The sequence below is a fragment of the Corvus cornix genome, chromosome 13 (genome assembly GCF_000738735.6).
Source record: "Corvus cornix cornix isolate S_Up_H32 chromosome 13, ASM73873v5, whole genome shotgun sequence".
Classification (NCBI taxonomy): domain Eukaryota; kingdom Metazoa; phylum Chordata; class Aves; order Passeriformes; family Corvidae; genus Corvus; species Corvus cornix.
Genome location: NC_046343.1, coordinates 1,695,795 through 1,835,047, shown reverse-complemented (window position 1 = coordinate 1,835,047; position 139,253 = coordinate 1,695,795). Strand labels below are relative to the sequence as shown.

At 49.6% G+C, this 139,253-nt stretch overlaps 5 protein-coding genes across 12 annotated transcripts; 2 read left to right on the top strand and 3 right to left on the bottom strand.

Moving 5' to 3' along the window:
• The first annotated feature begins 4,831 nt into the window (after window positions 1–4,831).
• On the top strand, window positions 4,832–7,533 carry LOC104689637 (sulfate transporter-like). The gene is made up of 2 exons (XM_010399866.4): window positions 4,832–5,467; window positions 5,910–7,533. Exons 1-2 carry the CDS (start codon window positions 4,832–4,834, stop codon window positions 7,479–7,481), a joined length of 2,208 nt encoding a protein of 735 aa, XP_010398168.4. The 3' UTR covers window positions 7,482–7,533.
• A 10,620-nt stretch (window positions 7,534–18,153) lies between these two features.
• HTR4 (5-hydroxytryptamine receptor 4) lies at window positions 18,154–88,723 on the top strand. Of its 4 annotated transcripts, none has more exons than XR_751833.3 (8): window positions 18,154–18,341; window positions 39,957–40,038; window positions 52,977–53,102; window positions 53,995–54,195; window positions 62,201–62,354; window positions 63,034–63,665; window positions 85,213–85,390; window positions 86,067–86,151. XR_751833.3 is itself a non-coding variant. In XM_010399621.4 (8 exons), exons 3-8 carry the CDS (start codon window positions 40,013–40,015, stop codon window positions 86,152–86,154), a joined length of 1,227 nt encoding a protein of 408 aa, XP_010397923.1. In that variant the 5' UTR covers window positions 18,154–18,341; window positions 30,732–30,872; window positions 39,957–40,012; the 3' UTR covers window positions 86,155–88,723. The 4 variants fall into 4 exon arrangements, 3 of the variants coding, with proteins under 3 accessions (XP_010397923.1, XP_010397922.1, XP_010397925.1); XM_010399621.4 differs by lacking the exon at window positions 85,213–85,390 and adding an exon at window positions 30,732–30,872 and having other exon boundaries at window positions 86,067–88,723; XM_010399620.4 differs by lacking the exon at window positions 85,213–85,390 and having other exon boundaries at window positions 86,067–88,723.
• A 4,128-nt stretch (window positions 88,724–92,851) lies between these two features.
• Window positions 92,852–113,153, bottom strand: FBXO38 (F-box protein 38). 5 transcript variants are annotated; one of them, XM_039559604.1, is made up of 22 exons: window positions 113,059–113,153; window positions 110,816–110,960; window positions 109,633–109,766; window positions 108,395–108,558; window positions 107,895–108,060; window positions 107,425–107,562; window positions 107,012–107,149; window positions 106,558–106,651; window positions 106,156–106,286; window positions 105,723–105,893; window positions 105,336–105,478; window positions 104,278–104,500; window positions 103,550–103,669; window positions 102,709–102,888; window positions 100,761–101,450; window positions 98,993–99,093; window positions 98,714–98,816; window positions 97,593–97,759; window positions 96,391–96,536; window positions 94,770–94,873; window positions 94,449–94,562; window positions 92,852–93,483 (listed from the first exon to the last, which is right to left on the bottom strand). In XM_039559604.1, exons 2-22 carry the CDS (start codon window positions 110,941–110,943, stop codon window positions 93,305–93,307), a joined length of 3,534 nt encoding a protein of 1,177 aa, XP_039415538.1. In that variant the 5' UTR covers window positions 110,944–110,960; window positions 113,059–113,153; the 3' UTR covers window positions 92,852–93,304. The 5 variants fall into 5 exon arrangements, with proteins under 5 accessions (XP_039415538.1, XP_039415537.1, XP_010397921.3 ...); XM_039559603.1 differs by having other exon boundaries at window positions 110,816–110,957; XM_010399619.4 differs by lacking the exon at window positions 113,059–113,153 and having other exon boundaries at window positions 108,395–108,482.
• A 2,874-nt stretch (window positions 113,154–116,027) lies between these two features.
• SPINK9 (serine peptidase inhibitor Kazal type 9) lies at window positions 116,028–122,451 on the bottom strand. The gene is made up of 5 exons (XM_010399615.4): window positions 122,392–122,451; window positions 120,150–120,456; window positions 118,036–118,055; window positions 117,025–117,152; window positions 116,028–116,548 (listed from the first exon to the last, which is right to left on the bottom strand). The coding sequence occupies exons 1-5, from the start codon at window positions 122,449–122,451 to the stop codon at window positions 116,503–116,505; spliced, it is 561 nt and encodes a 186-aa protein (XP_010397917.2). The 3' UTR covers window positions 116,028–116,502.
• Window positions 122,452–127,054: 4,603 nt separating this feature from the next.
• IL12B (interleukin 12B) lies at window positions 127,055–137,120 on the bottom strand. The gene is made up of 8 exons (XM_039559748.1): window positions 137,024–137,120; window positions 135,755–136,168; window positions 132,681–132,765; window positions 131,542–131,817; window positions 130,652–130,769; window positions 129,615–129,808; window positions 128,734–128,879; window positions 127,055–127,523 (listed from the first exon to the last, which is right to left on the bottom strand). The coding sequence occupies exons 3-8, from the start codon at window positions 132,763–132,765 to the stop codon at window positions 127,401–127,403; spliced, it is 942 nt and encodes a 313-aa protein (XP_039415682.1). The 5' UTR covers window positions 135,755–136,168; window positions 137,024–137,120; the 3' UTR covers window positions 127,055–127,400.
• Between the last annotated feature and the right edge of the window lie 2,133 nt (window positions 137,121–139,253).

Below are 139,253 nucleotides of genomic sequence, written 5' to 3'. Positions count from 1 at the left end.
CTGTGACAGCGTCCCCATGTTTGAGTGGTGGGAAATACTTCTCCTTCTATTTAAAATCTGATGGAAGATCCAATCTTGCCACATGGCAGGAGATTAGATCAGGTATTAGGAGAAAATTCTTCACTGGGTTGGAAGCTCATCTCATTCCAAACACATTCCACTATCCCAGGCTGCTCCAAGCGCCTTTCAGCCTGGCTTTGGACACTTCCAGGGATGGGGCAGCTTCTCTGGGAAACCTGGTCCTCACCCCCTAATGATGCCAAATAGCCCGGGCTGGGTGCCAATTCAGTATGAAATAGAAATGTGTCTCCACGTTTCTACTCCACTGTACTCATCTGGAATCAATTTAATCTGTTTGCAGAGTCATTACAGCCTTTTCAGTGATTAGCTGGATCATTTGGAAAAGGGTCATAAGCGCTGGGAATGTGTCATGCAGGGAAAAACAGGGGGACAGCAGCAAAAGCTGGTAAGGAATTTTTTCATCCTTGTGTTATAAATACAGAGTGCTCCCCAAAACCTCTGCAGCTGATGTGCTTGGCTCTTTGTTCCCATCTTCCAGGAGTGAAAATGCTCTTCATTGTTGTTTATTTGTAGGTCCCTTGGTCCCTCTCAGCCCCCCACAGGCAGTCCCGGGGGCAGTGACACTTCTGGCCTCTCAGTATTTGTGTTTTCTTTGCCCTGCTGTGGCCCCTGCACGTTAAACAGCCCTGCCAGAGAACAGGGGGATGCAAGAGCTGCTCTGTTCCCTGGGATGTGTTATCTCTTGCAGAAATGTAAATAATCCCTTTCCAAGAAGCCACTGGAGAGGTTCTGTTCAGCTTTTTTGTCCTCGGGTGCTTCTGTTGCATTTTGCCATCTCAGTTGTGGCACCAGTTCTGGGCTTGTCTCCTTTTCCTTGTTTTTCCCTTAAAAAAGATGACCTTTTTTGCAGTAAATACATTTCAAGTGGAGCTGAACCAGCAGCCATCCAAAAATATTGTCAAATCCCCCATCTGAAGGTAAGGAAAAGCATCTCCCTTAACCTGGCACCTTCACCTGGCTCACTTCCTTTCTTTCTTTTTTAAATAAAACTGTGATCAAAGTGATGGGGAGCAGTGGGTGCAGCCATGTCCTAAGCCAGCCTGGCCCGTGACTTGAGAGGCTTCCAGAAGCCAAATAGACACAAGTGTATTTACAAACCTTGAAGCAATTCAAAACCCCTTGTGCAGTGGAAACCCCCAGAGCAGTTAAATCTGTTCTGAGGAAAACTGGAGGTGCCAGCTTGTCCTGTAAAACAAAAGTGATGCATTGACACAGCAGCACAGGCTTCAGTTTGCTGCATTTACCTCTTGCAAAATGCCTGGATAACAATCCCAGCCCCAGAAAATCTCATTATTTTTGCTAGCTTCAAGCTGGAAAACTGCAAATGCCACTCCTGTGTTTCCTTGCACCTGGAACTTGTTCTCACTGCTCTGTTCCCACCTGGCTGCAGTGGCTGGGGGGGTAGGTGGATGTTAAACTGCTCCCACAGCATGCCAGGAATAAGAACTTTGGATTTCATGCTCTGGAAAGCAGAGGGGGCCGTGCCAGTGCAGGCAGGGGCCTGTCTCCACCTGCACTGTCCAAGCTGAAACCACCCGTGCAGCCCAGCCTTGCCCAGGATGGAGCTGAACGTGGAGAGAGTTTATAGTGGCAATAAAGAGCAAGCCTTGGAGATGCTTTTGGAAACAAACTGTTCCAGCTGTGCTGACCTTGCAGGGGGAAGGCAGCCCAGCCCTGGGTGGCTCAAGGGCACCTGAAATTCCCCGCTGGGTTTCTTTTCTTGCGCTGTTTGTGATGCATTTCCCATGGCAAACGTGAAACTTCTGTGTTTTCTGCCCTTGCCTCACCTCCTCCAGGAAAAGGAATTCCAGAGGTGTCCTCACTGTCACCAAGGGCGTTCTCACAGCCCCTCTGCTGGGATGGAGGATGTGAAGTGGCCTCCCCTCAGTGCCCACAGCCGGAATTTCCAGCACAGAGAACCAAACTCACAGGGAAGCCAGCGGGGAAAAGGAGCTTGAGAACTGGAAAAAGTATGGAATATTTTACAGTGTATAAAAAGTATTTTAAAGTGTATATATATATATATTTAAATAGATATTTATTATTTGAGTATGGAAAAGGAACCAGGAATTTGCACACAAGAAAGGGGAGGAAAAAATTGTAGGGGAGGGTGGCAGGGAAGGCTTGGAGACAGAAGCCTCGGAGAGAGGGAAGAGCAGGGCTCTGTCAGGGCTTACCAAGCTCTGGCAGGGGGTAAAGGAAATCTTAACAAATAAAAGAGCTCCAGAATATACCAATGAAGATGGAGTTTGGAAGGAAAAGCAGCAGCAGCAGGCAGTGGCAGCAGGGTGGAGGCTGAAGGTAACCTAAGTCCTGCCACACATGGAAAAGGTGCTTTGCCCCATTTTTGTGGTGGACAGGGCAGAGATCCAGAGCTGGATCTTCCTAAATAAGATCAAACCCCAAAGATGGATTGTGCTCCGCTGTGTTTCATCCCAGGGAACAATCAGATTGAAAGGTCCAGCCCGGCCAGCTCTTCAATGGCTGACTCATCACTTCTTCAGTGAATTTCAAGATGAATTCATAGAGAAGATGGAAATTTGGGTCATTTGCTCAGGAAGAAGATGGAAAAAGAAAATGAGTGAGTAGAGACCACATCACCCAGGGCAAGGCACAAAATGAGCTGTGACTAGGACCAAAGTGCCTGAAAGGATCACCTTTTCAGGACAGGAGCAATGACAAGGCCAAGGAAAGAGAGAGTCTCTTCCTGAGAGCAGGGGAAGGAAAGCTCTCAACAATGCACCTGAAAATACATGAGCTGTGGAGGAATGGCAGAGAAAAAAGAATTGATATAAATAGATAAAAACATTGAGCAGCTGCCTCCCTACCATGTGCTCCCATTTTCTCCTGCTGCCAGAGAACACGGATGTTTCTTATTTATTTACTCCTAATTACTGAGCACCAGACTTCCCCTGATGAGATAAATGTAGCTCAGGATGCTGGTCTTCCCCTTCTCTTCCCCCAGGGTGTCTCCCCAGCACCTGCATCCAAACCTTGTGGAAATTCCAGCTCTCCATCCCCACTCCAGCTCTCCGAACGCTGTGGGCTCTCAGCCCCCTCCCCAGGCAAAGGCCAAGGTGCCAGGCATTTATCCAGCTGCACAGGGCACGGCACACCCAGCAAAACCTGGGCAGGGTCAATGGAAAAGAGATGGAAAAGAAGGAGGGAGATCAAGGGGAGTGGGAGTGTGTGCTGAGAGGTCTGGTGCAGGTTCTTGGCACAGCTCACAAGGGCAGAGCAGTTCCAGCTGGTATTTATGAGGCTGCTGTTCCCACTCAGGGTGATGAACAGTCCTTTCTTCCTGGCTGCTGGTGCAGTTGCTCACCTTTACCTACCAAATAAAACGGCCCTGCACTTTCCCCAGCTGTGTTTCTGCCCAGCAAAACCCCTTGTTATGTGTGCTGGTCCCTGAAAAGGCTCTGCAAAATGGGAATTGTGCAGATTTGAGTCTTCCCGAGTTCTCCTGGCTCCCTGAAATAACCTGTGTCACCACAGGTGTCAAAAAGGTGTCTCCACACCTTTGCTCTCTGCTTTACCGAGCCTCTGTGAAAAACCACCAGGAAAGGAAGGTCATTCTGGAATGAGCTTTGCTTCTTGGTTTTTGGCACAAAAGCTTGTCCAGAATAGATGAAAACCTGGGAGGAGAAGCCCAGCAGGACCTGAGCTCGCTCAGTTCAGACAGGGGCAGAGCAGGGAGGTTTCTTTCCATTGTTGCCCTTGTTTAGCAAACACTTCTCCAGATCCCAGAAATCCTCTTATCTGGCAGGAGCAATTCTCTAAGCTCTTTCAATCATTCTTCATGTCCAGAACAAGTTGTCAGCCCAAATACTCTCTCAGAACGGTGTTTGTTTTCCAAACACAGCTCTGCTTGGCAGCTGCACCGTCTGCAGCAGCTGGAGAGAGATAAAAGAGAGATGCCTTGGCTCAGGAGCTCAGATCCCAAGGGAAGGGCCACATGGGCCAGGTTTTCCTCTGCTCAGGGGGTGCTTCGAGGTGGAGACAGGTCTGTCCCCAGGGGAGAAGCTCCAGGTGGTGAGGAAACACCCAGTTTGCAGCCAGAGGTAAGATGTGGTGATGTGTGCGGGGCAGGGGAATGGGATTTCTCCTCATCCCAGTTCAGCTCCAAACCGCAGCCCCTCTGGGTCTCCCCTCAGGGGCGTTTTTCTCTGTGTCTCTTGTTCAGTTGTCACGAAAAGGTGTTTTGTTGCAGCTGCACTTTGACTGAAAAACTTGGGGTAGCTCTGGAAGGTGTCTCTGTCACCTAAGCAGCCTGAGAAAGCAGGATGGTTTCATTCTGCAGATGGGAGCCCCGTTTGATGCAAGCCACTAATGCAATTTAAAATCGTGTCATGTTGAAGGAAAAATGAATTTGCAAATCATCTCCCTTACCCACATGTTGATTCCTAAAGTATCCCTTGGAATATCTCAACATTTCCGAAGAAAGTTTTTGCCTAAGTAGCAGTGTCTTGAAGGCAGTCAGAGTTCTCGAAGGAGTTTTAGTTTCAGTGAAATTCAGTGAAATTTCACTTAAATTCAGTGGTGCTCCTGTTTCAAAACAAGAAGGATGGGAAAGAAGGACAGGGGTCTCTGTAGCTCTGCCCCTGATAGGGGGCTGTGGTTAATCAGGTCCATAAGTGACAACAAATGAATCCACCTTGGGAAAATGCCTTTGTTTGATTTGTCTGAGGTTATTTCCCTTGACTGATTTATGAGCTAAGCAGAGCCCCTTGTGCTCAGCCTGCAGCCCTTCATGCCTGCCTGCCATAGCTGCCCTGGGGCCATGGAGGATGCGTCCAGCCAGGAGCCAGCACTGAGCAAAGACACCCCGGGCTCCTTCCAGCCGCAGGAGCCTCCTGCCACTTTTGTCACCTTGGAGGAATACGAGCCCAGGGGCTTCAGCGCCAAAGAGTTCATCGTGGAGAAAGCCAGAGCCGCCTGCACGTGCAGCCCCCAAAGCCTCAGCACTGCCCTGCGCCGGCTCTTCCCGGTGCTGGACTGGCTGCCCCGCTACAACCTCAGGGCCCAGCTGCTCGGGGACATCATCTCGGGGCTCCTGGTGGGGATTGTGGCCATCCCTCAGTCCATCTCCTACTCCCTCCTGGCCAACCAGGACCCCATCTACGGCATCTACACCAACTTCTTCTGCAACATCATCTACGCGGCCACGGCCACGTCGCGCCACGCCTGCGTGGGCTCCTTCGGGGTGCTGTGCCTCATGGTGGGGCAGTCGGTGACGCGGCACCTGCAGCTGGCGGGGTACGGGGACAGCAGCGCTGCCCTGGGAGGCAACTCCAGCTCCCCCAGGAACGGGACAGAGGCCTGTGACAGGAGCTGCTACGCCATCACCGTGGCCCTTTCCTTGAGCTTTCTGGTCGGTCTTTACCAGGTACAGATGTTCACTCTTGGGCTGTTTCCTGCCAGGAATTTCTCTCAAGGACCCTGCCATGCTCCCTGGCAGCGTCCCCACTGCCTGGGCCGAGCTGTCGCTGAGCAGTTCCAGGCTTTTCCACTGGGACAGCTAAAATTCAGAGCATCACAATGGTTTTATGCCCAGGGCTGCTCTGATGGGGCTGCTTGCGAGGAGGCGGCAGCAGGGACCTCGTAGGCTTTTGTGTGGCATCCCCAGCCACAGACCAGTGTTAAAGGTAGGTGTCTCTAGTTTTCCACACCCTAGATTAACTCCTGAGGACAGCTTCCTCACATGGAATGTGCAGCACATTCACAGAGTAGCCAGAGCTGCTAAAGTGGCAGCAAAGCGACATAAATTGCCAGCCACCCCTTCCAGCCCTCCTCACCCATGCTAAAGCTGTGGCTGCTTTGCTTTTCAGATCCTGCTGGGGGTTTTACAGCTGGGCTTTGTGGCTGTCTACCTGTCAGAGCCTCTCCTGGGTGGCTTCGTGACCGGCTCCAGCCTCACCATCATCACCTCCCAGATGAAATATCTGCTGGGCCTGAAAATCCCTCGTCACGAGGGGGTGGGATCCTTCATCCTCACCTGGGTGGACCTTTTCACGTACATCCACAACACCAACATCTGCGACCTGCTCACCAGCCTGGTGGCTTTGGCCATCATCGTGCCCGTCAAGGAGCTCAACGAGCGCTACAAGGAGAGGATGAAGGCCCCGTTCCCCATCGAGCTGCTCGTGGTCATTGTAGCCACGCTCATCTCCCACTACTTTGACTTCGAGCAGCGCTACAAGGCCGCTGTGTGTGGGGACATCCCCACCGGCTTCAGGAAACCCACTGTCCCAGACATCAGCCTGTTTCCCAGCCTGGCAATGGATGCTCTGCCCATTGCTGTCATTGGCTTTGCCATGACTGTGTCCCTGGCAGAAATCTTTGGCAAAAAGCACGGCTACGCCGTCAGTGCCAACCAGGAGATGATCGCCATTGGCATGTGCAACCTCATCCCTTCCTTCTTCTACTGCTTTGCCAGCTCTGCTGCCCTGACCAAGACGCTGCTGAAGGAGTCCACGGGGAGCCAGACGCAGGTCTCTGGGCTGGTCACCTCCCTGGTGCTGCTGCTGGTGCTGCTGTGGATCTCCCCGCTCTTCTACTCACTCCAGACCTCCATCCTGGGGGTGGTGACCATTGTCAACCTGCGGGGTGGCCTCAGGAAGTTCCGTGACACGCCCAGGATGTGGCAGCTCAGCAAGCTGGACACGGTGGTGTGGTGGACAACCATGCTGTGCTCCACGCTGGTCACCACGGAGATCGGGCTCCTCGTGGGCGTTTGCTTCGCCCTGCTCTGCATCATCTTCCGCACACAGAGACCCCGGGCCACGCTCCTGGGCAAGGTCAGCAACAGGGAGATCTACGAGGACCAGGGCACCTACAAACAGCTCAGCAGCATCGCCAATGTCAAAATCTTCCGCTTCGAGTCCTCCCTCTACTACGCCAACAAGGACTATTTCAAGGCTGTTCTGTACCAGAAAACCAGGGTCAATCCTGTCCTGCTGAGGGCCCAGGCACACACGGACACAGGCAGCAGCAAGGACTTTTGGGGCACTGGGTTTGGCTGCCTGAAACAGGCCGGGAGAAGGGCTGAGCAGCCTCCAGCAGACTCCTGTCCCCCGTCCACAGACATGCACACCCTAATCCTGGACTGTGGGGCCATGCAGTTCATAGACACCGTGGGTCTCTCCGTGCTGAAGGAGACACACCACGACTATAAGCAGGTCGGTGTCCAGGTGCTCCTGGCCAACTGCAACCCCTCCATCCGCCAGCGGCTCCGGGAGGGAGGCTGGGCTGGCGAGGCAGGCAGCGCTGGGGGCCAGCTGCCCTTCCACAGCATCCACGATGCCGTGCAGTTTGCTGAGCGCTGGCACCAGGGGGAAAGCGAGGACAAACAGGATGGTCCCCCAGACCCCGTAGACCTGAACTTCCAGGTGTCTTTGTAGCCCTGTGTGCGAGGGAAGGATTCTAACGGGGCTGGGCTGGGGAGCAGGTTCGGTGTTTGGGCCGTCAGAGCGCGCAGAAGGGGCTGGGATGCTCTGCCGGCGGCTGGGATGGGGCAGGAGGGTGGGGAAGGGGTTTGAGGAGGGGCTGAGCACGGGAGGATGCTCGGGATGCGTCCCAAGGTGGGGAGCGGGGAGCGCTCTGCGCCTGCCCCGCGCGGGCGCTGGGGGGCGCGGGTGAGCCGGGAATTGCCGGCAATTCGGGACGGGACCCCAAAACTCATCCCAGTCCCACCCCCTGCCATGGCACTGTGAGCATCATCCCATTCCAACCCCCCTGCCACTGTCCCAGGCTGCTCCAAGCCCTGTCCAACCTGGCCGTGGACACTGCCAGGGATCCAGGGGCAGCCACAGCTGCTCTGGGCACCCTGTGCCAGGGCCTCAGCACCCTCCCAGGGAAGGATTTCTTCCCAAAATCCCATCTAACCCTACTCCCTTTAATTTTGGAGCCATTTCCCCTTGTCGTGTCACTACAGACTCGTGTGAATCGTCTCTCTCCATCTCTCCCGTGTCCCAGGTGCTCCCACCCTCCTGGCCTGTGGCCACAAAACAGCAGCAACAGCAAAGCACTGCCCTAAGACCAAACAAGTGTCAGAAACTGGGAGTTTGCTCAGCCCACGGCTCTTACTCAAGCCTGCTGCTGCTCAGCTGCAGGGCAGGAGAGGCACTTTCCCTGCTGTTATTTCCAGTCTGGGAGTTGCATGATTTCCACAGCTGAAATGACACATTTCCTCCCCAAAACAGGTACCTGAGCTCACAAATCCTTTATAAACTGGAAATCAGGACACCAGTGCCACAGCCTGCGAGGGCCATTGTTCTCCCAGTGCCGGGAAGGGCCTGGGCTTCCCTCCCAGGGCCAGGTCCTGGCTGCAGCTGGGGACACGGTGCTGTCACTTGGTGCTGTCACAGGGCTGCCCCACGCCTGCAGCACCTCCAGGTGTGCAGCCAGAGGAGCCCCAACTCTGAATGGGACACAGGGATTGTTCTTTCTCCTAGGCTGGGATAGGCAGCATCCTGCTGGCTCCAATTCTGCATCCCATGGGGTGAGTCTGGGCTCTGAAGGCTCCACAGCACTGCCAGATCCCAGAATAGCTTTTCTTCCACTAATTCCATCTGTAAAAACACCTTCTATGTTGCACATTTGGTATGTGACCATCCCCTGGCCCTGTCCAAGCAATGCAGCACCAAACAAATCCTGCTGCAGGGAACTGTGGCTTGGGAGCCCAGGGATGGGAGACTGCTGTAAATAAAGCGTGTGGGAAAGGAATCCTGTGGCTGTGCTCAAGAAAATGCCTTTTTGTGCTCAAAAGATGATTCCAAATGGTTTAAAGAGCTTGGTGTGCCCGGCTGCCTGCAGTCCTTGGGGCAGGGCTGTGCCAGGGGGGCTGAACTGCCCAAAGATCTCCTTGCAGGGAGGGATGGATATTTGTGCTCCAGGTGGGATGCAGCTCTTTCCAAGGATCCTCTCAGGCCATCCCAGCATGAGGGAATTCCCCAGGGAGGTTACATCAGCCACAGAGCAAAGGGGCACTTCAGGGGCTCGACAGTGAGGTAGTAAAAAACTCTTGTTACCTGAGCATCCTCCCCCTTTTTTTGCACAGCACTGCCATCGCTTTCTTTACAAGACTGTTTATGGAGAAAGTTAAACTGGTTTAGTTAGGCTTCAGAGGTATTTATGGTCTCAGTGGGGTCATAAAGGCCCAGCAGGAAATAAACCCAGTGCTGATAATTCCTTGGCACGGGCTGGTGCAATCCAGAGCAGAGATCCTGCACTCCTACCATGGACATGGATCTTCATGTGAGTAACCAGGAGAGCTGTGAAAACACCACAGCGATGCCCAGCAGCTTTTAGGGGTGATAACCTCCTTCCCTGTCCTCTCCAGCTCCTGGGATCTTGCTGGCAGCCCTTGCCCTGCCTGTTTGCCCAGCTCTCCCATCCCACCAGTTCCAGCATTCCCTTCCAGCCCCTCAGTCAAACAACCCCGGCCCCCAGCGTTCCTCCTGTCCCCACACACTGCCCAGGCACTCAAGGACCATTGCTATTTTTATATCACTTTCTGTGAAGAGGCCCAGGGCGGTAAATGACACAGAGGAGGGACAAACGACCCGGCCCAAGGTCAGTTTAAAATCGGAGTTGTGGAAGGTCACTCTGGCCTCCATCCCTTGGATCTCCTGGAGGAGGCAGCTGAGGGCAGGAAGGGCCAGTTCCTGCTGGTGGAAGGGCTCCTGGTGAGGACAGCAGCCCGAGTGCCCCTGTTTGCCAATGTCCCAGCTGGGGACTCACCAGGACCTGCCGCTGTGTCCCAGAGCCAAAGGCCGCACCCCAGGATCCCTCCTGGAGCTTCCCCAGCGGCTGAGGAAAGGCCAGGCAGCTGAAAGCAAATGTTATCCCCCCTGGTAAGCAGCTCACCTGTCGTCCTCCTCCTCCCCCTGCCCACTGCCCGGCCGTGGCTCTATAAATACTCCAGCAGGGTGATAAGGAGAGGATTTGCTGCTGAGGCTTTGTCAGCCGCAGTCGGAGCTGACTGTGCAACTGTTAATTATGGCTCAGCAGCAGCTGGACAGCTTTAAATCCTTTTGATGCTTTGAAATGTTCCCTCTGGGGAAGTTGAAGGAGTAAAGGTTGTGGCTGGTGCTGATTGCTTCCCCTCTGGAAAGTGTTGGAGACAGTGATTGCTGCATGGAGGGTTGTTCTCCTCACTCCCAGCGCCTGCTCCTGGAAAAACACCCCCTGGAATGGCAAGGAGTTGCTTCTGCAGCTCTCTAACTGCTGTAAAGCAATTGATGTGCTGCCAGTGTGTGCTTATCTACCTGTGTGCACTTCCCCCAGCAGACAGAACTGAGCTGGAGAGAGAGAGCAGGGAGCTGCAGGTGATGGCACAGGAGTTTCTGGGATAAAAGTCAAGGTTAGGGACAGTTAACGCATCACTGGAGGTGCCCTGGCGACAGAGGAGCCAGCAGAAAGTGGCTTGGGAGAAGCTGTCAGCTCTTGCAGAGGGCCAGAAAAAGAGGAAGGACAGGATGAAACGAGCTGAGGAGGAAAATTGCTCTGGGGAAAATTCATGCAGTGCCCAGGCTCCTCACAGGCAGCAGCGGCCGTGGTCTCTGTGATCTCCTACGAAACAGAGGAGGCAGCCCAGGGGCCGGGAAATCTTCTTGCAGTTGCTGCTTTGCCACTGAACTGCCTCTGCCCTTTTTTCATCCTGGATGGAGAGGAACTGGATGGAGCCAATTTGTCCCACTTTGTGTCTGATGCCTTTCTGCCTTTTAGTCGGGAAGTCCATCAGGGAGAGGAGGCAGATCAAGGCCCCCCTGCTCCTTGTGGGCCCCGTGCTGCCCAGCCCAGGCTCTTTAGTGACAAATCCTGCTGTCCCCTATCACTGCCCAGGGAATGACGCCACCTCCCTGCCTGCTGACGCTCCCTCCTCATTCCAAGCCTGAGCTCTGCTCCCTGATGTGCCTTTAGTCACTCCGACACTCATAACTGAGGCTGGAAAAGCCCTCCAGGATTGAGTCCAAGCTGTGCCCAGAGCACTGAGTGCCACCTCCAGCCCTTCCTTGGACACCTCCAGGGATGGGCACTCCAAACCTGCCTGGGCAGTTCCAGTGCCTGACCACCCTTTCCATGAGGGAATTCCTCCTGGCTGAGGAAAACAGGGAAAGGACCTGGGCGTGGCACAGCCCAGGGCTCTGCTCTGCCCCCGTGGCAGCCTCCGGGTTAATCAGTGCTCGCTGTGCTGTCCTGTGAGAAGCTGAAGCACTTGTTGGCAATAATAACAACAAATACAGTAATTGCCAAGATTAAAAATAATTAAGGAGGCAAAGCCTAGAGGAGACTGGATGCTCAGCTGCAGGGAGCTTCCCTGGAACAACGCCAGAATTGCAAGGAGGTGGTCATGGTCCAGCTCGGGCAGGAGGTGGCTCAGTGAGGGCAAAAGAGGGGCAGAGAGAGATTTGTGCCCCCCCCTGTTTGGCAGCACAGAAAACCTCTGGCATTCTTGGCCTCCAGGAGAGTCAGAAAAGGCTCAAAGAAGGGCAGGAATGTGGTAGAGATAAATGGCAAGGCAGGAAAGGAACTAAAAAACCCCTGAATCAGGAGGAGGTGAGCTTAGAGCATGGACATTAAACTGGACTCCAGTTCTACCTGCACTGGAGCAGCTCTGGTCCTTTTATTTATAAAAAATACATAATTCTTTAATTATTATAATTATTTTATAAATATTTTATATTTATTTGTAAAAAAATCCTTCAGTTTGGTTTCATGCTTCACAGTTTTAGGGCCTTCTGGTAGGTACCTGAACTCTTGGGAACCACAACAGCTCATGGAGATGGCTGTTGCATCTTCAAAATAAAGAAGTGTATAACCCAGATAGTTATAGAGAAAAAGAGGTCCAGAAAAGGAGCTTTTTTTAAAGTCTAAAGGCTGAAAAAGGAGCGCAACAAGAAGAAAACGTCTCTTTTGTTTTCTTTCTTTAGTGCCTGGGGAGTGTTTCAGCAGGTACAATTGTAGTTTCTATATAAAGATTAAGTGTACTGTAAAACACCTGCCGAGCCAGGCAGCAGCTGAGGCTGAAACCACCCTGAAGTTCACCAAAGCAAAGCAGAAATAAAAGTGCTGAATGCTGACATCTCAAACCTGTTTCTATTTCAGACCATCCTTACCACGGAACCTGTGTTCCCTCCGTTACATTAATTTATTCTTTTTAAAGAAAAGGGCATTAATTGGATCTTGGAGCTGCCAGCAGGTGCTGGGCCTCTCTTCCAAATATTTCCTGTGAATGTGGCAGCTGCCAGCGGGGTGTCCCCTGCCAGCCCTGCTCTGCTGTGGGGACAGCACAGCTCTGCTGTATCCCAAAAGGATGAAACCCCAAAGGCGGGGCAGGTGAGGCTGGTTGGGGACCCGGGATGGCCCCGTTGTGTCACACGGCCCCCCTGGCCCTGCCCCGCCCTGGAGCCGCTGCCGGGAGCTGGCCATCAATTTTGGGAGACTCTTGCGGTCCGGGAGCATCTCTGGATGAGGGATTTGTTTAACCACAATCTCTGGAGGCTGGGAGGGTGTCCAGGGATGACCCCAAATGCCCAATTCCCTCTCAACGTTCCCTCAGGTATCCACCAGGAGCCATTACAGAGATAAGGGATGGGATCAGACCACTTTTATCCCTCAAGCACCACAGCAGCTGGGCTGAGTTCTGCTGGAATGCCTTGGGCTCTGTGGCTGGACCATAAGCAACCAATTCTTTCTTTTTTTTTTTTTTTTTTTTTTCTCCATTTTTTTCCTCTTCTTTTTCACCCTAGAAGCTGCATTCGTGCAAATAATTGTGTGTGGCCTCAAGAGAGGAAACCCAGCAGCTGCTGCTGGTGGAAGGTGATTTCCTCTTGCTGAGCCCTCCCCGCCCTGTGCCCAGCCCATCCTTCTGTGCCCCTTATTCAGCCTAAAATATCTGCTGTGGCTGGGAAGCTGCAGAATGACTTTCCTTTCAAGGCTTTGTGAATGTTGCCATGAATTTTGCCCAAACCTGGGTGGAAAGTGCAGAAAGGAGATGTGGAAATGGCTGAAGGTTGAACGTGGCACAAGAGGTGAGTTGAATTTGGGTGGGGAATTCCTGGTGGTTGTTTCCCGGAAGGGAAAGCACCGAATTGTCTTCTGCCTTTATTGGGCCCAGGGCTGGCTGTGCAGATCCCAGCTGTGCCTTTGAATCCCAGCCAGGGAGGGGGATGAGCCCTGTGTCCGTCTTATCAAAGCCCAGCCTAAACCCTTGGGTAGCACAGCTCTGAGATGGGCAGCTCTGGTTTAACCCCTGTGCTGCAGATCGCTGGATGGCATCCTGGAGACATAAAAGGAAAGGCAGGAAACACCATTCTGGGAAGTGGAGCCCTGGCAGGAGCTGAGCACAGGACTCACCCCTTGGCACAGGTTGGTTTTACCTCTGGAGGTTGGCAGGAAGGGTTTGCAAACCACCTGCAGGCCCCAGTCTCTTCTCATCTCTTTGAACAGCTCCTAATAAAGAATCCTCCTTCTTTTCCCTTTTTGTATCTGGAGGTTTTTGATAGGGAATTAATAAGCAGAAATAATGTTGCTTCACCAAACAGGTAAAGGACTTAGGAAATCGGTTTTGCATCTCTAAGGAGCCCCAAACACCACAGCCACTGCTCCCACAGCTCCAGCAGCCCCAGGCGACTCAGAGGGAAAAGCCACAGCAGCAGCCTGAGGTTTCCAGCCAGGAGCAGAGGGTGAAGGGTCCCTGAAGGCCGAGGGGTGGGAAGGGAGAAGCCTCTCTGCAGGGTTAGAATGGTTTGTGTTGGAGCTCAGGGCTGCTCACGAGAGGAATCCGCTACGTGCTGCCATGGAAACAGCAGCCTCGGCCCCAGCATGGTGTGCAGCCATCTCCAAGGGACAATCCTTGGCCTGTCTGGGTAAAATCATCCCAAAATCATCCCAAACCTTGCGGGTGGTGCTGGGTGGCCCAGGGGAAGCCACGCTCAGACAGGACAGGGCTTCTGTCACACGTACGAATGCCAGCACACAGGGCTGGGGATGTCCTGTCTGGACAAGAGCTGGTGTGCAGAGCCAGTGTGAATCCCAGGGGTGTGATGCCAGCAGAGAAGACGCTTCCAGGGAGAGTTTGCAAGGGTTAACCTGGCAGCAAACATCTCATTCAGCCCAGCGAAGAGCAGAAAAATTACTCGGCTTTCATCTACTTTGTTCCAGAAATATTCCATAGAAGAGGGGGAAAATAAATTCAGGGGGGCTTGTGGGCATGCTGAGAGCAGAAAAAGAGGTAAAATTAATCCTATCAATAATCCATGATGAATGATTCACTCAGCTCTCTTATTCACAGCCGCATCAGTTATCCACATGGAATTACACTCACATGGAATTACACACAGCCTCATCTGCATGGAAATGAGGCAGCCCAGGAGGGCTCCACATCCCGGGAATTCATCCCTGTGCTCTGCCAGGGGTAGGGAAGGGGCTTGTGTCACCTCCCTCCCGGCAGGGGACACTGAGGAGCCTGGGGAGAGGTGACACCGCTGTCCCCAGCTCCCCTGCACCGAGGGTCCCCTCTCTTCCCAGTTTATACTGGAGTCTTGTCTCTGGTGTCACCTGTGTGGTCCAGCAGTGTGTCCTGCAGGGCAGAAGGACAAACGCCCAACCACCCCCTCAGCACTGGGGGGATGACTGGAGATGGATCTCTGCTTCCCAGACAGGTCTTTTTCTTCCAAAACTTCCTTGCTGGAGCAGAGAACCAAGAGGAAATTTTTCATTAGAAATAGGATTTTAGAAAAAAAAAAAAAACAACCAGTTAAAAGGAAATGATGGAAAGTTCCATCACACTTCTGTGGCCTTCAGAGAGAGATTGAGAGGGCCCAGGACTTGGAGAACCTCTCCCAGGAGGAGCCTTATCCTTGAATTTCTGATGGAGCATTTAGCAGTTTCCAGCTCACGGAATGTAAATGTGGAATTTGCCTCCAGCTGGTGCTGACATGGTTCCCCTTGCTTTGGTTCCACCTTTGGTCCTGCCATAATAAATATCTCCAAGGGTCGCTCCGAGAGGGTCTTTCAACGCCTGTAAAATAATTCTGTGCCCCCCAAATGACAGCTGAGCTAACCATGAACAGAGATAGTTACCCTGGTAGAAATGAACACAAATGTCCTGCTTTAAAGCTAAAAGTCAGACCTGCCTTAAGCGGGGTTTTAGATTCGTGGCTGCAGGTAGTGCTATAAATAACGTGTGGGGAATAGATCAGAGTGCTCTGCAGACAGGGAGAGTTCCTACCACAGATGGCAGAGTTGGATTATTTAAAGGCCTGTCTGTGTAGGAATCACCAGTGTGACCCCCTTCTTCCTGATCATTCCAGTTTTGAACTATTCCCCACCTCGGCTTGGCTGAGCGCTTTTACCAGGAGTCTGGGAATGTGGATTCCTGGCAATCCAGAGTGCTCTGGGTGTGAATAATGTGATGAGAGGAGGTGGTGACAACAGAGAGACACAATTTGTGTAAGGACAAGCATCAGATGCTGTAAATCAGCTGCAGACCAGAATTTTCCTCCTGCCTCTCCTCTGATTTCCCTCAGAAAATGGACTGGGATCCAACCTGGGGAATCCCAGGAGTTCAGCTGCTGCATCCTGACTTTCCAGCTTGGCTCTGGGTACCAACTGGTGCTGTATCCCAGCATTAGTGCCTGCTCCAGGGGGAATCTCTGAGAGAGAGGGGGAAAGCTTGCATTTAAAATGGAATAGAAGGAAAGTTCTCTCCCAGGGGAGTGGGAGGCTGCGTGATCCAGCAGTGGCTACAACCCTCAGAAACTCAATGTATTCAAGCTCCCTTTTGGATAAAACCCCTCCCACGTGGGCTAAGGAGACCACGCCGTGCTCAGAGGGAACACACCCGAAGCTGCTCCCTGGGGCTGGGTTTCTCTCCCTCTCTGCTCCTGGAGGTGCAGCAGGGCTCCAGAGCAGCGATGGGCTTACACCTGCAGCAGCAGAGGCAGCGGATGCCTCTGCAGAGTGACTGTGATTCAGTCCCGATGAATCACTCAGCCTCTCTCTTCCTCAACCAGATCTTGGGATTCATCATTGTTAGAGCAGGAAGAAAAGGAGGAGCGGAGGAAAAAAAAAGAAGAAAAAACCCCCAGTTCTTTATCTCCCTCTCTAAGCCTCTCCAAATTTCCTGTTTAAAAATTTAATTGCATTTTTGTAGGCATCCCATTCAGGTGGAATAAACCTTTGCTAATCCTGGAGAGGAATCTGCATTAGGAGGGGGTGGGATGGAACATGACCACAACTGGTGGCAGCACTGGGGTTCAGCATGGCTCGGGTTCAGGACAGCCAGAGATGGAAGGGGCTTGGGCTCTGCCTTCTCCAGGCACCAAATCCCTTCCCCTGAGCAGCTTTAACCCTGCCCCAGGCTGCTGCTGGCCCTCAGTCCACTCAAGCACTGAAATGAGAGCACAGAAACCCATTTAACCTCAGTTCTCCCCCTCCTGTAAACCCAGGATGGGCTTGGCTCAGGGCTCCACACTCTGATTTTTCCCTTTTGAGCCATTTTTTTCCCTTTAGGAGCTGCTGCTGGAGATCCTGGCTGGGAACACCTGGGAAGGTAGGTGAGGAGCTGCTCTGAGCACTCAGATCTTGCCAGGAAGAACTACAGTTGTTTGCTCCATGAAGAGGCACCAAGCCACATATATTTATATCTAAATTCAGCATTAAAGCTAGAGCTACACTAATGAGTAGCTACCACTAGTATCTACTATTAGTAAATACTAATAATGTCCACAAAACCACATTAGTACCATGGAGAGGAAAATGAAGACAAACCAAAATTGTTTCAGGAACTCTTTAACTGCTGGATTTAAACTGACCCATTTCAGCTCCACCCAGAGCAGCTTCACTCGCTTTGGGTTTGCTTCTTCGAGTCTGAGAAAATCCAGGCTGTGGCAAGGTGTTTCTTCATGGATTGGATGTGTTTTACTTTTGTTAATGTTATTCTTCCTCTGTCTTTCAGTTTCTATAGTGATGGACAAACACATGCAGCACACACGAGGCCTGGCAGCCTGGGTGGTGTTTGCCTGCACCGCCTGAAAACACCACCAATCTTTGAGAAAGCCACTGAAAAATCTTTGCCAAAGCCCTCCAGATTTTCGAAAAATGAGTCCTGTCAAACAAGCTGATAATGTGTTTAATATACATTCGGGTTTTTTGATGTATTTTGTCAGCAAGCAGCAGATACTGCAATTCTGTGGGTGCTCTGGCTTCTCCTGCATCCACACAGTTGGAGATGTCCCTTTTCCAGGGGCAAGGACCTCAGCTGTGATTAAAGGGCATGGAGTGGATGGCTCCAAAGCAAATCACTTCTCTGAACCTCTGTGTGCTCTGAATCTCCCTGTGAATCCAGTGATCCAGCACAGTTCTGCTCTGAGAAATGCCAACCTGAAGATCTCGCAGTGACTGTGCAAAGGCACTGCAGCTTGAACCCCCAAACCCCAAAGCCCAGCTCCAGAGGTGAAAGGTGAGCACACCTGGAGATGGGGCTGCTCAGATCCTGTGTTTATGCTCAGTCTGATACTTCAACGGGTATTTTAAAAATGCAGCTGATGAGCTGGTTGTGGTGTCCTGCTCTGCCAGGACTGAGCTTTGTTAAGGGTGTCAGGGCCAGATTTCAGCTGCCAAAGCTCCAATAATGTCCGAGGAGCTGGGCTGATGCTGCAAGTGAAAAAGCCTTTGCTTGGAAATGCCGCCAATTTTTTTGTTTGTTTTGAGAAATCCATTGAAAGATCTTTGCCAAAACCCCTCAGATCTTTAAAAAACGGTTCCTATCAAGCAACTTATAGTAAGATGGGCTCGCTCCACTTCCCTTCTGCACGCAAGCCAACAAACCAAACCACCGATCCCTGAAGTTGCTCCGAAAGCCAGGGAGAAGCACCAGCGAGAATTCACCGGGATGAAGGGAGAGGTGCCCACAGCGCCCACACGACTCCTGGGGCACACGGGGCGAGCACAGGGTTGGTGTCTCGGGGGGGACGGCCCCGGCTTTCCCCGGGCGGGGCGGGGACAGGGCCGGGCATCCCCCGCTCTCCGTGCGGGGCGGGCCGGGGGTGGGCGCTGCCCGCGGAGCCACGGGCGGGAGCGCAGCCCCGCATCCGCACCTGGGCGGGCAGGAGGCACCGCATCCCGCACCTGGGCGGGCAGGAGGCACCGCATCCCCGCGCCTGGGCAGCGCCGACACCGCTCCTGCCCCGCCAGGATGAGCGGCCGCGCCGGGGGAGCCGCGCCGGGCGCCGCGGGGCTCTGCCCCGGCCACGGTGAGCAGGAGGCGGCGGAGGGAGCGGGTGGAGAGGGGGTTCGGTGGGGATGGTGGCAAGCCCGCTGCGGGGGGAGCTGTTGGGGAGCGCCGGGAGCGCCCCTCGGCAGCGCCGGGGGTGATGCGGGTGCGGATGCGGGTGCGGTGCCCGATAGCCCCGGGTGCGGTGCCCGGCGTCCCCCCCGGTGCGCGGCGGAGCCCCGGAGCGCTCGGGGGGAGCGGAGGGAAGGCTGGTGCGTGCGTGGTTGCACAGGTAAAGGTGGGAGCGAGCAGCATCGGTGACCGCCGGCCCCGCTGGGATGTGCGGCTCGTGTGCCCAGCGAAGTGCTGGAATGGGCGGCGGGAGGAGCGGGATTGAGGCTGGCAGAGGGCAGGAGCCCCTGGCACAGGGGAGGCTCGGCGGGCTCTGAACGAGTGGGAAACTTTGCTTAAGTGAGGATGAATGGCTGTCCCTGGAAGAGTTCAAAGAGCGGGTAGGTTGTGGCACTCGGGGACACGGTTCGGTGGTGGCCTTGGCAGTGCTGCGGGAGCGGCTGGACCCGAGGATCTCAGAGGGGCTTTCCAGCCTTAACAATTCTGTGATTCTGCGAGGAAGGAAGGTGTTTTCCAGGATTGGGGCAGCTCTGTGCTGTGTCACTTGTGTCCCAGGGTCCAGAGTGCAAAGGCTCCGGTCACACTGGAGCTCTCCAGGCTCTGTATCCGTTCCAAGCTCGTGTCACCAGGGTTAAGCATTTTGTTACTGCTGAAGCTTGCTCAGAACTACTCCAAGAGTGAGGGAAGTTCACAGGAGTCCTGCTCAAGTGTGAGTGCTTTGATTCAGGGGCTGCGAGTGGAGCCAGTTTGTGAATCGGACTCCAGGAGAGACAGAGCTGTGCCCGGGAGTGAAAGAATAGTGTCACTTCCTCAGCCCCTGAGGCATCTTCCCTTGCTCCAAAACAAACCTCACCCTCGGAAACTTGATAGAAGGGTGAGTAACTAAAACATTACACAGCTGCAAGTTTGTGCTGCCTGAGGGAGGTGAGGAAGGAGCCAAGTCCTGGTTTGCCAGCTTCAAGCTCCCAGACAGCCTGGAGTGGTGTTTGAAATGTGTGATGTCATTATGACTTCACTTCTTCTTAAAACCAAAATACTTTCCTTTTAATGGGAACACTGCCCTGTGTTTCTTGAAGGAGGATGATTTTTCTCTGTCCCCTGTTGCTGCAGTTGGCTCTTCTCGCTTGGCACAGGCAGGGTGGAGTTTTTCAGGAGATCACTTGGATGTTGTCGGTGTAGCAGAGGGTGATGGACAGCCCAGCTGAGGTCATTCTCCAGGGAAGGTACCGGGGATGAGCAGCGGTCTGTGCAGTACCACTCCTTGGGGGAAGAGCCACAGGTGTGCCCGGGGACCCAGGGATGGGAGCATTCCCACCAGGAATGGGAGCATTCCCACCAGGAATGGGGACTGCTGTGACAGGCAAAGAGCAGCAGCACCTTCCTCTCCTCTGAGATCTTCCCTCTGCCTCTTTCCTCTGCCAGCCTGACCTTGGCACTGCCAGCACTGTCCAATAACGCCGTTGGAAAGCAAACATGAGTCAGGCTGTGAGTTTGCTTAAGTAACAACTCCTTCCACACCAAGGTGTGTTTGTCTTATTTCCTGAAGCAGGCTCTGACTGGGGACACACAGAAATAGTTGAGCTTGCCCAGGACTTTGTAAACGCTGATTTAAGAGTGCTCTGACTGAGCCTGTTGGCTCATTAAGGCCTTCTAGGAAGTCTCCAGATCGTACATTCAGCTCCTCTGCACCAACTGTGCTCCTGCAAGTGCCAGCAGCGCTTCTGCTTCTCCCCCTCCTCCTCCTCCCCATCCTCTGGAGCCAGCTGGCATGCCTCGAGTTTTCCACGTTTGCTCCCCTTTTCCAGGTATTCCAGGAAGTCTGAGGTAGGACAAAGAGCAAGGGACAGGTGCCTGCCAGAACGGGGCTGAGCCCTCTGGGTGAGAAATGTCGGGAACTCGTGGGTTTCCAGGTGAATGTGGGGGAGATGCAGCTGGACGTGGGACAGAGGATGCAGGAGCCTGTGTTGGGAGCTGGGCTGAAGAGCTGGGAGTTCTCCACCTCTCCTTTGAGGACAGCTCTGCCCTGCTTTCCACACTCCTCCGCTCCTGGAGACAGCAGGATGGGGTGGGGACAAGGAGGAGGACAAGGTGGGGACCCCAATGTCCTCTGTGCTTGCTGCTGCCTCCCACACTGCAGGAGCAGCAGGAGGGGGATGGAATGAGTGCCAGGAAGGTGTGAGGGGCAGCACATTGCCCTGCACATCCAGCTGTCACCCTGCATGGTGTGGAAATATTCCCTGTGGGTTTGTGTCTGAAACCACAGCTGCTGTTTGAGGGAGAAGCAGGAGAGCACCATCCTCCCAACACTGGTGCACAGGAGCAGAGAGGCAGGGCAGGATTGCCCCGTGTTTGGGTTGGTTCACAGAGGCACAAATGGAAATAATCTGAGTAATTTCACTGAGGAGCCACGCTGGCTTCAGCTGCCTGGGGATCCACAAGGACTCAGGGTGGGCATCAGCAGGAATTTCCCCATGGAAAGGGTGCTCAGGCCTTGGCAGGGGCTGCCCAGGGAGGTTTGGAGTGCCCATCCCTGGAGGTGTCCCAGGAAGGGCTGGAGGTGGCACTCAGTGCTCTGGGCTGGGGACAAGGTGGGGACCGGGCACGGACTGGATGGGCTGGGAGGGCTTTTTCCACCCAAATGATTCTGGAATTCTGTGACTGCAGTGAATGTTGGTGTAAATCCTGAGAACTCTGTGGCTAAAATTTGGGGTGACAGTGCCAAGTCCTGGGGGTTAAAGAAAATCTCTCATGGGAACACTACTAATTAATATCCACTTAGGGCTTCCCTGGCCCATTTGCAGAAAAAGACACTGATGGGCGTCAAGATAGAGACCATCCCCTCTGATGTTGTCATTCCTGTGCTTCATTCCTCAGGTAGTACCTCAAAAAAAAATTTCCAAATCTCAAAAGACCAATACACCCAATTAAATGGTACCAGTGTTTCTCTGTAAACCTGGATGATTCCTGGAGGAAGCAGAGTGTGAAGAACCTCGTTGTGGTGCAGGTTACAGGAAAGGGGTGAAAGAGCTTCATGGCTTTTGCATTTAACTCCTTGCACTTCTGTTTCCTGCCATTTCCTGCTCTCCCTGGTGCATTTTTTTGTGGGGCTACCTTTATTTTATTATTATTTGTCAAGGTGATGCAACCTTTGCCTCAGCTGGGGAAGAGGTGGGTTACCTCCCAGTGGATGTGTGGAGATGGGAGAGGGATGATCCATGTGCTTGTTCCCTCAGCTAACACCAATCCAAACCCAGGCTTTGCAAAGCAGCTGACTTCCATCTGTGGTGTAATTCCATCAGACTGATTTTTATTAGAACCCATAACCTAATTGAGGGCCCCCTCAGCCCTGAGGAGTGGCTGCAGACACGGGGTTCCAGGGAGAGACACGGCCAGCAGGGCATGGGGGAAAGCAAATTACTCTGTAGGAGCACAAATGGAACTTCAGCAACCTGATGTGATTAGGGAAACAATTAGAGAAAATCGCTGGGTGTGCAGCGGCCCTGTGGTTCATGAGGAGATGGTGCTGGGGTGGGAGATGCTCTGGAGAGTCACCCCTGGGCACAGGGTCCTGTCACCAGCCTGGGATGGGGAAGATGAGGGTGAAAAGCCACTTTCTGCCCCTTTGTGGGTGGTGTTGGGTGTTTTTCCCATGTGCTGGTGCAGCCAGGAGGGTTTGGTTATTCACAGATGGGTTTGGCAGAGCCGTGCCTGGGTCTGGCTGATGCAGCAAGCTGAGCAGGCAGATCGTTCTCTTGTGGGTTCTGGGTCTGTATTTCCCTGAGCTGAGACAGCAGTTCAGAGCCCTGCCTTCTGTGCATCTCCTCCCACCTCCTCCACCCTGCCCTCATCTCCTGCCTCGCTGAAGGTTCTCACCCCCACACTTCAGTTTGAAGTCAGTGAGCTTTGCAGACTCAACACCTCCGAAAATCAGGTCTGTGAGGGTTCCAGCTGTACCCAGGCTCCCTCCCTAACCCAGCACCTGCCTCCCCACCCCTGGCTGGGTGAGCACCGGGTGCCACCACACCCTGCACTGGTGGCACAGGGCTGGTGACACAGAGCAGCAGGGCCAGGGCTCTGTCCCAGCTCAGGGCCAGCGTGGGCTGAGGGCAGGACCCCCCTGAGCCATCTGCTCAGGACTGCAAGGCTCCTTATTTGCTTGGACTTTTCCCCCTGTTGGGTTTGAGGTGGCACAGACAAGTTCTGCCCTTGCAGTTCCCATGGAGACAGGTTGGATGCTGAGCGTTAACGGGGGTGAGGCACAGCCTCCAGCAGCTCCCCCGTCCATCTCACCCAGCAGGAACCCGGGCACTGCCCCTTGTCAGGCTCTCTGTCCTCCCAAACCAACCCCAAACCACGTCCTCCTCCCCTGTTCTCTGTGCCTGCAGTGTCTGGCTCCTGCTGGGCTCTGTGCACACCCAAGCTGTGCCCAGCCCTGCCTGAGGCTTTCCACCTTTGTGCTTGAGAGTCCTTGAGATCAGTAAAATTCCACAGGGTCCCTTCCAGCAGCTGAGCAGCCGCTCTCAGAGCACCCACGGAAAGCTCCCAAGCCATCCCCAGATGCAGAAGGGTTAATTTGGCCTCATGAATCCACTTATTTTGTACCAGGGCTGCTTTAACATCAGGAAGGTCGCAATTAAACTTTTCTCAGAGGTCTTCCTGAGAGGACTTGAAGGATGCAGCTGAACCTCTGGGTCCAGGAAATGAGCTCTTCCCAGCTCATCATCCCAGAAGTTGTTCTGAGGTGTCCTGGCTCTTTTAGGGCTCCTCAGCTGAACCACAGGGTGTTGGGCTGGGCCCTGGCAGTGAAATTATTGGCAAACTGAGAGCCAGACTGGTTCCATGCAGACCAAAACAGTTTGAGGAGGATGTTTGTGGCGATCTGGCTCTTTATGGCCGCTTTAACATCACTGAAGTCAAAGCTGCCACCATTACAGCCCCTCTCAGAGCTCTGCCTGACAGAACTCCAGGCTGCAGCTGATTTTAGATGAGCCAGAGCAGTGGAACGTGTTTCTTCTTCATGGGGCCCTCCATGGGATTGTTACAAAAACATGTTTTCCCTGACAGGAAAAACTGCCAAGCGAAATTTTTATCCTTCAGCAGAGAAGGGAAAAAGGAAATAAAAAAACCCCAAACCCAGTCAACACTGTCCCCAGAAAAATAAGGGAAAGTTGCAGCAATGAATATAAATTAGGAATTAGAACATGTAGGTGTCTGATAAGGGCAGCTAAAGCAATCTGTGAAACAGTGATGAGCAGGGCGGTTCAGGATGAAGGGAAAGCATCTCCCAAGAACATTAAGAACGACCAGAATGTTGTGTTCAGTAACTGCTTTGCTGGGTTCAAATGGTAGAGGCAGAACAGGAGAAGACAGAATCAGATTGAACCCTCCAAGAAATTCCATCTGCTGAGCTATCACCAAACTTCCAGGTGGGAAAAACACTGGCCAGGCAGTCAGGGGGCATAAACTGAAATTTGAAAGTAAAACAGGTCCTGTGCAGAGACCCTGCAAGCACCTCAGAGGCCGTGCTGCTGTGGAAAATGAAGTTCCTTTCCCTCCTCCTCTTTGCCTTCATCCCCTCTCCACTCTCGGCACTGACTTCCAGGCTGTGCAGCACACGGACCCGCTCTCACAGACACAGGAAATTCAGCTCTGCAGCTCCCAAAGCCTTGTCAGTAGGAGCCAGGCTGAATAACCCAGCCTGTTCTGTACCACAGGGGCACCAGGCAAGCACAGAGCAAGCACCTCCTTGCTGGGCTGAGTTTAGGAGCCTCCTTGCTCAGCAGCAAATCATGGAGCTGATAAAAACTAATTGCAAAGATGCCTTTTATGAGTGCCTGGTTTTCCATGGGCTCTGCTTGGCTGCGCTGTTTTATTGATCAGAAACCTTCTATTATAGCTCAGGGAGGAAAACAAGCAGCCCTTCTGCGCTTGTGTTTGCTTTTAATAAAATACAGCAAGCGGAACTTGCTCGGGGATGATTAAAACAAACCCAGGGAATCGGGAATTGGAGGAAGAAGGGATATCCTTCTGCCCATGCAGCTCAGGATTTCCCTGCTCCATGGAATGCCCACTTACCATGTAAATGCTAGAATGGAGGAGAAATCGGGGTTGTCCACCTGTGGGGGACCTGTGGGGGACAGTCTGGGGTGAGGGCAGGGCAACGTGAGCACAAATATCTGCAAGATGTAAGTGCCAGGGAAATGATAGCTGGGAGAAGAAAAGCTTGGAGCAGAGGAAGGGTTTCCAGCAGCCAGGAATTCCTGCTGCATGGAATTCTGGCAATGAGGAGGGCTGGGAGCACACCCCACTGTTTATTATTAGCAATAATGATGATGGTGGCAGCAGATTAATTCTGGTTTGGATTAATGCTTCTCTCCAGCTCATCTGTGTCTGTCTGCATCCCGAGAACTCCCTGCCCTCCCCCCCGGCATCCCTCCCTGACACATGAGCTGAGAGGTGTTCTGGCTCTGCAGTGGTTCTCAGTCAGTTCCTTTCTTTTCCACGTCGCTCCTCTTTAGCAAACATCTGATCCCTCACTGCTCTCCTGGTGCCCAGACATTTATTGTTCCAGCTTTTGTTTATTTAGAAACAAACATACACTCACAAAAAAACAGCAACGAGAGCCCAGATCAAGGATCCAAAAATAGGCAGCCCGGGAGAGACTGAAAGCTCCAATCTTGGCACATGGAAACGTTTTTAGGTGATGAAGGCTTAACAAAACCCAGCTAAAAGCAACACCAGCAGGAAAAGCACCCTGGAGAGCAATGGCTGTGGGACGGCCTCTGCAGAGGCATCCACTCCACTGGAATTCACTCCTCAACCCTCCAGGGGGTCACGGAGCTGTTGGTGACAAGCTGGCATCCCCCAGGGGCAGAGATGTCCATGAGTGCAAAGGATCTGCTTCCTCTCAGCCTTGGGTGGGGTCAGCCCTATCCCACCCAGGTGCCCGCATGTCCTGAGTACTCCAACCTCCCTCCTGAGGCTTTCTCTGGGAGTCTGTGTCCATCCCTGGGGAGCTGGAGGGGAAGGAAACTGATGGAGCTGATGAGGATGAGCTGTGCAGAGGCAGGAATCACCGACAGCACGAGGAGAGGATGGAGGAAAGGCGAAGAGGACTGGGGAAAGCTGAGAGAATTGGGATTGTTCAGCCTGGGGAAGAAATCCTTCCCTGTGAGGGTGGGCAGGCCCTGGCACAGGGTGCCCAGAGCAGCTGTGGCTGCCCCTGGATCCCTGGCAGTGCCCAGGGCCAGGCTGGACATTGGGGCTTGGAGCGGCCTGGGACAGTGGGAGGTGTCCCTGCCATGGCAGGGCTGGCACTGGATGGGCTTTAGGTCCCTTCCCACCCAATCCATTCTGTGATTCCATGAGCAGTTAGGAAGGTACTGCACGGGAAAGGACATGAAAGTCACACACAGAAAACAGGGAATCACCAAACCCCCCAGGTAATGCTGGAACAGAGCAAACCCAGGAACAGTGACAACCCAGAGGGGTGGGACATGGAAAGCAGGGAAGGAGTCCTTCTTCCCAGTGCTCTTTTCAGGTCTGCACTTCAGGAAAGGCACAGGAGGGATCAGGAAGGAGGAATGAGCAGCAGGGAAGAGCAGAGCTGGGGCTGGGTGGGCTCTGTGTCAGGGACAGCACAGCCAGGGCTGCTCGTGGGGCTGCTCTGCAGATGCAGCAGTGTCTGCAGCAAGAGGAATAAACAAAGTCTGTCGAGGGCAGGAAAAGAAGTCACAGCAATAAAATGCAGCAAGGAAGATTTAGGATAGAGCCTAGAAAAATCCCTGCATGTGCTTCCCCTGGGAGGCTGCGTAACGAGAGTGAGGAATCTCCATCTCCAAATGTCATCCACAGCAGGTGAAAATATAGCGAGGGCTGCTTAAACAGCTCCTCGGGGTCTCTCCCAGCCCTTTTTCTCCATCTGATTCTTCTCTCCATGGCCTCAGAATCTGCTTTACAGCCTGAAAAGAAATACAGAGCTGAAACAGCTGCATGACAGACCTCGCAGATTTTCTTGGTAGTGAGCTGGTTTTTTAAGTGACAAGTGGAAACTTCCTGTGGGAAAAGTCTGATTTCGGTGTAATGTGATTTTCTGTGAAAAAGCCAAGATCACACAGAGAAGCTGCTTGCTGGATCTGCTGACTTGGTGTTGTTCAGAGGTGTTATTGGATCTGCAAAGTTGGTGCTGACAAAAGATTTTGGTGCTGTTTTCTCTTCGGATGTTCTTCCTTCAGATCAAAAGCCTGGTCAAATACAATAAACCAAAGGTGCAGATAACAGGGCAGGCGATTGTGTCAGCTCGGGGTTTCCTACTTCCCTGTTCAGAGTCGCTTCTCGCTGGTTGCCCTGGCTGGGTTTGAAAGGTGTGACGTTAGCACAGGTTCTCCTTCCCTCTTCCTGAGTGCATCCAGGATGAATATCCAAATCTCTCCTGGTTTCCCAGCAGCTTCACCTCCCTGTGAACCCAGAACTGCCTGTGAGGTGCGGGAACAAGGCCAGGCTTGGCACGTGACAGGGTGGATCTGGAGGGAGCCAAGAAGGATGGGGAGGGACTTTTTACCAGAGCCTGGAGTGCCAGGACAAGGGGGAATGGCTTCAGCTGACAGAGAGTGGGTTTAGATTGGATACTGGGAGAAAACTCTTCCCTGGGAGGGTGGGCAGGCCCTGGCACAGGGTGCCCAGAGCAGCTGTGGCTGCCCCTGGATCCCTGGCAGTGCCCAAGGCCAGGCTGGACATTGGGGCTTGGTGCAGCCTGGGACAGTGGGAGGTGTCCCTGCCCATGGCAGGGGTGGCACTGGATGAGCTTTAAGGTCCTTCCAAACCAAACCACCCCATGATTCTGTGATTTATGCTGCTCCTTTTCACAGTGGGCTTTGGCAAGGCCCTTCCTCACCCTGTGCTGAGCTGGTTCCGGTCCCAGGGCAGTGGGAGCCACTGGGGGAACTGGGGCTGCACCTCTCGTGGGACTGGTGCAGGGAAAACCTGGTGCCACTCCTTCCTCCAAAACAAATGCAGCAATAAATTATTTTGCACTCTTTGTCTCCTTGAGAGATGGATTTATTTTTTATGTTCACCCTCTTTCAGTAAACAGGGGTTTTTATGAGAGCACATCTCTATTTCTGTCATGAGCAGCACATGTGCAGAGTAAGGCTTTGGGTACTCACCAGTCACTGCTCATTGTGATGTCTCCACGCTTTTCCCTCCTCCCTCACTCCCAAAGCAATTAACAGGAAATTCAGCTGCTGCCTGAATGGACACATTTCCAGCAATCTCCCTTAATTCTTTATTTACCATAAAATGAGCAGGGCAAAAACTGCAACGTCAGTTCCTCTTCCGAGGCTGGATCCGTTCCCTCCTCGCAGCTCAGCCTCTCTCTGCCCTGCCCTTTCCCCAGCCCCATCCCAGTTCCTGATGAGCTGTGATGAAAAGCGGGGTGGGGGGAACATCTGATTGCTGCCCATGAATTCCTGGAGGGAACAGTTTCCAGGGAAGTGGTGTGACCAAAGCTGAGCTGTTCTCAGCACTTGGAGCCGAGTGTCCCTCGCTCCCCAGGACAGGGACTTGTGCTAAGTGGGCTCAAACATCGATTCTGCATCACCCAGAGCAGGGCCTGAGGACGTTTCCTGCCGTGCAAAGAGAAAATTCAGTGTCTCCTGCTTTGAGTAAGGAAGGTTTTTAGCAGTGGGGATATGGTGAGGCAGCCAAGGGACTGCCTGAGCCAGGGGAACAGGAGATTGTGAGAGAAGGAGAAGGGAACTGGTGTCCAACCTGTGCCTCCCTCTTCAAACAGAGCCTGGAACAACTGCTCCAGAAATTAAACACTGCTGTGAGCACAGACATCAAACCTGGCGTGGCAGCGAGGGATCTCGGAGATTCCTCAGACCTCTCCTCTGACCTCTCCTCTGACCTCTCCTCTGACATCTCCTTTTGATGCTCTGCACAGTCCAACAAACCCTTCCCAGGTCTGGGAACACCTGAAGGAGCACCTTGCCCTGCTCTCAGAAACAAAAGGGTGGGAAGGAATATCTCTGCTGCTGGAAAGCTTTAAGGCAGCTCTGGACAAATGAAAGGCTCTCCCAGGCTTTCAGCCTCCCTCAACCAGAGCAGGAGGAGGAAGAGGAGGAGGAAAAGGAGCAGGAGGAGGAAGAGGAAAAGGAGGAAGAAAGGGAGAAGAAGGAGGAGGAGAATGAAAAAGAAGGAGGAGGAGGGAGGGGAGAAGAAGGAAGAGGAGGAGGAGGTGGAGAATGAAAAAGAAGGAGGAGCAGGAGGAGGAGAAGGGCTGCACCAGATAGTGCAGAAATGAGACTGGTTTGGGGAGGTCAGTTCAAATGATGCCACCACAGCTGGGATCTCCAAGGTCAAGGGTAGGATGGATGCAGGCCAAGGCCCAAAATCCCAGTGGGACCCCTGCACAGATCAAGAAATCTGTGAATTCTCTGTCCGTGTTCTCGATCCCAGTGAAGCCTTACCCACAACGGGCTGCTCTGCCTGATGCAGTGACCTTGAGGAGCCCTAAGCTGTAACAAATCCTACAAAAATGCTTTTGTGCCTCAGCTGGGATATTAGGAAAGATCTCGGGGAGGTCAGGTGTGTGGGCAGGTTTATTACAGAGCATCCAATAATGCTAAATCCCCATTTCACTTTAACAGCCAGCTGCAGACTCTGTGACCTTGCCTGGCCCTTCCCAGACTCTGCAGTAAACCATGCGCTCCACAGCCGTTTTTTAATGATTATTTATCCTTTCTCACTGTTGTTTTAAATGCTGTTGTGTCTGGAGGAGCTTCCAGAAGCAGCTGAAGATGGTGGGGTCTGTTCAAGGCAGCACCTCCTCGTGGTAAAAATCAATAAATTGGTACCAGCACTCCAAAATCTGAGCCACCATTAATTCCTGAGGGATTTACAGGGCAGTCTGGCCACAGGGAGATGGATTTCTTGTGCTGGTAGGAATTATATTTAATTAGAGTGAAGGGAATAGAATTAATTAATAGAATTAATGCAGCAGGAGAATCAACTCTCTAGTTAAGGTGGGTGGTTTTTTTCCTCAAAGGAATAATTTATTTAAAGAGCAAGTTAGGACCCACTAAGAAGTGCAGCACTGCTGGAGTCAGGGGATTTCAGGGCAAAATAAACTCAAAGCAGAAAAGTAGGCGATGACAAATGTGTATGGAGGGATCTTAAAGGATTGGGGAGAGCAAGAATGAAAAATAGAAATGAAAAAAAGTCCAAAATGACAAATTATTCCTTTTGAGTGACTGTGAAGGCTCCCTCGGTTTGGGAGGCTGCCAGATCATTCTGGGGACTGAGAGCCCCCCTGATTTCCCACCCAGCCCTGGGAAAAACATCCAGGTGAAAGAAATGTCTCTCAAACAGCTTTTTGCTTGAGAGCAAAATCTGTTTTTATTTCAAGAGCAGCAACATTCCTTTCCTCATGTCCAGGCTCTTTTGTTCGCTTAGAAGCTGCAGCTCTGGGTGGAAGGAGTCTGGCAGCCACACCTGGAACCTTTTTCCCAGCAGGAACATTTACTTTTGGCTAATTTAGTGCTTTGCAGCTTCTCAGGACAAGTTTTTCATTTGCTTTCTGATGGGCTGTGTAAATATGAATAAAAGTCAGTTGTTTCACGAGCAGGGCAGAAAATAAAATATACGTATAAAAAAGCTCCTTTGGCAAACACCCACATGGAAGTTTTTAAAAGCAGCCTCAAACTGCATCTGCAGGCTGCAGCTACTCCTCCAGCCCTGTGTGTCCCTGTGCTCCAGAGAGGGAGTGCAAACAGGAAATCACCATTTTTAAAGCCACTTTTGGGGTTCTTATAAGCAGCTCCACAATCTGCAGTGGTGCTGTGTTGTCCCCACGCACCCCTGTGCTGCCAGGTGGGAGCCTGCAAACAAGGAGGGAGCTCTACGGGTGTGCAGGGCCAGGCGTGAATTCCCGTCTGCAACTCTGTAAATTGTGGGAAATTTGCCATCTTTTGCTTTCCTGTGGCACAGTTTGGAGTCTCTGCAGTTGTTCGGGGCTGGGCATATTCAGGGTTTGGCATAAGTACTGAGACCAGGACAGAAAGGAGCTTCAAGAGGTGAAAGTAAAGGAATTTTGGTGAAAAATGCCCCAAAGTACCTTGCATTAAGAGGATTCCCAACCCCCCTGGCCAGCAGAATCTCTTGCCCTGCCTCAGAGCCCTGCCCCAAATGAATCCACAAAGGGCCATATTTTGTATCATATTTTTCAGAGAAATGTCAGGTCTTTCTTAAGATGCTTTACCCGCTTGTGACCAAACCTTTTTCTTGTTTAAAACCACAGAATTTCAAAATAAAGACCTTCATGGATGCTGCCTGTGCCCTTTCCAGTCTCACAGACCATCCCATCCATAAATCCCTGCAGTCTGAGCATGTTGCAGCCTCCAAACTAATTTAGCACAGGAGGAACACACCATGAGTCCAGGTGAGCTCAAGAACGAGGAATATCTCACTCCCGAGAACTCCGGAGATGATTGAATTCTGAGCTTTATACTGGAGATTTCTAGATGTAGCTTAATTTTAGATTAAGAAATATGGATCATAAACTTTGCTGGCAACATTCAGATTATTCTCTGGGGTTGTTTGTGGGCCATTCATTGCAATTTTTAGGTTGCTGATGCTGCAGCTGTTTTTGTTCAGTTCCAGGGGACACAAAAGTCACAGACTGTTGATTCCTTTCTCCTGTTGAATTATCTTGGGGACTAAACCAGGTTTTCACTTCTACTCCTTTCCACTGTAAATTCAGAACCAATTATTAACTAATGCCCAATATTCAGTTAAAAATCTGCTGTTCCCATGGGATTTCTTACCAGTTTATTTGCTGGAATATTCATGGTGGCTGTAAGTGGCAGAAAATCAGAGATTCTTTGTGCACAGGGATAAAAAGTGGAAATTTTTTCTCACGAGCAACATGAGAAATGCAAATTGCTCTCAGGATGATTTTTAGAAGTTTCTCTTTGATCATTTCAGAAGGAAATGGGAGTGGGGCAGTCAGCCCTGCTGGGTAGGGAGGGTTTGGGAGGCTGAGCTTTGAGAAGTGCTGGCCAAGTAGAGGCAGGGTTTTAAGGTCTCCTGGCAGCAGGAGCTCCAGAGAGGTTGAGGATGAGCTGGACCTTCTGCAGGAGAGCCTGGGAAGGCTGTGCTCCTCCAGTCTGAGCAGGGAAAGAGGCTGGGAAGCACTCTGGGATGGACCTGCCAGAGAGATTCTTCTCCAAAATGGACGTGGTGGGATGAAATGCCTGGTGTTTGATGGTACTGGTTCACTGCCTCCAAAACATCACGTTCAGAGCTCCCCAGAGCCCCAGGGAGTGGGGAGTCCTTGGCACTTCCCCTGCAGCCACCTCAGTCCCTATTTCCACCTCCGAGGACCCAGCTGAGCTGGAGGTTTTTAGTGAAATTTTTGGTGAAGGCGGTGGCTGTTGTTTGCTCAGCAGCCCTCACTGTCAGAGAATCCCAAATCAGTGAGGTTGGAAAAGCCCTCCGAGTCCAGCCTGTGCCCCATCCCCACCTTGTCCCCAGCCCAGAGCACTGAGTGCCACCTCCAGCCCTTCCTCGGGCACCTCCAGGGATGGGCACTCCAAACCTCCCTGGGCAGCCCCTGCCAGTGTTCAACCACCTTTTCCATGCAGGAATTCCTGCTGATGCCAGGCTGTGATGCTTTTACACCTGGTTAAGGTGCGAGGCAGGGCTGACACCGGGGACTGCTCTGAGCTCTGAATGGGAAATGAGCTCTGCAAACAGCGCCAGAGGAGAGTGGGTATTATTTATTTAGCGTGATAAAGCAGCAGCAGTGGGTTAATCAAACACTCATTAGCAACAGGTCAGGCTGTAATTAGAGAGCCTGGTGCAGTTGGCCACTTCTCCCTGAATGCCACCAGTCAGACATCGAGTGTCTGGGATAAGTAGGGATTAGTTTGGGAAGCGAAGTGCCCTCAGGCACAGTCAGAGCTGCCCGGGGATCTTTGTGCCTCCCTTTATCCCAGCAATTAAGGGAACACAGGGCTCTGAAGTGGCACTCGCTGCCCTCTGAGTTGCGTGAAATCTTGAACAAAAGCTCCAAGCAGCTCTCCCGAGTAATTAAATCTCATCTGAAAGCGCTTGAAATCCCAGGGGGTACAGAGGATCTTTTCTCTCCTGTTACAGGAGGGGGAAAGGAAAGCTCTGCTCCTCAAGCGCAGGTTTCTATTTGACACGGGTGTTTCTTCCCTTCTTGGTGCTATTTTAAGAACCAAATCTCCACAATTCCATTGTCTGAACATCAGAAGTTTCTCCTCCTTGGAGAGGCAGTGAGATTCTGGCACCTCGATCAGTCCAAGCTGCATTGGCAGGGTTGTGCTGAATCCTCCAGCGAATGATTTGCTGTGTTGAAGGAATACAGGGCTGGAATTAGTGCCTGGGGGTGGCAGGAAACCGCTGGATAAATGCTCATCCCTCTGGATTCAGCACTCCGTCCTCAATCCATCCAATTCATCTTCCCAGTCACAGCTTTCCCCTCCATCAGCACAGAGAGACCCCAAATTCCGCTCTGTTCGTCGGATCATCAAACCATGGAACCACACATCACAGAACGGCTTCTCTCACCACACTGGGCTTAAGAGTCCTGTATGGAGTTGTTTTTATCCTGTATCAAACCCTCAGGTAATCCCAAATCAAATGCTTTTCTGAAATCAGAGAATACAGCAATTTATTATGTCAGTATTGTTGTTGATTAGCACTGAAAATATCAGGAAGGCAAATTTATTCTCCTCTAATTCCCACTGATTTGCCAAATTCTATTTCCCATCTTTAATTCCTGATGAACCGTATTCTTTAGGAGCTATTTTATTCTTGTGCTGGAGAGCCGTCTCGGATTGATAGGCTTATAATTACCTAGATTATCCCCTTTATTCTTTCAAAATATTGATACTTTTCTTTGTTAACTCTGATTGTCCAAGTTTACTGGAAATCAAAACCAACCGTGTGTGAATTTGTTTACCCAGCTCTTTAAAACTCTTTTTAAAGACCAAGATGACATCACCTGGATTTGCTAATCTTGAAGTGACCAGAAACTGTTTAATCTGTGGGGATGGAAAACTTCATCACCACATAACAGGGTCCCCAAAATAAAATCACAGAATCCTTCAGGTTGGAAAGGACCTTCAAGATCATTGAGTCCAACTTTTGAAGTATTTATTGGCAAAGTGTCTTTTCTTAAGTCATGGTCAACAACTGAAATATTTTCCAGCTGATCAGCCTCACTTTAATTATTTTTTTACCAATGTGCTCAAAATCAGCCTCTTCTGCAGCCTGCAACTCTCACTGCTTTCTGACCATTCCTAAACTTTTGACATTAATCCACAGCTACCAGCTTCCCCTTTTTCTGTAGTTTTGGACACATTTTTCTTCTATATTTTTGCACAGCTGTGACCTTTGCCCCCAGCCTGCCCATGGGGTTTGAGGTGCTGCAGGTTTGTGACCTGGCGCTTCTCCCTCTCTTCTCTTTCCATCCTTCCTGCTGTTTAGCTCCCTGTTTTCAGCTCTGTTAAAACCAGGAGATTTTGTCAACCCTCTGCAGAGCTGAAATCACAGATAGCGCAATTCAGCACAACCCAAGGGATTTCTTAGTCAGAGTTACACGGAATTAGAGCAAAGAAAGACACCCAGGCCAGGAGATCCTCCTGTTCCTGCTGAAGTCCAGTTGCAGAACCATAAACTGGCTCTTGGCACTGGGCTTTGAAGCAGGAGCTGATTTCCTGCTTGTGCTTCACAGCCTACAAACCCAGCTTATGGCAGCAATAAAAATAAACCAGAGGCGTTTCATTCCGACACAATAAAGCTGTAATCGTGCCTGGCCTCCAGATGGGGAGTGGAATGAGTCCACCACAACAACCTGTGCAGGAAACGGGGCAGGAGTTGAGGGTAGCAGGGAACACAAGCTGTGCTGGAGCCCTTCGTGTTGTGCTGAGGATAAATCCTCTCTGCAGGGAGGAATTGTCCTGCCTCACTCAGCCACTTCTCCCCTCCAGGGCCTGGCTGATGCTGTGCTGCCCAGGAGGGTCTGCAGGCAGAACAGGGACCCACAGGAGGGACAGAAATGGGTGACAAAGGGTCGCCTGTGCAGCTGGGAAAGCGAGGAATTCATGTATTGAAATGCCATTTGGAGGCACTGCAGGCAATCCCCGGGATGTCCCAGCACTCCCAGGAGGGAGATGGCTCCTGTCACTGCTCCGTCCCTCATCTCTCCCAAGCTGGCAGAGCTCAGGGCAGCACAGCAGCGTGTCTGGGATGAGGTGAACGTCCACGGGAATGTGCCTCCTCCATGGGTCAGCTCCTGTTTGCTTTGGGGCAGGGCAGCTTTTTAAACAATGGGGCATCAGGGACTCGGTGGAAGTGAGGATCCCGGGCAGCCCCAGGCACAGGGTGTGTGCAGCCATCCCAGGGGATGAGCTGGGATGGTGCTGAGCATCCCAAAGCTCCTCCAGCAGGCTGGGAGTGACCAGCAGCACCGCCCATGGCAAAGCTGAGGGATTCCCATATTTACCAGCATTTCTAGTCCGCATGGCTGTATAAACAAACAATTTATCTGACACAGAAAGCACAGCTGGTGCCTTTCTGGGGCAGCGGTTTCCACACTCTGGTGCTGGTGTGAGGAGAAAAAAAAAAAGCTGGAAAGTGTTTTTAGGAAGGAAAAAGTAAGTTCTGAGGAAGTTTTCTGACGTGAGCAAAGCGGGAGCATGGCAGCCCGGCACAGATCAAACACGGGTGGTGAGAAAGAACTCACCCATCCCTCTTGCCCTCAGTTGTTAATTGACATCTCTTACTGTATTTTTGGTCTTCTGAGAGAGCCAAGATCTCCTGTGGGATGTTTCTCCTGCCTGAGGTTTGAGAGTGCAGCTGAAAGCTTGGTTTGGCTACGAAAGCTGACAGTAATTGCTGGAGGTGAGAGCAGCGAGCTGTGAAAGCTCATAATGTCCCTGTCACAGCAAATAACCCCTCTGCTTTTACAGCTGCTCCTTCTCCCTCCCACGGACTGAGCCTGGGAGAGGCAAAGATCTGCTACAGATGCCTCTGCTTTGGAACAAAGTCACCCTTGAGCAACCCACGGGACTCCACTGCTGTAAATATTTGATCCAGGAGAATGGGCAGGCACAGCTTCCTCCCGTGCCCTTTCCTAGGGAGCAGCCCTTGGATCGTGCTGTCTGTGGGGACTATTTTGGTACTCGAGGATGAAATTCAGACTTTAAGATAGCCCGTGCAGAATGCCCCGGTGTGGGGCTGAGGAGGCACAGAGGGCACGGCTGGGAGTTGTGAAGGCCAGGCTGGCACCAAGAGAAGCCTGTTGGCACAGCAGCGTGGCTGCCACTGTCACCGTCCTGCCACCCGGGACTGTGGCATCCCTCAGCACACGAGCCCCTAAACTCAGTGCCTCTGGTTTGGGTGGTCAAGCCAGAGACCTTCCCTTTGGGTTGAAAGAGCTCTTTTGAAAAATAAAGACATTTCTTCTGTGTTTTCTATTTCAAGCTGGACTCCATTTTATTTTTCGATTGACGTGTTGCGTGTGTCTCTTAATTTTTCTCTGTTTAAGCAAACTGCTCCATTTTAACCTGCTGGAATGATGCTGGATTAAAATCAGCCCAGCAATCTGTCTCTGCTGACAACCGAGGGACTCCTTATCAGCTTTGTCCTTCATGGGGAGAAAAGAGAGAGCAGTGACAAGGGAAAGGAAGAGGTGCTGTGGGAGGGGGCAGTGCCTTTGGCAGAAATGGGTGGAAATAAAGCCATTTTCTCTGGGAATGAACAAAATGAATCACTTGATATTTCCTGTTCCTCAAGTGTTGTCATGGGCAGGATATTCTCTTACAACACTTGGAGGGTTTTGGACTGCTCTGCAGTGATGAGAAAGAAATTGTCTTTGGGATGAGGTGACTGTCACTTCAAAAATATCAGATTAATGTGGGCTGGGGAGATCTGGTCCAGTTAACCTCTGCTAACAACTTATTTTTCTCTGACAGTGATGGAGCTATGAGGAAAATCACCACCCCAAATGTGAAATGTGGTGGAAATCGAGCAACAGCTTTTTTTTTTATTCAATCCCAGCTTCAATTTGGCAGATGCTCACTACAGAAAGCGAGGAGCCTCTTGAACTCCTGGATTTAGATGGTAGTAGCAGTCTTTATTTACGTCAGAGTGATTCTGCTGGCCTCAATCAGGAATCACACTCTGGATGGGAGCTGAATGACTCCCTGCACTTCCAAGAACTCCTATCTGAGGTGTGGAGGACAGCAGTTTCCAGGGGAAGGTTAAACAGGCGTTCTAAACATCTGTGACATCTTTTGCTCTGTGTTACCCCATAAAAAACGTGTGTCTGCCAGAAAACTACACTGAAATCAGAGTCACCATCACTGCACACCACACAGCTCTGAAAGCTGGCAAAGGGCTGGTCTAAAGGGGATTTTTTACCTTACACTTATGAAGAGAAGATGGATCACTGCAGTGATCCAATTCTTCACCAAGAGAATGAGACAGTCAGAAACCGAATTTAGTTTATTTTCACATCCCCCTCCCTGCTTTGTGGAGCAGCAGAGCACGTCACAAATGGGTAATTGTGATCACTTAGGGTTGTCTCCAAAGGTATTGGCAGATATAGGATGTTGTAAAAGTGTGACTGAAGAAAGTTCAGTGCCAAGGTTCACTCTGTTCCTTACCGCAGGGAGGAAAAATACAAAGGAAAAGAGAGTTAAAACGGATCTAGAATGATTTACAAATGGTTTACACAGTGACCAGAGACCCGAAAGGGTAAGGGAGACCCTCCCCTTGAATTGTGAGGTTCAGAGTGGACCCCTTTGCTCTCTGAACTCCTGATGGAGTTCAGGTGCAGTTGGGTCCGATCTGAGTCTCATGTGGACAAGGTTTGTGTCTAATGGAATTAATTACACGGATTTCATCAGCCCTGATGGGGCAGCTGAGGGCCCGTGACGAATAAAGGCTCTCAGCCTTAGCTAAGGAAGAATCTTTTAGTCTCAGGTAAAGAATCTTGCTGTATTTAAGGAAAAAAGTGTTTGGCTGCAGTCAAATTGCACACAATGGGAAAGGTGTGTGTGAGATTCCTTGCTTTGTTCCTTGGTAAATGACTCTTGGAAAAGCTGCCACCTGCTATTCACGTGTTAATTGTGGGATCAGTGTTCCAGGCTCCTGCGCCTCCGTGCTCTGGCACATGCTCATAGGTCCCTATTCTCCTGTGAGGGTTTTCTGGAGGAATTCCTGCCTCTGGAACCTGTTCCATCCGGTTGCTGGTTTGGTTAAGGGCTTAAATCCGTCCCTCCCAGAGCAGAAGGGACAGTGTGGGTCTGTCTGGAGGGAAAAAGGGTTTTGCAGAATGCTCAGTCCACCTGAGGCGTGCTTCATTTCGGCTGCCACAAGTGGCGGAGCACTTTCGGAACCCAGCACTGCAGGAAATGGGGGTGTGAGTTTTTCACAGTGACTCAACTCCTGTTGTCATCAGCTCAGCAGTGACAGAAAGTGGAACTTGATGGGGGCTGAGTGGGATGAAAATAAATGGGATGGAGAATGTGTCAGTGTCTCAGTGAGTTGGTGCTTGCAGGGAAGATGCTGTGGCCATTGCTGGCATCTGGGGGGACATTTCCACCTCCACAGGGCAGAGCAAGGCCACCACTGAGAGCAGGCGAGTCTGTGGTGCCCTGAGACAGGGTCACCTGTTGGCCACCAGCCAACCCCTTATGGCTCTGACAGGTGAAATCTTTGTAAATGCCTTAAAGCCGCGGCATAAATGCATCCATTTATCCATGTCCTCGTTGGGTTTTCCCATTTCCCTGTGGAGATGAGGAGGAGAAGGGGCAGAGGCAGGACAGTGTCTGCCAAGGAGGCTGTTGTGTGCCAGGTGAGGGAGTGAGCTGAGCTCAGCTGGATCACTCCTGAATTCCCCAGTGCCACCAGTGCAGCCTTTCCATGCTGGTTCCTGGATTGCCTTCGTTGGCTGGGGGGTTTTGTCTGTTTGTGAAGGCTTTTTCCTGTTTTAGAAATCTCTGGTTCTTCAGGGTTGTTTTGCAGGTTTTTTTTACTCTTACATAGAAAGTTTCAGTTATTGTAGGTCTCCATGATAGCAAGATGGTACAGATATTGTGTGACCTCGGTGTACAATAAAATTACATTTTTCCCCAGAAAAATAAATCAAGAAAAATGCCCCCTAACTGGAATTTTGACATACAAAATCACTGAAAAGTTTTTCCTCCATTTTGCAGGAGAAATTAGAATTAATTTTATGCTGATACCTCAAAGACTGAAACCGTATCAGGTATTGTGTCCTATGGAAGAACTCCAGAGCAGGAGCACAGGAGAGTGGGGTTCGGGGTTTTTCCTTCCAATTCAAGTCGGAGGTCAGGTCTTAGGGACGCAGAGCTGAATCTCTAGACCTCTCACCCTTTTCTTTGCAAAATACAGCAGCAGTTTTTGAGTCACCAGTTTCCAGAGTGCCCAAAGAATCACCAGCTGAAGGTTTAAGCTGCAAACAAGGGGTCAAACTCTGCCTGTTAGATAAAAACATCCTTTCGATTCCAGCAAATTCTGCTTGCAAAATTAAGTCTAATCCATACGTCCTGAATTACTCCTCGTGGCAAACACTGAGCCAGGTCTGGAGCTCGGGGGGCTCATTTGCATTGCAAACCTGGCATCAGTGTCTGGGAAGGCTGAGGCGGTTTTATTCCAATTTTCCTTTGAAGCCAAGTAACCACAATGGCATTATTTGCATCTGGGTTGGCATTAACGGTGCTGTGGTGGTGGCTTTATCCCCAGCTCCCTAGAGACAACACAAGGGGTAATCAACATCCTCAAGTGCTCCGAAACTGAGCCTATTTTTTCCACTGGATTAGCAGCAGCAAATGCACAAGCACGTTATTAAGATGGTGCATTCATTTCTATGGAGTCAGGATGGAATTTTGATAGAGTTAAAAACCCCATTAATATTTACATCACTTAGTGGTGCTGGAAGTAAGTACATTTATTTTAACTCAAGCTGCAAAGCATTTAGTTCTTTGTAATTACAGCACTGCTATTAAGTATTCATAAGGCTGCACAATAGAGTGTCACAGGAAACCTGGTTTAATTTAGTGGTTAGTCAATGTTTTAGTTTTGTGTAAAAACAGAAACTAATTTACCGAGCCTTCTTGCTTGTGTTTTCCCACCTGGGCTTTGCAAACTTTCTTCAGCTTCACTCTATTTAAACCACTTTTTGTAGCTTTGAAAGTTGGGAAGTTGCTGGGGAAGTCTTGCAGGTGCGCAGGTAATTTGGAATGGGCACAACCAGGCTGGGGGAAGAGCTGGAAAGCTGCCTGATGGAAAAAGACCTGGAAGTGCTGGTCTAAAGCAGCTGAACATGAGCTGGTGGGTGCTCAGGTGGCCAAAAAACCGAGGGCACCTGGCCTGGATCAGCCCATAGGTGTCTTCAGTGGGGTAAATTTGCATTTATGGGAGACCCTGGAACTAATCCCTGTATTTCTGACTCTCTCCACTGCAGGATGAGGTCTCTTCTATGGACATTGAACTCCCAGCTACCTGTGCCTGTTGCCTGTGATGGAAGAACTTGATGTGAATGTGAGGTAGGAGGAAGGACTGAGCTCCTGCAGCCCCTGAGCTGCGGCGGGGCAGTGACCCTACAATGAGTCCGCAAAGCTGCAGGGTGGCATTTTCTGTTTGCCTGCAAATAAAGGTCTCTGCTCGTGCAGCAGGGCCTGGTTTGGGGGTTCCTGGAGCTTCTCTGAGGATGTGGTATCACCCTGATATTTGCATAAGTGTCAGATGTGGCACAGACAAGCCAAGGATTTCTTTTCAGTAGAAAATGTTATGAATTTTGAGGAGGCTGCAGCGTGATGTTGGAGAGACATTCCTGGAAATTTTTGACAGTTCAGTTTGGAACTTGCATTCATCACGGCCCGAGGGAGGTGGCAGACCTCATTTTCTCTAATTCCAGAGTAGAAAAATAAATGATCTGCAAGTATTTCCTATTTATATTTTATTGGATTTTTTAATTTCATGTGACTTGGAGATTGTTATTGGGCACATTTATTATAGGCAGCAGGTTAATGAGATCCTGTCAAGTGGTTTGAAATGAAAACCTCAAATTGGTTACAGCAATCCAGAGAGGCCAAACTCTGCTTCTCTTGGGCTCTTACCAGTGTAGGTTGCAATTGTGCTGTGCACAGGGGTGAGCAGTGGCATTTGGAAGACTACTAAAGCCTTCCTAGACCTTGGGTAAGGCTTCCATCATCTCCTTGCAGAGCATTCCTGGTTTGTCTGACATCTCCTCCTTATGTCATGGTAGCTAAATCTCACTCCTTTATATTTTTGGAGCACAGGTGACTCTTATCTACACCAGTTCTGCATGGCATTTTTGGCCATCCTTGTGCACTTTTCCTTTCTCTTCCTTCTTTTTTTGCCCTGCCTTTTTTTTGCCCTGCCTTTTTTTCCTGCCTTTTTCCCTCCACCCCTTCCCCCCCTTTTTTTCCCGCCATTTCCCTGCCCTTTTCTTCCCTGCCCCTTTTTTCCCGCCTTTTTTTCCTGCCTTTTTTCCTGCCTTTCCCCCCCCCTCCTTTTTTTCCCCCGCCTGGGTTTTTCCTGCCTTTTCCTCCCCCACCACCCTTTTTTCCCTCGCCCTTTTCCCCCATCTTTTTTCCCCCATCTTTTTTCCCCCATCTTTTTTCCCCCATCTTTTTTCCCCCATCTTTTTTCCCCCATCTTTTTTCCCTGCCTTTTTTCCCTGCCTTTTTTCCCCCGCCTTTTCCCCCCCCTCCTTTCTTTCCCTATTTTCCCCTTTCTTTCCCTTTCTTTCCCTTTCTTTCCCGTTTATCCATTGCAACAAACTGAGAAATTGCGCTTAACAGAGAGGCTGAGCCCTGCTCAAAGCCGGGATCTGATTTTCCTGGGCTGGCTGAGGTTTCCCTTGGAAAATCGCCTTGATGCTCGATAGGAGGAGATGTGTGCTGATGTCTCTACAAACAGCTCCATGGGTGAGGGGAGGGCTGTTGATGGCTGTGGAATGGCCCTTAATGTCCCCACCAGCCTCAAGGGCGAGGTCGTTCCAGAAGCCGGACAAGTTTGACTCTCGAGCTTTAGGGTAATAGATAAAAGGGTCAGCACAAAGTCTATGGCAGAAGCAATAGCCTTTGGGAAGAGGGCTGCCTGCAGCCGGGAGTTCAGGATAAAAGGAGGCTGCGTCCTTTAAAAGCCCGAGACAGAACCTCCTCAGGGTATTCCCCAGTGGGCTCTCACCCTTTATTCCCTGCAGGACTCCTCTGTCTCCTTTATGGGCACTGGCTTTTCATAGTGTGGTTTCCCGCACGTGCTAAATATTGATCCCACAGTTGTGTTCCAAGCAGATTTTGGGATATTGTCCTGAGTACTTCACACTTGATAAAGGGTTCTTGCTTCCTCAGGTGTGGGGGAGAGATTGTTACAGTTTGGAGAAACAGCTGAAAAAAAAAATCACCAGCACCCTGAGTGCAGGTAAACAGCTTTTACAAAACCGCTTTAATCGTAGCTGCTGGTGAAGGCAGACTCCCTTTGCTAAACCAACTATGGAAAAACAATGTATTCTTTCAGTTTGTCACAGCAGTAATTGCTTTTTATTTTCAAGCCGAGCCCCTAAACCAGCTGATTTTTAGATTGATGTTAATTGCTTCCAAACTTGTCGTTATCAGCTTTCGCTTTCTCAGTTTGTTGCTGAAGGTATTTTTGTGGCTTGAAAAGTGCAGAGCCCTCCAGCAGTTCTGTGTGCGGCTCATTAATCTTATCCTGACTTTGAGGAATGAGCAGCAAGGTGAGGGAACAAGGAATCAAATCGGTTGGATTGGTTGTGTTTGTTTTGAAGCAAAGAAAAGATCCCATTTTTCAACCCAAAGCGCTGGTACAGAGGCATGGGGAACACTGGTCCTGACAGCAGACCTCCACCTGTGCCCCTGGGAGAGAATTGTGTGTTTGACACACACTCCCAAATCCTGGAGTTTGCTGTGCTGGCTCAGGAGGCTCCTTTTCCCTGTGGATCACGAGAAGTGGAGCTGTTGGTGGCTGGCTCTGGGATGGATTTGGCACCTGGTGCTATGCACGGGCACGAAGAGGCAGGGAAGGTCCTTGATCTCCTCTCCCCATCCAAACCTGGGAGAAACAGGAGAAAGAGTCCTAGAGGGGGAGAGAGGGACTCAAAGATCCATCCCTGGAGCCCCAGGGATGTCCTAGGAGAGGAGCTGGACTGTGCCCTCAGCCCCGCTTGCTCAGGACACTGCCAGCCACGCGTGAGGACTGACGGGGACAAGAGCTGGGCTGAGTGGTTGCAACCAAATAGGCACCAAAATGAGCCAAAGCGTAGGAAATGGAAGGGACGTAGGGAAGAGTTTGTGTGCTCCGAGTGCCCTGGCAGTGGGGATTCATGGGAAGCAAACAGCTTCGGGTGCCTCCAGCAGGTTGCAATAGGAGGGTTTATTCTGGTGTGTACACAAGCTCTTTTCAAAACCTCTCCAGCTTCTACACTTGGAGTCATTAAATCATTGTTTATCTCAAGCTCTTTGATCATTCTTCTGTTTGGGTGAGAAATAACAGGCTATGAAATGTCATTTACCAGGCCACAATCAGCCCAGAGCTCTCTTCCTCCTTCCCTTTCCAAGGAAAAATCAACTCTAATCCTCCTGTAATATTGGCAGCATAGATCCAGAAAGGGATTTGCTCTCGCATTTCTGCAGAGAGAAACGAACTGATAGAGAAGATTTTCTGCCAAACTCTCTTCTCCACCTGGTCCCCCAGGCTGGGAAAGGTCTGGAGCCCCAGGAGCGGCTGAGGGAGCTGGAAAGGGGCTCAGGCTGGAGCAAAGGAGGCTCAGGGGGGACCTTGTGGCTCTGCACAAGTCCCTGACAGGAGGGGGCAGCCGGGGGGGTCGGGCTCTGCTCGCAGGGAACAGGGACAGGAGGAGAGGGAACGGCCTCAGGCTGGGCCAGGGCAGGCTCAGGGTGGACAGCAGCAGGAATTTCCCCATGGAAAGGGTGCTCAGGCCTTGGCAGGGGCTGCCCAGGGAGGTTTGGAGTGCCCATCCCTGGAGGTGAAGGATGGATATGACACTCAGTGCTCTGGGCTGGGGACAAGGTGGGGATGGGGCACAGCTTGGACTTGATGGGCTGGGAGGGCTTTTCCAACCTCAGTGATTCCATGAAATGTTACAAGGAGCCAGCTGAAAGAGGCTGTGGGGTTTGCCGGGTTTATCCTCTCTTAGGGAGGAATCCACAACTGGGAGCACTCAAACACCCGGGGCATTTCTGAACCTGCAGCCACAGAGTTCACAGAGCATTGCCCACCTGCCAACACCCGGGCAAAGCAGGAGGGCACAGGGAAGCAAGGAATGATAAAGTGGCTCAATTTCACATTTCTCTGCTGCCAGCCAAAAATTTCCAGGAGCCAAAAAAACCTTGGAAAAAGAAATTCTCTTTCCTAAATGCTCCCTCCAGCCCAGGCACTGCTCCGTGGGGGAGTCATCAGCCTGGGTATTTTTCATATTGTTCAACTCTTTTCTCAGTTTCTAGGGAAACACTTTAAAGCACTATATTTATGGGAACATCTTTCCAAACACCTCCGCCAACACTTAATTAATGGAGATTTTAAGCCTGGCTCCAGCTTCTGCGAATTAATAGTGTGCTCCCTGATGGCAGCTGTGGAGCAAGGGTGACACACAGGCTCTGTAAATAAAGTTGGAGGGTGCAGGGGGGCAGCTCCTGTTTGTGCTGGTGCACAGCCCCACGGGGAGGTCAGGCCATCACACACCTCTGTGAGGTTTCACCTGTTTTTATCAGAGCAATCTGTGCACATGAAAATTCCCCGGACTAAAAGCTGGGCCGTAAAAATGAACTTTTGGATGGCTTGCATCACATCTTTAGCATCAGTGTCTCTGCACAGAGGGGCAGAGATCTGGAAAAGGGTGTGAAAACCACCCTAAAGACTGGGATATCCTGGGGCAGGCCTGGCTCTAGGGCTTGGCAAAAATGGGCTGGACCTTATTGCCAGCTTTTGCCCAGGGCTTCCCAGGACACCTTCCTTGACTTCCCAGGGCTGACCCTCAGCATCAGGCTGGCAAAATTCAGTTTTGGGAATTCTTGAACAGCTGTGCTCAGGGGTGGGGAGTAAGGAAGCTGGGAGGGGGTCCTGAGAGACAGGACTGGAGCTGTGGGGCCAGAGGAGCTGTGGGGTTCATGGGGCACCGAAAGTCGCATCAGCAGAGCTGGGGGTCCTTCTAGGACAGATGCGACATCATGTCAGAACCAGGGGCTGGGCTGTACGTGGAAATCTCATGGCGCTGCTCTCAGGGAGTTAAAATTCCTTGAGTTGCTTTTGGAGAAGTGGAGAAAGACACTCCTGAGGTCCTGGTGGGAGATCTTTCCTGGGAATGCAGCCTGGGGGACAGGTAACCTGCCCCAGATGGAATGGGAGTGCAGCTGCAGAACGAGCCCTTCAGGCAGGGGCAGGGAAAGGCACAGACCTGAGGCACCCAGCAGAGCTGGGGGTGATTTAGTGGCAAGGGGTCAGTTCTCAAACCAAAACAGATTTTTAGGATCAGGCTGTGCTGCTGTGGGAGAGGCAGTCCCAGATCCCAGGTTCCCAGCTGTGGATCAGACTTGGAGCTCACAGAACCTGCGAGTGCAGAGTCCATCCCTGGTGCCGCCAAGATGCCTCCAGGTCATTTCAAGAACACCTCTGCCTTTGCACTGCCTCTTCCCCAGGGGTGGCTGTTTCCAGGAGTCAGGGACTGCCGCAAGCTCCTGCCCCGCTTAGCTGCAATTAAACACAATTAACAATCACTCCCAGAGCTCCCCAGGCTGGAGAAATGTGCTGGTCCTGACTCCTGGGTGGGATCTGGGTTCCATCTGAGCTGAGAGCCTGCACTTCCCATCCTCAAAGCACCTTGACCTCCTCTCTTGTTTATTTGAAGTGAGAAATGCGATGAGGCTTTTGTGGAGAGTATTCAGAACATGCACTTAGCTGGGGAGGTAGAAGGAGGTTTAAATAAAACCAGGAATTTAAGTGCTCTGCTCTTGAATCAAGGACATTCCATGCCCGTGCTTAGAGAGGACACCTGTCTGGAGCCTCCACACATGGGTGAGGGCCATAAAAAATGAGCTGGTGAACATCAGGGGCTGGAAGGTTTCTGGCTGCCTCCACTGGAACTATCTTTACCAAACTTTGGTTTTTATGGTAATGCTCAAAATGAGCTGGGAGCTGGTTTTGTGTGGCTTGGATTCACGCGGGGGGTCTGTGGGGGTCTCAAATAAAATTTATTCTAGAAATCAACATTTCATCCTGTCTGTGCCAAGTCTTCCATTAGCTGGGGTAACTGCAAGGAGATTTTTCATTCTTCTGGAGGCTTGAAACTGGGAAACTCTCCAGGAACTATTAGAAGTTAGACAGCCAATAGCTGTATTTGTCTTTTGCTGTCCAAGGCATAAACAAGCAGTGGGGAAAGGGCACAGCCTGGATATTTTAATACCCAGCCTCATGCCAGGACCCTTCCAGGGGTCTTGACTAAATGCCTCTCATTTAACAATACCTTCCGAACTGCAAATGTTGTTTGAAAAAGCAGATCAGGACCTTCATGGTTTCTGATTTGAGCATCTTCCAGGTGCCAGGCTTTGGGCAAAGATGGGAACAAAGGTTTGAAAAAGAGAAGTCAGCATGAGAATGCTGAGGACGACTGAGAACTGCCTTAGGGTGTTTTGATAGAGTCAACTTTGGGGTAACGAATCTCTGGGCATAGGGCAGGGCTTATTTGGGGTTGGGTTTTTTTAGGAAAAGTTATAATAAGACAGGGCAATAAATCCTTTTAGGCCAGGAGCAGCAGCTCGTCTGAAGAGCTGTGGGCTCTGTGCACCCCAGTTCTGCACCTGATAATTGCAGGAGGCATCACACAGATTTCTGTGAGCAATCTGGGCCCTCAGAGCATGTTTAGCATGAGCCTAAACCTTTATTTTCTCACTCTGTGCCAGAGGGGGTCATGTCATGGGTGTGCATCCACTCACTGCCCGTTTCTAAACTCCTGAGATAAAGTTTGAGCCGTACATGTGTGTAATGGTGATGCCTCTGTGAGGTAAAATTGTTCTGTACCATAACCAAATTACAAACATCCTTGTGCAGAAGTACAGCCTGGACTCTGCCTTCAACCCCTGGAGAACAAGGAGGGGAAATTAATGACGGTTAATGAGAATATTGGCAATGAGGTGCTTCACTCCATCAGCTCTCCTGAGCACAGCTCGGTGGCGTTTGTTGTTGAGCATCGAGCCCTGTGTGCGACAGGAGATAGGCAAGAGGTACTTAGACAACAGGGGATAATCACATTCTGATTATGGAACATACACCAAAAGTCAGGATTACTTTTCTGCTTCTTTCATCACCCTCTGTTCATCACTGAACTGCTGTGGGGTTTGGTAGAGGCCATGCGCTCGATTCGGAGGAGCAATTCTAATTAGGAACTGATCAAGACGTTTCTGAGTAAAGGCATGTTTGATCTCTGGTTTTATTCAGCGTTTACAAAGGAGAAATGATTGTTACAACATCTCTGCTGTGCTGTGTAGTGTGTCTAAATCCCTGCCTAAGTCAGAGATTTGGGTTTTTTCATTGCCAGGAGTATTTGATAACCGCGTTAAAATACTCTGCACAGAATCAGAGAAAAATAGAATGGTTTGAGGTGGAAGGGACCTTAAAGCCCATCCAGTGCCACCCCTGCCATGGGCAGGGACACCTCCCACTGTCCCAGGCTGCTCCAAGCCCCAATGTCCAGCCTGGCCTTGGGCACTGCCAGGGATCCAGGGGCAGCCCCAGCTGCTCTGGGCACCCTGTGCCAGGGCCTGCCCACCCTCACAGGGAGGAATTCCTTCCCAATATCCAATTTAAACCTACTCGGTCAGTTTGAAGCCATTCCTCCTTGTCCTGACCCTCCATCCCTTGTCTCTCTCCATCTTTCCTGCAGCTCCTTCAGGCACTATAAGGCCGCAATCAGCTCCCCCAAAACTTCTCCTCTCCAGGCTGGACAATCCCAGCTCTCGCAGCCTTTCCTCCCAGCAGAGCTGCTCCATCCCTCGGATCATCCTGGAGCCTCCTGTGGCCTGGCTGCAGCAGCTCCAGGCCCTCCCTGTGCTGCACATCCCAAAGTGGTGTTGTGTTGGGGTGAAAACAAAAGGGGAATGTTCAGCACGTGAAGGGCACAGTTGGATTAAAACTCGAAGACTTGAAAATGTATTAAAAGGAACAAAGAATAGTCCAAGGTGCTGCAGAGACTTGGGGGAGGTGTCAGGGTGGGATTTGGGTGGCGCAAGGGCTCTCCTGTGGAAGTTGTTAGAGGATGCAAAACGAAGCAGTTGCAGCAGCTGCCTTTGCTCCATGTAAATACTGTGATCCTAATCTCATGCTGATTTCGTAAGTTAATTTTAGCTTATATTTTAGGTGACAGTCTAATGGCTTTTGAGGATTGTACTCACATACATCAGCCCTGCAGCGATACCTGCTCGTATGTGGGTGTAAATTATGTAACTCTGGATCTGCTGCCTGGGAAGGAGCAGAGCCAGGGCTCTGTCCTGCCCTGCAGGAGATGCAGACAGATGTGGCTGCTGGGCCATCTCATTCCCCTGCACAGAGTGAGTCCCCAGGGCTCAGGCAGAGCCCAGAGCTCCCCAGGGCTGCGTTGGTTTCCTCCCTCATTCCCCAAGTGCAAACTCCTGCCTCGCTCTCTGTCTCAGACCGTAATCAAGCCTCTCATTGCCCAGGATGAGTTTTCAGCCCCAGATGAAATTTCCACTGAGCAAAGGCCAGAACTTGTGCTGCTGCCAGCTGAGGAGGATGCACGGAGCAGCAGAGAGCTCGAGGATTCCTGGGTTTGGCACTTGGAGCCCCTCGTGCCCTGGGTGTGAGCCTGGCTCTGCACCTCACTGTCAGTCCTGGGGGCAGTTTGGGCACCACAGTGGAAAAAAATATCTATAAAGCTTGGGAGAGCCTCCCAAGGCTCTCTTGGAGGAGAGGAGACTGAGGGGAGACTTTTCAGGTGCTGCAGCTCCGATCTCTGCTCTCTGGGACAGGGACAGCACCCAGGGAATGGCTGGAGCTGGGTCAGGGAGGTTTAGGTCGGATATCAGGAAAGGCTCTTCCCCCAGAGGGTGCTGGGCACTGCCCAGGCTCCCCAGGGAATGGGCACGGCCCCGAGGCTGCCAGAGCTCCAGGAGCGTTTGGACAGCGCTGCCAGGGATGCCCAGGGTGGGAGTGTTGGGGGGTCTGGGCAGGGCCAGGAGCTGCACTGGGTGATCCCTGTGGAACTTAGGATATTCCACGATTCAGTCCCAGAGCATGAGGTGGGAGCAGGGCTGGAGCCGCCTCTCCGGTGCCGGTGTCCCCCGAGGTCCCCCCGTGTCTGGCAGCTCCAGCAGGTCCCTGTTCCCAAACGGGAGAGCGCTCCCAGCACGCACTGATTGACTGTGCCAGCCCACACACGGCAATTTTTAAAACGTTTAAATAGCCTGTCTTCTCTGCTTCATCTTGACAATTGGTTTTAATCAGTGTTATCAGCTGCTTAAAACACTTCATTCTCTGAAGCGCCGCAGCTTTCAGCCTGCGGGAGATTCATGGAGCGGAGGTGCAGGACTGGGGATGTTAGCAGGAGTTTTGTTTCAAACCAGCACAAAAGAAGAAAACCTCATCCCTTCCCTCCCATCCCACCGCCACGATTTATTTGGTGGTTTGTTGTTTTGGTTTGGTTTGGTTTTTTTTTCAAAAAACCACTCAAATAAACGACTCATATGACCGAGTTATTTTGATACGTGGAATGCTGTCAATACTTTAATTAATTTCCGTCTGTTTCTAAAACAGAAGTGAAGGACATATTCATTGACTGGAATCCGTTAGGAGCTGTCCTGCCATCTGCACCGGCTGAAGTGAAGCAGCACAGGCAGTGCAGCATTTAAAGGCATTTAAGGAAATTAAATGCTTCTGGATTAGTGCTGACTTCTGATTAATAGTTTAGAAAAGGACGTGGTAACAGCTGGAAAAGCAGAGATCGAATAATCTCTTCCCTATTGTCGTGTTTCTGTACTGAGATGCATCAACAGGTTTACCCACAAAAATAGCTTATCTTGATTTTTAGGTGCTTAAGACCTAATGATTTTTTTTATGCCTAGGAATAATCAGGGAAGTGGGAAAGAGGAGAGGCAAATGACATCTTATTTGTGGTTATGAAATACGGAGTTAGGGAGGAAAAAGCCATGGCTGGAAACAAAGCAACCCAACCCTTCCCTGTGTTCCCCCCACACCGAGGGCGCTGGTAAACCAAGAAGAAAACTCTTCCCGAGGCTCCCAGTACTCCGAGCTTTTTAATCTCCTTCCGTGAGGCTTGTGCACATCCCTTGTCGGGGAGTGTTCCCTGCGGTCCCGGGGTGCTCCCGGGGCGCTCGCGGGGTGATCCCGGGGTGCTCGCGGGGTGATCCCGGGGTGCTCGCGGGGCGATCCCGGGGTGCTCGCGGGGCGATCCCGGGGCGATCCCGGGGTGCTCCCGGGGTGCTCGCGGGGCGATCCCGGGGCGATCCCGGGGCGATCCCGGGGTGATCCCGGGGCGCTCGCGGGGCGATCCCGGGGTGCTCGCGGGGCGATCCCGGGGTGCTCGCGGGACGATCCCGGGGCGATCCCGGGGTGATCCCGGGGCGCTCGCGGGGCGATCCCGCGGTGATCCCGCGGTGCTCCCGGGGCGATCCCGGGGTGCTCCCGGGGTGCTCGCGGGGCGATCCCGGGGTGCTCCCGGGGTGCTCGCGGGGTGATCCCGCGGTGCTCCCGGGGCGATCCCGGGGTGCTCCCGGGGTGCTCGCGGGGCGATCCCGGGGTGCTCCCGGGGCGCCCCTGTCAGGCAGAGCTGGCCCCTCCCGTCCTGAAACGTGCCATCCTTTTTGTCAGCCGTGCTCCTCTGCCCCCAAAGCACGGCGTTTTTCTGCAGCCCTGACTCTCTGCCTCCTGCGGGAGTTCTGTGCTCCCAGCACGGAGCTGTTGGCAGGGATTTTCCCCTCCGTGCCCCCGGGGAGCTCGGGCTGTGATGAGTAACGAGAGCCAGAGCGATGTGCGTGCTCTGACCCCCAGGACTGGTCTGTGCTCTTTAATTGCCGCATAAAATACGCAGAAGCACCCGGGTTCATTTGGAAAAGTTGGGGTGTTTACAGGAAAGTGAAAACTGGGCTTGGAAAAGTAATTACCTTTTTTTTTTACTTTCACATTAATGACGGTGCAGAAGAGCTTTTTAAATATGTCCACATGTGAGTTTCAAGCATTCATTCCCCATCAGTATTTCACCTTTTTCCTTAAGTGATTTCTATATTCCTACTAACCAGCAATCATTTCGCCTGAATCTCATTTCCTCACAATAGCAAACCCATCAATCTCTGCTTTATTAAACAGGGAAGCAAAGCTCGGAAGCCAGAGCACTCCGCTTTGATAAAAGATGTTATGCAAACCATTGATTTTAATTTACAGCAATATCCACTTCTTCCATTATTAACAACTCGGAATTACTAAGACTGAATAATTAACATGTATTCCTGCTTGATGATGGATTATTCTGAAGGCAGAAACAGCCCAGCTGAAATCCCTCCTGCACCCGCAGTGAGGCATCCGCCTGTGTAATGTTCCCCGGGGGAGCAGTGCAACACGGCACGGCAGAAATCCTTCCAAAAGTGCTACCAGAGCAAATGTACCTCTCACAAATGTGCCAGGGTGAGTTCCTGCCCTGCTGGGCTCTGCTCAGAGCCTGGGTGGTGACCGGTTCTGCCCAGGGATGCCACCAGGATGCCACCGCTCTCAGGGCAGGGTTGTCTGTGGTGCACGGGGTGGGAAATGTGGGTTTAGAACTCCTGGAGGTGAAAAACCCCTCAGGCAGTGTCTGGTGAGATGTTGCTCAGGGCTGGGCTCCTTTGGCATTTCCAGAGCTTGTTTGGATGAGTTAAACTCAACATTTCTGTGTGCCAGAAGTCCCTGATCTTTTTCAGCTTTTCTCCAAATCAGGAGACCTCAGTGAGATGAAGTGTAAAAAGCCCGGGATGTTGTTCAGTAAATAAAAAGTGACCCCGGAGTCAGTCAAGGTAAAACAGAGTAACAGTTCCATTTTTCAATTACCTGAACAATCTCACATCATCAGTCCTGGGTGTCCAACACCAGCTCTGCAGGCTGAGAAGAAATTTCCCTGCTGAATTAGTGTCAAGTGTTGCTTTTAATGCAGTTTATCTCCAGGCACACTTGATAACAGGAAAAGTCCCTGTTCCCACGAGCACAAGCAGGTGAAGGTTTAGGATGCATTTTATTCAGGATATATCATTAGAAATAGCTTTAGAGGAGAAGTGGCTCAAAATTTTGTGATAAAACCAGGTTTATGAGGAATTTTTTGCATGCTGGGTGTTACCTTCCTGCTTTGCAAGCGCTGAAAAAAGAAAAACCAAAAACTTTCTTTGAAACAGCAAATTACTTGTAGAAATGGAGACTTAAAATATGGCTGACATTGGGGGGGGGGGTTGTGTTATTCTTCCTTTTTTTTTTCTTCTTCATTAACTGAAAGAAATTATTGATCTCTGGGTAGGGGGAAATTGGGCACTTGGAAAAGAATTTATTTCCTCTCCCTAACTCTGGAAAAGTTACTAAGTGAAAAAAGGGGAAAAAAGAGAAAAAAAAAATAGAAAAGCCAGACTGTTTTGTGGCACAGAGTGAAGGGAAGAGAGAAAAAGGCAAAACATTATGTAGATTTCAAAATTCAAGATGTAAAATGCTCGTCTTGAGGAAAGTTTGAACCCATTAGTCCTTGTCACAGCACATCAGGAGCTGACAGACAAAGAGTGATGGGTTCAAACCAAAAGAGGGGAAATTTAGGTTACAGGTACGGAAAAAATCCTTCCCTGTGAGGGTGGGGAGGGGCTGGGATGGAATTCCCAGAGAAGCTGTGGCTTCCCCGTCCCTGGGAGTGTCCCAGGCCAGGTTGGACATTGGGGCTTGGAGCGCCCTGGGACAGTGGAAGGTGTGGGATGAGATGAGTTTTAATGTCCTTTCCAACCCAAACCATTTTGTGATTTTATGATACTAAAACCATGGGGAAAAAATGGAAAAATTACCGGAAAAAAACCCCAGAATGCTTCTGCATGAAAATAACATTATTTATTGGGGTGAAAAGAGGATGGAAACGTTTTTGTGCAGAGGCTCTGAGCTGGGCTGTCAGGAATCAGGCCCAGCTCATTCCAGCTCTCCTAAATGGGCTCCTCCAGGGTGTGTGGAGGCTCATCCTGCCCTGGGCAGCCGTGGGTGCTGGGGGGATGCTCTGGTGCTGCTGGATGGGATGGGTGGGAATGGCCATGGATGGAAAGGGTTGTTGGGAGTGGCCCACAGGGACAGCACAGGCAGCTGCTGTCACCACCAGCAGTGCCCCTGGCTGGCACCGCTGGGCCACCCCTCCCCGTGCCGCTGCAGCTTCTTTTCCTCTCTCTCTCGTCTCCCTGTGTGCTCCCAGTTCGAGTGAGGGCTTCGGCATCGCGGAGAAGATCGTGCTGCTCTCCTTCATCTCCGCCGTCATCCTGATGGCCATCCTGGGCAACCTGCTGGTCATGGTGGCCGTGTGCCGGGACAGGCAGCTCAGGTGAGCCCGCCCAGGTGGCCACCACGGGGGCAAACCCCTCCTGACGAGCTGAGGGCAGGAGATGCCACCAGGGAGGTGCTCCTGCCTTGCACACCCGCACTGCCCTCAGCTCGTCCCGCGGCGCTGGCACCATTTTAATTCCCATCCTCATCCTTTTTAGCATTCTCAGTGTAGAAAACCAGGCAAACCAGTGAAAAACACCGCTAAGCAGCAATTCCTGGGGGAAGCAGGTTGGCCCCTGCCCCTTTTCCATCTCAGATTTCCCAACGAGCTCATCAGAAATCCACACAGACCAAGGGCCAGGTGTGCAGCTCCACCATGACAGTGTTGCCCACAGTTTGAGGGGGCCACAGGCACAATTCCTGTCTTGAGGCTGCTGCTAACCATGGGAATTGTCAGCCCAACCTTAGGAGCAGAAAAAGATATTTAACAGCCTCTATTTGTGTGCTGCGTGGGATTTTTAATGGATTTAATTCTATTTTATTGTTGTGATTTTAAAAGTACTCTTCAAGTTGAAATTACAGCTTCAGTCTAGATTATTCTCTGTGCTTTCTGGAAGGATTTTCTCCATTTACAAGTTAAAATAAAATCCCCCTCCTCCACCCCAGAGTCTCCAGAGCAAGCTGTGAGGCTGAGCCACATGCAGAGGCCTGTGAGCATCCATTTGCCTGCTCTGGGTGAGCAGAAAGATGTGTTTATGCCAGGAAAACGGTGGACATTTGGCTTTAAAAGCCAGGAGCAAGCCAGGGGTGACCATATAAAGTGAGGAGTGTGTTAGGGAGGGGTTTTTAGTGTGATGGAGCAGATTAAACCCAAAATCAGGCTGCAATCTCTCTCCATGTGTGGAGGCTGCTGCACTGAACCCACCCTAATTTTGTGTTGTGCCTTGCAGGAAAATCAAGACCAACTATTTCATTGTTTCCCTGGCCTTTGCTGACCTGCTGGTGTCGGTGCTGGTGATGCCCTTTGGAGCCATTGAGCTGGTTCAGGACAACTGGATCTATGGAGAGATGTTCTGCCTGGTGCGGACATCCCTGGATGTGCTGCTCACCACAGCATCCATCCTGCACCTCTGCTGCATCTCCCTGGACAGGTACGAGCTGGAGAGTGGCATTGCTCGAAGTCTCTGCTGTGTTCTTGGTTATCCTGAGCTGCCAGAGGGCAAAGATGGACCTGTTGGGAATGGCAGAGCAATGAATCTCTCCCAGTGGTGATTTTGGAGAGAATTCTGATGAGGGCAGAGCAACTTGGAATGGGGTGAGATTTATGGTGAGGGCCTGGGTTGTTCTGTGCACAGCTCTGCTGGCAGCACTGAGCAGGGGTGGCTCTGCTCCTTCTTGGAAGCAGAAAAAGACACCTGGGCTGTGTCCAAAGGAGGGAGCTGAGCTGTGGCAGAGGAGGGGCATCGTGCACAGGGTGTTGTTCCAGCAGGGATGTTCCTCTGCTCCCAGGGAACAGGGACAGGATGAGGGGAAACAGCCTCAAACTGCACCAGGGGGGGCTCAGGTTGGACAGCAGCAGGAATTTCCCCATGGAAAGGGTGCTCAGGCCTTGGCAGGGGCTGCCCAGGGAGGTTTGGAGTGCCCATCCCTGGAGGTGCCCAAGGAAGGGCTGGAGGTGGCACTCAGTGCTCTGGGCTGGGGACACAGGTGGGGATTGGGCACAGGATCATCTTGAAGGTCTTTTCCAGCCTAAATCTCCTGGGAGGTCCTAAAAACTTTCCTTTCTTTCAAACTTTTCTTGTCACCTAAAAATAAAGCCCAAAGCCTCAGTAATTTATGGCGAGCAATTCTGTTTGACTGCTGTCTGCAGTTTTTCAGGGTAAATGGCAGAACTTCCATAAGAACTTTTCACAAGATGAACACTCAGTAGAAAACATTCTGGCTATTCTGATAATATTTAGAGCTTTTTTTTTCCCCTTTGAGTTCTGTGTGGAGATTTCAATACCTTTAAAAACACTGTTACTTAGTATTGCTAACAGGGCCAGAATAACCATAATTATTCTCGTCACTGTGACAGCTGATATTTGAATATGTTCTATTTCAGTATCTTGAGAGTCTGAGTGCAGCCAGACTTTAAAAAAAAAATTGCTTAACCTCTGTATTGATGGGCAGCAGTGCTCTGGGGTGGGAGACAGGGCACCAGCACAGGCAGTTCTGTATCCAGAGAGAAGCTGGTGTCCAACAAGCACGGCTCCTATCCTTATCTGTGAGTTTCGATAGCTGGGACACAAATGAGAAGCTCGTTATCTTCAAAACATTGAGAAATTGCCACTCTGAGCCAATTACCAGGAAAGCAGATGTTGGGCACCGCGCTCTGGACGTGACCTCGCTCTCTGAAATGTTGCAGTTTGATTCTCCAGGCTCTTCATTAAATAGAGAGGGTTGTGGAGAGAAGGGAAAGTGGGATTTCACCTCTGGATTTGCAGCAGGGGATGAGGATCTTCCTGTGTGAGGGGCACAGAAAGGAGGTTCCCCCTTTCCCTGCCCTCCTGGAGATGCCCCACATGCAGAGCCTGCTGCCTGTCCCCATCTGTCCCCCAGATCCTGGGACAGCCGTGGCTCGGAGCTGATGCTTTAGGGATACCCCTCCACCTGGGCTTTAAAGCTCGCTGGCAGAAACTTGGATTTCTCTGACAGTTTTTAGCTGGTTTTTTTCCACAGTGAGAACTGATTGAGAACAGTGTGAAGGGGCCAGAATAGATGAGGAGAAGGCAGTGGATGGCCCCAAAAGGGCAGAGCAGGTGGATGAATGAGAGGTTTTTGTGGAGGGAAGGATGACTCAGCCCAGCTTCGATCTGTTCTCCATCCCCAGTGCCTCCCTGGGCTGCAGGGGCAGCGCTGCTTCCTTCCCAGGGCTTAATTCAATTCTTTTTAGCTGTTTGCTCTTGTGTTCATTCAGAATTTATGGGAGTCTGCTGCTGCTAGTGGGTACTTTTTCTGTGATCTATTTCCTGCCTTCTGTTTTATTTCAGGACGTGCAAGCGTGAGTTTTAAGGGATTTTTAAAGAAAACTGGGTGGTTAATCTAATCCTAAAAGCTCTGTTTGGAAAGTCATTCCCTTCAACTTATTCACAAAGTGTTGCTTGAAAAGACTTTTATCTGATAATATCTTGTATCTGTTTCCACTGCTGCCTCTGGAAAAGAAGGAAACAAGCACTGAGGCTTGAATTCTCCAAGGCGTTGGAGAAAAGCTGGAGGAACCACCACATAATAAACTGATTTTACTGCTCAGACACAGGGAGAAAAGTACTGCAGAGAGCCACTGTCAGTGTCAGCTGGAAAAGGGATTTTCCAAGGTAGCAAAGGTGTCTCAGGGCTCACTGAATCCAAAGTTTGCTGCCACTGCCTTATGGTTTTTCATCCTCTCTTTGATATTCTAATATAATAGAGAGGTTTACCCTTGAAATATTTATTTGTTGCGTGTTTTAGGCACACGTGTCCATTCTTTGTGCCAGTGCAATAAAAAATAATTGCACTGCAGATAAACAGACCCAGGAGCTCTGAGGGAGTCTCCGAATACAGAAAACCTGTCAGGAAAGGGAATTTTCTCCTCCAGTATTTGCAGTCCAATTTGCACTGCAATTACTTCTCAAAGTTTTGTGAGGGGGACAAACAACAGAGAAACAAAAACATCTGTGGTTTTGGGTTTGGATGCACATCTGGCACCTCTGGGTGCAGCTGGAGCATCCTCACCCTGCTCCCTGCACCCTCCCGGCTGTCCCAGCACAGGAAGTTCTCCCCAAGGCTGTGTCTCTGCTGGGTGCTGTTTGCTGGAGTATTCCAAACATTTGCACACCACAAACCAGCCCTGGGTGTGTCTGTCCATCCCAAGCCGATCCTACATTCAGGCACAGCCCAAAATCCCTGCTAAAGCAGGGCTAAAGCACGGCAGATGCATCCAGAGAGCGGCAGAGCAGAGTGACAGATGCTCCTTGTGCCGTTTGCAAACATTAATTACCATTAATGGACTGCTCAGGCAGCAAATTAGCCCAATCCTGTGGGAGAGGTGATGTTGTAAAGCCTCCCAAGCCCTGTGCTCTGTGGTGACATCCTGTGACAGCAGCCCTGTCCCTGTGCCGGGGCACGGAGGGCACCCCTGAGGGACGCAGCGTGGGCACTGCCCTCCCAGCGCTCCGGCACAGCATTCCATGCTCATCCCCTCGCCGTGGCATCACAGACGAGGCACGAGGGATGGACTGGTGCCCGAAGGATGCCCAGGCCCTGGTTGGGAGCACAGGGTGTTTTCCCAGACTGGGAGGAAGCCGCCGTGCCCAGCAGTGCCCCGTGGAACACCCCCAGCTGCCCAGGGGCACGGGGAGGTTGTTAGTGGGGAGAGTTCCTAAACTTGGAACAGCTGTCAGTAATTAATGGTTACAGTCTGATTAAATGCCCCAAATTCCAGCTGGAGTCCTGGCCAGGCTGTAAATCCCCTGTGCCCATCTCACCTGGATCTGGGCAGCTCCCAGTGCTCAGGTGGAGGGACCGAGAGCCAGCGCAGGGAGGGGCTGAGCAAAGCCAGCTGGAGCCTGTCCCCGCGGCTGTGAGAGGTGACAGAGCTCTGGAGTTGTCCCTGCCAGCCCAAAAACCACCCCAGGGTTTGCAGGATTGCAGCCTGAGAGTGTTAAGGAAAATCCCAGAGCAAATGGTCACGGCACAAGCTGAGGGATGCTGTGTCCTTTGTTAATCGTTGCAAACCCTCTAGAAATGTTTCATTTATTTTGCCACTCTTGCTGCCAATAACCCTCCACACACCTCAGCCCCACGGGGGCCATGGAGGAGCCCTCTCTCTCCATTTGGCAGCACACGTTTGTTTGTATTCCCTGCTAAATTTATCCAGCTCCAATTAACTGTTCTCTTTAGCATTTTCCTCAGTGTAATTATTTCAACACCAGCAGGCCGTTGTTTTTCTAATATGAATTTAATTTTGTTAGATATAATCATTTCAGGACATTTTCAGGACCAACGATGCAGAACTTTGTTTGCTTTGGCACAATGAGAGCCCAAAGCTTATTTGCTCAGTGGGAAAAAGGAAAATAGAAAGAGCTGTTCTTTCCAAAAAAATGTTAAAATCTGATTATACGGAGGCCAGAACCTGTTTTCACTGAAACATCAGCAACAGCAGTGCTGGATTAATTTCCCACAGGCACAAATAAATTGAAGTCATGGCTCCTTAGGTTCATCACTTGGTCAGGGCTCAGCTGGAGGCTCTGTCCCAGTCTGGATTCCCTGAGGGACAAGGACAGTGACTTCCCACGGACAGAGGGCTTGGCTTTGCACCCTAACTTTGGGAGACACACAGTAGTACCCACAGTTTTCCCATCCTTTTGTCTTCTTTTTTCAAGTTTTCCTATCCTTTTATCTTCCTTTTTCCAGTTTTCCATCTTTTGTCTTCTTTTTTCCAGTTTTCCCATCCTTTTGTCTTCTTTTCTCCTCGATTATTGAAGAGGGGGTGAACTCTTACTCAGTGTGAGTGCTCGGTGACTGTTCTGTGTCTCATCCTGGCCCCGCTGATGATCAGGCAGATGCTGTGTACATCATTTTCCATATGCACATGACACCAAGCCGTTTGAAGTGTGGGCCACCCCCAGAGCCAGGCTGTGGATAAGGGTGGGGGTGGATTTGTCTGTCTGAGGTAGCTCAAGAGCTCCTTGCAGGGTAGTGCCGACAGGCTCCCAGCTCCAAATTGCACTGCAAACCAGGGAGATCCTTGCATTTCTCCCCAAGGGCAAGGAATTCTCTCCTGCAGCTCAGTAATTCTGTTCCCCTAGTGCCCAGGAAGCAAGGAGGGAGCAGTGGTGTGGTCAGAGCATCACCGGGCCTGAGGCAGGAGCTGAGCACTCCAGGGCAGCTCTTCCACAGCCGTGGGATTGAGGAGGTGTTTGGATAAATAAATAATTCCTTGCCAGGGCCCAGAGCTGGGTTGGGCTGCTGGCAGTCAGATCCAGGGTGTGGAACTGCAGTGGTTCCTAACTGGGACCTTGCAGTGCCTGAGGGAAGATGGAAAGAGAGTGCCAGGACACAGGGAATGGCTTCCTGCAGCCAGAGGGCAGGGATAGATGGGATTTGGGAAGGAATTGCTCCCTGGGAGGGTGGGCAGGCCCTGGCACAGGGTGCCCAGAGCAGCTGTGGCTGTCCCTGGATCCCTGGCAGTGCCCAAGGCCAGGTTGGACAGGGCTTGGAGCAGCCTGGGACAGTGGAAGGTGTCCCTGCCATGGCAGGGATGGAATGAAATGATCTTTAAGGTCCCTTCCGAAGTCCCTTCCCTGTGATTCTGTGATTCCTGCAGAGGCCAGAAGAGCCATAAGGCCAGAGAAATAATGGATTTCTTCTTTTCTGCCACCTGTAAAATGTTAGCACTTGATTCATTCCTGTGGCAAATGTCTGACAGGGAAAAGGAAAAGCATTATAATAACATTTGCTTTATTGGAAGAGCTGCAGCTCCAGGAAGGGATTCCTGTGTTTCCCCTTCAATGGAGAATGTCATTGCAGAGGAGAGGATGTTCCACATCATCTGCTCTGCCATAGGTAACAGGGAAGTGAACATTTGCAAGGAACTCGACTGATAATAGAGAGAATTAATATTTAATTGGGCCTGGACGTGGCATTAATCATGTGTATGCATTGCATTTGATGTTCATCCATCACACTGTCACAGCAGCAATAACAGATACTCCTTAGGAGCCCAGCAAAACAGCTCTGCCTTGAAATGAAGCAGAAACACAGAGCATGTCTTTATTCCAGCCTCTGACTGCAACTATTGATAATCTCACAGATACAATTACTTTTCTCCCAGTGAAAAAATAACTGCTTAAATGCTCAGGCCACCACATACATCAAATCAGGAACAGGTGTGACTTCCGAGCCTTCTGTTGGCACTCACAGCTCGCTGTTACCTGGCTCCTTGGATGGAAATCCTGCTGAGCTCTGGAGAAGTGGGTGCTTGCTCCTCTGCCTCCCTCCCCGTCACACAGTTGTCACCCACACCCTGCTCAGGGCACTCTGTCACCCCAAACAGTGACAGGAGGAGCCCAGCTCGACTCGCTGAGCACACCAGCGAAAATGAAATAAAATCTTTTGACGTGAAAGTGGAGGAAAATTGCTGCTGAATCACTGGGAGGGAAGAAATATGAGAGCTTAAGGTGTCATTTTTACAGGCATAATTTTTACTCTAATGGCCTTTAATAGCAGGAACAATTCAGTGCAATTCTTTCAGCTGCAGCGGGGAGAGGAGCAGAGAAATGTGATCGCTCCAACTGCTGGCAAGAATTGTTTTCCTGCTGCAGTTAATTAGCAGTGTACAGTGGTTTTCCTTTCCTGTTTGCTTATCCAACTTGTCAAAGGGCAGCTGCTGTCTTGGCTGGGTTTATCCTTTTATTTATTGGATTTCTTCTGCCCTTTCTGCAAATGAATGGAGTCTCTCTGACTTGGCTCCGTGCCTTTGATGTCCAGCACTTTGCAGTGGGTGACTCTGAGATAAGAAACAATTAAACAGTGCAGGTATGAATCCTTTGTCTTGAGAGTCAGAGGAGCAGCTCTGATACCGAGGGAAGCTCCCTCTGTCCCAATAAACATCCCAAAAAATCCTGTTGGGATTCAGCATCACTTCATTTCCTGGGACAGGGATCAGCCCCAGGGGAGCTGGAGCTCCATGAGAGGAACATTTCACCCACAGGTTTGCTCCTGGCAAACCCCATTTCTTTGGAAGGGCAGCTTTCCAGAGGAACAGGCTGCTTTCTCATCAGGAAACCAGAGGAGAACGGAGGAATTATCAAATTGCAGGAGCTGAATGCCTGTTTCAGCGTTTTTCCCCTGTGACATTTTGAATCTTGTTTCTAAGAGACTTTTAAGAAATGTTTTCTTTTGACACTTTGATATTATTTCAAGCCTCTGTGTGGAATATATCATCTGATTTTATCAAAATAAAGCAATTCAGTTGACTCCACATGACTTTTAAAAAAAAAAAAAAAAAGGCCTTAGGAAAAAATGGAAATTCTTGTATTTTTGTGCCTGGTTAGGACAAAGCTCCTGGTTCCCACTCAAATCTTGATGAAATAAATGCACATCTCAAAGAGCAGCTCCTGAATACACACATGTGTGCTTGCTGATTTAATTTCTCTAATTCATGGTTCTGCTGACCTCATAATTTTTTTTACAGAGTGTGCTGGAATCCAAAAAAATAAAGAGCAAAAAAAATTTTATTGGGAACCTAAGACTGATTGTCAGGTCAGGACCACTGAAAGTCTGCAATTGGATATTTGCTGATCTGGTCTTCCTAGAAATAAATAATAATTTCAGAGCCAGAGATTCCCAGTTTTAGGTTTGCTACCCCTTCCTGATGCAGAGATCCACAGGCAGGGGGTGGCACAGGGATCAAACAAACAGAAAATTTGATTTCTTATCTCTTTGAGAAGATGTTTTTAGGCCATAGCTATTTTAGTAGCCAGGGACCTGTTGTACTTGGGATATTTGGAATGGATCAGGAAGAGGAAGGAGAGTTCAGGGCACATCCCCCTGATGGTGCAAGGACACCTTTGCCCTGTACTTGGGAAGGTTAAAGCCCAGCTGGAAAAGAGGTGGATTCCTGGGAAGTAGAAAGGGAGCTTGGTTATGGAAAAGCACCCTTCATTTCCCTGGCATTTTCACAGCTTTGGGAGGCTTTGTTAATTTGTGGTTACAGCTTCTGCAGCCTTGTCACAATAAACGTCCTGTGCAGGTCGGAAATTTGGTTAAGCTGACAGGAAGGAAGGGACAGGGATGTCCTTGGAGGGTGGGGACACCCTCGGTGCAGAGGGAGAGGAGAGCTGGATATGGAATCTCTCCCTTGCCCTGCAGCCTCAGACAACCCACAGACTGATCTGTGCCTCATTCTCCCTGGCTGGAAAGCACAAAACTCCGGCTTTTCATTGGGAGCCACCATGAAGCTGTGGAAATATCCCGAGCTCCTGTGTGAGAGGCCCAAGGCAAGCAGGCTACAGACTTTTTTTCCCCCTTTATCTTGAAAGGGGTGAAACAAGCTGGAGAAAAAGCTTTACAATTTAATTTTTAGAAGGCTTGGAAGTGTCCCCTGACAGTTTCTCCCCCGTTTTTGCCCTGCAGGTACTATGCCATCTGCTGCCAGCCCTTGGTGTACAGGAACAAGATGACCCCGCTGCGCATCGCGGTGATGCTGGGAGGGTGCTGGGTAATCCCAACCTTCATTTCTTTCCTCCCTATCATGCAAGGCTGGAATAGCATTGGCATCATTGATCTGGTGAGTAGCCAGGGAGCGACACCAATCCAATCTATTGGGTGCTGGATGTTCTTTAAAAAGCGATTTTCAGGGAAAGGGAAAAAGAAGGAGAAACTTTCTGTTCCCAGTGCAGAGGGGCTGCTGAATTTCTGGAGGGGATTTTTAAGGGGGGTTGAAGTGACTCTGTCCTGGAAGGACTGACACTGGGACAGTGGTGGCCCTGGGAGAGGATTTTACCCACGTTCACTCTCAGTTCAGTGAGGAGTCCTTGGAAAAAAGGCCAAGCCCCAGCTGGCCTCCGACAAACACCTCAGGAGTCCTTGGTCCCCTTGGCCTTTGCAGCTCTCACTTAAATAAGAGACAGGATTGTTCCTGTTAGAATAAACAAGAGCTTGTAGTGCCAGGACAAGGGATATGGCTGCACACTGCCAGCGGGCAGGGTTGGATGGGATATTGGGAAAAAATCCTTCCCTGTGAGGTGGGGAGGCCCTGGCACAGGGTGCCCAGGGAGGTTGTGGATGTGTCCAAGCATCCAAGGATGGTTGGATGGGGCTTGGAGCAGCCTGGTCTAGTGGAAAGTGTCCCTGCCCATGACAGGCGGTGACACAAGATGATCTTTAAGGTCCCTCCCAACCCAACCCATGCTCTGATTCTCACGTCTCCCCTCCTTCCTTGCCTCATCCTCCTCTCCGCACCCCAGATCCAGCAAAGGCAGTTCAACAAGGCCTCCAACTCCACCTACTGCATCTTCATGGTGAACAAGCCCTACGCCATCACCTGCTCCGTGGTGGCCTTCTACATCCCCTTCCTGCTGATGGTGCTGGCCTACCACCGCATCTACGTGACGGCGCGGGCGCACGCGCGGCAGATCCGGCTGCTGCAGCGCGCGGGGAACCCGGCCGAGCCCCGGCAGCAGCCCCAGGAGCCACGGCAGCACCCCCAGGAGCCCCAGCAGCACCCCCAGGAGCCACGGCAGCACCCCCCTGACCAGCACAGCACCCACCGCATGAAAACCGAGACCAAAGCTGCCAAGACCCTGTGCATCATCATGGGCTGCTTCTGCCTCTGCTGGGCCCCGTTCTTCGTCACCAACATCGTGGATCCCTTCATAAACTACACGGTGCCCGGCAAGCTGTGGACGGCCTTCCTGTGGCTGGGCTACATCAACTCGGGCTTGAACCCTTTCCTCTATGCCTTCCTCAACAAGGCCTTCAGACGTGCCTTCCTCATCATCCTGTGCTGCGGTGATGAGCGCTACCGAAGGCCTTCCATCCTGGGCCAGACCGTGCCCTGCTCCACCACCACCATCAACGGCTCCACGCACGTGCTGAGGTGAGTGCTGCCCACAGCCAGCAGCAGGAGGAATTTGTGCGGGATTGAGTTCGTTTTGCGACATCTCCCTGGGTTAAATGCATAGGAAGCGATGGGGCGAAAGAAATCCTGAGGGTGCTCGGACAGCCTGGGTTTGTAGGGAGCAGGAACGTGCTGGAATGTGCAGTTTCTCCAGAGGTGTGCTCAGCAAAAGCTGGGAGAATGCAGAAATTGTGCGTGAATTTTAGTGTTGTTTGGTCTGAGGGGAACAACAGAGGGATTTGGGGGACTCAGGGGGATGGGACACTGAGCCAGAGGTGGGAGGCACAGCAGGAGGAAGGGAGGGAAGTACAGGTAATTCCCAAAAAACAAGCTGCAGGCTCTGGACAGAACCAGAGGTGTTTCTGTGCAGCTGTCCAGAGATTTTGTCTAGATCTGGTGGTTTTGGTAGGTGTGTGCCTGAGTCTCCACACACAGACAAGGACTTGGTGGTTGTGTCAGTGTTCAGAGCTGGATCCACCCAGACACTAAACCAGACCCAAAGCACTTCCCAGCTGGCTCTGATCTTGCCCCAGTCTCCCTTCTGCAGTGATCTCTGAAGCTTTGGAAAGAGTCCTGAGCCATGAAATGGATGGGAGGTGAGGCAGGGCTTGAGTCAGACCCCTCAGGCTTTCTAAGCCATGAAGGGCATCACACCATATTTATTTTCTGCTGATTAAAATCTGTTTGGTGGCCATGGTGCCCCGTCCCAGAGCCCTGGGCATGTGATGGATGTGTGGTACCGTGCCAGGCTCAGCCTGTTTCTCTCAGGGACATCCAGATGCTCCTGTGCTGAGGTGGGAAGAGGGACAGAGCAGCCCTTGTCCACTTCTGTTTGTTATAAATCCTGTTTTGCTCTGTTCAGATTATCTCCTGCCTTTCCAATCTCTCCAGTTCCCACTTCCCACTGCTGCATCCCCTCCTCTCTCCAGGTGCTGGGGGGATGCAGCTCTGCACACCAGCCCTTCACAGAGCAATTACTGTGTGTTTTCTTCAGCTTTGGGACTGATAAGAAGTGTGACTTCTGTCCCTGGTGCAGAATATGCCCTGATGGTGGTGACAGAGGGGTTGGCATTAAAGCAAACCCAACCAATTTTAGTTTGTGGATAGTTCATCTCAGGTGAGGAATTTTTATTTCTTCAGTGCTTTGCTCTTTAATGCCAAAAAGGTTGGATCCAGCCTGGATGGAAGAGAAAGTTACTTAGGCAGGTTCTCCCAAGGCATAGATAGAGTTTTTTCTGCCTTTGACATACAAGGGGCTGTGTCCAGCAGTGAAATACTGAAACCTTCCTGTCAGGCTGGCTGCTCCCGACCCCACTGAGGAGCTCCACAGGGACTGCACCTGGATCAGACCCTCCTTTTCCAACCTCAAAGTTGCTTCTTCCTGACCAAGAGCTTCTGCAAACGGGGACGTTGTGCCTGTGGGATTTTACAGCTGCTCCCTGGCAGGGACAGCAGTGGCAGGAGGGACAGACCTTGTGCTGAATGTGACAAAAATTAGCACAATAATGAACTGTAAATAGATGGAGATTTCTGGGTGTTCAGGGTTCTGTGCAACACCAGAAAAAAAAAGCCAAAATCATCTGAAAAATGCCATGTTCCCCTTGAAACAGATTGTTTGCATTTCTTCTGCCATGAGCAGATATTTATTCAACACAAACCAACAAACTCCTGCCTCCATGAATCACTGAACTCCTGTACAGCACAAGTGGATGGGGAGCCAGGTCAGCATTGCTGGAATTCCTGGACAAAACAAGTTGTGAAATTTTGCCACAGCAAAGGAGACGACTTTGGGTGAAATATATTTGAGCAATGATTAGAGCAGACAAACCCTGGAGCATTTGGGTCAGGGAGGTCACTCTGATGTGTTCCTATTTCCTCTCAGAAGTGCTCAGAGCACTGCTTTGGTCCCTTCAGGGAAAGCTCTAGTGAGAGGTTTATTTACCACTCATTTTCCAGCACAGAGAGGTCTCCTCCAAATGTCAATTGGATTTCTCCAGAGGAAAACACATCCTGATTTTTCTCTTGAAAGAGCCAAGAGAAACAAAGTGGGAAAAACCAGAAACAAGCACCTTGGGGGCTGGCACTGCAGCGAGCCCCAGTGTCCCCTGCTGCCACTGGAACTGGAGTGCAGCTACTCAGGGCTCCAGTTTGCAGAGGTTTAACAGCTCCTGGATCTGTTGGGATAAAAGTAAATCCCTGCTGATTGTAGGGAAGAGGTCAGAGCTGTGGAGCAAAAGGATGAGTGATCACAGAATCATGGAACCACAGAATGGTTTGTGATGGCTTTTTTGGAATGGTTTGTGGTGGGTGGCTCTCAGCCAGGATTCCCCCTCAGCACAGGGTGGTCCCGGGGGTGGAGCAGTGATCCCATCCCACCTGTGAGGGTGGGATTTCATGGGCTGCAGCTGTGGCTTAGCTCAGGAAACACAGAGGTTGTTCCTCAGAGCTGCTCCTGGTGGATCTGGCAGGTTTCTCTCACAGATCTGGGCTTAAAGGTAAAACATCTCCTCCTGTTCCTCTTGTTCCTTATCCTTCCCTGGGCACTGAGACAGATGCAGAGACCACAGAGCTTCCCGTGGCAGAGCAACACCCTCAGTGCTGGGGGTTGGGAAAGGGTTAAAATTTGGGAGTGCCTGGGAATTTCAATGATCCTGCAAGATGAATCAGAGCTCTGTCAGGTTCTGTCTTCTCCACTACAAGTTCCTTAACCCCAGGCGGATCGTTTGGTCTTGCTCTGCCCTTCCCTTCATTCCCCAGCACTCCCTGCTTCTGCATTTTTCACAGGGCATTTTTGGAGGCATTTTGGAGGCAACTGTGGAGTTTCTGTGCTGGTGGCACCTGCAGAGCTTTGGGGTCTGTGTTGTCCCTTCTCCAGCAGTTCCTTTATTCATGGCACCCTCAGGGAAGAACTTCCCCCCTTGCCAAGGCACTGATAAAGCACATTCCCACTAAATTTTTTTTTTTTTTTTTTTTTGAAATTCCTGAGCAAAAGCTTGAGAAACACAGCAAATGATGAGCATTTAAAAATGGTGATTTCAGTGATAATTCACTCGTTTTGCCCCAGCCCCAGAGCAGGGCAGCCAGAGGTTGCTCAAGATGTGTTTTCCACTCCAGAGGTTTCAGTTCAGGGATCAGCTCCCTGTGCCAGCACAAGTGGCTCCAGACCACAGCCTGAGCTCGGGGATCTGATTGCTGCCTGTAAATGCTAATGTTGTTAAATAGTCAAGAGGTAATTTGGTTTTCACCTAAATTTCATTAGCTGCCAACCTGGGAAGGGATTCTCTAAAAATACAGGAGATGATTAGACTCAGTAATAACTAAAAAAAGAGTTTTGTCATTTCTCGAAGGAGCTTTCTTAATTTTTTCATGCAGCTTTGCCAATATTTACAACCAAACTTATGTTCCAACTTCCCTGGTGTGGTTTCACAGCTTGGCAGCAGTGCCAGCCTGCACAGTGCCAGCCTTTGGTGGGACACCCCCTGTGACTGGGGGCTGTGAGGGGTCCTGAGCAGGGCACAGGGAGCTGAGACCATCGGGGTCCCTCCAACAGCAGCTTTGGGCTGAGTCAGGGAGCGTGGGGGAGATTTGGGGATCTGCTGCGGGATCCAGGAGCAGAGAACCCCTCGGGTCCAGGAATGTGGATGTTCCACAAAGCCCAAATTGTCCCCCCGTGTCAGAGGAACCCTCCTTCCCCAAAACCCTGCTCCCCAAAGAGCAGGACACTGCTGAAGCCTTGTCCCAGCTCCAAAAACACCTCACCAGAGGGAACTGAGAGCTTCTGACAAGAGAAAAGCTTCCTGTAACTGTGCTGAGTGAAATCAAGATATTTATCTTATTTCTTACAAAGGGGAGAGGGGATTAGAGTTTTAAAATAGCACCGTTTCCTTCAATTTTCAAAAGATCATCTCTTGCAATATGCCTGGATGTTGGAAAAAGAGATTAGAGTGAAGCTAAACCCCGTTTTGTTATTTGGCCTAATACAAGATTCAAGATCAGAAGTCCTGCCTCAGTTTGTGTCTGGTGGGGGAGCCGAGGCTCTGAAGGGCACCTTGAGCTTTGAAACGACTGAAGTGTAATTGATCTTTGCTTTTAATTGTGCTTTGGGTAATGATGGCCATCGTGTTGTGGTGGGGCAGGATCTTCCTGATTCCAGCTGGAATTAGGGATCCTTGGCCCAGAGCAGAGCCCTGCTGGCCACAGCACCGCATTCCCTGCAGCTGGAACGCCTGGCAGCTCCCCCTGGCACATGGCAAAGCCCAGACCTGGTGGAAACTTCCCACTTAAATAACAGAGTGCGACCTAAACAACTGCATTTAGAGAAAACAGAGACGTCCCTCACAATGCATCACACCTTGGATCCAATTCCCAGTCCTTTGCTGGTCTCTCCCCTCATTCCAGAGGTCCAAAACAAGGTTTAAAACTAATTTTGGTACCTGAATAAACTCTGTTATGGATAGAAATTTGCTCTCCACCTACTCGCCTTCTGTTTCAACTGACCTTTGAATGTGTTGGGCTGGTTCTCTCCCCTCCAGAGATTAATTTGGTTTATCAGCAAAGTGTTTCCAGGCAATGCAAATCAGCATTTGCAAAGAGCTCCTCGTGCCTTAGGGTTAGAAATTCTATAGAAACCTCAGCAGTTATTGTCATGTTCTGTTCTTCCTCAGGGCAGCAGAATCTCCAACTCAGAGCTAGTTGTGGAAGGGCATTTTCATTTTAGGTTTGCTTCTTTGTTCCTCTTCTTTTCAATAATTCTCTTCCTTTCTGATTGCTGGAGGAGAATTTATTCCTGCACTGTGTGCACCGCCCCATTGTAAACTCATAATGTGGAAAAGCTTCCCTCTTGTTGTGTTAAAATTGCTTTTTGAGGCTTTTGGAGTGTCTGTGGGAGAGAAAGCCTTGTTATTCCCAAGATATTTTGGCCAGAAATTCGGAATTTCCAGGAAGGTGTTGAGGACTTTCAGCACACCTGCTGTGATTTGATTGTTTTTTACCAATTTGCCACTTTTGGGATCTTTCCTGTTGCCTGCAGTGCTCACCCACCTGTGATCCCAGCCCTTGGGCAGCTCTGAGCATCTTTCCACCTTCAACTTTCCATTTCAAAGCAGAAAAAATGGCCACTTTGAGGGTTTGGCTTGATTTATTTGACATAGCAAAGGTGATCCTTGCCACCATCTGCTGCTCAGTGACCTGGCCTGGGAATTGATCCAGAGCCAGGCTTGGTTTGGGTTTACCACCAGTAAAGCTGCACTGCTGCTTTGGAAATGTGGGAATTACATCCTGCCCTGCAAATACTCCATCCCCATTAAATCCAGCTGATTAGGGCTGTTCCTGCATGAGCTGATGATTTCCAGTCCTCACTTCTGCACTCATCTTTCTGCTCTGTGCCCATGCCAGACCGTTGCAGCCATCACAGGAAGCAGCATTTGAAAACCCCGGTAACCAGATTTAGGAGGCAGTTTGGGAACTCCCCAGGGACTCCTGCCATGGGCTTCTGCTGGGCTGCCTTTAAACTGGATTCCAGAAGGCACAGACACATTCCAGGCACAGGTCTGAAATGAGTTTTGCACAGCAGCCCTTGGGATAGGCTTGGCTGTACAACTTCTCCTTGCTCCAGCAGTACTGGGCTGGGACTGGGAGCATTGCTGAGGTTCATCCTGACTTCCTCCCTCTCTCTGGTGCTGTTTCCCCTCGCAGAAGCCAGAATTCCCATCTTGCTTCATTCAGCTTTCCCTGGCAGTGGTTTCAAAGTCAGTCATGTCCCTGGAGTGCAGATTGTGTCTGCCACTGCCAGGCTTTCAGAGATGCTCCTGAAGGTTTAGCAGAAGGGTTGTTAATGAGGCTGTTAATTTGTGTCACTCCACTGATCCATCAAAACACTTCAGGAACTGCAGAGCACGTGGCACTAAAGAGCTTTTTGCTTTATCTGTGAAGTGTTTGTGTTATCATGGAATCGCTGAGGCTGGAAAAGCCCTCCAGGATTGAGTCCAGGCTGTGCCAAATCCCCACCTTGTCCCCAGCCCAGAGCACTGAGTGCCACATCCAGGAATTCCTTGGGGACCCCAAACCTTCCTGGGCAGCTCCTTCCCATTTTTTTTTTGTACTTTGCCTTGCTATTAAGCCCAAACGATGTGACATCCACACAGGAGCATTTTCCTGCTCTGAAGTCCTTTTCTCCCTCAAAACAAAGTCTCACAATTCCTTTAACCTCCAAGTCTTCCAGGCTCTGAGTCCTGGCAGTGCTTTTGGTGCCACTGAAGTGAAGCCAGCTCTGGAAAGACACATAAACAACAGTTTAAGTGCAACATATTTGGAGATTTATTTAAGAATTGAAGGGAACAACATGAATTTGTCACTTTGCAAAGCCACACGAAACAGAGCAGAGCCAAACAGGCAAGCTCGAATACAAAAGAAAAGAAGAATCAAGAAACTGCTCATGTCTCATATGAATGTTGCAAATGAGTGACTTTCTCCCTGATGGATCTGTCAGTGCACAGGAGCAGTCCCAGCTTCCTCTGATGTATTAAAGGCACATGAATGCACTCAGGGAGATTCATGCCCTGTGCTGCTTTTGTGACAGGCTTTTACAGCACCATGGTTGGTATTTATTAGCACTGAAAGCACTTCATAACACTTGGATCCAACGCTTGAGACAAGAACTGCACAAAGCAACTGCTCCACAGGCAGGAAAGCAATTAGGAGCGACACTTCCACAAGTGCTGCCAAGGGATCTTCAAAGAGCTGCGTTCCACGGAGCCAGCACAGCTCTGGAGCTGGCAGTGGGGAAGGTGGGAATGCTTTATGCAGCAGGAGTGTCCCAGGAGCACCTCCTGCAGCCCCTGGGCGTCCCTGGAGCTCCTTGGGCACAGCCCCCTTCAGCCTCAGTGGGAGTGAGGAAAACCAAGCAGTGATCGCTCTTCTGAGCCAGGGACAGGACCCAGGGAATGGCTGGAGCTGAGTCAGGGGAATTTGGGATTGATCTCAGGGAAAGGCTCTTCCCCCAGAGGGTGCTGGGCACTGCCCAGGCTCCCCAGGGAATGGGCACGGCCCCGAGGCTGCCAGAGCTCCAGGAGCGTTTGGACAGCGCTGCCAGGGATGCCCAGGCTGGGGTTGTTGGGTCAGGAGCGTTTGGACAGCACTCCCAAGGATGCCCAGGGTGGGGTTGTTGGGTCTGGATGATCCCTTCCGGCTCAGGATATTCTGTGGTTCAGTTCTGTGAGAGAACTCCGTAAAACACCAGCTCCCGGAACTCAGGGGAAGGAATGATGCCCCTCAGTGACAAACCATTCCTTCTTCTGTCCTTGAAAGGATCTTCGTCCTTGATGCATTTTAAAACAAGCCCATAAAATCCTTTCAAATAAGCTGCAAGCTAAATTAATTCCCTTAAAACCCTCTTTCCCCTCTGCTTGGCTTCACGTGTGTTTGCCTGGGCAGATTTGGCTTTAAAATTGTGTCTGCTCGCCTTGGGGTTCTTCTTGTCCCACAGTGAACGGTTGGGCAGCTCAGGCTGCTGGGCTCTCCTGGAGTTCCCTGCCCCTCTCTCCTCCCTCGTGGGCACTGCTGTTGGCAGCACAGGGCACACACGGGTGTTCCGACCTCCTATTTCAGGCTCAGCTACCTTCAGGGACAGTTGTGCATTATCCTCTCCTCACATAAGGAAAGCTGTTTAACTCTGAGGGATTGGAGACACCTGAATTTTGATTTATTCCAGCCCGGGATTGCTGCTACACAGGGAAATTTTCATTTCCACGTGCACTGTGCCAGGCTCTTGTTGGCTCAGGAGAAAAGTGCAGGATGAGGGAGGGGTTCCAGCTGGTCAGTGCTTTAGGAACCCCTAGCAATTCCCTGTTGCACTTCAGGTGGTTGGTGAGAGACCAGCAGCACCTCATTCCCAGCCCACAGAGGGGGATTTTAAAGCTCATCCTTGCAGCCAGGCATAGTTCCAGCTTTAGTAAAGATTAAGTGGTAACTGCTGTCCTCCTGCACCGCAGACGAAGTCAGAGAGCTCAGCTATTGCTCTCCCATCTGTACTTAAAAACCCAACCCAACACTTCCAGCACATGGGAGCTGTCAAAAGACTCCAGGATCACCAGCCAGGGAACTCCAGCAGCTCTGCTTTGCCTCCAGAAATCAGATTTTTTAGCAGTGAGCATGGCAGTTACCATGGGGACATATTAAGTGGCCAAGTTACAGCTCCCTGGACTTTGGTTTAGGAGCCAGACGTGGCTTCCTCCAAAGAGAATCCTCAGTCAGACCAAAGGGATGGAACTCATGGAATGAGCAGGAGGAAGGCAATACCCAGCTCCCAAATCCCTTCCTAGAGCAATACTGCAGAGGTTTTGGAAAACAGGCTCAGCAGAGAATTCCTGCCTAAAACCCTATGGGCGAGACAGGAAAAGGGTTTTCTTGGAAAGCAGAATGGTTCCCAAAATGGTTTATGGAAAGGAGGACTCCACCTGATGGCTCATGTGGTTCTAACTCTAAAACCAGGCTCTTTTTAGTGGGAGGTTTGGAGCTGTAGCTCTGACTGATGCCACTGACTGCTCAGTGTTTGCTGTGGGGCTGTTTCCCGATTAACCATCGCTGTGTTTTCTCCTTTTTCCCCCTTAACTCCCTCACTGTGTCTGTCTTTGCTCCTTCCTGCACTAAAAGTGGCTGTTCCTCTGTCTCCAAGCTCCTCCTGCTCCTCTGCAGCAGACCAGCTCCTGTCTAGCCATGACCATGCTCTGTAAGTCCCTTCTTTTATTACTGCAGCTCGGTCTGGTCACTGTTCATTGCCACAGAATTGAAACCCTCCTTTATTTATGGCTTAACACTTGTGGGGTGGAGGCAGCAGCCCCAGGGGATTGGGGATGTCTCACAGGATGTTGGGAGTGGGCTCCTGGCTGCAGGATGATGTGGATAACAGGGATTTTCCCCTTTGGGATGGTTGTTCTCACTCCAGGGACCAGGGTGCAGCACTGCAGGGTCTCCTCAGTGGGCACCACACATAGAAAAGCAGGATACAGAGAGGGGGTTTAGATACCAGGAAAAATTCCTCCCTGTGAGGGTGGGCAGGCCCTGGCACAGGGTGCCCAGAGAAGCTGTGGCTGCCCCTGGATCCCTGGAAGTGTCCAAGGCCAGACTGGACCTGTCTTAAGTCCATTAAACCTGACAGCTCTGAGGCTTCCCCTTCCCTCAGAGGTTCCAGCGGGGTTCCTGCCACCATGGGAATGCCCCAGAGCCAGGCACTTCCAGACGTGCAGCTCCAGAAAAATGGAATTAGTGTGGAATTGCCTTCCTGCTCAAGATGTTTCAGGAAAGATGGCAGGGAAAAGGGGCAGGGCTCATCCCAGGGCTGAGAAAATCCTGGTGGTCCCAGCCTCCCCGTCTGGGAAGTGGGATGACACAAGGACTGATAGGACACAGGGAGCGCATCTCTGCCTTCAGTGCCACACTCCCAGAACAGCTCCAGCATCCCACTGTACCCATCCCTTCTCCTGCAGCCCCAAATCCTGGCCAGACTGCCCAGCTCCCACAAAAGCTGCAATTATCCCGACAGATTAGTGGCAGGTAGGGGGTTCCCTCTCCTTTTTCCCTTCAGTGCTTTTGTTTATTCCTCATTAGGACACAGATTTCAGGGAGGCAGCAGATTGCAGCAGTTGCTTTACCCAGCAGAGCTCAAGGCAGTTTCTGTTCCCTCCATCTGGAAGCTTCCACGGCCGGGTCTCCCGGGCGTGCTGGGCACACGGGGAGGCAGAGCTGTGCTCAGGCTGCAGCCTGCTCCCTGGAGCTGCCCTGCAGAAAACCCAGCCTCTGAGGGAGAGCTGGCACCATCCCTCCCAGGAAACAGAGGAAATAGAGACTCATGGAATGGGTTGGGTTGGAAGGGACCTTAAAGCCCATCTATTGCACCCCCTGCCAGGGCCACCTTCCACTATCCCAGGCTGCTCCAAGCCCTGTTCAACCTGGAACGCTTCAGGATTCTTCACATTTAGGGATCTAAGGCTTCACTGAGCACTCAAAGGTCTAAATTTCAGCTGTACCTGGCTGTTGTTCCCTCAGTCCTTTGGGTCAGGTGTCTGTGAAATGTCCTCATGTGAGTGTGAGTGTTTGTCTGCTCTCATCCCTGTGGAAGCATCCCTGTGTCCATCCCTTTGTTGTGATCCATCCTGGCCACAATTGTCCCAAAAAGCTCCACTGGAGAGAGGCTGCCACTGTGATCTGCTGGGCGTGCTGCTCTCTCTGCTCTCCAGTGAAGGTGTTGCCTCTGCTTGGAGCAACCCAAGCTGAGCTGCTGCCAAACTCCACAGGGTTTGTGACCCTTGGACATGACACCTCTCCCCTCGTCCTGCTGGGCACAGAGAGGAAAATCTTGATTTTCCATCATATCTGTGCAAAAGAGTCACAAAACCTTACCCAGCTGGTCTGGTAGGATTTTACACCTCCCTGGTCAAAGGGACAAATACCTCCCTCTAGGTCAGGGCAGCAGCAAAAGTTGCTCAGATTCAAAAAGCAACAAGGAGCAAGAACAAAAAAAAAAAAAGCAAAATGCACTGGAAAAACCTGCCCTGGGCACACCTTCCATGCTCTGGGCCAATTTTCCCTGGTCTAGAGACAGAAGTGGGGTGATAAAACTGCTTCTTGTTCTTCTGCTTCTCTCTTTGTCCTTGATTATGTCCCCCAGCTGATTTTGTCACAGTTGTTATTGATGAGATCCTCGGCGAGGCTGCAGAAAAGTTATTGGAGATGGTGCTGGGGTTTTTTTGAGGCTTAGAAGCACTGAGAGAGAAGTTGTCAGTGCCTGTTGTGGGAGCACAGCTGATTGAAACACCTCAGGCATCAGAAAAAGTGATTTCAGCTTGTAACTCAAACCTTTCCCCACAATCGTCCTTGGAGGCTGCAGGATGTCCCTGGAAGGAGAAGGAAAAGCTCCTTTTTGTCTTTTTTCCTCCATTAACAACTCGTTGGTGTGATAAGGATGATCCCTGGTGGGAGTTATGGCTGTAGTGGTACAACAGATGCCCTGGAAAGAGGTTTCAGCAGCAGAAACCAGAGGCTGCCCAATTTTCCAAAGCATAAATCCTTCAGGTTTGAGGAATGCTGTCAAAGAACCAATGGAAATACCCAGCCTGGAACAGGCTTCCAGCTGGAAAGGGCAGTAAGGATGACCAGGGCTTCATTGCCAGCATGACTCCAGGATTCACTGGGAAGTGGATTTGGGGCAGTTTGCTCAGCTGGTGCGTGCCCTGTGAATTCCACGTGCTTTTCTCCAGGAGAAATGAACTCCAGGGCTGTGCAGCATTTCTGGCTTGAATCCAAAGGGAAGGAGAGAGAACCTGCTGTGGGAGCAATCAGGAGAGGGAGGCTTTCCCTTTTTTCCCAGCTAAACCCCAGGGTCAAAGAGGAAACAGAGAGCGCAGTGTGTGTGCTCTGTATTCCAAGGGCACATTCCAGCTGCAGGAGACTGGAGCCAGCACCTCTGAAGGCATCTCCAGACACCCTCACCGGGACCTTTTCCTTAAGATTTCAGGGCTTTCTGAGCCGAAGCTGCTCCTCCATCCTCATTCCTTCCACCCGAGGCCGCTGGAGCACCAGGAGGAGCAGGGAGGGGACGGAGCCGCCGCCGTGGTGCCGATGGCAGCGCCATTTCCAGAGCTATAAACAGTGTCATTGTCATAGCTCTTGGAATGGTACTGCCATAAGTACTGGACTGCCAGCAGCTGGGCTTGGGAGGGCCCTGACCCACCTGGAACTTCCCTCCATTGGGATGAAGCTGATTCCTGAAGGATGGATCGAAGTTAGCCCTCAGTACTTGAGTCTCCAACAACCACCACGCTCTCCCAGCCCACAGATCCCTGCAGACATTGCTGATGCATCCAGACCTCCCTGCTTGGGCCAAGAAGAAGCAGAAAGTTCATGGAGATGTTAGGAGCAAACCAGTCAGGCTCTGCTTGGCTGTCTGTGGGAAGAATTGTGCTTTTACAGTGACTTCGACTGGTTGTGTTTGGGTGGGGAGAATGTGCTCCCCTTAAACAGCCCATCTTTGGGGTGGTGGAGCTCTCTGTGCTGCCCTGCAGGTGTGTTCCTGAAGGAATCACAGCTAGAGGGAACATCCTGGTGACAAAATCATCACAAGCCGAGCTGCCAAGCAGAGCAGGAGCATCAGGAGCTCTGGGAGCTCCAGGGTCACAGGACAGTCCCTGCCTTTGCTCCCCTTTGTCCTTGCTCCAAGAGTTTTCCTGCAATGTTCCATATTTTGCCATCCCAGCTTCTTTTTGGCAGAGGAGAGGAGGAGGCCCAGCAGCTCCAGGCTTTGCTGGGCAATGAAATCAGTGTGGATGTGCTGAGGTACCAGGCAGGTGTTGGGGAAGGGAATGCCCTGTTCCCATGAAGCCCTGGCAAACAGGGAGATGCTTTTCCTGCTGGAATTCCTATTCCAGGGGCAGCTGATCCCTTTTGGGGGCTGGCTCAGGCCATGGGGATGCAGAGAGGGGCCAGGGCACAGGGGATGAAGCTTTTGGAAAAAGAACAAGCTGTAAACTCTTGACAAATCCCAGAGCTATGTCTCCCATGGGTCTGATTCCTGCTCCAGGAGATCCCTCAGGGATCTGAGAGCCCCAGCAAAAGGAAATGTGTTTGTGGCTCAAGGCGTGCAATGTCAGGGATGGATTCTGGTCACTGAAGAGTCCAGGCATTTGTGACAAACCCAGTTTGCTTGGCCACCCCTCTGGAGATGTTCTAAGAACTAATTAATTCTTTCAGCTTCTGGATTAAACTCTGGTGCAAAACATCCCATTGAACAGAGAGCATTACATGGTGTGTTAGTGTAATTAAATAAAGAGAGAACTGAGCTCCAGAGATGCCCACAGCAGTTAATTAAGATTAATTAAGCAACATGATTTACAGCTGGAGAGGATGAAAGGGAGCAATTCACAACTGGCTCAGCAAAGGGGTGTGAGATGCTGGGTTCATAAATTGTTTTTCTGAAGCAGCTTCCCCAGCCAGGTTTATTTAAAGGGGTTGGGGTTAGCCCCTGGAACAGCCCCATTCTCCTGGCCAAACACAGGGATCCCTGTGGAACTGGGAGGAGTGAAGGCCTGGATTTCTGCAGGCTCGGTAGGTCAGGGTTAGAGCTCTGCCAAAATAAACCCAAGAGTTCCTTCACTTCCTCTCTGAGGCAGCAGCCAGAGCAGGGTGATCTTCATTCCTTAGAATTATGGAATTAGAGAATGGCCTGGGTTGAAGGGACCTTAAACCTCATCCAGTTTCAACCCTAAACCACCTTCCACGATCCCAGCATACTCCAAACCCTGGCCAGCCTGGCCTTGGACACTTCCAGGGATCCAGGGGCAGCCACAGCTTCTCTGGGAATTCCATTCCAGGGCCTCCCCACCCTCACAGCCAGGAATTCCTTCCCAATATCCAGTCTAAACCCACTCTCAGTTTGAAGCCACTTGAGGACATCATTGGTTCCCTCAATGTAACACAAGGAAGTGTGGTGCAAAATTGGGTTTATTTTGTGACACCGGGGGCTGTTGTAGGAGAGCCCAAACTGAACTCAGCTGCAGTGGAAACCTGATGGCTGAAAAGCAATTTTCTGTTCTGTTTGCCACCTGTAGCACTGCTGTGCTTTTCCTCAAGGAGGAACAAACATAAATCTGAGCAGATTTTATTTACCAAAGCAGGGACTGGGGCAGAGATTTATGGGCTGTGGCATCTCCTCTGCAGCAGCAAATGGACAGGCCCAGGGGCAGCCAAGGGAGGGCACAACCTTCCGAAGTTTGAACTTATTTGTTTGCACTTCAAATTTGATAACAATATATAAAGAAATGGACAGGTAGGGCCTCAGAGGTGGCCCTGAAAGACGCTCAGATCTGCAGAAGGACCAGAAGAAAGCACAAAATAACAGAAATAACCTGGTGTTAACAGCAGGCATGTGGAAATAAAGGGTTTACACACACAGGGGTTTTGATGGCCTTGGTTACCTCCTCCTGTGATCAAAATCAATTCATTGATCAGTGGAACTCTTCACGTCATGTCCCAATCCACAGGGAATTTCTCTAAGGAATGAGCTCGAAGGGATTTGCTGAGAGCTGGTTTTACTGTGAGTAAAAATACCCCAAATCCATCAGAGAATAAATAAATATCTTCTTGATTATCATCCCTTGTTTTTGGGTTCCCCTCCTCCTCCCCACAAATAGGAGCTGTGCAAATATTCAGATTTCTGCCTCTCCTGACCCTTGGACATTATTTATTCAAATGTTGAGCTTAACATTTTTCTTTTGGGCACCTTCAGGATATTTGAGGCTCTGCTCGTTAGGATGCTCAGAGAAAAAAGGGTTTCCTTCAGGTCTTTGTTCACAGAGAAGTTCAGAGGATCCCTGAAATCCCAGAGGGAGCAGCACGTGGCATCCCTGGACAGATCCTCAGATCCTGGAGAGGCTGAGGTGGGATAACAGCACCAGCACAGGATGTCTGGGGACACAGTGACACAAAGTGGGGACTGAGCAGCCTCTGAATCACAGCCAAATGAAGCAGCAGCTCCTGTCCCCCCCTCCTGAAGAGGATCTGACCCTGCTGGGAGAGAGCTCTTGGCAGGGAAGGGGATGAGCAAGGGGAGCATCATCCTTCCTGAGGAACAGGGGAAGGAACACCGCCACAGGCAATATGTGCTCCTTGGCTTGGCATCTTTGAACAGCTAAAAATGACGAGAAAGTCCAGGAAAGTGAGGCAGGGAATTAATTTTGCTGGTGGGTGAATAGAGGGAGCACAGGGGGTCTGAAATCCCAGCCTGCACTGATCAAACCAAGGCTTTTGAGGGAGAATCTGGAGATTTTGTTCAAATTGAGCACCCACTGCCAATGTCCCCATCTGTGGTGTGACATTTAATCCTGATAAAAGGCTCACAGAAGATGAGGAGTGGGGAGCACAGCTCACAATTACTTAATATTGTTCACAATAGCACGGATGGAGCTTTACAAATTCACACCCAGTGGGTTGGAGGAGAGAAAGTCCAGAGCCAGGAATGTGCTACTTCAATCACATCATAGAAATATTAATTGGAAAATCTGGATAAAGAAGGAAAAGGGAGAAGAAACTCACACTGAACACAACGTGGTGGAACCTGGTGTTTGCTCTCTGAGCTTTCCTTCCCACGATGGAGAGCTGAGGAAAGGCACCAGATAAACTTTAAGTTAGTAAGACTTACTACAACTTAACTACAACAGGTCCTAGATGAGATGTTAAAGGTACCACAGGGATATTTATTATTAATTTTAAATTTTTTTTTTGTTATTAAATGTAACAGTTTTTAAAGTAACTGTTATTTAACTGCTATTTTGTTATTTGATTTTTATGTCATTACTCCCTTACAAGAAAATACAATTCCCAGCCCTTAAATTAGGTACCTCAAGGTAAGCACAGCTTCCACACCACCTTGGGGCTGTACAGAAATTCCCAGAACACAAACCCGCAGGATTTGCACGGACGAGAGGCAGGAAAGGCTGGATGAGCCATTCCCTGGGGAGCAGAACTCTTCCCTCAGCCGGGAGGGTGGGAGGGGACATGTGGGAGCCCCAGCTGCTGTGAGGGGGATGGTGGCGTTTGCTCCTCAGAAAGGGACCCAAAGGAGGGACACGAGCAGCGAGCATGTGCCAGACTTTTGTTCTCTACACGTGGTGCTTGGGAGGAAATCTGGTTTTGACACCAAAACAAAAAGCTCTGCTGTTCACACACAAAGCAGGGAAGGATGGGGAGGTTTTTGCCCGGTTTCCACAAGCTGTAATTCCATTTTCCACGGGATATTTCAGTGCAGAAAAGCCACCCGTTCCTGGATTGAGAGGGTTATTCGGTATTGGAAGGGAGGTTTGGATCCCCATCCCTGGAGGTGTCCAAGAAATTCCCGGAGGTGGCACTCAGTGCTCTGGGCTGGGGACAAGGTGGGCATCGAGCACAGGCTGGACTCGATGGGCTGGGAGGGATTTTGCAACCTGGAATTCTGGGATTCTCCCACTGCGGCACGTGTTTCAAACCTGACAAACTCCACTGAACAAAGAAACAGCTCCGAGCTTTGCCACTGTTTCACCTCACAGCTTTAACAAATGTGGGTTTATCCCCCAGCAGATGAAAGATTTAATTATGCCAGTGGTGAGACCTCCATTAAAAAAAAATTTTAAATCATCGTTATCTTCCATTTGAATATTATTAATTGATCCTGCTTGTGTTTCATTAATTGAGACGCTTAAACCCAGCAGCCCATTCTGAGCCATCCCATCTGGGGGTGGCTGTGAGCGGCTCTTAATGGGCTGCTCTGTGGTTCTGACGTGTCTGAGCGCTTCCAAGTGCTCTCCTCATTATCAGATTTGGGCCTCTCATGACTGTTGCATTAATTACAGTGCAAAAACGAACTGGAGGCCAAAATCTGAAGCTAATTAGAGCCTCTAATGGAGTGCCAAGCTGAACATTAACGGGAGAGAAATGGAAATAGGGAGTTAATGGGAGGAAAAGGGGAAAGGGCTCCCCTTCCCCACATCCCCCTGAGTGGCTGCTCTCCTTTGCTTACTTGTTTACCCTGGTTTATAATTAGCAAATGGGTTTCACTCACTGCAAACAAGGAGCTCCTCGTTGATTTTAAAATCTGCTTCATTTCTGTCCTTTTGGTGCCCAAATTGCGGCTTCTGTTGTAGAAACATCAATTTCTACAACATTAAAATGTCACAGATCTGTAGTGGAAGAATTCAGCAGCTCTGCACCATCCCCATCCTCTCGGTTGCTGTGTGGATCCGTTGTCTTCCCTCACCAACTCGTGCTCATAATACCCAAATTCCAAGGTTTTTAGCTAAAGTTGAGCAGGACATCCTGCAGTGGAAAACAGGGAAAATGATAAACATTATCCAGGTGAAGCAGCTGAAGGCAGGAGAGTGGGAAAAGGGGAAAATGGTCCAATTCAGCAATGGAGGTGAGGGGGATTGGGAAGAGAAATTCATTAATAGAGCCTGGCAATAAAAAAGGTTAAAAAGGAGGATGGAAATGAGCACCTGCAGTCCCAGGGAAACAAAATCTGGGTCCAATCCAGCAGGAGAAAACCAAAAGGAAACGAGATGCTGAAGGGTTTGGACATCTCACCTCAAGATCCTATTTCAGGTTGTTATTTGGCTGCACTTCTAAACATCCTCCCTGAAAAAGATCCACAGCTCCTGCAAACACAAAAATAAAGGGACTGGAGGGGGTTTAGTCCTGGTTTGCCAGAAAAAAGGAGGGATGATGGAACAATGGGAAAAAAAAGGAGAGACACAAACATAGTAGGAGATGCTTTCTTTGTTTCCTGTGACTTGTCAGAGACAAACAAAAAAAAAATCTCTTTTTTCTCTTTTTTTTTTTACGTTTCTCTCATTTAAGGGCTTTGCTTACTCAAGAAGTGCTAATTTTAAATCTGTATTTCTGCAGAAATCCTACAAAATGCACTGGGGGCTGGGAGAAGTGGGCTGGAGACAGATGTTTTATAAAACCTCTGCTTGAAATTTAGTAAAGAATGATGAGGGTTTAGTTCAGCTCCCAGGGCCGGACCAGCATTATTTGATTTAAAGATAATGAAGAGAATCAGCTTAACTGCTCAGGAGTGGGAAAATAAACACTTGTCATGAGACAGAGAGAGATTTGTGCTTAGATTTGACTACAAAGGACTTTAAAATCAACATTTCTGTCAGAGCCGTGTAAATAATTCAGCAATCCGAACGTTTTCCCAAGATCTGGGTTTCCACTACTGGGCTGTAATGGGATAATTCAATTTTTTCTCACCCTGCCCTAAGGGTTTTCTGCTGATGGCCGAGTGCAGAACTTCACTGCAGTGGTGGGAACAGGACAAATTCAGCCCAGAGCTTACAGAGTCACTGGGAAGCTTCTAATTTTGTGGAGTCTGTGAATCTGGGAATGCTGACAGAGGGACAACCCCTCTCTCATTTGTGGAAGTTTCCTATGCAGCTGCATTAAAAGCAAATGTTTTGTGAAATTCCATTTAATTTGGCCTCTGTGCATTCATTTTTTGTTCAGCAGAAGATGGAAATGGAACAATGCATTTTCCTCCCAGTTCACTCTGACATTTGGTGTGGTTCAGATTGAAGGATTTTGCTCTTTCAAAGCCTTCCCACTCTTCCAAAGAGGAAAAACATCACAGATTAAAATAGGGAATTCCATGGATTCTCAGATTTTATGTCACACTCTTCTCAATTCTTTGTTTCCCAGCATCCCCCAGTTTTCCAAGAATGTCAAAAGTACCTTTCCAGGGAGACAACACGAGGACACCTTCCTCAGATTGTATTCCTGGCCCACTGGAATTTCATCTGTGGGGATCTTTCCTGGTGCTTCCAACCTGGGGAATTGCTGGTGCCACCCAGACCCATCCTGCACTTCCAGGGATTGGTTTCTGGGGGTTTGTGGCTGCCATAAACCACAGAATTAAAAAAGAGACTCTTTTCCACCTGTTCTGACACAAGGATGGAGCAGAGCAGATCCATCTCGGGCTGGGATAAGTCACAAAAATCATCTTAAGCTGCTCTCTCTTCCCCTCACTTTCGGAGTGGTTTGTGAATTCTGTTGTTTTCTAACTCAGAATTTGTAATTCCGGAACCGAGCAGATGGTGCAAGGCTGATTTCAGTGAAGTGTTCATTAAAATCACCTCTGCCAAGTGATTGTTCACCACCATCCCCCTCGGAGATCAGAGGGATTTGTTCTTGCTCTTGGAAGTCCATCTGAAAGCAGCAGAGCCTTGAGGAATGGACACAACACCGAGGGTGAAGTTCCAGCTGGGCTGCTGCAAATATTCCAGAGGGAAATGGCTTTGGGAGAGAAAGGAAAACACAGGGAAAGATGAACAGGGGAGCAGCACCACTGTCAAACCTTAGAGAAGGTGAAATCCTTCATTCAATTTGGGGGCTCAGTTCCATTTCAAATGTGTCTCCAGCCAACTTTTACCTCAAAACCTCTTCTACATTCCCCTGTTTTAGCTGGTTGAGGATAAAAATGGTATAAAAAGTCACTATGGAAAATGGGATTCTGCTCAAGCCAAGCACAAATCTTCCCAGTTCATCCCATTTTACATAATTCCGTCTTGTTTTCCTCTGGTCCCAGCAAATCTGTCCTGGGTGCTCCTGCAAAGAACAAAAGATTTGTGATGCAATGGGAGCCGTCATCACCTACTTGCCTTTTCCCTGGAAATCTCTTCCAGGTGGGATGGTGGCCGGTTCCTGGGGGGAGTTTCTGGTTGCACATGAAGGAAGAAATGTGTTTTGAAGTGTTTCATTTCGAGCTGGGCTGCAGCAACTGGAACAGGAGCAAAAGAAGACCCAGGCAGTGAGTGTTCACTGTCCCAATTGCCAATACTGCAGTGGGGAGATCAGGCCCCTGATATAAGCAGCAAAAGGCTTGGAATACCCCTTGGAGCCTGCTCTTTCCCACTTTTCTCTTCTTTTTTATCTCACGAGGAGTTGCAGGCTTGCTCCAGATCAGAAACGGGGAAAATATCCGAAGCTGAAAAAGTTTGGAGAATGAGAGAAGCAAACAAAGTGAACAGCTCAGAGCAGCAGCATCTCAGTGAACCCAATACCTGCATTTTCTCTTCTGTTCCTGCATTCTCAGGGGGGCCTTTAGAAACTCTGTCAGTGACAATTTTGCATTTATAGTACAAAAATTACAAAGAGATTTGTAAATACGATGGAAGGCGGTGCTTAGCAGCTTTTTGTGCAGCACGTCTCAGCTTCCTGAGCCATTTGTGCACCCAGCGAGACCTGAGGTACCCTGGCAGTGCCAGATACACCAAAAATACCCCCACCCCTCCCTATTTCTGCAGAAAAACCTCTTCTCTGCCCATTGTCCTTCCTTTTTCGAGCAGAAGGGGATGGATTTCGTGGCAAAAGTGCTGGGGAGCCCAGAGTAGCAGCTCTCGTCCCTCCCTGCACAAAGCCCAGCTGCAGAAGCTCCCCTGAGTGTCCAGGGAATGTCAGGACAGCAGGAACCAGCTCCTGCCGGTCCCAAAATGGAAGCAATAATTAATGAAACCAGCTGTAAACTGGGAAAGGATTATGGAACAGAGAGCAACGGCAGCTGCACACCTCGGGTGGGTTTGGGAAGGTGGAAAATGCAGGAGGTGCAGCCACACAAATCCTCCACCCAGCCGGATTCAGCTGTGGCTTGGCCAGGCTGGCTTTGCTTTCCCTTCATTGCTTTGTTATTTATGATCAACATGATCCAAACCCTCACAATTCCTGTCTCTGAGAGGTCAGGGCTGATCCCAAGGTTTGCTCATCAGGAGAGGACTGAGCAGGACCTCAGGCTCTGGGAACTGGTGGCTGGTTTTCATTCCAGGTGGGGAAACCAAAGCCCAGCCATTTGTGGGCTTTGCTCTCCTCATGAATTGCCCAGGTTGGTGTCGGGGACGGCTCTGCAGGGAGTGAAAGTGGGAGCATTGCAGCCACTGCGTCCCCTTGGAGTCTTCTCCCTGGGATTTGCCAAATTCCCAGATATCTGGAGCTCCTTGTTCTGCTCGTGAGCCTGTGGAGGGCAAACCCCCAGAGCTCCCCTCCTGTGCTGAGAGCTGGTCCAAGCTGTACTTACAGAGTCCCTTGGGCTGCCAGGAACAGCGGGACGTGCCCAGCAGTCGGCCCCAAATTGGCCATCCCACAACTAAAGGGCCACGGGGAGGGTTTGCAGCAGGTGCCAGGGGGGCAGTGCCTTCCCATTATTGGGGTTTATTGTGGGGGGTGGTTGGGATCTGGGAGGCTCCAGGGGAAGTGACAGCAACGCTGTGCCCACTGCGGGAGGATGCAGAGGGCAGGGCCAGCCCGGGACTCTCTGAGAGCACAAATCCCATGGGAGGAGCTCATCAGAGGCAGGAAAACGGAGCAATTAATTTGCTCTAGATAATTTACTTAATGCATTTAACCCTTTCCGTGTTTTATTTTCCTGCACACATAGCCCGGCTCCCTCAGATGTGTTCATTTCTCAGACCTACCTGGCTCCTTTCTCTTGAAGCCTTCAGCCCACGCAGGGAGGGTTCCAGGGCCGTTTCCTCCTTGCTTTGTAGGATAAATCCTTGGCAAGTGCCCGGGGTGGGAGCTGAGGCACACCAGGTGTGATCCTGCAGGGGAAGCAGCTGAATTCCAGGTGCAGCTGAGCCTTTGCCCTGACGCTTGCTCCCCACAGGTGCCCACACCTGGAAAATGAAGTGCATTTTCAGACAGAGATCCGTGAAGGCACCAAGGGGTGAGAACAAAAGCAGGGCTGTAAAATCCCAGCTTTTCTCCAGCACTAAATCGGTCCCCTGCAGCCGGCAGGCGGCTCTGAACTTACATCTGTGAAGGGAGAAGCTGCAGGGTATGGAAAAACCCCATGGAAGACAAAAGCCTGGGAGCAGAGGACTCCCTTAACAGGTTTCTGGAGGTGTTGGGAATATTTTTAGGAATGATGTGCCGGTACCTGAGCGAGCCAGGAGCTGTCACTCCCTGTGCCAGGAATGCTCTTTCCTCCTGTCCTACCAGTCCTCTTTCCCCACAGGGTAAACAGCTGGAAGTGTTGAGCTCACTGCCAGAGGCTTCAGACAGACACTTTGTGCCACAGACATCCCGGGACACCCTAATGACTCCTCTTTAGCTTAATGAACCTCTCACAGTCGGCACCGCCTGCTCTTGCTGCTCTTGCTCCGCTCCGGGACGGCTGCAGAACACGGAGGAAGGTTTGGATCCTTGGATATTCCAGTCCCTGTCCATCGTCCTGAGCTGCTCCGGAGCTGCTCCAAGTGTCTGCCCCGGGACGGAGCAGGGGTTTTCCTCTCTGTGTCCCATCCGTGGCAGAGCCTTTGGCATTCCCGAGGTCTCCCGGGTGGATTGTGTCCCACAGTGTCCCTGTCTGACTTGGTCCATCGAATTCCAGCTCTGTTTTCACTTTGTGGCTGTCTCGTTGGAGTCTGTTCAGTGTGAGGTGCAAAATGTCTTTCCTTGTTTGCTGACATCCAGTCTGTAACTCATTGGGAGCACATGGTTAAAATTCCTGGTCCTTGTTTAAAGTGCTGGAGTTCCGAGGGATGTTTGAGGGAAATATCTGCACATTCAGGGACCTGGCCCTGCTGGGACCAGCATCCAGCCTGGGAAATTCCTGCAGGAGCATCCGCCAGGCCAAGCACACTCAGGCAGTGCAGTTCACCTCAGCCACCTGAAACCCAGCCGGTTCTTGGTTTTCAGGGATTTCATTCCCTGTCACAGAACAAAGCAGGGATTCACACTTCTTAATGTGGGATCTGGATATCTGGAAGAATCACTCTCTTAAATATACTTTGGGGTTTGCAAGATGCTATTTTCCCTACGTTTGGCGTTTGATCTGGCACTGACAAACCTTTGTGTTCCCCCTCCCAGGTACACGGTTTTACACAATGGGCACCACCAGGAGCAAGAGAAGCTTCCCATCCACACCGACCCTGAATCCCAAGAGTCCTGTTTCTAGTCCTGGGCCCAGAAGAGGAACAGTCCAGCTGGAAGAACAAAGGTCTTGTAGGATATCCCAAGGATTCTCGGGCAGCAGGACTGGAAAAATCCTCCATCTGCGTTATCATGGTGCCTCCTGCAGTGAATTCCCAGGAATGTCCAGCCATGGAGCTGGGTGGGAGCGTGGGCAGGGTCAGGACTGCTGTTCCTGTCCCTGCAGGAGCAGCTGGAGCTCGGCCGTGCCAGAGCCCTGCTCCAGGAATGGGGAATTCCTGGCAAAGTCAGGACACAGAACAGCTCCAAACCACCCCGTGCCGGGACTCCTGCTGCTCCTTTCCAGCTGCTCCTTCCCAGCTGCCCTCTGCTCAGCTCATCCCCCTGTCCTGGAGGTCACCAGGTGTGGCTGAAGCCCAGCAGGATGGGACTGAGCTGCTCCATCCCTGCCAGGTCCTGCCCGGAGACCAGACACTGTCAGGGGAGGAGCAGCTCCAGGTTTTCTCCAGGAAAACGAGAGGAAATGTTTGCTGCCCTTTGGTTCCACCCCTGGAGGGAGGCCAGCACCAGTTACTGCTTCCCCCAGCCCTGCAGAGCTCTGGGAATGCTTTGGTTGTGTTTCCTGGCCAAGGAGGATTCCAGGGGTGTGGAGTGGGACCTGCAGGGACATCCCAGCTCAGAGCCACGGCTGTGCTCTGCCATTCCCAATGGATGGCATGTGGCCCTGGAGCCCAGTGCTGTCCCCATCCTTCCCCTGAGCAAACTTTGGGCATTCTGAGCCAGCAGGAAGCTTGCCCAGAGGCAGAGCCAGTCTGCAATGGATCACTAAGTGCCATCTTGGAAAACAAACCATCTAAACCCTTTTCTAGCTCCGCTTGGAAGAGAGACTTCTACTTACCTTCGCCACCTTTATTTTTCTATTTGTTGCTGGTCTCTTCCAGTTGAGGCAGGAAGTTCTCCAGACTTCCCACTGTCACCCTTTGCAAAGATCTCTGTCCTCAGCTGCTCCCTGCATGTCGATGTTGCCACGTTCCTCATGAGCTGCTTCCCCCTTTGCATGGGAAGGGTGGGCAAGGCTCTCAACTCCACGAATTTGGGAAAAGGATTTTCATGCAGGATCAAGACCACGAGCCTCGACCCTTCTTAGGTGAAGATCTACCCCAGCAATGCCACCCTGAGCCTAGAAAATAAAACTGTGCTTTGGTACAGCGTGTAACCATGTACAGATATTTTTAATGTACAAAGAAAAGCTGACATTATTTATTATTTTTTATCAGGAACACGTGTTTTTTTCATTAAAAGCTTCTAGATCAAGGAGCTTAACATCCTGTGTATTATTATTTAGTAATATTTCTGTTGCTATGTGACAGGTATTTACTGTAAACAGACAAATCCTGCTTGGAACAAACAAAAATGTTGCTCGGTAGGAGAAATGTTGTGCATGAGAAGAAGAAGTGGCTTCCTGGCCATGGTGTCTAACTTCTTTAAATCCTTCTTCCACACCAAAGTCACTGATAGAGCTTCACATCCTTCTCCTTTAGGATTCCAAAGGGCACTGGGCAGAAACAGCCCCAATTGGAAGACCAAGGCAGAAAATTGCTGGCAGTTGGAAAGACACAAATTATTGGTGTTGGTGGTGGAAGGTGCTCCTGGTTCATCATCGGGACCTGTTTGGCAATGACCTGTTTTTACAGGGCTTTGTTTCCTAAAAATATTCATTTAACTTCACTCTTTTACTCACCAGAGCAGTGAGTGAAAAAAAGCCATTATTGAAAGTTTGGAAAAAAATCCATCCAGGGTTGCTTCAGTCCTGTGATCCTCCCCCTGTGTGGAAGTGCCCACCAGGGTTTTGTTGGGATTTGGGCACACGAGGCTGCAAAACAGCTTGGCTTGGTTTCACCTCAAGTGCCAAATTTCGTAAAGAAATCCTAAAAAAAACCTTTTCTCTGTCCCCATTAAACGGCACTGAAATCTTGGTGTGACATTTCCTGGCGTGAGATGGAACCAGCAGCACGGGGAAGCCACAGGAAGGGGCTCTTTGGTTCTGCCGTTGTCCTTCAGGCGTTGTTTTCTCCTTTATTCTTATGTGCATTAGGAAAAGATCTCTTCTGAATTTAAAAGGAACTCCTGACTTCCCCAGGGGCAGCGTTCCCAAGGCTCTGTCAGTGGGAGCAGTGGCTCACCAGCCAAAATGGTCAACAGCTCTCGCTGGGAAAGGGCTCCCCTTCCAACTGGATGGAATTCCAAACACGAAATGTCCATGTTTTGTGTCCCCTCTAACTCCTCCTTGGGCTCAGCAAACCTGTCAGGAACCACCTGGCAGCTCCTGCTGGCTAAACCAAGAATCCAGCAAAGCTGCTGTGAGCCCAGCAATGCCACCGTGCCATTGGCAGTGGCAGGATTGCCCTGGAAAAGAAGAAGGTGTCTCATGGAAAGGCCCCACTCTGGATTTCCTTGGCTGCTCCTGTGGCCTCCCAGTTCAGCTTCCCCATTGCCCATCTTGGCTGGTGGTGCCAGTCCTTGCCTGTGCTCAGTGATGTGTGGTGCAGTGGCTGTTCCTAAAATAAAAGCTCCTCTCTGGACATGGCACTGAACTCAGCTCGGGCTCATTTCTGGCGCTGTTTGCACTCAAATCCCAGGGTGGCACCAGGTTCCACTTCTCAGCTGCCCCACAGGATGCTCCAGGAGCTGTAACAGGGAGGGGGAAGCTGCCCCTCTTTGCTTTTCCTACAACTCCCTGACAGGAGGGGGCAGCCAGGGGGATTCGGGCTCTGCTCGCAGGGAACAGGGACAGGAGGAGAGGGAACGGCCTCAGGCTGGGCCAGGGCAGGCTCAGGGTGGACAGCAGCAGGAATTTCCCCATGGAAAGGGTGCTCAGGCCTTGGCAGGGGCTGCCTGGGGAGTTGTGCAGAGCCACAAGGAGCCCTGAGCCTCCTTTGCTCCAGGCTGAGCCCCTTTCCCAGCTCCCTCAGGAATTCTCCAGCCCCTTTCCCAGCCCCATTCCCTGCCCTGGACACGCTCCAGCCCCTCCAGGTCCCTCCCACACTGAGGACCCAGAACTGGACACAGCCCTCGAGGTCCCTCAGCAGTGCCAGCACAGGGGACAGTCCCTGCCCTGGTCCTGACTGTCCCCCTGCTCGTGCTCACAGAAATTCTGCTCTGTTCAGCTTCATTCGTTCCCATCATGATTGATTTGCAGTCCAGGAGCCCCCACCTTGTCCTGGCCCCTTACCTGGAGGATTCCCAGGCTGGAGGATCCCTGTGGAGCTGCTCATGGGATCAGAGCCATCCAAACAGATTCAGGTGAGAAATGAGAACCAAGGCTCCCCTTGGTGTCAAGCAATGCTCCTCTTGGGGTGTCTGTTCTACCAAAGGACACTTCAGGGAGGATGGACACCGGGAATGTGTCACTGAAAACCTGCACATGAGCCAGAGCTGAGAGGTAAATGATGCTCACCTTGCCTCTGATTCAGCACACCTCAACATGGCTTTGATTTTACCTCATCTGCTCCTTCTGTCCCCTACTGGAATCAGAGCTCTGTGAATAATCAGCAATAGTCTGTTAGCTGCTTTTGCATCTCTAAATACCTCTCAATTCAGGGATTACTAACAGATATCTTTGGCCTGGAGCTGATCTCAGCCCAGGATTGTGGTTTTCAAGATGGAATTCACTCCCAGCTGGCTCTGCTCAGCAAGAGGAGGCATTTATTTGTGCCAGCCTGACTTAACAACATACACAGAACCAGCTAATGGGGTCCAGATCGTGTCCACCTCATTCCCAGCACGGATGAAAAGCAGGGAGCAGCTCCAGCCACGCGCTGCTTTGGGAGCAGGCAGCCCACACACGGCAGACTCTGACTCATTCCCACCCAACTTCGGGAGTGCTGAAGCCAAGGAGAGCATTTTCATTCTGGACCTGGCACCTGGAAACCCTTCCCCAGTTTAGGATCCCATTTTTCCCCACACTGGAGTTCCTGAGCCATCTCTGAGCACTCCCAGGCCAAAAGGCAGGAAAGCTGCTGCTTTCTTCTGCTATGAACTCAATAAAAAGATGCAAAAGCTTTTAGTTCTTTCAGGTTTTGTAGAACTCTTCCTGAATAAAGCCCCAGTTTATCTCCTGTCAGCACCCAGTGGCTGTTGAGGGGCTGAAGGGAGCTCTCCAGTTGATGGGTCCTGGTTTTGGGTGTCCCTGTCACCCCCTGACAAGGGGTTGAGTTGGAATTGCTGAACTGGGAACTAAAAGTGGAAATCCTGGGCAAGGGGGAGGCTGCAGCTGCTCCTCACACCCTGAACAGCTCGGAGAGAGAGCAGGGGCAACATTCCTACCTCCATCAACTCCTCACAGCTTTTCCTCAAATAAAAACACTTCCAAAATCCTCTTCTCTTTGAAACCCCAGCACTGATTTTGCCTTCCTCCTGAATCAGAGGGAAAAGCAACCCCCAGCACGGTGAACACGAGGCTTTGTGCCCCCTCTGCTGTGCCCACACACACTCTGGCCTTTCTCTGTTTACCATCTGTACTATTTAGATGACATTTCCCAGGCACCTGAGCATCTCCCAGCTGGGAGTTCTGCATCCTCTTCCAGGAGGAGCTGGGGGAAAAGCACTGCCAAAGGCAGCTCAGACTCACTTCCCAATCCCCACCTGCCTTTCCCAGCTGAAGGGACCTGGAAGTGCTCATTTTTCCTCAGAGACTGTGAGAGGAGACCCCTCTGACTGTGCACCTGCACTGGAGCGACAGAACCCAACCAAGGTTTAACTCACCCCGTGTTGCTGGGTCAGGGCCGACCCAGGGAAGAAATTCCTGTTGGATGTTTCCCCAAAGCCACAGCCAGGCGGCGAGCAGGGCACAGAGGTGATGCAGGCACAGAGTTGCCTTTATCATTTCCTTACCTTGTAGGTTAAATGTTCACCAGGCTGCCTTGGAGCTCCAGCAAAGCTTCCTTTGCTAGCCAGATGCAAACATCCCTGGTTTTGAGGGCTGGGAATGGATCCCAGTTTGTACCCACAGCAGCAGAGCAGAGCTGAAAGGCTCAGCTGGAATTCCCTGTGTTGCAGGAAGGTGGGAAGAGCAGGATCACTGTCCCTTCACCCGCAGGGACAGCAGCTGCTCCTCCTGCTGCACACCAGGGACAGGGGGGAGGAGAACATGGAAACATCTGGGATGCTCCAAGGAAAGTTCAACGGGGCAGAGCCAGGGAAGCCCTCCCTTGGCATGGAGATTGAATAGAAGTGCCCAGAACAGCCACAAAATGGAGAGAGGGGGAAGCTCAGAGGCAAAAGATCAAATCCCTGGCAGATCCCAGCTCCTCCCTCCCCCAGAGCCCTCAGGGATGGACACAGTGGACTCAGGCACTGGAGTAAAATGGGTGTCACATTTGAGGTCAAAACTACTGCAAGGTTCAACTGCTTCCAGAAATATTGAATATAAACAAACACTTTATTTGTGTAAATACTTCTGCAAAGGCTGGAGTTAGGAGATACCAGCCAGAGATCTGGCACAGTACTCCAGAAACTCAGGAACATTTTCTGGACTAAAATGGTAAATCTGACAGAATCAATGACTCAGAGGACTTGAAACACTTCTAGGAAGGGTCACAATTGTTTTGGTTGAATGTCACTGAATACATTATCTATTGTTAATTAAATATAAGGGTTATAATAAACCATTGACTGTGATCCTGCATTAAAGCAAATTTAAAAACATTCACATTCTCTGGTGTTCCGTGCTGCACCTCCAGTCAGCACAGAGCAGGTGAAGAAATGCTGCTACTCCAAATCTCTTGCTGCTCCCATGAGGCACCATTCTCCTCCTCTTACCCCATGTATTTCTAGTTCCACATTATCCCAAGAATTCCCACAGAGAGGCAGAGAAAACCAACACTGGCTTTGCTGTTTGAGCAGTTTGACCTCAATTTTACAGAGCTAAACGTCACAGAAATTCCCAATAGCCACATTTACCCCAGATTCAGAGAATCACCAGCAGGATGATGAGCAAAACTGGATAAAATGCTCCAAACTGTACAGATTTTACCTCAGGAAGTGTCATTTTTTTTAGGCTGGGAACACCAATTTTAAACAAGCATGGGTGAGAGACCAGGCCAGAGCTGGGAATTCAAGCAGCCACTTCCAGAGCTGGGAATTGGCCTCTCCAAGCCCCGGGCACCCTGTGAGTGCATTTTTACACCTGCACTGACAGCAAATCCCCCCCAGACCCCTGTGGGCACCATGAGCACCTTTCAATACACAACACACACACATTTTGGGGCAAATAGCAGCAGTTTTTACTGACCACATGGCAAATGTGCATTCAGGAGTGAGCACAACCCAGCCCCAAAGCTCCCTGGCTGTGTCACATGGACCCTGTGCAGCTCCACATCCCCTTTTCTACCTGCCTGAAGGGAAAGCTCAGCTTCCAGCCAGCCAGAATGGGCAGATTTATGTTCAACAGGGTGGAACCAACAATCAGCAACTTGATTTCCATAGTACAGAGTTAAATACACCACAAAAATGAAATCTAACAGTACAAAATGCTTGAGAACATTCTGTTTCCAAGGTGCTAAACATGGGGGGTTCCTTCCCCCCAAAAAATGGGTTGGATACCTCTAGAAACTACCACAGATCACCAAATTCTCTACATTTTTTTTTCCCTGCTTCTGGCCTTCTTTGCAACAGCTGGAGAATATTCTGACCCTTCCAAAAATGCACACAAGACACCAAGATTGTGCTCAACAGGTTTACTCAGACTGGACTCTTAAATGCTCAAGAAAAAGGCACAGATTAAAAGAGACTCTGATGACTCTTTTGAACACAGCAAATGGAATTGTTGTTTGTGAGGGAAAAAAAAATACTGCTATGAATTGCATGGGCTGAAAAGTTCAAATCTTCTTCCCCGTTCCTAATTATTGGCCTTCATTAAAATGGAACTTAAATTAAATTGTATAAACATATGAAATAAAGTCTCAGTATTAGGAAGGTGTTTTTTGTTTGTTTTTTTCCTCTATGTACAACTCTTAGTATACAATTTGTACTTTCCACTTTACATTTAACTACATCCTCCTGGCCAGAGGGAGAGCTGAGGGCGCCTTGGTGGGAAATGCTTTGCATTTGGAAAAAATCCTGCTTTTTCTTGGCCAGCAGTGCCAGGGGGAGGGAGGGCAGGCTGGGGGCACCCCTCAGATGTAATCATCCTCCACGGGCTCCCCATTGACATCACAGTAGTGGATGAAGATGGCCACGACCCTCTGGAACACCCCCTTCCTGACCTGGCGCAGCTCCGAGATCTCCTCGCCGATGGTCTCCATGCAGATGTCAGCCGAGAGCTGCCCCTTCCTCCTCGGGGCGTAGATGGTGGCTGGGGAAAGACAGCAAGGAAAAGGGGATGTTTCTCCCAAAAATATTCACCAGCCAGGCTGGTTTTGCATTCAGGCTTGGCAAAAGAGGCAAAGGGAAGAGTCTTCCCCTGACCGGGAACGTTCTCTCCTGCATTCCATGTATTTGAAAGTTTTCCATGGCTCCAATCCTCATGTCCAAATGTCTGGGAGTGAAATGAATCCCAGGGCATCACAAACCCTCTGCCTGAGGCCTCTCTGACTTAATTCCAGGTCATCCATTACTTCAGTGTTCTATAAACAACAGCAATTAGGGATAAAGCAGCAGCACTCCCCTTATTTTTCATGGCTTTAACACCAGGACTCTTAATATCCTGACTCTTTAATCAAACACTTATCAATTTTTGGTAATTCAGGCCTCATACTGAACTACAAGCATTAAGTCAGGCTAAAATAAAATTAAATTACATCAGTCTAAAATAAAATTTTAAAAAGAAATTAAAAAATAAAACCAGAGAAAGGTATAGCAAAAAAAAAAAAAAAAAAAAAAAAAATCTCTTCCTTATCCTCTTGATATTCCTGAACTGGAGCTGGGTAAGAATATCCAAACCAGGATCAACTAAAAATACCTCTAACGAAGATTGCAGGATGTTCCTAATTAAGTAATGGAAGAACATATTTTTCTCTGCTACCCAGCAAGGTTTTTAATTGAGCCCCAGGCACTGCCTACCATCGTATTTTAGCAGACAAGCTCCTAAATAGAAAGAGCCACATCTACAATGAATTCTAACCCACATAATCTCCATTCCAGAGTTTTCAAGTAGTTTTTAACTCTTTTATGTCAAACTTCTGTGAGTTTTCTCACTTCCCTCCAGCTTACCTTAACAACAGATCTACCAAAACCAGCCAAAGGACCAGAAAACTGAAAAAGAAAGGGATGCACTGCCAAATAACCAAGTGGTGTGAGGAATCCAAGCAAGTTACTCACTCCTCTCATCATCCTCAAAGTCGTATCTGGCGTAGCTGTTGGGCTCTGCTGTCCTCAGGGACCTCAGCCAGGGGAAGTCAGTGATCATGGAGTAAGGAGCACCATCCACAATACCTGGGAGAGGGACAGGATGAGGATCCAGAGAGGAAAACATCACCCCTGCAGCACCAGCACTCTTAAATCCACAAAGCATCTCCTCACTTTATTCCCCCACTGAGCTGAGTTGCCCCTCTTTCCTCACAAGGAATATTCTCCACATCTCTGGTGACGAGGCAAAGCAAGAGGCAGAGCAGGAGCCCTCAGCTCTCCAGCAGCTCTCACCTTCCAGGGTGTAAATGTCTCTGCCCCAGGGGTACTTGGGGTATTTCTTCAGGTCCTCTTCAGTCCTGGTGGCCTCAGGGAAGAACTCGTATTTAATCAGCTCTCTGGAGAGAAGGAGGGAGAGGTTACAGCCAGGAAATGGGAGACGGGAGGGAGGAAAAACCAAATGGGAAATCCTAACACACAACGTTTCCTTTAAGGAGCCTGAATCCGTGGAAAAACTCCCCCAGGACCCTCGCACCAAGTCAGCATCCATCCCTTCACTTGGGAGAGCAACCAGAGCCAACAGGGACAGGTTCAGAGCAGCTGGATGAGAGCCACTGGCTACAATTCCCTGCTGCTGGGAATTTTCAGGAGCTGACATTGACTGAACATCACCTACCACAGAAACCAACGCTATTTCCTGGAGCAAATTCCTTTTTAAAAATAACTTGTTTTCAGCTTTGAAGATTTTTCTCAGCCATCCCAATGACTTCAATGTACGACTGCATTATTGCTGGATGAATGTGATGAATTATGTGGTTATTACTGGAGAATTTATAGGATTTCCCATATGGGTTTACAATCTGTTTTATATTACATGCATCTTGACACTGGAATTTTACACTGCACCACCCAGAATTCAACCTTCAGTAGATTGGATTTTTTTTTTTTAAATTTGGGTGACAGAATAGAGAGCAAGGCTGGAGCTGCAGCTGCTCCAGGACACCTTGGCAGAGTCCCTGGAGGGCAAATACTCCCTGGTCATGGTCAGCACTCCTCGGCTGTGGTCAGCACTCCCTGGTCATGGTCAGTACGCCCTGGTCATGGTCAGCACTCCCCAGCTGTGGTCAGCACTCCCCAGCTGTGGTCAGTACGCCCTGGTCATGGTCAGCACTCCCCAGCTGTGGTCAGTACTCACTGGTTATGGCCAGCACTCCCCAGCTGTGGTCAGCACTCCCCAGCTGTGGTCAGCACTCACTGGCCATGGCCAGCACTCCCCAGCTGTGGTCAGCACTCCCTGGCCATGGTCAGCACTCCCCAGCTGTGGTCAGTACTCACTGGCTGTGGTCAGCACTCCCCAGCTGTGGTCAGTACTCACTGGCCATGGCCAGCACTCCCCAGCTGTGCTCAGCACTCCCCAGCTGTGCTCAGCACTCCCCAGCTGTGGTCAGTACTCACTGGCCATGGCCAGCACTCCCCAGCTGTGGTCAGTACTCACTGGTTATGGCCAGCACTCCCCAGCTGTGGTCAGCACTCCCCAGCTGTGGTCAGTACTCACTGGCCATGGCCAGCACTCCCCAGCTGTGGTCAGTACTCACTGGTTATGGCCAGCACTCCCCAGCTGTGGTCAGCACTCCCCAGCTATGGTCAGTACTCACTGGTTATGGCCAGCACTCCCCAGCTGTGGTCAGTACTCACTGGTTATGGTCAGCACTCCCTGGCCATGGCCAGCACTCCCCAGCTGTGGTCAGTACTCACTGGTTATGGTCAGCACTCCCTGGCCATGGCCAGCACTCCCCAGCTATGGTCAGCACTCCCTGGTCATGGTCAGCACTCCCCAGCTGTGGTCAGTACTCACTGGTTATGGTCAGCACTCCCTGGTCATGGCCAGCACTCCCCAGCTGTGGTCAGTACTCACTGGTTGATGTTGGCTATGGTGTCCATCCAGCTCCGCACCCGCACCTTGTTGCGGACGTTGGGGGGGTTGCTGAACTCGTGGATGATGCAGATGTGGTAGGGGTAGGGGCCACTGAAGATCTTCTGCTCCAGAGTCAGCGTGTCCACCTGGGGACAAAGACTTGTGAGCACCAGAAACACAGGGATGGGGCTGCAGAGTCAACAGCAAACAGACATCGACCAAATCCCCAGAAAATGCAGCAATGAGAGGGAATTTTAACAACACAAATAAACACAGGATTGAGGGGAGCCAAATTTCCCCACTGCAGCTTTGCCAAGTCAGCTTCTTGAGTACTGGAATTGGATGGCAAATGTCTCATTTCTGATGTGTTTCCCAACTCCAATGTGGAAATAAACTCCATACAGTTAAAGAATGGTCTAAAACTACATTCACTCCTCAGAATTTGGCGTAGGGGAAGGGGATCAGTGATTTGGATTTTTGTTCTCACCTAATATTTTTACCATTGTCCTCTAAGACCAAAAGCAAGAGGTGTAGCTTCAAAGCAAAGCTGATTTCATGGATTTTATGTCCAGTCAATTTTCCCTCCTTGGCAAACCAAGCCAGGAAAAGCAGGAGAGGAGCAGCACCACAGAGGGATAAAATTAAACATTCCCAGCCTTCCAGGTCTTAAATTAAGCCCTCATAAATCCTCATCAGATGATTTAAACAACTCCCTAAATGTCCCTGTTCCAGCTCCTGCACAACCTGGGAGAGGAGAAGGTGGCTCCCAGTCCCACCAGTGTCCTGCAACACTTCAGCATCAGGAGGGGATGGTGCCTTCAGTATCCCAAACTCTGGTGCTCCTAAATCTAACAGGACATGGGTTAAGGATGTCAGATCCCTGTGCCTGATGCTCTGCTCACACACAGCTCCAAGGAACACCCAGGTTCTTACAGCTGGAGTGATTCAGTTGGAAATTAATTCAATGCATCCTATTTTACACTATTCTCTAATGCAATGAATACTGGAGAGAGTGAATTTTAATATTTAATCTATCAGAGTATCTTAAAATCCAAGTAGCAGATTCTGCAATAAAAGCCTTGCTGGGCTTTCAACAACCCAATTTCGGAGTTGTGTTGTTGTAACATTTCCTGCCTCAACTGCAAACCCCCTCCAGGCAGAGCTCCAGGGGTGCTCCCAGAGAATCCAGGCTGGCTCTGTACCTGCTGCATGGGACGAAGGTAAATGATCCTGTTCCTCTCTGGGGGCATCCTGAGGATCTGATCCAGGACCTGATCCATGTTGAGCTTCTTGCACTGGGCGTAGTCAAAGCGATTCACAACGGGGGCGTTTTCTACCTTCAAGTGTTTCAACACACGGCACCTTGTAGCTAGAAAAGAGCAAATAAAGGTATTAAAAGGAAATGAAAAACCTCAGGAGCCTCCTGTCAGAGAATTTCAAGGCTGGCAGGTTCAAAAGAAGGCAAACAAGCGATATAAGTACCAAAAAATTACATAAGTATAGCAGATATAGCCCAGCTCTTCATTTTTTCCATATTATCATCAAACTTCTCAGCTGTGAACTTGCCAGAAGTGGCCTTTTAAAAGGCCATGTCAAATATAATCTAATAACCTTTTTCTCCCTCTGTTTCCTTTCACTGAAATGGTCTGTGGGCTGCCACAACTTCCAAAATCAGCTCAACCACGGAGGATAGTGAAGCCACACAGTGGAAAACAAAACTGTTTCCCTTCTAGCAACGCTGCTCATGTAATCAAAATTTCCTTCCAAATCAATGTGTGCTCTACATACTCTGGAATAAAGAATAATTCCTTTATTTCTGCTAAGTAGCCAGATCTCATGTCAGAAGAAAAGGCCTTCATTTAGATGTTGCAGAAAACAATAAATGACCCAATCCAGGAGCAGTCACAGCCCGGCACGTGAAACCAATGTAACCTAAGTGCCAGCACTGAAAACAGATTTTTATCATGTCAAGGAGCAAAAGTACCATCCTGTCAGCTAAAAAATCTACAGGAGCATGAAGAAATGAGAGAAAAAACAAGGTACTCAAACTCATTTCATCAACTTCTAATTATTGTATTGGCACTCTTCAATAAACATCTCATCTCCCTAATTGTCAGATCATTTCAGCTGTTGATTTTCAGATATTAATCTTTATTAAAGCTGTTAAAAGAGACATGCAAAGTGGGAAGCAGCAATATTTGGAGTTCTAATTCATCAGCAATGCAGCTGATGAATACAAAATGAGCAGTGGCCTGACTTGAATTCTTTCAGGAGTTTCCAATAATGCCACAGGGAAGAGGCAGCCCTGACATGAAGCACATACCATGGATGAACATCATTTTGGGGCAGTCTTTCAGCACCAAATCTGTTATTCCACAGTTGGTTAGTGTGATTCCTACGAGGTTTTTGGATTTCAAAGTCAGTACCTGGGGAAAATGGAAAAAAAAAAAAGAAGAAAAAAATGTATGACAGGGTAAAAATGAAGGAAAAATAAACTGAATTTTACAAGATACAGGAGGATATTAATTAATGTAATACAGCTTCAGTTCCCAACAGGTGCTCATGGTGATAAAGCTGCAGGGAGTGAAGGAAAAGCCCTTACCTGAACATGATCATCCTCAATCACGGGGTCACTGGTACTGGTGGATTTGTCAGCTGTCCTTTTCCTCTTGGTGGTTTGCCTTGGCTTTGGCTTTGCTACTTCTGGAAACAAAAACATGGAAAAATCTCTCCTCTGCTCCATTTCAGGACAGCTGAGAACAGCCCACGAGAACTTTTCCCACACAGGTAAATCCAAACACCTGCCTGGCTTCAAAACAAATCTCTCCTTGCTCAAACCCCACTGTCAGGTTTGTGCTCAGAATTATTCCCATTAAATAACTTCATAGGGGACAACCCAGGAATGCTGAACCTACAGTGCAACACCACAGAAAGATGTGGGGCCAGGAAAAGGAAAGAAGATTCATGGTTAGGTTACACTTGGTTCTCTGCAGGAAACAGAACATCCTTGACAAATACAAGACCCAAAATAGCTTTAATGTTTAAATACTAGAAATTACCTCAAACTACTGGAAAATCTGTTCTTTATAACTGTCACTAAGTTTTTCCTAATATTGCAAAGGATGCCCAGGTATAAAATCCTTTAATGTTCCCAAGCTGCACCAGGGACCTCAAATTCCTGCTTGATTTAACAGAAGAGTCTTTGAAAAGAAATCACCATCAGCATTATTTCCAACAGGAGGAGAAAAAAAATTCCCTAGAATTAATTCTCTGTCATTAACAGATCAAAATGAGAATTTATTTTACTAAAACTAAGCTTTATTTGACTTAATTAAAACATGCCATGTGCACAAAGATCCCAAATTAATTACTAGTCATAAGGTAGAAAACAAGACATTTTAAATTTAATAGCAAGGTCTCTTCTTCAAATCTGAGCTGCATCTACCTGCAGAACCTCTGAGGTGATATAGGTTTTGTTAACACTTGGGAGCATTAAATAAACTGGAAAAACACCAGGATATAAAGTGTTTGAATCATTCCATGTTAACAGAGGCAGGAATTTGCTCTCAATCTTCTCTTGCCTCCAACACTCACGGTTCTGTAAGCAGCACATTTCATCTTCCAGTTTCATTTCACCTGCCAGATATTCCCAGCAAAGAATCCTGGATATATGAGCTTGTGCCAGACTAAGGTGATTATTTTGGAAAGGAAGCATATTTGAAAGAAACAGCGAGTTCCCCTCTCACATCTGTTGTTTTCTCCCTTCATTCCAACCCTTCAGGGGTTTTATTTTATGTCAGATGAGCAAAACAATAATGTGAAGGATGAAGGTGTTTAAAAAAAGGACAATTTTCAGTAAGTTTGACCACCTTGCCTTAAACACCTGGAAGCAGCACCCAGTGCAGGTCCAAAAGTCTGGCTCAATTATAATTATGGCTTTCTTTATTGGTTGATAAAACACCAGCTATAACCTTTGCCTTCTTGTTCAGATCTAAGTGTAGCTGCTGCCTTTCCAGGGAGGATTTTAATGGGGAAACATTCATCATGTTTCAATGAATCACAGCCTTCACAGGCAGACAGAGCTACCAAAAAACTGCATTTGCTTTCCAAAGGAGTAAAGCAAATACTGGTTAGAATGTATGGAGAACATCAACAGAAAGCTGCATGGAGGAAAAAGTCAGTGGCACTTTCAGAGAAATCTGATTTCACCTGGTGATGGCACCTCTGTTCCATCAAGCTCTGACCCTTTCAAACCACTCAGGTTTAAATCCCTGACTAACAAGCTCCACATCAGAGCTCCCTGGGGAGCTCAGAGCTGTCTCACGGCAGCACTGCAGTTACTCAGCCGTTACTCTGTGTGTAAGTCCTACCTGGCTCTGACACCAGAGGCACATGGGACAGCCTGCTCCTGGCCCTGGTCAGGGGTCTCCGAGGATACTCCTCCTTGCAGTCCAGCTCCCAGCTTGGGGGCTGCATGCTCTGCTCCTGGCTGCCAGCCCCACAGGCACTCCCACTAGTCCTGTCATCCCCGGGCTCTCCTGCAGCCCCACAGTCTGGCAGTGTCCTAAGTGCAAAGTCTGGCCCGTCCCTGCAGGCTCCACTCGTGGAGGGGCACTCCCCATCACACCCCCCGCTCGTCCTGTGCTGCGCGGCCCTGGAGGAACACCGGGAGCAAACGGAGCTCTCCTCAGGCTCCCTCTCACTGGAGCCTTCCCTTTTGCAAGGAGAGCAGCCACAGTGCCTGGACTCCTCTCCAGCTGCTGGGCTGCTGCCAGCAGAGTGGCTCTGGGCTGGCTGGGCACAGTCAGGACTGGGAGAAGCAGCGCTGCAGGAGCTGGCTGTTGCCGTGGATCCCGGAGCGCTGCTGCAGCTGCCGTAGGAATCCTTGCTCTTGCTCCTCTCGGGCATGTCACTGGCTGCTTTCATGTCAGCTTTGATCTGCTCGCTGGTCACCTGGCAGCCCTTCTCACAGCTGCTCTCCTCACTGGGGAACTGCTTGGCCTGGCCCCCGTGGCTGCTGCTGCATCTCTTCCGCAGGGGAGTCTTGCCTTTGCCGCTCACTGCAGGAGCGAAGGGAGGGACAACAGTGAGAAAACCTCAAATCAATGTCAGTGTTACTCTGCTGAAGGCTACTGAAAACACATGAAAGCCCAGAGGCCAACGACAATCTTCCCAGGAACGGGAATTATTAGTATTTGTAGCTGTTGCTGCATCTTTGTAATGTCCTGCAGCTATTTTTGGAGACATGTGCTGGAGGGTTTGTCACATAAATCTGTCAAATTGTCCCAGAGCAGCTCACTGTCACACAGGCACAACAATATGAAAGGCACACTGACATCAGAGTCAAAGAATATGCAATGGTTTGGGTTGGAAGAGACCTTAAAGCCCATCCAGTGCCACCCCTGCCATGGCAGGGACACCTCCCACTGTCCCAGGCTGCTCCAAGCCCCAATGTCCAGCCTGGCCTTGGGCACTGCCAGGGATCCAGGGGCAGCCACAGCTGCTCTGGGCACCCTGTGCCAGGGCCTCTACCACCCTCATAGGGAGGGATTTTTTCCTAATATTTAATATAAAGAGGCTTCTATTTTCTTAAAGGTGAGGAATCAAACAGGAATGGAGACAGGACTGAAGTTCACATTTCAGCAGCAACCCTCAGCTCCCCCTCCTGGGTCTGGGCAGTGCTTCCAGCAGTAACAGCAGCCTCAGCTCACAGGTGAATAAAAGCCCCCACTGAGCAGTGTACAAATCATAACAGAACTTAATCCCAGGATCACTGAAGTTGGAAAAGCCCTCCCAGCCCATCGAGTCCAAGCTGTGCCCAATCCCCACCTTGTCCCCAGCCCAGAGCACTGAGTGCCACCTCCAGCCCTTCCTTGGGCACCTCCAGGGATGGGCACTCCAAACCTCCCTGGGCAGCCCCTGCCAAGGCCTGAGCACCCTTTCCATGGAGAAATTCCTCCTTAACACCTACTGTCTTAATCCTCTTAGCTCATTACATACCCCAAACCCCAAATCCCCAATATTGGCAGTACAAATGTCGATAAAAATTCTGTCCAAACACAGATTATTTCCCCCCTCAAACCAGAACTGACATCCACACTGGGGGCTCACAAGCATGATAAATTCTGTCCACTTGGGAATCCCAAAGAGGAGCTGCAGGTTTCTGATCAGTGCAGCACCACTATTTCTGTTTCTGTACAACATCTGTGATTTGAGCTCAAAATATGTCCTTACACCTTCACTCTACATTCCAAACTGAGCTAGAAATGAACCTGAACCAGATGGAAAGACTGAAGCTTACAAATAAATGTTGCACACCTGAAGGTTCTCTGGTTTCCACTGGATCCCTGCTCTTCTCCTCCCCATCTGAGTAATTCTGTGCAATGCTGTTGGAGATGCAGGCTCTGGAAGTGCCCATGTTTTCCTCTTCATCCTCACTGTCTGAATCATGGATGGTAATTGGAGCTGCTTTTACAACAGGTTGAATTCCACTTGGTCCTGAGAAGGAGAATATCAACAGTTCATGTACAAATTAACCAAGCATGGATTAAAGGGTTGAAGAACTTTCTGCACTGCTTGAAAAAATGGTAAGAAATTAATTTGAGCCAGTTTAACTACCCATTCTGTGGCTCCCTCATTAAAATCTAAATGGGAGAAGAGCAAAATAACTGCATTTCAGCATTAAAGCATTCTGGTTTGGAAGAGAAGAGTGGCACAATGGAATGCTACTTCAGGTTGTTGGGATATTCAGTAGAAAATGTTATTGTCCAGCAAAAAGTGGCAATAAAAGAAATCAAGACTGCCTTGTGCCAGTAATACAAATTCAATTAACACTGGAACCAGTTGTCCTGGCTTGAGAAAAAGCAAAAAAGAACCCAAGTGCTGCAGTGAAAGAAGTAAGGCCATGAACACCAACAGAGCAACAGGACAAGCTCATTCAGGCCTTGACTTTCATTATACTGAGCACAAAAATCAGGATTTAAGGTCAAGGTATTTCCCTGCATATGTGAGGAAAACTCTGGGCTGTAACACAGAATAAATTAAGATATGCTAACATCATCATTCCAAACCAGACAACCCAGCTGAAGCAAAACCAGACTTACAATGGAAAATGAATCCCTCAGGGAGATACCAAGAGATGATTTCTTCCCAGAGTTACCTGCTTGCTCTTCATCCACCTCCATGGGAACAACAGCCTGGCTGGGAGCTGGCAGCTCGTTCTGGGCCTGCCCAGCAGCCTCCCCTTCTTCCTGTGCCACCTCCTCCATCTCATTCAGGGCTGGAAAGGGCAAGAGGAGGTCAGGGATAGGAAAGAGAATGAAGAGAGCCCTCAAGCACCCACAAGAAATAAATAATAGCTGCCTTGATTCCCTTGATGAGCCTCTGGGTTGCACAAGGTCTCTCACAGATTTGTTCTCCATCTCTGTAGCTAAAGCCCAGTCTAACTTTCGGGGTTTAGTTCACTCAGATTTTCCCCTCCTCCTCAAAAGTTTTGTTCTATGCAGAGCAGCATAACCAGGATTTACATTTTCATTCCCTCCAACGACTTCAGTCTTTGCTGGGAAATATTAAAAATACACCAGCAGCACTGGGATGTTCTCCCAGCTGTGCCCTGAGGAGTCCTGGCACTTCCCCAGAGGATGTCACACGGAGCCTACAGCTGCAGTGACAGCCAGCTCTGCACTGTGGCAGCTTTTATCACCCAGATGTGGCACAGGAAAGATTCAAACTGCACACCAGGAGCTGAAAGAGCAACGAGCGTTCAATGCATATTCCTATCTTGACCAGGAGCCTATGTGAGGGGGAATGCAGATAAAATCACCCCTCAAAGTACCCCAAGGATTACCCTCAGCTGCAAATCTCCCCCAAAAGGTGCCCTGGGATTACCCTCAGCCCCAATCTGCTGCTCCTCAGCGGGGCCCTCCTGGCGCAGCTCGTTCTCCTCGTTCTGCTCGTTGGGGTGCTGGTGGTTGTTGTGGTGGATGTTGGGGTTGTTGTTGTTCTGGTGGTTGTTGTTGTTGTCATTGTCATTGTTGGAGTTCTGATTGCTCACCAGGGCAGAGGAGACCCCAATTCCCGTGCCTGCACTTAGGCCCACACGAGCACAACCCTGGAAACAAAGAGCAGGAATTCAGATTTGAAAACATGGATTTGTTATGTCAACATTCCCTGACGGCAACAGGAAAACCACTCTGCTGGAATTGTCTGTGAAAGGGAAACTGTCTCTCAGATTTCCTGACTGCACATGTCCATCTTCAGGTTGGCAACTCAGAAAATTGACAGTTAAACTCCCAATGAAAGGGAACTCCTCAAAGCACTTAATTTTAATCTATTAATTGTGTTAATCTGTTAATTTGCTGTGGGATCATTACATCAACACGAACAGCAGATCAGAGTCTCCCCAGCACACAGCAGCCTCAAGGCACCATTAATGACCACAGGAAGCAGGTTTTACATGGGCCCTTTCCATTCCATGCCAGCATCTTACCAAGGATTTGTGTTACAGTGTGGGAGGGGACAACGTGAAGAAATAAATTCCTAAGCTTTGAAAACACTTCAAAAGGGAAACTACCCCCATTTCACCCAGTAAAAAAAATCATAAAAACCTCTTAGTATTGTAAAGAGAGGCCTAAGAAGAAAAAATAATATCCAAAGCAGGAGCACAGTGAACTATCAGCAGAGATCTTGACAGAATGAGTGAGTTTTATTTTCTGGTCACACGTTCACTCCTTGCCACTGCTCCCATCTGCAGAAGCAGCACCACTTTCCTCAGCAGACCACGCTAAAAGCAACTGCAAACCAAAGTAATTTCTTACCAATCTCCTTAAATAACGACAACTTTGAAAAGACTGCACAGCAGCAGGAGCACACCGGATTGCCAATGAAACGGAAACAAGTATAAATCCTGGCAACAAGAAAAAGCCAAAGCATCCTGTGGAATTTACCTTTGGAGGCTCTCTAAACATCTGGTCCAGAGAAATAAACTCCAAGCTTGGCAGTAACTCGATGAACTGACTGAAAGAGTCCAGCTTGATGGCGTGGCACCTCACCAGGGTCAGGTCAACCAGGCGTGTCCACCTCGAGTGATCTGGGAACACAAGAGAGGCCGTTCCTGAGGGATTCCCACCTCACTCCTTGTTCATTACTCCCTTTTCAGATCTGAGAGCAGCATCCTCTGTATCTCCATCCTGTTCCCAGCATCACCATGGCCCCAAAGCAAGCATCATCTACTGTACTTACTAACAACAGAACAAGCAGTACTAGAGCAGAGAAATTCTGGTTTAGCACAGAAATTCATAGAATAGCTCTGAAATTTCAAAGGTGTGCAATACCTGTGATCCAATTATTTGGGTTATGTAGATGTGGGCAGTTGTAAATGACCAGATACTTGATGAAAGAAAAAACTTCATTTACAGCTTTCATACCAATATCTGTAATAATTCCTGGGTTTTCAACCACATCAGCCAAGCCGTACCTCACCAAGTCCGTACTCGTCATTTTACCTATAAAAGAGAGAGGAGCAGACACAGCAGTAAATTTGCCTTTTATAGCAGGATTTTCTAACTCCTTATTGATCAGATCATTCCTTTAATAAAGCTGAGCTTTGCCAGTTTCAGGAAGTGAGGAAAACCGGATTTGGCTGTATGAGATCAGCAGCCTCAATACGTGCAACATTAATACTGTTATTAATCACCGAGAACGTGATTGAGAACAGAGCAATTTATGTAATCCTTATGGTTTTTATGTACATAGAAAGTGTCATACACTGTAGTAAAAACTCATCAACGTAGCCTAGGTGAAGAGTTTCAAACTGTGGGAATTCCAGTTCAGCCATCTTCAAAGCAGAAAAAACACCATCTTTGGTCAAGGAAGGCTGGATCCGCACTTCGTGCAACCTGCAGGGAATTCAAAATTGCTCCTATCAAAATTCAGGCCACAACACAGAAAACACTCCAGAAGGTGCCCTGTCCTAATAAAATCAGAGAATTCTTCCAGCAATGGCTGGATTCAGAGGGTATTTGCAGTTATTTTAATCACAGAACACTCCTGTTATGCAAAGTCTAAACGTGTATTCCTTAGACTTTGACAGCTGTTGTCTCTTGGACATCATTCCTAAGACATTTATTTTGAAAAAGGAGAAGCAAAGAGACATCTGAAGGGAGGTACCTTCGTGCAGCAGTTATGATGAGGTAGCCAAGATCCACTTCAAGTGCATTCTTGCAAGCTCCCAGTACTATAGTGTGCAAATTCCTGAAACCACCTGGCAAATAAAGAACACCCTTCTTACTCTTCAGTCTCACACCACAGCCTTCAGCCCGACACATTTGCACCAGTGTTGTCTTGACCTTTTTTAGCAAAGCAAGAAAACAAATACTTGCACCCAACTCCTCCAATCCTGGTTCTGCTCACCAATAAGTGCAGCTCATTAAGTGTTAATTGCAGTTAGAATATCAAAATTACACCCAATACAGAACATATTTAGCCCCTTGATGATAGTTCCAAACTTGGAAATAACAGTCAGGAAAGGATATGCTACAGACAAAAAAACCTCCAGAATTTGCTAAAGCTTTAATTTATTTATTTATTTTTGGTGAAGTTTGAGGGATTAGGAGTTTCCCACCTGATCTCCAGCTGTCTTCTACCACGTGCTGGATAAGTCCTCCAAGAAATGGAACACGGACCAGTTCCAAGTGCTCCAGATTCCTGGCAGAAGCCAGGCCTGTCACCAGGGGAACGTACTTCAGAGAGTTTGTGGGTCCTGCACACAACAAGGTCAGAAAGACAAAGCAGATTGTTCACTTCTCCCTGAATTATGCCATGGAAGAATCAAAACACATCCACACACGTCCCTCCAGAGCAGGAAGTCAACAGAAGCACACAGCACCAAGCAAGGGATAGGACAGGGAGAGATTTCTGTCCAACACCACAAATCAAGCAAGGGTTGATCTCAGAATGTGGAATTCCAAGACTTTAACAGAACCAGATTTCCTACATGCTCTACCATCCCCTTCAGACAGGAAGAATCCCTCTTACCAGCACAGTTCCTCATGACAAAAGCACGTAAGCTGATACAAAGGAAATCTTTAAAAGGCTGTGGTTTGGTGAGTCTCACCCACTTCAAATAAAGGTGCCTCAGCATTGGGATACAAGGAATCTCAGGGACATTCACCCCTAATAATACATAAACAAAACAAACAAACATTTTAAACAAGCTTTAAACCATTCAGCTGCATGACAAATTGCTGGCTTTCAAAAGGAAGCTTTTCTGTGCTTTGTGGCAAGTGAGAAAAGCTGTGAACACTTGAAACACAAGTTCTTCACCTTGGTTTGGCAATAATTCTTTAGAACTTGCCCTCTGCACCTGCTATCAGATATCCAACTAAGAGCTCCAAGATGCCACAGCCCAAACTCCCTCTCCTCAAAAGAATTACAAATTTGCAGAGTTTCAATGCCTTTAAATCCACCTGTGTTGAAGCCAACTACTTCACCACGACCACACTCACCTACTAAGTGCAAAGTCTGAATTTTAGCTCCTATAGGAATTTTCAGCTTGTTCTCAGGAGGAATTGGAAAAGCACCATTACGATTACGAAACTTCCCTAAAATGTGGACTTGGGGCATGTATGTCCAAATAGCTTCCACCAGCTCTAAATGAGAGGTCTCAACACCCTGGATAAAAGGAAGCAAAGCAAATGCTCTAACACCAGTTCAACAACAACATCCTCTTTACCATGTAAACTACAGAATGTAAGCTTAAATCACTTAATTTCTAGCAAGACTTGTCTTTTTAAAAGCAGAGGGATCAGAGCTTTAATTCACTGCTGGGCTTAAGAGCACCTGGGATTGCCAGGAATGCAACTGAAAATAGCTGTCATTGGCAAATAGGGTCACAATTAACTGCTCCCTGTGCAGCCAGGTCTAAACCAAAGCCCCAGAAGCACCAAGTCCTTGTCACAACTTTTAACAGTGCTGAAGGAGGTTCTCTCCCCAGCCAGCCACTCACCAGCAAATTTGGACAGGCCTGCAAAGCCTCTAAAACTCCAGGAATGCTGAAAGCTTCGTGGCCACGGACTCGGCGCCTTTCCAGATACCTGGGATGAAGACCATAAAGTTGTTCAATGTCTGGCATCTTCCTCAGCAGCGTTAGGAAGCTGGAATCAGTGAAACCTAAGACAACAACAACACATTTGGTATTGGTGTGGCAGCAGACACTCAGCTGCGAAGGGAAAGCCGAACACACTTCTCTCTGTATGTGGCAGTACCAGTTCTGTGATGCTGAAAGATGCACTTGGTGAAGCAACAGCTTTTCTTTTACTTCCACATTCTAGAAATCATGACCTAAATACTCTTCTGCCTTGAATTTTGCAGGTTTGCTACAGGTTTCCTTCAGTGGAGCAGCATGGCTGCAGGGTTAACTGTGCTCTCTCCCTCCTCACATGAAGGCTTGTGTGCCTATTTTTCCTGGAATTCCATTTATCAACTCCATGGCTAAAAAAAATCCCAGCTGGGTCCCTTATTTCAGTTCATTATTCACCACAGCTCACATTTCTCACAGAAACAGGATGGTGTCTTAAAGCAAGGATTTATTTTATTCTAGTGTAGTTCAGCACATAAAAAGGATTTTAACTGGGTAAGTTGCCTGTATTTACACCAATTTTAGGTTAAGTCTAAACACTTGCCTACTACCAGCCCTAATCAATATCAGTTTGTAAGTTGTCTAATTTGTTTAGTTCTGTCCCCCACCAAATCCCAGCAGTGCAATTTAAACCCAACAGAAATCCTGGTACTCACAGGGTTCACCTAGATTGACACATTTATCTATTGATCTGCAGGTGACTCGAGGTGTGACATCAAAACTTATCCTCACATTGTTAAGTGCTGGCAGATGAGTTGCTCTCTCATTCCACTGCATTTTTTGCTGCCTGCATGCAAACAGCCTCTTCATGGCATAACCCTTGGATAAACTCCCTTCCAACAATCAGACAAACACAGATTGTATTGACAGGTGGCTACAGAGCACCCCCAGTCACAGAATCACAGAATGAACTGGGCTGGAAAAGACCTTTGAGATCATCAAGTCCAACCTATGACCTAACGCAGCAACACCCAAAATTTCTATTTACACACAGACAGAAACTTGGCAAACCATTCCTCAAGGCAGCCACCCAGAGGAACGGAACATCCAAGCAATCTGAGGTTTCTTTGGTACAGGTAAGTGGCAGGGAGCAGCAGGGGGCTCACCTGTGGGCATGTACTCCCACCAACGCCCCGCACACAGATCCACCACCTTCACCACGCGCAGGTACAGCGTCACCGCCTCCTTCAGCTTCCGGGACAGGCATTCCATGCACATGATATCCTGCAAGGGAAGGTACCTTGGGAGAGCAAAAACAGCCCTGCTTTAGCACAGCTGCAGCCCTCAGCACCTGTCACAAGCCAAAGCCTGGCTGCAGCCATGTTGGGGTTTCTAACACTGCACGGTGGCTGCTCAAGCAGAATTTTCGGGCTGCGCTCTGATGAAATGTGGAGTTCTGCTAAGCAGAGTGACTCAGCAGTTTCTGACACTGAATGCAGAACATTCATACAAATACAATATTAAACACACAGATGAGTTAGTTCTCTAAGAAATCATAGAATCACAGAATGTTTGGGTTGGAAGGGACCTTAAAGCCCATCCAGTGCCACCCCTGCCATGGGCAGGGACACCTCCCACTGTCCCAGGCTGCTCCAGCCCCAGTGTCCAACCCGGCCTTGGGCACTGCCAGGGATCCAGGGGCAGCCACAGCTCCTCTGAGCATCCCGTGCCAGGGCCTGCCCACCCTCACAAGGAAGGATTTTGTCCTTACATTTAATTTAAACCAACCCAAACCCTGCTGACCAAGCCACTTGCCTCAACAGGTTTAATTAAGTTATTTCTATTTTCTAGCATATACTGCAAGCTCAATTTCAACTATCGTGGAGCGTTTCTGTTTCCAAAGAACTTGTTGGTGAGGTGCTACTTTTGGATAATAGGGCTGAGTGAGCATCTGGGAGAACGACTTTGCTGCAGGGGAGGTCACATCCTCATCCCAGATCCCTTCTGCAGCTGCAACAATTCCCAAACAATCATCTCAACTGTGCCCTACCCAAGGTGTATTTCTGCTCTAAAATCAATATTTATAACAGAATTTGTTCATTTATTTCTTATTCATTCTAACATTCATAAATTAATTTTCAGTTTCCAAATGAATTTTGGGGACTGAAAAAAACATTTGCCATCCTTTTTTATCCACCAATTCACTCGTGGCACATCCACAGTTTCCTGCGTGTCACATCCACAGTTTCCTGCGTGTCACCAAGTTTCCTGCGTGTGCAGCTAATGTTGGAAAAAAGGTAGAGAACTGTAAAATAATAAGCACTAAATTATTTCTGCCAGGCTGCTCACCTAAAGATGTGGCAAAGCACCTCATGAGAGAGTTGGTTCATGTAATCTTTTGGCTCCTCAGCTTTGGTAGAGCCTGCCCCTTCCCTGCTCACTGCGCTCGCTTTCACAGTTTTCCGCCGGGGCCCCATCTCTGCACCGAGTTCTGCTGGGAGGAAATGGGCACAGAGTTAGGAAATTCAGGGCAACTGAAAAACAACAGGGACAGAGAAGAGGAGGAAGCAGCAGTTAAGCTTCAAAAAACAAGTTGTGGTTTGATTAGACAGAAGGGCTCAGACATAACCTGTGGATGATCAGACAAACCGGACAGACCCTCTCAGCTGAGGGAGTCACAAAGAGGGAAATCTCCACAGGTTGGACCAGAGATCAGTTCTTTTGCTGAAGAAAAAGTCTTCAGACTTCAGAGATTCCACCCTGGAATCAGTCACAGGAAAGTTGTGCAGAGATCACCAACTCAGTACCAACGACAACGTTCCAGTGAAAAATAAAAGCCCAAAGTCTCTGTCCAGCAGAAAAATGATTTCTTTTTCCTTGTTGAAAAAATGGGCTCCTGCTGATCATTCTCCAAAAATGCCCTACTAAAACCCCTCAAACCAGCTCCTCTTCGAGGTGAAGACACCAAGGAAAATATTCAGGTTGCTGAGTTAAAGATCAAAGCCATAGAAAAACTGAGAGTCATTGTCTGAAAGCAAGGTGCAGGATCCTCTGCTCCTTGCTGAACTGTGTCCATCCACACTGCAGCACACACAGGCACAGCAGCCACAACAGCTCCTTCAAAAACACCCACAATTATAATGAGAAGCAACAAATAGGCAACTAAAATAAATATGAACTTAGTGCTAACAGAAAATCACCTTCTGCAGATGCTGAGAGATCCTTTCACCACCGTATCTGGCAAGGATTTATTTTATTCTAACATAAGGACAAGAACGAGGAGGGCAAACCATCACCAGCTCAGTGAACCTGAGTTTAACAGGTTGGATGCCAAAATTCAGTGGATTGAGGAAAAACAACTGGTCAAAAAAGACAGATTTTGGAAAAGGCCTCTGTTGCAGCCTCCCTGTGATAGCAAAATTTGAAATATTGACAGCCTCACTGTGGTCTAACTACTGCAAAACACGTGGTTTCACACATTTTGGGTGCACTCTAAGTTAATAACTGCATGTTGCCATGATGTGATTTTAAAGGGGGATATTCAAATAACTAAATCCCCACCTTGTGCCTGTGATCTCTGCTCCTCTGGACTGGGGGAATTCTCCAGCCAGGAGTGAAGACCCCGGGTTTTTCTTTCCGGGCAGGCTGGAAGGGCTCAGTTTGGGGTGATCAACCTCATAAAGCCCCAAACTAATTATTTATAAACTGAATTCCAAGGAAAGCAAGCATTACATGGATTCCCAGGCACCTGGGATAACTCAATTTGAACAGAGGGCAGGACATAACCTAAAAAATTCCAGACTGACACAGCCACGAGCTGGGTACAATCCAGCAGGAAAGAGAACAGCAGAAGGACTGGGACAAAAGGCAAGAGAAATAAAAATATTAACGACCAAAGCAGGAAAAATCCTGCTAGACACAACTGCAACAGCACAACCAGCCCCTGCCATGGAGAGGAAAAAGAAGAATTTGTCTCTATGAGTCTGCAGTTTCTGCACAATAAAAGCTCCTCCTGGGGCTATTCTGAGAGAACGAGCACAGCTTTAACACCTCATTCTATATTAGCGAGCTGACCTCATTTAAAAATAAAAAACAAATCTCCATAGCAAAGAGCTTTATATATTCAATAAACCAAATGGGATTTTGCGGCCCCCGCCTCAATTAATTCCCGACAATAAAGGTCGGATGAAACAACAGCTCGACGTGCTCCATTCTTGATGAGCAAATACCCCACGGACCTTAAAAACCTTAAAGAACCACGGGGAGACTCCGCAGAAACGAAAAATGAGGAAAAACGCGGCGAGAGCAGCCAGGGCCGGCCTGGCAAGCGCCGGGTACAGAGGGGCGCTCCCTAAGGAAAGGGGAAAACGCGAGGCCGCGGTGATCTGTGCCCAGATAAGCGAGAGAAAGACAGGTTTCCCCCCAGCCCCACCGCCGCCGTTCCCTCACGGGGAGGCCCCCAGGGCCTGTGACAGCGGAGCCGGCCCGACGCCGCGGGGCCGGCAGGGGGCGGCAGCCTCCGTGTCCCCGCCCCGCCGCCGCCAGGGGCCGGGCCCGGCGCGTCCCCCTCCCCTGCCCCTCGCTGCCCTCACCTGCCCTCGCTCCCCTCGCCGCCCTCGCCCCGGTTGTGGCCGCGGGGGAGCCCCGGCCCCGCTTCCTGCGCGGCCCCTTCCGCCAGCGCCGCCGCGCTTCCGCTTCCGCCCCGCGCTTCCGCTTCCGCCCGCGCTTCCGGCCCCGCCCCGCCGCCATCTTGAGCGTGGCACCGCCCGGCCCCGGCGGGGCGAGCGCTGAGGGCTCCGGGGGCTCCGGTTCGCAGGCTGCGCTCGCTCAGCACAGAGCGAGAGGGATGTGATTCAATAAAAGTGTTCCGGCAGCGCGCAGTTACGGTCACAGCTGTGCTGAGCTGGAGGGACACACGGGAGTCACCGTGGATGGAGCTCGGAGCAGCCTCGGCTGTGGGAGGGGTCCCTGCCCGTGGCAGGGCTGGGATGAGATGGGCTTTAAGGTCCTTCCAACCCGAACCATTCCATGATCACCCAGTGCAGCTCCTGGTCCTGCCCAGACCCCCCAACAACCCCACCCTGGGCATCCCTGGCAGCGCTGTCCAAACGCTCCTGGAGCTCTGGCAGCCTCGGGGCCGTGCCCATTCCCTGGGGAGCCTGGGCAGTGCCCAGCACCCTCTGGGGGAAGAACCTTTCCTGATATCCAACCTAAACCTCCCTGACCCAGCTCCAGCCATTCCCTGGGTGCTGTCCCTGTCCCAGAGAGCAGAGATTGGAGCTGCCCTCGGGAGGAGCTGCAGACCCCGAGGAGTCTCCCCTCAGTCTCCTCCAGCTGAACATTCCAAGTGCCCTCAGCAGCTCCTCCATGGCCCCTCCAGACCCTTCCCATCCCCGTGTTCCTCCTTCAGATGCTCTCTGGGAGCTTTGTAAGTGATTTTTCGTGGAGAGTCTTTACCCTGTGCCCAAAACTCCTGCCTGTTGCCTTTCCACGTGTATTTGCAGTATTATAAAGGTTTATACTTAAGCCATGTTTTAATCAGTGTGTTTGGGTGGATCTCAGCAGAAATCCCAATTTCCTCAACATTTTAAAGTCATGTTTCATGCAAACCCCAAGGGATTGGGTAACAAGGCTCATTCGTCACCCAGCAGACTGTTTGTGAGTTATTTTTTGTGAATGACAGCATGCAAAGACTCAGCTGCTGGTTTAGTGATAATCCCAGAGGAATCCACAGCGCTCTGTGGCAGAGTTAGAAAAACAAAATAAATTCTTGGCAATCCCTATGGGTTTTGGATGTGTCAACAGCATCACTGAGGTTGGAAAAGCCTTCATAGAGCACTGAGTCCAACCTGCAACAGCAACACAGCATCAAAAACAACAGCAGCACCCAAATGTTAGACCTAAAAATGTGGAAGAAGTAGGCACATGAGGCTTCCTGTGGGAAGAGCAGATTCAGGTCCAGCAGAGCTTGTCCTGCCCTCCCTCACCCCAAGGCAGGGGACACAGGGGGTGGCAGTAAGAGCAGGTTACCAAAAAGACACAAGAGACACGAAATGGAATTAAGGAATTTGGGCAGGGCCTTGGGGTTGAACTGTCATTGAAGCAGTCAGAGTATGTGAATGGTGAAGTGGTTACAAGACACACAACAGAAACCAAAACCACCCCATTTTTTCTTAACAGAAACCCACTGATTTATCCCATAGCCCAGCTGTAGTGAATCTTTGAAGGTTTTTGGATTGCTCCATTTCTTTCTCCCTCCACTGCCAGATGTGGGAAAATTTAGAATTTGAGGCACTCGAGGAGATCTGAACTAAAACCCAAAGGAAAACAATTAGAAATCAAAGATGCTGAACAGCCAACAATAAAAACTCTGTTCTGGTCTTGATCAGCTGCAAAATTAAAGAGCCCATTGCATTTCTCATTGCTCCATCCCACAAACTCGACTGTCCGGCTTGTCCAGCCACTTCAGCATTTTCTTCAGGCGTCATCTGCAGCAATTTGCAAATGATGTTCTCTGCTCTGGTATGTGGCAGGAGCTGCTGTGCATCTCTCATGCTCTGCCAAGTTTGAGCCAGCAGGAGCTGAGAAAAAGCACCCATGTGGGAAGGTGCTGCTCTCCAGCTGCTCCTGGCTCAGTAATTCCATGTCAGAAATTATCAGGGACAAACTGGAGCCCCCGGGGGAAACGCAGGGGTGGAGTTTAGACCTCGGACTCAAAGGTTCTTGAATCACTCCTGGGGCTGCAGGAGGAATTTGGTGTCTTCGGTCTGGCCCACAAACACAGCCCATTAAATATCCCAACCCACCAAAGCAGAGGGTGGGAATATCCGCTGAGGCTGGGAGGCAGAAAATATCCATAAATCTGGATTTTCTGACATCATGATGAAACCTCAGAGTTTGCCTTTGTTTTCTCAACTTGATCTTTGTTTTCTCGTTTTTTTCAGTCAAGGTGAGCTGTTCCAGGAACCTTTTTAGGTTGAAGCCTCTGAGCTATGAGAAACTTGTATGATATTACCTGGCTCATTTGCATTTTCCTGCTGTCTAATTGCTGGGACCTGGTTTCCAGATAAACAGAATTCAGAATGGGGCTGGATTTATTGTGTGCAGCTGTCCCAAAATTTTCCTCCTGTAAGCCCACTAAGGTCAGTCATTCACGATTTTAATTCTGGGAAAATACGTTCCCATGACCAATTATTAAGTAAAAGACACAAACTATAGTGAAGATAATAAGGATGTAAGAGCAGAACAGAAATTTCTTTAGGTCTGAAAGCCTGAAATTTCTTAGAAGAGACTGATTAATGATCACATTTAAATGGCAGGATTTAACAGACTTCTACAGTCTTACATTTTACCAGATTTGTTTCATTTAGAGGAAAAAAAGAGACCGATTTGGGGGTCAATTCCAGAATATGATGCCATATAGTGGGATACAACTTTTGTATTCCAGGCTTTGGATTTTTACCTCTAGACTCAGCCCCTGCTCCACCACAGTTTTCTGTAACTTGGGAAATACTTGTTAGTAATGGATGCAATAAATTCTCTAGGAAGTTCACCATGGACAAAAAAAAAAAGAGTCAAGATTTATTTTAATATACAAGGACACCGAGTGCCTGAACAACATACAGGAACCAGAGTTGTACAAAGAGGGAAGAAAAACAAGCATTTAAAAATCAGCTACAAAACTGGGAGAGTCGAAGCACTGCCTGGGAAAGCCGAACCCTTTGGGGAAAATGCTAAAAGCTTCTGGGTAAAGGAAAGGAAACGTCTGAACACGGGGGAGAGACTTGGGGCATTGCCAGAGGATTTGAACTTTAGCCATGGAGACAAACAGCTGCTGAAGGGCTCGTGTAAAGCAACAGGAACAGTTCTGCTGCAGGGACAGAAGTGCCAGTCCCAGCCCTGAAGCAGTGAGAAGCAGCAATGAGGGACCAGAGCTGGCAATTCTCCTTGGGGCTGGGCTTGGCACAGGCAGGATGGATGAAATCCAGGGCACGGGGCAGTGTGGAGCTGTTCTCAGCACTCTCAGCAGAGCTCCCTCAGCAGGCCCCTGCCTGCTTCATGTGCAGGGCCCCTCCGCTCCTCCTGCAGGGAAAGGAATGCACATTGCACACAGAAGGCTTCACCAAAATCCCCCCGAAACCCTCTGCCTACAGAGGGGACAATAAACATTCCTAGCAGGCATGAGGGCACCAATCTGTAAACGGCTTTCCTTTCAAAATCACATCTTTTATCCCCAAAACCAAGATATTGCCAGTAGCACTTGGGAACTTCTGTGTGCCCGGAGTTGGGTGCGGGTGCTTTGTCAGGCCTGTGCTGCTCGTTGGACTCTTTACTGCCCAACTTCACAATTCCTGCTGCAATGGGAAGCTCTCACCCAAATATCACTGTCATTTGTTTTCTAATCAATTGGACATTATGGTGGGAGGCACAATTCTTGTGTAAAGGTAAAGCAAAGGAGCAGAGAAGTAACAAGCCTAAAAAGAAACAGCACTTTTGTGGAGTGGAAATCCCTGGTAGCTCGGGCAGTGCCAGCTTTTGGCTGGCAGCTCTGTACTCACAGGACGGCCTTGCAGAAGGAGCATTTGTTGTTGTAGGTTTTGCCATCGGAGCCACAGAAGGGTTGGTAGAGCCTCTCACAGTAAATGGGCCTCCCTCTCTCCAGCCTCCTGTACTCACTGCAGTCCACCTGCAACGAGGGCAGCTTTGAGTCCCTCGCATGCTCCACTCACCACAGAAATCATGAACGTGCCACATTTTGGGGCGTGCTTTGGAGCAGCGCAGCCAGGGAGGCGGCACCACCTCTATTAGCAGCGGCTAAGCCCCAAAAATGAAAGGTTTCTCATCAGAGGTGAGAGTGCTGCTGCCTGTGACAGGGCCTGGGCAGGAATGGAGCCCCTGCAGGAACACAGCCCCTCCCCAGCTCCAGAGGAACGGAGTGTTGGGATTCCTTATGACCTGATCACAATCAGTAAATTCAGGGGGGATTAATTCACATCCGGGCCTTCCTTGGACACTTCAGGGGTGGAATCCACCACCTCCCTGGGCAGCCTGACTGCCTCTTTCCATGGAGAAATTCCTCCTGATTTGTACCAATATGGGCCCAGCTCTGTGTGTGGGTGAATTTTCTCTCCCCACCACTGTCTGTTCTGCCAGGGCTTTCCTGCTCACCCCAGGAAGGATTTTTATTGCTTGGTTCCTCATTTCTTCCAAACATTGACCCCAGACTACTGAGAGAGAATTAAAATCTCCAGATACCCGATTAAAGACCTAAAAGTCATCAAAAAAGCCATATGGAGTCATCATCAAATAAATACTTTTTAAAATCTAGATTTCTCTGATTTAAAATTTGTCTTTGCCCCGAATGCCGAACAGGTGAAAACATCTGGAAGTTGTCAGGGCAACTCTATGGGAACCCCATATCCCAAACTCAGGGATCGTTCACTGAAATCTCAGTAAGTTGGCAGCATTTATTTAAAGTTTAACACACTTTGTCCTGACCTCATGTTATTATATTCTAATTTCTGATCTCATATTATAGATTTTTATCCAGAAAAAAGGAAATCACTCACCTCATTCTGTTCGGCACCATCTGCGATGAAACAGAATCACAAAAGAGAAAATAAAACCACAGTTAATGAACACTCAGGTGCAAACCAGGACCATTTCACTCAGCAACACTGAATATTTTACCTCCTTAAATGTCAATACTGACAGAGCTTTCCAGTTTTTAATAAGGCCCAGGTGTCCGAACCTATTAAACAAATGGATTTTGGTGCATTATTTACCTTAGAAACTTCTGTCACCTGTTGGAGCAGCCTTTGCTGGAGGAGGGAGTGGAGCCATTGTTCCATTTTTCACCACAGAACCATCGACAACCCAGGAGTCAATATTAAATGTAATGTTCAGGATTAACTGGTGGCTGAGCATGACTGGGTTTGATTCCTGAGTTTGTCAAAAGCTGCACGGGGCTCTGAGCAAATCCCATGTCCCTTTTATATTGGGGTTTGCTGTCAGCAATGAGGTTTAAAACACACTGTTAGCTCTATATAACCACGATAACGCAATTTGACTTATAATCCCACTTTAGGAAGTGTTTCCCTTGCTTCAGCAGGGATTTTAAGCCGATTGGCTCCTATTTTTACCACATTCCTGTAGGACAGAGCCCTGTTCTCAGGTGGGGCTTCGGGGAGCTCCTTCCAAACAATGCTAATTACACCTCCCACAAAGTAATCAGCTCCTTGGCGTGGCTCCGTGCTGCTGACACGTTTGGTACTTTCTTTAGGAATGTATTTGTCCTTCTGCTGTCCCATCATCATCATCCTGGGGCTTCCAGGGGGTCAAAGTTACCAGGGAGGGATTTCTGTGCAGAAGGAACAGGGATGTGTTCTGGAGCAGAGCTCTAGCACTTGTTTTTTGGATTAAATATGGATTTTTTTTTTTGATCTTTAAAGGTTAAACTTTCCAAAGGTGTTCTGGAGCAGAGCTCTAGCACTTGTCTTTCGGAATAAATTTGGCTTTTTTCTGATCTTCAGAGGTTAAAGTTTCCACACAAACTTCCTTTTATAAACCTGTTTACATCTTCACATCGAATACAGCTGTTCAGTATAAAGAAAATGAGCAGAAATAAAGCTCCAGGTCAAGTTCCAGCTCTGTCACCAGAGGTTTGACTGAGTTTTCATTATTCTGGAATTGGATTTGATTTAATCCACTCCCCCCAAACATTCAGATGTTATTTTTTCCTCTCGCAACCTTTCAGGAGCCACTCTGCACACGGGAGTGAATGCAGAAAAGGTGTGGCTCGGAAAGTGTTGATTCATGAAGTTTTCAAGCAGACAAGATAAACCAGAATGTTCAAGGAAGAGATTTCCTGGAATTCCAATGGAAGGAATATTTATTATTTTCCTGCAGTTAATGAAACACCGAAAGAATGAATTATTTCCATCACATTTCATTTAAACTGCTGTTTTTCATAAGAATTTTGGGGGTTTTGATGAATTTCAAAGCAACCTTTTCAGAGCTACTCAACAGATTACTTTGTTCCATAATTTTAGGTTCAACATTTTCATTATTTTGCTGCTTTAGCATTCACAATGCTTTTGAACTTCTATACTACCTGCAGAGGTGTGGAGTCTTTCAGTTATTTTAAATGTGCTTATTTTTCTCTAAAAATATGTTTTTACTGCAAGTTTTTAATACAAACAAAATAACCAGGTTAAGGCTGAAAAAATTCCTCCTAGATCCCTATTTTTTAGAGCAACCTGTTCCTCAAATCTCTCTGCAGCCTGGTAAAGTAACATTAAAAAGAGGTGATTCCCAGCTGTTTTCTGTGGCCTGAGCAGCATCAGCTGTCCCCTGCTTGGTCAGTTGCTCAGGGAAAGGACCTCACCAGCTCCCATCTCCCTTCTCAGATAGAAATTTAAAAATAAATAGATAAAATGAGGTGGTTCTGAGGCTTCCCAGTTGTTTTCAGTCACAGAACGTAGCTCTGAGTTACCCCCAGCAAGGAGCAGATTCCCTCCACTCCAGCCCCAGCTGGATAACAATAATAAATTATTATGGTGATAAATAATAGCATTTTAAACAGAAAAATCCATTTTCTCCCTCCCACCCAGAGCAGGAACCACCTGAGAACCTTCCAGTGTTTGGGAGAAAAATCCCTGAGGAGCCAAAGGGAGTTACTCACGTGCCAAGCACAGAGCTGCCAGCGCCAGGAGCACGAAGGTGCCTGTGACCTTCATGGCAAACACCAACCCTTGACTGTCCCAGAGCCTCTCTCGGGTCCCTGCAGTGTCCCCAGTGTGGCCATGGGAGTGTGGGAGCAATTTATAGCCAGGAGCTGGTGATGAAATGCCTGTGCAGGTAATTAGGGAAGGTGTTGCCGTGGGCAGAGTCAGTGGGATGTGTCCTGTGCAGGGAGCGGGGTATGGGCACGGGGCAGGGCTGGGTGTCCCGTGTTGATGGAGCAGGGATTGTTCCTGGCTGAACCCAGCCTAATTAACTGTTCCAGCTCCAGCGGCAGGGCTCTGACTCAGGGGTGGGTGCTCTGATATTGCCATGGGAACTCAAAGCTGAACGTAGTTCCCAGGGAGAGATAATCCTGCCTGGATGTTTGCCTAAAGATTCATCCCATGAGTGCTTCGTTCTTATTCTCTGGGCACTTTGGAGCTGTTTTTGAGCTGAGCTGGTCGTGGCCATGCACTGAGCCCTTAAGGCTGCTCTGGGAAATCTGTTCTGCTTGAAGCCCTTCACACCCAACCCAGAGCATCCCCCAGTGCTCCTTTTCCTTTCAAACGTCCCCAGTTTGGGATCAGGACCAATGTTTGGGGGGAGAAGATGCCCCGTGGCACTGCCTGGCCAGGGGAAGAGAGGAGTTCACAGCCCCCCGAGCATCCCCCGAGCACCAGCCCAGCCATGGACACATGGAGGAGATTGCTCTGCCTGCCCCTCTGCTCCCATTTCCCAGAACAACGGGAGGGATTCCTTAAACAAATCCAGCATTTGTTGGTGATTTAACCAAAAGGCAGCAATTTCTGTCTCTTATGACAGAGCTGCGAGGGAGCCCCAATGGGACACTCAGATCTGAGGCTTGATTTTCATAAATCCAAAGTAATGTGGAGTTTGGAGGTGAGAGTTTGGTTTCAACCCATCCTTCCAGAATTGCCTTCTCTTAGTGATTTACCATCTAAATGTGCAAAAATCTCCACAGGAGAAGTCCCTGCTCACCACCACAATTCCCAGTTTTTCAGTGCTCACCTTCCCTCACTGCAAGGTAGCCCAGGGCTTTCTCCCTGTGCAGGATTGGGGTCAGAGGTTCTCATTCCAGTAAAACAATGGCCTGGAAACTCCTACAGGAAAGATTCCAATAGGTCAGGTAAGCCTTGGGCCTCACTAACTCATCCCAAAAGGGATATGAATAATTTTGTCTTTAAAGAATATAGGTAATTAATAAATGTTTAATTTCTCATCACTTAACAGGATGAAAAACATAAATGCCATCAAATCTGAATTCCAGAATGGGCAAAGATCTGGTTGGAGCTGGAGGCCTGGAATTTTATTTCTTCAATGCCCTTCAGTGGTTTTGTTCTAAATTTTTCTTTTTTCTTAATTTGGAGGTCACTAAAGGCAGGTTGGGGTTCACATTGGGGCTGTCTGGATGCTTCTGCTTGGGGCTGTCGGTGACTTTGTGTTCTGGGGAGCTTTTCTGGAGGAAAGCCTGGCAAGGAACATGCAGGAACTTGTGGGGAGTATTCAGGACATGTCCCTGGTTGATGGACAATTATGAGCAATTGGGCAACAGGAGCAAAACCCAAAACATCCCGGAAGCACCTCCTAATCTGAAGAGTTTTGAGCATACACAGCTCTGGGGGATGTCCTGGCACTGTAAAACTGCAGCCTGACAGATCCCGCCGGTTCCTGACCTCGGAATGGGGAAGGGGCCCCACTCCAGTGCTCCCAGTGTCCCGTGGGATGCAGCCCCAGCATCCATCCCATCCCATCCCATCCCTCCCAGGAAATACGAACCTCTCTCTGCACCCTGCTGAGTTGGTGTAGGAAGATTTTCCAGCTCTGCACTTGAATTTCAGTCAGTTATTCCCAAAGTCTCACTGGCGAGGCTGGAGCTGCTGTTCTGGGACAATTCTAGGCTCCCTGGCAGGGAGAGGCACTGAAATGCTGGATCAGAGCCAGTGAGGGAGCACCAAGCTGCTGAGGGGGGTGAAACACGGAGGAAAACTTGGGAGAAGTGGTTGGCTCTGCGTGGAGGAGGAGACAGGAGCTGGAGCCCTCCGGGAGCTGCAGAGTGAAAGGAAGAGGGAACAGAGCGAATTGCAGGGAGAGAAATCCCAATTAGATGGGAGCAAAACAAATTTCACAATGAGAGGAGTCAACCACAGGGAGACATTATCCACAGAGATCGTCAGAGATACCAAAAAATGGGTCTGTTCTGAAGTGGCCACGGAGGGTGTGGGCATCCAGGTGACCTCCATGGGCCATTCCAATGGAACTGGTTCTGGCATTCCCACAGGAAAATGTCAACTGTTGCTGGCACTTTCAGGGACCTTGTGGTGTCTTTGTCCTCATCAATTAATGTTTGACAAAGCAAACACGGGCAATGAAGTGCTACAGCGGACTGATTTGAGCTCCTGGGAGAAAATGAAGCTCCTGGCAAACAAATGTTGGGATCTGTGTAGGAATAGCTGCTTCCCAGAGCTGGGTCAGTAAGGCCTAACTGCTGAACTCATTCTGAAATTTAGGGTAAACATGGTAAATAAATAGTTTCTATTGAAGAATTGTGAGTGAAATTTTGACCTCCTCAGCAAACCCATGAATACCTGGAGGTTAATTGTGGAACTCTCATAATTTTCTACCTTTGCCATTATATCTTGGTTTTTTCCCAAATTCTTATCCCTCCAAGTTGATCTTTTGGAGAAGAAAAAGCAATTCCATGGTGTTCCATGCGGTAAAATACCAGTGTGCATTTTTCTGAGGGTAAGAAATTTTTTCCCAATTATTATTTATTCCCAATTATAGATTGCTTTTCATTTTGGAGCCCCAGTTGGAGCACCACTGGGATGCCAAAAATGCTGCAGCAGCAGGTCAGCAGTTAAATGCGTGGGAGGATGTTCCCTGGCTGCATTCCAGAGAGGAACCCGCTCCCACTCATCCATGGAGAGCCTCCCATGCAGGGCATCCACAGAGCTGACAAATAGCACGTGGAAAAGGTGAGAAAACCACTTTGTCCCTCAGCACCTCGGAGGGAGGGACCAGCCCAGGCTGCTGTGGCCACAGTGGGACCTCTCTCCTCTCTCCCCTCTCCTCTCTCCCCTCTCCTCTCTCCCCTCTCCTCTCTCCTCTCCTCTCCTCTCCGTGATCCCGGGGTGTTTATCCTGAGCTCCCCAAGCCCAGGGAGGGTGGCTGGCTCAGGGTTGTCCGCCCAGGTGCAATTAAAGCGTCAGATTTTGAAGTCTTGCTCAATGCAGGGTTTGAGAAGCAAGGGCTGTCCTTGTTGGGGCTGTGCCAGAGTATTTGGGTGTTTGCCTGGGGAAAGGTGAGTTCCCGTTTTCCGCCCCTGTGGGAGATCAAAGGAGCCTTTCTTCAGCACTGCGGGTGTCAGGCCAGGCCAGAGCCCTCCTGAAGGCCTCGTGTTGGCTCAGAAATTAAAAATAAACCCAACACTGCTGTGCAAAGGCTGGAGCTGATCTTTGCTTTGCTTTGTGTCTCCTGGTCTCTTTGGGGGATAGAGCCAGGAGCGGTTCCTGGTATCCTGCAGGCAACTCAGGATCCTTTGATTCCTCAGTGTCAGACCATTGATGGTTCTGAGCTGATTCTTCCCAAAAACAAAGCATTAACAGCTCAACACTTCCACTGAATGACCTTTGGGGCATGAATGACTGACTTGAAATTGCCTCAAGATGCCATTTCCAGGTGTTTGGACTCTGCAGTTCTGGCACACCAAAGTCAATCAAACTGACATTTGAAGAAAGGCCTCTTAAGGTTTTTTCATGGCTCACAACAAGGTTGGACAACTTGCATTGATTTTCCCTCTATTCAAAATAAAGCATTTATAAAAGAGAAGTTGCAACTTGTGAAGAAGAGGGGTGGGAGGAAGATCAGCATGGAGAAGGGGTGGATATGAAGCATTTGGGCCTGAAATCTGTGGTCTCCCCCAGAACCCCCAATTAGACACCAGCTTTTCCCCTCTTTTGCTCTCAGCAAGTGCCTGCTTGCCCAGCTCCAGGGGCCGAAGCTCTTGGAGAACAGCAAATTCCTACAGCGACTTATTAGTGCCTCATTAAGGACAGCGACATTTATTTGTCAGGCATTCCTTGAGCTGAGGAGCACCCACAGAAAGCCCTGCGGGGAATTAGTCAGGCTCTTTTCAGAGCAGATTTAGGGAGGTGTGGTAGCAGAACCCAAAGCCAGCGGTTGAGTGATGGGTGTGAATAGAAAGCTGGAGGAGCTGCCCCTTCCCAGGAAACGGTGGGGCATGGAAAAAGGAGCAGCTCCAGCAGAAAACTCTTTATTTTTATACAGTCAACGACTGTCCTACCCCAAGGGCCTCAGGAATAAATTGTATCTAAAATTTTGTGTCAGAAGCTTGGATTTTGCAGTCCAAAGGGGTTTTTTGGGGGGGAGTTTTGTACAGTGCAGCCTGAGCCTGTGCATGTGACATTTATCCAGAGGTTTCCAGATTATTTACAGTGCAGCAAGGAGAGGAATGAAGGAAGAGAAGCCCAAGGACTGACTGACACATCAATTATTATGTTCTTGGATGGATGGAGCATGTTAGAAAATGATCTCCAGTGCGTGGAGCCACCACAGTGAATATTTTTTGCTTTTTATCCAATCTAGACAGAGGTGGGAGGCTGATAATTCCCAGAAGAGACATTCACAGGCACTGGGATCCATGGAAGGCCCAGGAAATGGATAATCAGGGATCAAACCCAACTTAATGCCTTAGAGAGCGAACTGATCCCTGCAGAGAAAGGGACAGTTCCAGGCTGAGCTTTGTTATTTTCCTGAAAAATCTGAGCTAATGACTTCCCTTGCTGGATCCTCAGAATCCATGCCAGGAATTCCCTCGCTGGATCCTCACAATCCATGCCAGGAATCCTGTGGGGAGGTTTCTCTCATTTTATGGTCGTCATGAAAGGCACATTCTGAAGGCAAAGATCAATTTAGGGTTTGTCAGGATCCAAAATTGAGCTGAATATTCCAAGAATGGAGACTGGGCTGGGCCCAAGCTCAGGAGAGGTTTCAGGGATTGGTTCAAGGGTGCCAAGGTTTAAACCCTGAGGAGCAGGAAGGTCCTGGGACCGCTGAGCACTGAAACCAGGGAGGAACCTCAGAGCCCTCAAGGTCTGGGCCAGGTGGGTTCAGTTCAAAGCTGGAGACCACAAAGAAGCCCAGAATTCTCCTCTCCTGCAGGACAGGGCTCAGCAGATCCTTCTGTCACACCCTGGTCCCTTGGCTGGGTCATCCTGAACAGTTTTACAGGCTGGGGATTTGGTATTATTAATAAGTAATAATTAATTTGCCCTGCAGGCATTAAGACAGAAATAGTGTCTGATCCTCTGGTAGGAAAGCAAAGAGTGACATGAACCATCCTTAAAAGATCACAAATTAACCAAATTTTCTTGTTTTCAGGTGTATTTATTATGAGCTCCTTTGTAAACAAGCACATAAGTTGCCTTTATAGCCAAAATAAGACATGTCAACTTCATATTAATAAATACTAACAGGACTTGGAGATAAATTGTCAGCAGTTTTCTGATATGTCAGATACTTCACACATTTCAATGTTTAAATATCTTAAATTACCACCCATTGCTAAGACTGGACAAAGGAAGCGTGGTTGCAGTGAAAAACTTTCATTTCAGTGATTCTGTATCAGATGTTAAGGCCTGAATCCTCAAAGATGTTTCAGAGTATTTTGCCCTCCTGGAAGTCAGGGCTCAAGGCCGGGTGGGATGGAGCTCTGAGCACCCTGGGACAGTGGGAAGTGTCCCTGCCCATGGCAGGGGTGGAACAGATGAGCTTTAAGGTCCTTCCAACCCAAACCATTCCAGGAGTCCATGAAAAATAAAAAGGTTTCAACTCATGCTTCTGCTTCCTTCCAGAGCTGGGCACTCGCTCTGCCAGCAGCTCAGAACAGGAGGAGTTTTCCCTGAGGTTCTCTGGACACCCCAACACATGGTGGGGAACACTTGCAAAGTGGGCTATAAAAATCTCTATTCTAAAATTTGATTTAATTACAAAAACCAGTTCCCAGCTGGGGTCTGGGGGATCTGATGCACTGGGGGTGCAGTTCCAGCTGCCCTGGGGCCCTTGGGGGTTCCTGACTCCTGTGCCCTGTGCCATTCCTGTGGAATTCATTTCACTGCCACGAAATTCCACTGCAGGAGATGCCCTGGGCACCCCTGGACCATGGGAAAAGGGCCTCAGGAGTGGAAGGAGGGGAGGTTGTTCAGGAGGTGATAAATGCAGCTCCTGGCTCCCAGCTCCCTTCATGTTCCTGAGGGATGAGAGGAGGCTCAGAGCTGCCTTCACACCAGTGCTCCCAGTGCTCCCAGTTGGCTCCAGCTCCATGGATCTCTCAAGGAGTGTTCTCCAGCTGGGCATCAGCAGCTGTGGGCACAGAGAGCTGACACAGGGCAGCAGAAATCATCCCCAGGGCTCTGCACCTGCAATTCTTCCTTACTCCAATATCCTGGAGGACAGGGATGGCCTGGATACCCCACACCCAGCTGCTCAGGCAGCCGAGGCCTTCTGTGCTTGCACAGTCCCACAGAAATTAATACAAATGAATATCGACTAGACAAATAATTAAACCATTAAATAATGGAATTGCTAAACAGTTCTTTCAGGAAGTGACTTTCCAAATAAGTTATCACATGAAATGGTTTGAACAGCAACTGCCATCCACTGGCCTTGCAAGCCAACAGATAAATAAATAAATAAATAAATAAATAAAATACTGAATAGATCGATAAATAAATAAATAAACATCACACTAATAAATATCAAACAAATAAATATGAAATAAATATGAAATAAATATGAAATAAATAAAGGCACAATAATAATACGCAGGACATACAATAATAGCTGCCAGCAACCTGTCAAAATCATGTTAATGTAACATGATGGATGCTAAAGGTGTGACTCGAGTCTGGGGAATTTAAGAGCTGCCAAAATCAGGACCACATTCAACTATTACAAAGCAAGATAAGTTATGGCTTCTTAAGAGTCTCAAACGCAAACTTTTCTTCTAACTGTGCTTCTGTTCTTGTGCTAATTCGTTCTTTGCTGTCTCTAGGAGCGCTGTGCCACCCTCCCGGGATCTCCTACTGGTTATCTGTAAAATAAGGCCATTTCCATCAGAGTTCTCCCAGGTCTCTCAGAGCAGGACTCCCCGCCCCGCCTCGGTGCATCCTTACCTGCACAGCGAGGACCACTCGCTCCAGGAGGAGAGGTAGCAGCGGTCCCTGGCCTGCACCGACACCTCTGCTGGCCCGGGGGCTGGCAGCTGCACGGACTGCTCGTCGGTGTCATACACCTGGGGACAGCGACAGCGCTGGCAGGGGGCACGGAACACCCAGCAAAGCACCGGCAGGGCTCACCGAGCCCCCGCCGGGCTCTGGTGCCCCAGAGGCTCCAACCAACAGGTCCCAAAGCCCTGCGGCTTGGGAGAACCTGAGCTCAGCAGAAACAGCTGAAAAGTTCATGTGCCGCTGAGGGTGGTGCTCTGAATGACCCAAACCCACTGAGGGTGTAAATGACCCAACCCCACTGAGCTGGGTGCTCTAAATGACCCAACCCCCAAATCTAAGCACTCATTAAACAAAGGGGCAGTTTATTTATCTGGGTTTTTCTCTTTTTCCTTCTCTTCCCAGAACAGGAACCCTAAAAACCAGAAGTTGCTCCCCCTCAGTACCGCTGAAATTCCCACTGAGGGCTGAGGTGGCACAAGGAGCATCCCCGGACGCAGCAGCTTCCCTTCCCTCCCAAAGGGATCGGAGGAGCCAGTGCTGCCGAAATCAGGGAATGAGCACCGGGGGAACGGCCCCATCTGCTGGTCCGGGCTGGATCCCGTCCCCTGAGGAAAACATTCCCTGGTGCCTTTGGTTTAATCCCCCGGAAAACTGGGATAACCATTCCATGTCTGCTTTCCTGAGTGCTGGACCTAGGAAAGGCAGCACTGGGCGTCAGTGGTCAACTGCCCTGTGGTCAAGTGGTTTTCCCAGTTCTTTCCCAAGCCAGGCCATCGTGTGTCCGAGAGCAATCTGGACACATATTGGAGATTTAACACTGACACAGTTAATTAACTCCATGAATTAACTGGAAATCGGGGGCAAAAGACCAGACTCTCCACAGAAATGCTTCCAGATGAGTCACTGATCCCTTATTTCCAATTCACCCATGAAGTCTGAGCTACCCAGGTACGAACAACACACGAGAACACACGGATCCTGGGGTTCTGAGTTTGGAAATCGGGATTTTCCCACATGAGGCCCCACACAGCCTCCGAATGAATTAGTAAACACAGCTCTGCAATGCTGGGCAGGATTTTCTGTCCTCAGTTACCTCAGGGATCTTCCTGCTCATGGACCTGGGAAGGGCTTTTCCTGTCAGGACAGAATTTGCCACATTTGGGGCTCAGCACCAATTTTTTTTTTTTAACTTTAATTGATTATTCTTGCATACAAAACTTAAATTATGTATACTGTTCAAGCAAGAAAATTGTGTCCCAAATGTTGTGTTTCTACCTGGTATTTGTGTCTCTTTGTGCTTTTAACTTTGACCTTGAAGGTCAAAGGGAAGTAGGAGTTTGGGGTGCTCCAGGTTCTGGGGTACGTCCAGGTCACTGTTCCATTGGTGGCCACGTACTGACACTGGGGGGGATCAGGCTTTACTGCAAGAGAAAACACAGAGGGATTAATTCACATTAACAACTTCCTATCAGATACTGGTGTGTTACTGGTGGTGGTTTTATGGGAACGAGCTTCGGGAGCCTCCAGGTTAAGAGAGGAGTAGCTTTCATTGGTAAGAACTGCCTTGGGTGCTTTTTATGGGAAATTAAGCACATTCCTAGACTCACTCTGGATAAGATCCTTCTTTTTTTGGCCTAGAGGGTTGCAGAGGGCTCTGCTGGACACACAGGAATATCTTTAGCCCCTGCTGACCATTAATGCATTTAGGAAAACCTCTGTTTCTTTGGGACGCTGCCTCATTTTCCTGTGCCCTGTGGCATCATGGCCACAACTCGGAGCTGTCTTAGTCCTGTCCCTTTCTATGAACCTGCCCTGGATGCCCAAATGTAGGAATGGGTCAGGAGCCTGAACCAGTTCTCAGAGCCTGCTGGGTCACTGGTGATTCTCTGGCTTGTCCAGAGCCCTTTCCAACCATGTCCATCCCTTGGACACATGCAGGGAGCTGGGAGTGTCGGGGTGCTGGAGGTCACATGCCAGGAAGATGCTGCTGCTTCACTTCCTCATCCTCCTCCAGCCTGGCATCCCCTGTTCCTGTAACTGGGGCTTGGTGGACATTTAGGGTAGGGCAGGGATTCCCAGGGCTGGGCTGAACCCTGAGTTCCACTGGCAGCAGCAAAATAAAGCTCAGAATTAACCCCCACTCCTGGGCTACTCACTGATGTCCCTGATGAAGAAGCTGGCGGTGTAGTTCTCATATTCCACCTCGTCGATGACCTCCAGGAAGATGTCGATGGGCTGGTGCTCCTCAGCAAAGGCACAGAAGTTCTCCTTGTGGCACTGGGCCGTGTACATGGTCAGGGCCCCCTCGGTGTGAGGCACGGGGCTGCTGCAGGACACGTCTCCCTGGGGGCTGGCACAGAGCAGGGAGAAGCACTGGGAATGCTGCTTTGTCCTGGGAATGTGCTGCCACCACAACAATGTTGTGGGATGTATTAATGTCAGACCACAGCCTCACCTCAGCCCTGCCTCAGCAGAAGGAATTAATATTGTAACCTAAACCTCGTTTCTCATCGCCACCATCCTGTGGCAAGCTCCACTATCCTCCTTCGTCCCTTGGCCCTCTCCCAAACCTTGCTGAAGAAATGAGGGTTGAGAAGTGTCCACACCAAAAGCTACCAAAGTCCTACCTGAGTCTGATTCTACTTTTGCTCCGAGCAAACTGAACCCCTTGGCAGCTGTTTCTCCTTTAGCAGACTGGAGTGACCTTTGCTGAAGCACTCCATGTTTTGGAGAACCCCCCGAGCAGTGGGAGGCAGGAAATCCCCCCAGGGTTCCCGGCACACATTTCCCTGCAGGTTTCTGCAGGGTTCCTCAGCACAGCCTTGCCTGGAGCCATGTGCCTCTGCCGTGGGGGCAGCCTCCCACTCCACTCTGCACCCGAGCTCTCGTTCTTTCTGGGTTGGCTCCACTTCCTCTCTGCCCTGCACCGACGGTTCTGCTATTGCTTAAGTTACTCAGTGGCTACTCCAGCCCACTTGGACTCATTCTGTTTTCAAGGCTTTATTCATTTCTGAGTGACTTCCATGCCCTTAGGAAGTTAACTTTATCCCAGTAATGACTCAAAACATTTTGGGGATGTTCAGACTTGGAAAAAAGATCTCCCCTTCTGCATGTCCCTAACAGCCTAAAATCCTGCCCAGACTAACACCAAGGGCTGCTCTGTGAGGGTGTGGAGGAAAGTACAAGCTCTTACCCTTTCAGGCTTCTGATGGTGAACTTCACATTTGGACTGTTATTTTCTGTCATCCAGGAACATGTGAAAATTCCAGAGTAGTTCTTTGCCTCACACTTTAGAAATGTCCACTTGGGCTCTAGACAGAGAAAGAAACCAGGAGTTATTTACTCTTCTTTGCCAAAATGGCCAAGGCAGAGAGAAAACAGCAATTCCTAAATTCACCGATTCCCTGGCAGTACCATGAGAGACTCAAATATCAGACACAGATGAGTGAGGTTCATGCAGAAAATGCAAAACTTCCCAGGCTTGTCCCAGGGTTAGCCCTGAATGGAGAGGCCCAAATGACAGCGCTTCAAACCTGGGTCAGGGCCTGGTTCTGTCAAATCTCTGAATCATGGAATCTCCTGAGCTGGAAGGGACCCACAAGGATCATGGAGTTCAACTGCCCAGACCCCCCAACACTCCCACCCTGGGCATCCCTGGCAGCGGTGTCCAAACCCATCCACCCTATCCTGGAGCTCCGGCAGCCTCGGGGCCGTGCCCATTCCCTGGGGAGCCTGGGCAGTGCCCGGCACCCTCTGGGGGAAGAGCCTTTCCCTGATACCCAACCTAAACCTCCCTGGTGCAGCTGCAGATGTTCCTTTGGGTCCTGTCACCTAGCCCTGGTTTTCCAAACCAATTCCTCCCATCCCTCCACCCTATCAGCCTAGAGAACCCCAGATGAATCCCACGGCACCCAATTCCTGTGCTGCTCATCAGCTGCACTGCCCAGAGCCACAGCAGTGATGATTTGCCTGCCACTGTCAGGAAAGCCTTTGAAGAGAACCCTTTTCCAAGGACATTTCCCAGGTGTTCCCAGAGCCTGCACAAAGCTGAGCAGGGACCATCCCAGCATTTTAGGGCCGCACCTTGAAAGCTTTTCAGAATCCACCTCATCATCTGCCCCTTGGAGTCGATTTTAGCGATGAGGAGGAGGTTGGAGTCGAGGACTTCATGGCTCTCCTGGCTCAGACAGGTGTAGTTGCCGGCATCTGGGAACTCCTTCACTGCAGCAGTCAGAGTCTTCCCTTCTTGTTTCCATTCCGAGTCCTTTTTCCAGTAAACTGCCTCCTCAGAGGTGTTACAGGTGAGCTCCACTGTGGTGGCTGGGGCCTCAGCATTCCACTGGGATTCTATGACAAACACTGGCCATGGCCAAGGAAAAATCAGGAGCTGCTCACACAGACCAGGGGGAAGCTTGGGCTGAGCCCTTTCCTTCAGCTCTGTCTCCAGTGAGCTCCGGGTGAATCCCAGTGAGCTCTGGGACCTTCTCAGCACCAGAAAAGGAGCTTTAAGGCTTTACCACAAAGGAGAAACACTAAGAAAGCTGTCAAATGTGGAACCTAAACTGGCAGAGGATACTCAGCTCTAGGAAGTTTGGAAGTCTCCCAAGCTCCCTATGGACACAGGCAAAGTGAATCTTCAAACTCAAAGTTTACTCTCAATGTTGACAAACAGATTTGCTGTTTTCAGCATTAAATCCCTCCTGGGGAACCCCCAGGATGAATATTCTTTTCAATGTAAAAATACGGGGAAAAGTCATTGAAAGAGCAGACAATCTGAATTTAGCAATTTCTGGTAAATCATTCAAAAGAATTGTTTGTTTTTGTTGAGCCTTCATTTTCATTTAATTTCTTTACCAGAGAAGTTGATAAACTACTTCTGGGTTTAGGTGTTACTTTCACAATTAATTCTTCCCTTGTTTGTTTTAGGGCTGTTCCCTAAGGCACAGGAGGCTGGTTTTGCATCCAGGCTGTGTGACTAAGACTTCGGAACATGAGGAGAGGAATGGGAAATAAAACAGTTGCTAATGCAAATAATGCAAATATTGCAAATGTGCTGTTGGAGGACATTTAAAGACATTTCTTTTCCATTAACTCCAATTAATTATTGTCAAACAAATAAACATATAGCCCTGGCCTAAGAAACTGGAGTTAACAAATCCTGTGCTCGTGGCCACAATTATAATTCCAGAGTTTTAGGTCTGAATAAGTAGAGACTTCCTTACCATTTTCCTGCAGTTTCCACTGGGCACTTTCCAGTAGGGCAGCAAAGGACAACAAGGACAGTAAGGCATGGAGGAGGTGAGACATCTGTGGGGAAAAAATGTTATTAAACTTCACTGAGGTTGGCTGAGTGTGCTCCAAAATTGGGCTGCGGCTGGGCAGGGTGACAAGGACACAAATTCAGTCCCAGTGGGCTGAGAAAGATCCTCCCATTCTGAGAACTCTGGGACTGCATTAAAGTGTTCATCTCAGGTTTGTGCTGGAGCTGGAGCCAAGATTTTGATCCCCTTGAGATTCTCATCCCAAGCCAGTTTAGAGAAGGAATCACTCAGCGGGAATTGTGTGAGTGGGTCTGGGCTGGTCCCTCGTTAAATACTCCTCGTGCAGGAAAAGCCCTGCTGCTCCAGTGAGGCCAATTCCATGAACAAGGCACTGGAAGAAAGGATCAAGGGGCTGCCCAGGGAGGTTTGGAGTGCCCATCCCTGGAGGTGCCCGAGGAAGGTCAGGACGTGGCACTCGGGGCTCTGGGCCAGGGACAAGGTGGGCATCGGGCACAGCTGGGACTTGGTGATCCCAAAGCTCTTTCCCAACCTCCATGATTCCATTATTCCCCACAACCAAGGCACTGCACTAAAGGATCAATGGACATCAGGTTTCACCCATCCAAAGCCTGAGTTTGGTTCAGCTCATCAGCAGTTCCATTAAAACAATGGATTGTGGATAAACCCAAGGAGCTGCTCAAGGGTTTTGCTGGATTTTGTCTCCGTCATCTCTGAGCAAGTGACAGCAGGACAATAATCAGTGCAGAGCTGGTGCCAGCACTTGCCTGACTGCTCCAGTTCTAGTTCTAGTTCTAGTTCTAGTTCTAGTTCTAGTTCTAGTTCTAGTTCTAGTTCTAATATCCACCTGATCTCACACAATCTAATTTTATGAATAATTTCAGACAGAAGTCCTCCTGGATTCAGTGGCACAGCCCTGTCTGCAGGAAGGGCTGGTATGGAGATCACTGCTGCTGTATGCCCAACATATAAATGTGTATTTATCCTGAATCTGTTCCAAATACCACCAGAGCTCTCCACGAAACACCAAACACCTCTGCCAAATATTGTCATGACTACTGGGTACATAAAACCTTTAATGACAGGTATTCAGTTGCACTTCCAGACCTTGTTAACTGGAGATTAAATCAAATTAAGGGAAATAGAATCTCTTAAAGAAAGAGATGGTGAATATAATCTCAAAGCCTATTCTGACTACAGTTGGAGGTTGAATGCAACTGAAAAGCACAAAATTAAGTGGTTTGAGTTGGTTTTGCCTCCCAAACCACTCATTTTGTAATGAAAGGGGAGTAGCCCTCCTGATTCCTTGAGGGCAGAGTGGGTTCCTGTGGGCAAATCTGTTCCCAACAGCTCCTGCTGTTCTGAGCATCCTAAATCCTGGTCACAAATCATCCAGTGCCCTTTGGATTTGTACCCAGCTCTTAATGGAGGAGCTACAATAAATTGTCTGGAGGGTGTCCAGGAGAGGCAGCAGCTCCTGTTGAGCTCAGAGAGGAGCATGAGGGGCAGGGAAAAGCCAGTTATCATTGGACAGAAATGACAGAATAATTTAGGTTGGAAAAGAGCTCTAAAATATATCATATTAGCAGTGCACTGCTTCATTGCACTCTTAGATTTCAGGCAGGATTAGCTGGAATTTCCAACAGAAAGATTCATTTGGCAACTTTCTGAAAGTTGCTGGTTTCTGTCACAGGAACATGAAATTCATCACCACACTTCATAAACCTGAAACTGAACATCAAAACACAGCTCAGACTGGGGGAGAGGAATGGGACTTGTGCCTCTTCCATTCATCACAATTAAAACCTCCAGGACAGAAAAGTTTCTTTTGGTTTGAGAGAGAAGCTTCATGACTCAGGCTTTCGATGAAAACACTTTAAGTTTGTACGGAAATGATTCACGTTTTAGATGTGGCAGAGCAACCCTCCCCCATCTCAACATTGTATTGAAAAATTGATCAGAAACAAGCTCAGTTTCTCAACACCACCAGTGAATTCCTGAGCACTTCAGAGATGAGGATGTTCCAGTTCCATATGTTCAGGGAATCACAGAATCCCAGGATGGTTTGGGTTGGAAGGACCTTAAAGCCCATCCAGTGCCACCCCTGCCATGGCAGGGACACCTCCCACTGTCCCAGGCTGCTCCAGCCCCAATGTCCAGCCTGGCCTTGGGCACTGCCAGGGATCCAGGGGCAGCCCCAGCTGCTCTGGGCACCCTGTGCCAGGGCCTGCCCACCCTCCCAGGGACCAATTCCTTCCCAATCTCCCATCCAGCCCTGCCCTCTGTGGCAGAGTGAAGCCATTCCCTGTGTCCTGTCCCTCTATCCCTCATCCTAAGTCCCTCTCCAGCTCTCCTGCAGCCCCTTTAGGCCCTGGAAGGGGCTCTGAGCTCTCCCTGGAGCTTCCCTTCTCCAGATGAACACCCCCAGGTCTCCCAGCCTGGCTCCAGAGCAGCTCCAGTCCTGGGAGCAGCTCCGTGGATTCCTCTGGACTCTCTCCAGCAGCTCCAGGTCCTGCTGATGTTGGAGACCCCAGGGCAGGAGGCTCTGCAGGTGGGGTCTCACCTGAGCACAGGGGCACAGGGACAGAGTGTCCCTTGGTGTCCCCTCCGTGTCCCCGCTGCTCTGGAGCTTGAGTGCTGGGACTGAGCCTGGATTCCTTCACTGGGAATCTCCAAATGATTCCTGTCAGGAAGGACCTCTGGACCTCATCTGGGCCAGTCCCAGCCCCAGGCAGGGCCAGGCCAAGGGAACAGAATGGCCATAAAAGGAGTTTGGCAATGCTGCCAGCCCAGAGACACCAATATTGGCCCAATAAAAGGGTTGTCACTGCCTGGTGACACAGGTGACAGCTCCAGGAGCATGGACATGGGTACATCATGTGCTAAACTTTATGAGTACATAAATACTGCCCTGAGGACAATGTCCCAAAACCTATTTAAATCCACGCTCACATAAATAATTCTAAGCTGTCATTCATTTTATCTGACAGCTGAGTAGAGAAGAAAGGAGCACTCACCGTTTCCTGGGAAGCCTCGGGCTGGAGCTGCAGCTGAAGGTTGGCTCTGTGGTGTGGAGGAAACAAAGTCCTGAGTCCCAAAGTCTGCAGAGGAAAGGGGTGCCTTATAAATGCTCCCAACGTGAGGGGAGGTGCTCCTCGCTGCTGAATAGCCACAGGATTGCAACACACGGCCCCAGTTCCTATTTTACATTGGGCCACAGCTACAGCCAAAAAAAAATATTTGGGAGTCCCAGGTAAACTTCAAGGAGGAAATGAAATTATGAGATTGTTTAACGACCTTTAATGGTTTGCCAGTCATTTCCTTTTCTCGCTGGTTTTCTCTCTCTCATTCTGTCTCTTCATCACAGAGGAAGAGTGAAAAGACACCAAATCAACTTCCAAAAGTGTCTGATGGGAAATACAGAATGAAGCCTGAAAGAGAAAGTTCAATAAACTAAAACTCTTTCTACCTGATAAGCATGAGAGAGATAATTACATGACCTCTAATCCCGGCTCCCACATCAATCAGAAGGAAAGGGAATATTAAGTTTTAATTGCTGGTTTCGAGCTGTGTTTGTTCTCTTAATTGAGGCTTAAGTCAACCAAAAAATTAACAATTAGTTCTATCTTAGAGATAAACCCTGATGTTTGCACATTACTATGCTGCAGTTTTTAAATATAATCTGAACCTGATGTTCCTTTTAGACCTCAGGCATAAGAAGAGCCCCATGCCCTACATGGGCTTTGAAAATGAGGAAAGACTTTCTGTGGATTTTTTTTATTATTTGTGAAATAATTGAATTCAATTCTCATTATTTGCCAGGCAAACCAAAACACACTGCTTATGAAAGCAAAAAAAAAAAAAGGTTTGAAACTCAACCTGACAGACTTTAGGAATTAACGGGGAGACACAGCTCAATTCCAGCTGCTTTCCAGGGACAGGATTCCCACAGTGCAGGAACTGCAGTGCCAGAACCCTTCAACAGAATGATGGAGCTGCTGTAGAATCCCAGAATGGTTCGGGTTGGAAGGAACATTAAGGATCATCTCATTCCACCCCTGCCATGGGCAGGGACACCTCCCACTGTCCCAGGCTGCTCCAAGCCCCATCCAGCCTGGCCTTGGACACTGCCAGGGATCCAGGGGCATCCCCACCCTCCCAGGGAACAATTCCTTCCCAATATCCCACCTAGCCCTTCCCTCTGGCAGTGGGAAGCCATTCCCTGTGTCCTGGCACTCCAGGCTGAGGGCAGGCAAGAATTGTGTCTTGAACAGGGTCACACTCACCTTTGGCAGCTGAGCTGTAACTCCTTCCCATCCCACAGGACACAACCCCAGGCCCTGCATTCCCAGGTGGCCCTGGTGACTCCCTGCCGATCCCAGAGTGCCCAACCTGCTTCCCAAACACGGGAATTCCCTGTGCCAGAGCTGCCGGCAGAGCTGGGTGCGGGCGGGGCTCCAGGGAGGGCAGCTCGGGGAGCAGCTCTGAACGGTGCTTCTGGCAGGGAAAAGCTGTTCCCTTCATATCCCAAATGCTGAATCTGGCTCCGAGGGGCACATTGATCCATTCCTGAGACAGAACTGACCGGCAGCCACTGAACTGCTCACCTGAGATCTGTGTCAGTGATAGGATGGAGAAACTGGAGCTCCAGGCACTTCCAAAGGGATCCAAACCATCCCAGGTGACAAAATTGTCCCCTCCTGATCCCGGTCCCTGATTGCCTTTGAAGGCAACTCAAAGGAGGCTGTGCTGGGCACCATTTTTCCATTCTGCTGCTTGTCCTTCCAGGGACTCCTTGGAATGAGGAGCAGGAGGAAGCTCAGGGAACAGTGACCCCCTCCCCTCCTGCTGTAAGTGCAGCCCTGGACACGAGGGAGAAAGAGCCCAGGCTGAGCCGAGGTCGGGCACAAATTTGTTCCCATTTAAGAGAATTTGCAGTGTCCAGAATCCCTTTTGGGATAACACACAACAGCAAGCCAGCAGTGACAGGAAAAACTCCTTTTTGGTAGAAAGGGCCTGTTTCTTAGGGTTTTTGCATTTTGGAATGACAAAGAAATCACTCCCATCCAGGAAAAACCCCTGTGTAACTTAAGGAAAAGGAATAATTATAAGAAGTGTATAATCTGTCTGATTCCTTTTTGAGGAATTCCCTTCAGCCCCTGGCTGGTTTTCCATGGATGTCCATTGGCAGATTCATGCCAAAGATCAAGTTTTGTTCCCATCGTTTTTACTGCAGTGGCACTGAGAAGGGAACACTGTTCTTTGTCTGTAATTCTAGGTATGATCCTATAATTGTTAATCTATAATTCAGTCACTTATGTGAATTCATCAGGAAATACTGTGTCATATTAGTGCAGCAAGGGATTTTCCTAAAGAATTCCCATTAAACCTCTCCATGGAATCACCGAACCGAGATCCAGCCTTGAGAGAAAACAAGGCGGGGGAAATACATCCAACTCCTGGCAAAAAGCAAAAGGCTTTATAGACCAGCGGTTAATTTGATTTTGGTACCACTGGAGCAGCTGGCCAGGATGGGCGTGTTGGGATAACACACAACAGCAGCCACAGGAAATGTGGGAGCTGGGTTCAGGCACTGAGGTACAAATAAGGGCAGCAGTGACTTTATGTGCACAACTTCCTCGGAGGCTGAGCTCCCTCTTGTCGCCCCTTCCCTGCTTCCATGGATGCCCTTCTCCTTTGTTCACAGAGCCTAATGCAGAGATTAACAGAGGTCTTCAAGTGCCTGCTCACTTGAAGCATAATTAGTAACACCAATAGTGACTAATTACTACAAATAAACACCTAAGAATTAATTCAAATAAACGCACATTTTCAGAGTGTGTTTGCTTCAAGCCTTCCTAATTCCCTTAGCTCAGCTCTTGTCCCAGGACACATGGAGTGACTTGGTGCCCAAGCTTTATGCCAAGAATCCCAAAAGGCAGTCCTGGAGCACAGATGCCTCTGGGTGGAACTTCCGTGATGGGATGGTTTGCTGTGATCCATCAGAGGAATTTTTAAATATTAAAACATAGAGATTGTGAAAAACTCTTTCGATGACAGCCTGGTTTTCCACTATGAGCTCATTGATTCTGAAGGGGAAATTTGGAGGGGAGCAGCTTCTCCCCACCTTCTTATTCTGCTTCCCCTATGACACTGACAGAGAATGTGCAAACCATGTCCATGGTTTACTCTAATGCCAAGGAAAAACTCCTTCTTAGCAGAAAGGGCCCGTTTCAAAACAGGTTTCTTTTCTTAGGGTTTTTGCATTTTGGAATGACAAAGAAATCACTCCCATCCAGGAAAAACCCCTGTGTAACTTAAGGAAAAGGAATAATTATAAGAAGTGTATAATCTGTCTGATTCCTTTTTGAGGAATTCCCTTCAGCCCCTGGCTGGTTTTCCATGGATGTCCATTGGTAGATTCATGCCAAAGATCAAGTTTTGTTCCCATCGTTTTTACTGCAGTGGCACTGAGAAGGGAACACTGTTCTTTGTCTGTAATTCTAGATATGATCC

Excerpts from the sequence above, each read along its gene's own strand:
- SPINK9 (XM_010399615.4), bottom strand. The coding sequence starts at position 122,451 with ATGGAGGTCACCTGGATGCCCACACCCTCCGTGGCCACTTCAGAACAG. Across the intron at positions 118,056-120,149 it reads GGCAGCTCTGTGCTTGGCAC|ATGGTGCCGAACAGAATGAG; the intron begins GTGAGTAACTCC and ends GTTTCATCGCAG. Across the intron at positions 117,153-118,035 it reads ATGGTGCCGAACAGAATGAG|GTGGACTGCAGTGAGTACAG; the intron begins GTGAGTGATTTC and ends CCCTCGTTGCAG.
- FBXO38 (XM_039559604.1), bottom strand. The coding sequence starts at position 110,943 with ATGGGGCCCCGGCGGAAAACTGTGAAAGCGAGCGCAGTGAGCAGGGAA. Across the intron at positions 106,652-107,011 it reads AGAAGACAGCTGGAGATCAG|GTGGTTTCAGGAATTTGCAC; the intron begins GTGGGAAACTCC and ends TTTATTTGCCAG. Across the intron at positions 102,889-103,549 it reads GGTGGATGAAGAGCAAGCAG|GACCAAGTGGAATTCAACCT; the intron begins GTAACTCTGGGA and ends TCTCCTTCTCAG.
- IL12B (XM_039559748.1), bottom strand. The coding sequence starts at position 132,765 with ATGTCTCACCTCCTCCATGCCTTACTGTCCTTGTTGTCCTTTGCTGCC. Across the intron at positions 131,818-132,680 it reads GTGGAAACTGCAGGAAAATG|TGTTTGTCATAGAATCCCAG; the intron begins GTAAGGAAGTCT and ends GGCCATGGCCAG. Across the intron at positions 128,880-129,614 it reads CTTCTTCATCAGGGACATCA|TAAAGCCTGATCCCCCCCAG; the intron begins GTGAGTAGCCCA and ends TTTCTCTTGCAG.
- LOC104689637 (XM_010399866.4), top strand. The coding sequence starts at position 4,832 with ATGCCTGCCTGCCATAGCTGCCCTGGGGCCATGGAGGATGCGTCCAGC. Across the intron at positions 5,468-5,909 it reads TTCTGGTCGGTCTTTACCAG|ATCCTGCTGGGGGTTTTACA; the intron begins GTACAGATGTTC and ends TTTGCTTTTCAG.
- HTR4 (XM_010399620.4), top strand. The coding sequence starts at position 40,013 with ATGGAAGAACTTGATGTGAATGTGAG. Across the intron at positions 40,039-52,976 it reads GAACTTGATGTGAATGTGAG|TTCGAGTGAGGGCTTCGGCA; the intron begins GTAGGAGGAAGG and ends GTGTGCTCCCAG. Across the intron at positions 53,103-53,994 it reads TGCCGGGACAGGCAGCTCAG|GAAAATCAAGACCAACTATT; the intron begins GTGAGCCCGCCC and ends TGTGCCTTGCAG.